This window comes from Myodes glareolus, chromosome 8, assembly GCF_982192425.1.
Source record: "Myodes glareolus chromosome 8, mMyoGla1.1, whole genome shotgun sequence".
NCBI lineage: Eukaryota > Metazoa > Chordata > Mammalia > Rodentia > Cricetidae > Myodes > Myodes glareolus.
This window is the reverse complement of record NC_142033.1, coordinates 15,655,476-15,769,968: the sequence shown is the minus strand read 5'-3', so window position 1 is coordinate 15,769,968 and position 114,493 is coordinate 15,655,476. Positions and strand designations below refer to the sequence as shown.

The window sequence follows — 114,493 nt, the reverse complement described above, 5'->3', positions numbered from 1 at the left end:
AATAGAATACAAGAGATAGAAGAAAGAATCTCAGACTCTGAGGACACCATAGAGAAATTAAACACTCTGTCCAAAGAAAACAGCAAATCCAACAAATTCTCATCACAAAACATTCAGGAACTGTGGGACACAATAAAAAAACCAAATCTAAGAATAATAGGAGTAGAAGAAGGAGAAGAATTGCATTTCAAAGGTCCAGAAAATATACTCAACAAAATTATAGAAGAAAACTTTCCCATCCTAAAGAACGATATTCCTATGAAGGTTCAAGAAGCATACAGAACACCGAATAGACTGGATCAGAAAAAAACATCCCCTCGTCATATAATAATCAAAACACAAAGCATTCAGACTAAAGAAAGGATATTGAAAGCTGCAAAGGAAAAAGGTCAAGTAACTTATAAAGGTAAACCTATCAGACTTACACCAGACTTCTCTATGGAAACCATGAAAGCCAGAAGGTCCTGGATAGAGGTACTGCAGAAACTAAGAGACAATGGATGCAAACCCAGACTACTTTACCCAGCCAAGCTATTGTTCACTATCAACGGAGAAAACAAAATATTCCAGGATAAAAACAAATTTAAACAATACATAGCTACTAATCCAGCCTTACAGAGAATACTAGAAGGAAAATCACAACCCAAGGAATCCAACATTCCCAACACTGCCTACATTAACTCAGACATCTAGCGACCCTCCACAGGCACAACTCAAAGAAGGAAAACACATACACGCTACTACCCAAAAAAATGACCGGAGTCATCGATCACTGGTCATTAATATCACTTAATATCAATGGTCTCAACTCACCTATAAAGAGGCACAGACTTAGAGATTGGATACGAAAACAGGATCCAACATTCTGTTGTCTACAAGAAACACACCTCAACCACAAAGACAGACACCTACTCAGAGTAAAGGGTTGGGAAAAGGTTTTCCAAGCAAATGGACCTAAGAAACAAGCGGGTGTGGCCATTCTAATATCTAACAAAATCGACTTCAAACTAAAATCAATCAGAAGAGATGGAGATGGACATTTCATACTCATAACAGGAACAATTCATCAGGAAGAAGTCTCAATCTTGAATATCTATGCCCCTAATATAAAGGCACCCACATATGTAAAAGAAACTCTTCTAGAACTCAAGGCAGTCATCAAACCACACACACTAATAGTAGGAGACTTCAACACTCCTCTCTCACCAATGGACAGGTCAATCAGACAGAAACCTAACAGAGAAATAAGAGATTTACTGGAGGTACTGAATCAAATGGACTTAACAGACATCTATAGAACATTCCACCCAAATAGGAAAGAGTATACCTTCTTCTCTGCAGCTCATGGAACCTTCTCGAAAATTGACCACATACTTGGTAACAAAGCAAACTTCCACAGATACAAAAAAATATTAGTGACCACCTGTGTCTTGTCAGATCACCATGGATTAAAATTAGAATTCAACAACAATGATACCCCCATGAAGCCAACAAACTCATGGAAGTTGAACAGTCAACTACTAAATCACCCCTGGGTCAAGGAAGAAATAAAGAAAGAAATTAAAGTCTTCCTTGAATATAATGAAAACAAAGACACAACGTATTCAAACCTATGTGACACAATGAAAGCAGTGCTAAGAGGAAAGTTCATAGCACTAAGTGCCCACCTAAAGAAAACAGAGAAAGCACACATTGGAGACTTAACAACACACTTGAAAGCTCTAGAAAAAAAAGAAGCTGATTTACCCAGGAGGAGTAGAAGACTGGAAATAATCAAACTGAGGGCTGAAATCAACAAAATAGAAACACAGAAAACAATTCAAAGAATCAATGAAGCAAAAAGCTGGTTCTTGGAGAAAATTAACAAGATTGACAAACCCCTATCCAAACTAATCAAACGGCAGAGAGAGAACTTGCAAATTAATAGGATCAGAAATGAAAAGGGGGACATAACCACAGACACAGAGGAAATGCAGAGAATCATTAGATCTTACTACGAAAGTTTATATGCCACAAAGTTGGAAAATGTAAAAGAAATGGACATTTTTTTAGATAAGTACCATATACCAAAGTTGAACCAAGACCAGGTGAACAATCTAAATAGACCTGTTAGTCGTAAAGAACTAGAAGCTGTTATCAAAAATCTCCCTACCAAAAAAAGCCCAGGACCAGATGGTTTCAATGCAGAATTCTACCAGAACTTCCAGGAAGAGCTAATACCTATACTCCTTAATGTATTCCACAATATAGAAAAAGAAAAGTCACTGCCAAACTCCTTTTATGAAGCTACAGTCACCCTAATACCAAAACCACACAAAGACACAACCAAGAAAGAGAATTACAGGCCAATCTCACTCATGAACATCGATGCGAAAATTCTCAATAAAATACTGGCAAACCGAATCCAAGAACACATTAGAAAAATCATCCATTATGATCAAGTAGGCTTCATCCCAGAGATGCAGGGATGGTTCAACATACGCAAATCTATCAATGTAATCCATCATATAAATAAACGGAAAGAAAAAAATCATATGATCATTTCATTGGATGCTGAAAAAGCGTTTGACAAAATTCAACACCCTTTTATGATAAAGGTGTTGGAGAGACTGGGGATACAAGGATCATACCTAAATATAATAAAAGCAATATACAGCAAGCCGACAGCTAACATCAAATTGAATGGAGAGAAACTCAAAGCCTTTCCACTAAAATCAGGAACACGACAAGGCTGTCCACTCTCTCCATACCTCTTCAATATAGTGCTTGAAGTTCTAGCAATAGCAATAAGACAACATAAGGGGATCAAGGGGATTCGAATTGGAAAGGATGAAGTGAAACTTTCGTTATTTGCAGACGATATGATAGTGTACATAAGCGACCCCAAAAACTCTACCAAAGAACTCCTACAGCTGATAAACACCTTTAGTAACGTGGCAGGATACAAGATCAACTCCAAAAAATCAGTGGCACTCCTATACACAAAGGATAAAGAAACGGAGAGGGAAATCAGAGAAACATCACCTTTCACGATAGCCACAAACACCATAAAATATCTTGGGGTTACTCTAACCAAGGATGTGAAAGACCTATTTGACAAGAACTTTAAGCCTTTGAAAAGAGAAATTGAGGAGGATACCAGAAAATGGAAAGACCTCCCCTGCTCTTGGATTGGGAGGATCAACATAGTAAAAATGGCAATTCTACCAAAAGCAATCTACAGATTCAATGCAATCGACATCAAAATCCCATCAAACTTCTTCACAGACCTTGAGAGAATAATGATTAATTTTATATGGAAAAACAAAAAACCCAGGATAGCCAAAACAATCTTATACAATAAAGGAACTTCTGGAGGCATTACTATCCCTGACTTCAAACTCTATTACAGAGCTACAGTATTGAAAACAGCTTGGTATTGGCATAAGAACAGAGAAGTCGACCTTTGGAATCGAATAGAAGACCCAGATACTAACCCTCAAACCTACGAACACCTAATTTTTGACAAGGGAGCTAAAGGTATACAATGGAAGAAGGAAAGCGTCTTTAACAAATGGTGCTGGCATAACTGGATGTCAACCTGTAGAAGAATGAAAATAGATCCATATCTATCACCATGCACAAAACTCAAGTCCAAATGGATTAAAGACATCAACATCAATCTGTCCACTTTGAACCTGATAGAAGAGAAAGTGGGAAGTAGTCTACAAGATATAGGCACAGGAGGCCACTTCCTAAGTAGGACCCCAGCAGCACAGACAATAAGAGAAACAATGAATAAATGGGACCTACTGAAACTGAGAAGCTTCTGTAAAGCAAAGGACACTGTCAGTAAGACAAAAAGGCTGCCTTCTGACTGGGAGAAGATCTTCACCAACCCCTCATCAGACAAAGGTCTGATCTCCAGAATATACAAAGAACTCAAGAAACTAGACACTAAAACTCTAATTAACCCAATTAAAAAATGGGGTACTGATCTGAACAGAGAATTCACAACAGATGAACTTCGAATGGCCAGAAGACACTTAAGGTCATGCTCAACCTCCTTAGCGATCAGGGAAATGCAAATCAAAACCACTTTGAGATACCATCTTACACCTGTCAGAATAGCTAAAGTTAAAAACACCAATGATAGCCTATGCTGGAGAGGATGTGGAATGAGGGGAACACTCATCCATTGTTGGTGGGAATGCAAACTTGTGCAGCCACTTTGGAAATCAGTGTGGCGGTTTCTCAGGAATCTGGGAGTCAACCTCCCTCAGGACCCAGCAATTCCTCTCTTGGGAATATACCCTAGAGATGCCCAAACATACTACAAAAGCGTTTGTTCAACTATGTTCATAGCAGCACTATTTGTAATAGCCAGAACCTGGAAACAGCCTAGGTGCCCCTCAATAGAAGAATGGTTAAAAAAGGTGTGGAACATATACACATTAGAGTTTTACTCAGCGGTAAAAAATAATGACATCTTGAATTTTGCATGCAAATGGATGGAAATAGAAAACGCTTTACTGAGTGAGGTAAGCCAGACCCAAAAAGAGGAACACGGTATGTATTCACTCATAAGTGGATTCTAATCATAATTAAAGGTCTTTGAGCCTATTATTCGTGATCCTAGAGAAGCTAAATAAGAAGACGAACCTGATGAAGATTATTTACCTATCCGCCAGGAGGTAGGAAATAGTCAAGAGTCCCAGGTAACCTTGGGTGCATGGGGGGGGGGTGGGAGGGTTGTTGGAAGGGGAGAGGGTTAGAGAGAAGGGAGTAGGGGAGGAATGGAGAAAGCTCGGTTGACCGGGGTGGGGGGAAGGGAGGAAGGATGAATGTGGGATCAGGGAAGAATATATTTCAACTAAGGGAGTCATATTAGAGTTTACAGGAAACTTGATTATATATGGGATCCCAGGTCCAAGGAGAGATCCCCAGATTGTTCTCTGGACAGAGGAGGGGGTGCCTGAACCAGCCTTGGCCCGTGACCATACTGATGAATATTTTGCTTATCACCATAGATCCCTCATCTGGCGTTGGACGACGATACAGATGGAGGCCCGCGTTGGAGCACCGAACTGAGCCCCCCAAGATCCAAACGAGGAGCAGAAGGAGGAAGAAAATGACGAAGGACTGCGAGGGATACTATCACCCACTGATACAAGGGGTCGGATCTAATGAGAGTTTACCAAGGCCAGATGGACCGTGACTGAACGAGCACGTGATCCAACCAGATTCTCTGAATGTGGCCGGATTTTCTGAATGTGGCTGGCCTGCAGTCTTTCCGAGAAGCCATTGACAAGGACACTGGGACTGGTTTCCTCTGCATATACTGGATTTTTGGGATCCAGTCTGTTTGGATGCTCACCTTCCTGGACCTGGAGTGAGGGGGGAGGAACTTGGACTTCCCACAGGGCAGGAGACCCTGACTGCCCTTGGGGACAAAGAGGGAGGAGGAGAGGGAGGGGGGGAGTGGGAGGGCGTTGGGAGGAGGGGCGTAAATGGAAACTTTTTATAATTTAATAAAATTACTAAAAAAAAGAAAAAAAGAAAAAAAAGAAAAAAAAACCTTTCACCTACATTCAGAGGGACTACTGTGGAACTATGCTGTTTCGTTCCCTGTCTGGATGGAGTTGGTAAGCTCCCATTAGCTCAGTTAAACTATCTGGTTTTAGTACATGTGTTTTGAGTTATTGTCTATTTAGCATGTTAATGTCTGTGGGCTCCTTGTAATGTTGTCATTGTGAGATACACCCTCTCATGTACATGGATTTTTTTGGTCTCAGCTGGTAGGCCACCAAAATGTGAGCTACTCTTCTCTATGACTTCATTCCTGCAATGATGGACTGAAACTGGTGCGATGCAGAAAAGTTGCCGTATCAGCACTATGTGTAATTCAATGCATCCCTCTTTCAGAATTAAAGAGATAGTAATAATAAAAAAAAAAGTTTTAGTGTGCTGACTCCATGAATGCCCTTCATGTGCTGCTAGAGGCTGGTCCCCATGGCACCGGAACTCCACACCCATTTCAGACAGAGATGTTGAGGCTCTGACTGCCACTGTGACTCCGTGTTGTAAGGAGGCTGCTTGTTGGTTTCCGGCTGCTCAGCCCCAAAATAATCACACAGAAACTGTATTATTTAAATCACTGCTTGGCCCATTAGCTCTAGCTTCTTACTGGCTAACACTTATATCTTAATTTAACCCATCTCCATTAATCTGTGTATCGCCATGTGACTGTGGCTTATCCACTAATGTTCTGGCATCTGTCTCTGGTGAGGCTAATGGCTTCTCTTCACTCTGCCCTTCTTTCTCTCAGCATTCAGTATAGTTTTGCCCACCTTGGTGCAGGAGAGTTGTCTGTATTCTGTCAATCATGTATTTTAATAAAACGCTGATTGGCCAGGCAGGAAGTATAGGCGGGTCAACCAGACAGGAAGTAGAGGCGGGGTGAGGAGAACAGGAATATTCTGGGAAGCAGGAAGCTCCCTCTGTCATTCCTGAGCAGACCACAGAAGAGGCAGGATGTAACCTGCCCAGCTGAGAAAGGTACTGAGCTGTGTGGCTAACGTAGATAAGGATAATGGGGTAACATAAGTTATAAGAGCTAGTAAGTAGCCTGACCTAATGGGTCAATCAGCTTTATAACTTATAGAGATCTCTGTGTGATTGATTTTCTCTGGGACTTGCCGGGTGTGGGGTACCGGGCGGGAACAGATACTCCAACAAGTCGGCCTTCATGTTACACCACTTAACTAAGTTCTACCCTATCACTGACTCAAGACAGTTTCTTTATTAGCCAATCGTATTCACAGCATACAGAGGGGAATCCCACATTAACTCCGGATATTTGAAGACAGAATTTTTAAGGAGGTCACTACAGATAAATTAGGTCATAATAGCAGCTCTGCAATACAGTAGGACTGGTACCCTTATAAAGTAATAAGGTCCATGAATATGCACCACAGATAGAAGGTCATTTGAAACTATATACAGAGGACAGGCATTGTCAAACTAAGGGGAGAAAAAGCAAATGATCATAAATAAACTCTCCAACACTTTGGTCTAGAAGTCAACGTCTAGAACTTTAAAAAATAAAATTCCTCTGGACCTGGTGGTGGAGGTCTGAAATTCCAGATATTTGGAAGGCTGGACCGGGAGGATAACAAGTTCAAGGCTACCATGGGCAACAGAGTAAGTTCAATAAACTCAACCTGAATAATTCGGCAAAGCCCTGTCATAAAATACAGAGTAAAAAGACAGCTGTGGACATAGTTCAGTAAGAGAGCAGTTGCCTTCAATACCTGAGAGCAAACATTCTGGCACTGGTGGAACAGGCTCCAATACCTTAGCACAGCTGACACCATGTTAGAGCTCCATTCTCACCTTAGAACCCAGCACACAAACCCCAACACCAAAATGAGAACAAAGACCTAATCCATCAAAGATCTAGTCCATGTTTCCAGGACCTGGGGAAGTCCCTAACTGGACTAACCTTGCTTTTTGGCCTGTGTAATTTTGCCTCTCTCTAACTGTTCTTGCTAACTGAAGTGTGTCAACCTGATGTAGTTTTTGTGTCTATAAGGCAAAGAATGTTGAGGCTTGGGGCTGCCTGATTTAGGCAAGTTCCCCATGCAGTTGCTAGACAGCAGTATGGACTTTCTATTTGGCTTTAAGAGTGTCCATGTGTTCTCTGGTGGAATTATCTTACAACGTTGGAAAGAATGGAAGGGAGGGATGGAAGAAGAGAGGGAGGGAGGGACAGAGGAAAGAAGGGGGGAAGATATTCTGCTTTTTAGGGCATTCAATGTGTAGTGTATTACAGCAGCCGTAGAAGACTAACACAGGAGCCAAGAGAGTAAAGTCCTTGTTAGGCAGCGGTAGAGTGGAGGCAGGGACCACACCTCGACCCACCATTACACAATCTCAAACAGTTCTATTGCCCAAATTATTCGCTCTTTCCTCAACGACGAGGCTAAAGGTCTAGAGATAATATTTCTGTGAGTCTGGCATATCTCACCTAATATTGTCCACATAGTACAATACATCCAGGATGTCAAAAGTTAAGCCAGTCAAGGGTAACGTTTTTGTAAAATGTTGAAAGTCAGTAACACTAGAAATGTATTTTAACAATGATCAAAACGGAATGAAGTCGGTAAAAGGCGACTTTTTTTCCCTCAGGTTTTATCCCACTGGAACACTATAAAAGGACCAAAAGGAATCTCTGAAGACAGAAAAGCATAAACAGCCACATGCAAGTTTCACCTCTGACCCCACTGATGAAAGCGTGTTCCCTGCTGTTATATAACTTCAGTTTCCTTCAACTCCAAGTATCTTAATTACTTTACTTTCAGATTTAGAACAGTAGTATCATAGGAGAGAAAATTTAGTTCTTATATAGAATGTCTTAGCTTGGACCCTCTGTAATGAAAGGCATATTAATATGAGAAAAAAAACAAGTTTAAGAGTGTGTGTAAGTGTTATAGCTCTGGAGGGAAAGGTATCCTGGCCATTAGAAGTCAGTCGATACCTGTAACTCTGACGAGAAAGGTATCCTGACTGTTAGAAGCCAGGCTATTCCTATAGCTTGGAAGGGAAACTTATCCTGGCTGTCTGAAGCCAGGCTATATCTGTAAGTATCACAGCTCAGAAAGGAAAGGTATCCTGGCTGTCAGAAGCCAGGCTGAACTATAGCTCTGTTCTGGTGCAGGATGGTTTCCCTGCAGGCATATAGCTATCCTGCTGCTCACCCAGAGAGCCATGACAGCTCAGCTCAGCTCTGCTCTGCTCTGTTAAGGGAGTTGCCCCCAAACAGATGTAGTACTTCTGCACCTGAAAAAGTTGTTACTTCTGGGCTCCTCTCTGCTAAGGGGTGCTTCCCACCCACCCCACCCACATATTTGCTCTTGCTCTGGTGAAAGGTTGAAAGCTGTTACTTTCTGCCCCATTCCACTCCTGAGAAAGAAAGTCTTCCCCCAGAACTCATTCAAGCGATGTATTGGGAAGGAGGAATCAGAGAGTGGTTGCCGCTGCCAGGGTGGAGAAGGCAGCTCCTAGCTGAACAGACTTAGCCACTGCTCTGCCCACAGATCAATGTGTCTAGTAATTTAGTCATCCTTATTTCTCTCAGTCCTGACATAGAGACATCCTTACAAATGGCTGTTTCCTTTCTGAGTTCCCCTCTGTAAGAGAGTTACTTCCAACCTATTCTCCCTATTTCTCAAAGTAATTATTGTGCCCAAAGGGTATATTTTGGTGTGGTATATTCTGGTACCTACCTCATAAGGTGCAAACAAATGCATGTACACACACACACACACACACACACACACGCAAAACTTAGAAATTTTCTTAACAAATAACAGATGTCAATAAATGTTACTAGATATTTATTTGTAACACTTAGTATAAAAAACTTTTATGAGTATGTTTTTTGATTCATCATTCTATAAGTAGAAACCTGCTGGTGGAAGAGTCATTAAACATATGATAACTCTTCCCCAATAGACTTTCTCCTCTCTATCTGGTCACATGAGACGATTAAGCTTCCTTGCTTTCTTGAATTTGGACATGGCCACTGACTTGCTTTAGCTCACAGCCAGGAGTAACCACACATAGTTATGTAACTGAATATGGAGTTATAAAAATGTTCAGAGAGGTAATTAATTCAAACCCAAGTGTTTCTAATCGACGTTGATTGTGCTGCATCTAGAGACATCGCTGCCAACTTGGGTCAAAACACATAGCATGTAAGTTAACACTGGGCATACCATCATACCACTTAATGCCAGTTCACACTGCCTGAAACACCTCAACTAATACTCAAGATTATTTTATATCAAGAATTCCAATTGTCTTACTTTACACACAGACTCTTCTCCTCTTACAGAAGCATAATGGTTTAATTACAGAAAACAAAGACTTTTAATATTTTCCTACTTTTAGTTCCTCAGTACGCAAGCAGCAAATTGTGTATCCTTTGCTTGTATTGTACTCAAATGTTTGTTTTCTTTTTGGAATTGCTGCTTAGGTTTCTGCGTAGTTTCATTAAAAGTATCGTTAATGAATTTTGGCTTGGGATTAGAGCAGAATCTCCTATGGTTCTGCCATTGTATGTGTGTGTGACGGGTGTTTCCACTGCAAGAAGGGCTACAGGAGGAGAGGGGTTGAGACAGGGAAAGAGGCCAAGAGAAGGACTAAAATCCATTACTTGAATGTATGAAACTGTCAGAGAATAAACAATAAATGGACTATAAGGTACTGGTCCACTCTGAAATGCTGGGGATGCTCTGTAACCGGCAGAAACCAAAGTTCAGGGACGGTTTGAGTCTTTTCAGAAAGACAAACAGACATCTATGCTATTTGTATGCAACCTTACTTAAGTCAGCCCAAATAAAGGGAGAGGCGTCAGTCAGTGGGGGTTCACAGAATCTGCTCCACCTTGACTGAAGGTCAGAGAACTCACGGTTACTCTTGCTCTTTCAAAGTTATTGACAAGAAGTCTGACTTGGGGAGCAGCTACAAAAAAGATGTCCTGACCTAGTGTGTGGTTATTTGGTGTTTTGGGTATTTAAATGGCCCACAGAAGTGCATACATTATACCCTGACTACTGGTCAGGAGTTTAAGCCTATTCTTGCTCCTTCAAGGTTATTTGACAGGAAATTTAACTTTTAGGTGTGACTACTAACAAAGATATCTTGACCTAGGGTGTGGTTACTTGATGTTTGGGGTATTAAGATGGTAATCACTTCATTTGTTCCTTGTATCAAGGTTTTTCTTTTGTTTTTTTAAAAAAAGTCTTTTGCTTTCTTCCCCTTCTTTGGCTTAGGGTATTGAAAGGTCATAAGAAATAAACGAGGGCAGATTCAGTGTTCCCTGAGTTGCCCTCCCCTGTATATCTATCTCTGTTTATTCCACCTAACATTTTTAATCCACACGCCCCTACCCTGGAACATACGAACCCATTGAGGCTGGACCCTGACAGATGGCTCCCCAACGTGAGACATGACACCAGACAGTGCCTTAGAGAGCGCCACTGTCAGGCTCCATCTGTGTGTGGCTGCAGACTCTGTGACCATCAAAGCCCAGACGTCAAAACGCTTCGCAATCCCACGGGTCAGGTAGACGCTGGAAGGTTTCAGAGAACCGTTTAAGAATTTGTGAGTTTGGGAGAGCCAAGGAGGCAGGATTCGGTCCTTGCTTGCCGTATTTTTGCTTCCTATCCCAACAGGAATCAGTGCATTTGTGAAGACAGGACAATTAAGGGCCCAGTGTTATCTTTTGTGGCAGTCCAAGATCTTCAAGCGGTGGTGATGAGGCGAGGCCTAGACTTGGCCACAGTTAAAGTTATGAACCCTGACTGAGAAAGTGAGGAGTCCCTGACATGAGGAAAACGTCACAGCCAATGAGGGGACGCCAGTTCCGCAGATGGCACCAAGCTCTTCAAGTCCTTATGAGGGAGGGTTCCTTTACTCTTAAAACTCTCGGTTCTAGCTGGTCACTAGGGGGCACCAGGCTCAGACTGCACCAAACTGAAAAGGATGTGGCATGTAACAGGTATTAGAACTAGGTGTGTGGAGAGATGTTGTAAATGGCACCACTGGGACCTTGGGGTGTCCCATGGCAGCTGAGGACTGCAGTGGATGGCAAAAACACCCTGCAGACAGAGCTTGAATGTGGCGTTTATTTGAAATTAAGGGAATGGGAAGGGAAGAGAGAACTGGAGAGAGAGAGAGAGAGAGAGAGAGAGAGAGAGAGAGAGAGAGAGAGAGAGAGAGAGAGAGAGAGAGAGAGGCCTGCTCCTAAGGAGGAACAGTGGGAAAGAGCAACCAGGAGTGGGTGGAGCTTGTCTCTTAAAGGGACCTTTGCACCTGCATCCAAACTAGGACCCTGGGCTGGCTAGAGTACTGCCTGGGTACATCCTGCAGGAGACAGGGCAGGTCAGCATAATGCCTGAATCCTAACAGGAGAATTAGGTGAAAGGTCAGTTTTGAGCCCTCTTTGGAGAAGCCCTGATCTTTGCAGAGGCATTCGAGTACAGAGACTGAGCCCGGGGAGGCATCTGGTTACCCTTTACTAACTGAGGCCTGGGCAAACACTTAAACTTATTTCCTACCCAAAACAATCAAGGATGCAATGTACCCACCTGGGATGATTGTCATGGAGAGTAAGTGACTTAACTCGGGTTGTATGTGAATGCACATTGTCCATTGCCTAGCCCATCGTCATTTCTCAGGAAATGCCAACCATTGTTATTATTATTATTTAAAAGTATATTATTATATTGTGATTATGGGCCTGCTGTACAAACCATCCTTACAAGCTATATAAACATAGCATGTTCCTTAATTTCTCATGCCTACAATTTCTTACCTGTGAAATAATAATTTTATGCCTCTGGGTTACTAGAAGAAATTTCAGGGCGGTAACTAGTCAGACACGTGGTTCAGTTGTCTGGCGATCATGTCACCAGATAGTGGCATTTCTTCTGGCTTGAAGCTGAGTAAGGTAGCCCAGACACCAGGAAGTGCAGCGGGAGTTCAGGGCTGGTGAGGGTTTAATGGACACAGAGAAATGAAGGGGAAGGTTTTCATACCATACTTGGGAAGAAGTGTATTGATTCTCTGAAATAACTTTTTGATCACCTCTCTAAAGGTAATGTGTTTTCATAAGGGAAAACTGAGTTGGATTCCTGAGGGCAAGGACCCATTAGCACTTTGCTTTGCCTTGGCTTCTAGAACAGTCAGTGCAAGGCTCCCTGAGCTGCTGCTGAATCCACTGAAAGCTCGGGCTTGCGCCCACTGTCCAGCAGAGGCCGCCCTGGGCCGGGACTCCTGGGACCAGTGCGCAGGGAGGGGGAAGGCCAGTGGGTGGCCCCATCCTCGCAGGAGGGCCGGGTGGGAGGGGTTTGGCGATGTTGCAGGCGGGCTCTGTGCTCGGGCAGCTGGGAAGGAGCAGAAGTGCGCCTGGCGCCGCAGGGCACACAGCTGACTCCGTGCGCCACCTCCTTTACGCCTAGCACCGCCAGACACCAAAGCTGCCACAGTAGCTGCCTGGACTGATCGCGCCGGGCGGTCAGCACTACCCTCTTCTCCCGCAGCCCACTGGGCGGTTAGAGGAGCTGCCCGTGCCCGGACGCACTTGGCCAGCCCCGGGAAACTCTTCCCTAGCAGCGTCCAGCTCGGTACCGAGTGCCGGAGTAACATGGTTTGCAAGGGGCTCATCGCTCTCTGCATCTTCACCGCAGGTACTTGGCTCACTCCGCGGAAGAGCCAGGCGCGGGGAGGCCGGCACCAAAGCGGGGGTGGGGTTGGGGGGAGCGACACCGGGAAGTAAGTCGCCACTGGAGGGTGGTGGGTCTGCAGGTATGCGCACATAGGTTTGAGATGTACGGTTTTGGCGGGCCTGGAGGGGAGAAAAGATTGGGTCCTTGCTGCGGCAGCCTGTGTCCCCCCACAAATTCAATCTTTGTGAAACAGGTGGCCGGCTAACTGGTGCGTTAGAATCCCGAACCCCGCAAGGAGACGACTGCTCTCTGCGGCGGCTTCTCCTCTTTGCTGGGGTCTCAGAGCGCACCTGCCACAGTCCCAAACATCACTTCTTTCCGTGCCTTGTCCTGCCATGGAGTACAGAGCCAGAGCAGGGGTCGGATAAAGCCGCTACGAAGAGGGCTTCAGCATCCTGTGCGCTCAACTGGCCTGGTTAGCGCTCTAGGACTTAGAGGTCCCTGGAACTCTCGCGTCGCTTTTTACTTAGGCTTAGGGATGATGCGGCACTGTCTCAGGGGCTGAGGCCCAGGCTGGGGTCAAGCTTGCGATCACTGCTGGAGAACTGCAGGTCTACTGTGGCCAAGCAGCCTTCCAAAAATGTGCTCCCTGAATGAAATTAGTAACTTGGCTAAAAGTAAGCTACACACCTCCTTCTGCCTGTGCGCCCACCCCCAAAAGTCGCTCTCTGGCTCTATGCTGCCTCTATGCGTGCTCCCTTCCCCCAGCCGCGGGATGGTCTTGGGACTACTAGCCAGCCACGACCTTGGGTAGACAACTCAAGTCAGCCCTCGGACTGCAAAGCAAACAGGCACCATCGTCCGGGGTTGATACCTAGGTTTTTGTCGAGAAAAAAAAAAAAGTATAGCCCAATAAAGAACTATGGATAAGGGACAAGGTGCGGGGGGTGGGGGTGGGGTGGACGGAGGGAGAGTAACCCAAGAGGGCAGTCTGGTCTGTTTAAGAACTGATCCAAAACCCATACAAGCCAATTCAAGGTTCAAGCTTTAGTTCAAACGTTTTCCTTCTTGAATTGCTTGGGTTCCTGTAAATGTGCCTCCCCGCCCCCGCCCAAAAGAAGTCACAACTCCTTGAGAAGAATCTGGAAGCTCCCCCGCCCCCCCCCCCCCCCGCGGCTCTCAGAGGATAACGTAGTTTTAAGGGAAAGTTCTAGCTTGAGCCAATAGCACGCTATTTTCTCTCCATACTAACGTCTGGGAGAGCCTTTCATCTGCAAGGGCTAGAGACCTGCCTGCAGATCTTTCTGGAACGGTCGGGCGGCTTCCGTGGCAGTCCTCTTGGGAGAGGAGCGCTTAAACCTGAAAGAGGAATAGCCTCCCCAGCTGGATTGCATCCAAAAGTAGTTCCCTAGTCCTCCAAGGAGAATTTGAGGACCCGAAAGGGAACCCATTCAAGAAGCTTAAGGAACCTGCTGTGGGCTGATTTTGTTTGCTAAATTGACTTTGCACCTTTATCCATTTATTTATTATTTATTTGCGTGCTTAATATTGTTGAACATGGCGGTTGGAAAAAACAAAAGCAAACAAACAACAAACAAAGATGGATTAATCTTAATAAGGAGCTCAAATAAGATGGTTTACTGATTGGTTGGTAATTGATGATTGATTGATTGGTTGGTTGGTTGATTTCTTTAGTCTTACTATTCAACTGTGCTCTGCTGAGACAAAAATATTGTTCATTGCTCCTCCCCTCCCCCAGAGCCAGGTGGCTGGTGTTTCAGAGACTGGCTGAGCAGCCCCAGTTCTATGCCCTCAGGCTTCTTCCACTGGGATCTGGGCCATCAGGCCATGGGCTCTGGAGGCCTAGGAAGACATATTGCCTCTTTTCCTTACTTGGTCTTCATGTTGCTACCCCATACAGAGAGCTAGGACTCGGAGGGCAGCTTTCTCTGTAGTTTGTGAATCTTTCCATGGACAGTTTGTTAATAAAACTGCCTACCATAAATAGCCTGGAAAATAATGTCAAAATTATCATAAATACCTCATGAGAGTCTCCGCATTCCAAAGTAAAGCATTTTCAGATTGATATATTTTTCTAGAAGGTTCTGGATAATAGCAGGCACCAGCCAGGCAGCTTGTACTGCGCTTCCCTGGCAAGCTACCCACAAAAGGATAGCTTTTCGTTTTCTTGTTCTATTTTTCTCTCCAGCGCTAGAAGCTTCAGAAAAACTTGAACAAATCTTAAAGTGATACTTGATTGAACTAGATCCAGTGTCCAACAGGGCTTTAATTTCTAGCTCAACAAATTCTCTTGATAAATGTGTGTCATCCAGTATATTCTCAAGTCTATAAAGTTTGGCTCAAGGACTGTGCATGGAGGGAGGACAGAGACCTGTGAGTGACTTTGGTTCTGCCCAATCAGACTCTTCTCTGCATCCAGTTTTGTTGCCTCCATTGTCATTGCTGCCCTCTTGGAGCTGGGGGGCCCCATTTATTTCAAAAACCCCTCAGTGAGCTACATAAGGTATATAGAAGCCTCCAATGGCCTTTTTAGATACTTAAGAAGACAAGAGAAATTCATTATGTAAGAGTAGTCCATATAGATGAGAAGCCATTAATCCAGCTTCTCTTGCTCTGAGTCTGCCCTGTGTACCCCAGCCCAGATCTGGAAGAGTACAGTGCACAGTTCACCCTGTTCCCAGGCACCCTGGAGCACTCATTGGTCCTCGGGTAAGCAAGGTGAAAAGAGCTAGAATTTCAGTCTGCTCACCAGCAAGGGATCTGTGTGTGTGCACGCGTGCATGTGTGTGTGTGTGTGCGCGCATGTGCACATGCGTGTGCACGCACACGTGCATGTTCTGGATCCATCAGCTCTCTCTTCTTTGCATGACTAGCATTGGCCACCTCTCTTTGCCTATACAAGTTCTCATGCGTGTCGGTTCCGTAGCCATATCACAAATATACTGCAAATTCGCCCCCTTTCTCCGGGCAGGTGTACTGGAGGAATCAGGGAGAGTTCCCTGCATTCCTTCCTCCTGAAATCTGTGGTCACAGTGAAAGACATGGCATCTTCCTTTGAATAAAGAGGTCTGAAAATTGCAAGCTCTTTGGATCGTCCTCTGATGCGTTCATTGAGGCAAAGTGTCTATGTGGAGCAAGTAGATCCTGCAGCCTGATGATGCTGATGATGTATAGTACCTACCCTAGTTCAGGGCAAGTACCTTAACCACCGTGCATGTTCTTATATACCTGATGATGTACAGTACCTACCCTAGTTCAGGGCAAGTACCTTAACCACCCTGCATTATCTTATATTTAAAATTAGGGGAGGGGCCACCTCCTAAGGTTGGAGAAAATGTTAATTGACTGAGCATACCTACAAGTACACAGTGCTGGGGACATAGAAAATGCTCAGTAATGTTAGCCCTTGCGGCTCTTAACCTTAATAAAGGTGATTATATCCAGCACTGAACACACAGGTCCCCAAATGCAGAGGTGATATCGACGTTGTCACTGTACTCCAGACTACAGACTGCCACTAACACGCCAAGGCTGACTGTTCCAGCAAATTCACGTTGCAAATTAGGAAGACACTCAGCTGAACCACTAAATGCCTACTTTAAAAGGTTAAGGATGGGTTAGTTCAGACGTAGCACAGTGATCAGGGGGAAAAAAAGGTTTAGTTATAATTAAAGAAAAATAAAGTCCTCACTAAGGACTTTTGCAAATGTATGTATTTAGAAAACCCAAGTCAGCTAGATCTGCAAGGTCAGATCCCCAGAGCAACACATTTGGGGATGATTTGGAGTAAATGGGTCATTTTATCTGACGATTCTGCGTGACTTTCTCCAGAACCCTGAGTCCTTGATAATGGGCAGATTGCTAATTGAACCTTAGCCCTTGGGCCTGCGCTAAATGTGCTAATGTTTTTATGAAGGAAATACTGGTCAAGTATTCATACTAAGACAACTTTCTAAAGCAATAATTTTCGCTTGGGGATGGGGGAAGCCCGGCATCCACAACAAAACACAGAGAGTTGCATTTAAAGACATGTTTATCACCTGAGTGGGACCTGCGGCAAATGTAAGATCCTTATGAGAGCAGTTAGAACTATCCACCTCCCTTTAAACATCTTTTCTCAATCAGTGTTTAGGAGACAACAATTTGCCTTGCTTGTGAGATAGCAAGTGAAAAGTTAATGTTTCCTGGAGAAGACAATGCCAGCTCTAAGAAGTAGATGGGTTGTGTCTGCTTCGCCCTATGCTTGCTTTCTTGTGGGAATTGTGCGGTCAATAGGTTATCGCCTGGTTAATGTGCAAACCGCGTGACTAGAACGCCAGACTCCTGATGCAGGCAGTTTATGATCTCTTCAGTTGCTTAAATGACAGGAACTGATGTAACATCTCTAGCACATGCATCTTTAAATATTTGTCATAATCCTTCACACCAGCACTGCCCATCAATTATGTGTTTCTAACATTGTTTACCAACCTGGAAAATGCTGCCATTTTTGTAAGTAGTAAGAACCATCAAATGAAGTCGAGAAGCGTAGGATTCCGTCCATGGATGCTCTCACTACGTGTAGGTATACTGTTAACGGAAAGTGTACTGTCTTGATTGTTCTTTGCCCCGTGTTGCCACATTGAGCAGATTAAAAACTCAGGCTGTCTAGTCACATTTGAATTTCAAGTAAATAGTGATTCTAAATATATCCCTTGTAACATTAAAATTCAGTTTTTCACAGGGAGCACTGTATTTTATCTGGCAACTCTACTTTGGCCGTTCGTCATCAGAGCACCTATGCAATGCCCCTGCTGTAGGACGACCTTCAGTCTGAACCTTGTTTCCTAGGGCCTTAGCTGCTCAGCACCATGTTTGTAGGGAAAACATGGAGATTTAACGGCAGCTCTCTTGGTTAGGAACTCAGGACCAGTTTACTCTCCAGTGAGATATTTTGATTCTGTTTCCATACCTATCAACTGTGTATGGTTTTGGGTTTCTGGCCAACAGGTGGCTTTTCTATGGCTTCTTTAACCCATTTTAATGAGCCCTCCTGACCCTCCCTTTTAAAAAGAAATAGTATATTTCTAAAAGTAGCAATGTTTTTGCCGAGAGCTGGATTTAGAAGCTGTCTGGAATATAACTGGCAGCTGATTTAAAGGGAATGTTATAGAATAGCTTTGGATTTCAGTGCCCATTTTCTTGCCAAGATCTTAAGACATCTTACAAATATTAATTATGTAACTTTTATATAATTCCTGCTGGATGGATTTATTGGTATCACTTAAAAAGCTGTAGCTATACAGACCCTAAAGCAACACATTAGACGGAATTATAAGGCAGATATTAAAAAGTCTTATAAGCTATTTAACTTTGGAAGAAATTTTCACTCTTTATTCTCAGGGAAAAGAGTCTGTGAATAGCTAACTGTTAAGTAGGGGAAATTGTGGAAAATTACTAGGTGTGATATTTAGAAAACATGTCTATTTGATATGAATGGTAAGTAATGGAATAAAACCTCTACTTACATTCCCAAGTCTGTTTTTTTTTTCTTTTCCATAAGCGAGAAAATAAAGACATGATATTCAATATGAGTGTTGAACATGAAAGGAATTGGGTGGGAGAGAGTGTTTTTTTTCTGTCTGTGGTTGTAAATTTGGGGCTACCATTGGTTAGATCATGTTGTATTTCCTAATATATAATTAATAAAGTGTGTTATCTTTTATCTTCGTGGTAGCCTTTCCCACTTTGTATAGTCCCAAAGCATAACCTCATCAGGGCATTTAATTACCCATCAGTGCGTCCTTGATGGAAAGCTACTGATGGTGCCTGAGATCTTAATCCAATCGTTCGGTTATAATTGGGGAACTTATGAACAACAAGTATCTATTTCTCAGAAATTCTACAGGTTGTTAAGTCCACGATTAAAGCGCTGCTGGGTTCTGCATCCTGAGAATGTACTTTCTCTTTGATGAATGGAGTCTTCTTTGTGTGTAGCTGCGTGGTAGATGACTCAAGACAGCTCCCTGGGAACTCTCATAAAAGAATGACCACTATTCCATTCACAATGGCTTCACCATCATGATCTAATCACCTCCCAGATCCTCTGCCTCCTAATATCATCTCTTTGGGAGTTATGACCTTTTAACACACAAATTTTGGTGACTGGGGGACCAGGGAGATGAATCAGTTAGGCAAAATCTTGTCCGTGCAAGTGTGAGGACTTAGGTTCAAATTCTTGGTACCCGGGTGCAGAGACACGGGTCTGTAACAAAGAGAAGGGGCTGAGATGGAGCGTGTGCAGGGACCTCTGTGCCTCTTGCTTGTCAGAGAAACATTACAAAGTCTGGGAACCTGAGAACCTCTTTCTTGGCCTGGTAAGGAGGCAAGGTTTTGGTGGGGGATGAATGTCTGTTATGGGTGTTCTTGTGTCAGTGTACCCATGAGAAGCAGGCAGCAACAAAACATGCCAAAATAAGAAGGAATTCAGGTTGTTTTGACTTAAAAATTGCAGCGTTGATGGAGGTGATGTTTAGAGGAAAGTCCCCAAATTTTTCTTCTCTGAAGCCCTGATCAAATACATCTGAGCAGGGACAAAAGAGGAACTTCCAAGAACAGATGACTATCATCTATAATCTAGGAAATGCTTGTGAGGGAAGTGTGATGTGGAATTACCTAGGGTAGCAGGGTTAGAAGGTGGGATGGGCTCTCTAGAAGTTCCCTAGATGACTTGGCCATGGCAAGGGGTACACAGTTGAAGGAATGCAAGATTATCAGAAGTTTGAAGGAAAGGAGCTGATAATGTAGACTTAGAACCACTAAGGCCTTCTTCCTCTCAGTGTCCTTCACTCAGCCCCTTCAAGACGATGTGTTTTACTTTTCTTGCAATTTTACGCCGAGTCCAAGCACAATCTAGCACTTCCATTGCTCTGGCTCTGAACAGAGCCACTGCCATCTTTTCCCTGGAGGACAACAATGGCCTCCCAGATGTCAGTCCCCAGATATTTCCTCCTGAGATCCACTTTGTACAGAGAACTGTCATTGGATCTATTGGAAATGTATCAGGGGCTTCACTGATCTGTGCCAAGTCCTAACCCCATTGCGTCCAGCTGATGTTCAAATCCTTAAAGAGACAGTCAAGATTTGCCCATGGGGTCCGTTTGCTCTTGACCTGGGTGTCACCTTTGCTCATTTTGCCCCAGCCACCCTTCGTTTCTTACAGCATGCTGTGGTTGGCTCCTCTCTCAGGAGCCAGCTTTCTTCAAGGATTCACAACGGGAATTGTCCAGCCATCTCTAAACTGCTATTGTTGGCAACCTTTCCAAAATTGTCCCAAATACTTAAGATGATCAGAAGAGAGAGAGAGAGAGAGAGAGAGAGAGAGAGAGAGAGAGAGAGAGAGAGAGAGGCAGCGAGCTTGATTCCTTTTGACTCCGTTTGGCAGGTTTTTAATTCCCAAACGATTGGCTGACTACTTTGGGCCTGCATTGGGACGGTACTTCATGGTAGAACACAGGGTGGCAGAAACTGTGTACCCTCTGACTGAGCATACGAGAATGAGAGGAAAAAATCAATCCCACAATCCCCGTGGAGGACATTCCTCCAGTGGTCCAAAAGCTCTCACTAGAACTCTTGTTACAGGTTCCACCAACACTCTCTGGCAAGGAACTGGGGACCAAACCTTTAGCAAGTGAACCAGTGAGGCACATTACAGAACCAAGACGTGGCACATGTAAACCCTTCTCAGTAGACCCTACCCTGACCAACATGTTAAAGTTACAGTACGGTCTCCCTGCCAAGTCTTTGTCCCTCCACCCCTCACCCCTACCTCTCACAAAACCACAACTTCACACAGGGGCCTTTGTCTCTCCTGCCTGTTTCGGCAGTCCTCAGTGAAAGAATACTTTGGGGCACACAGTAGGTGCTCAAAATGTATTTGCAGGGTTGACACCGTACTTAGTGGAAAAATTTCCATAGGTCATCCAAAATTGAGACATTGCAAACTTGGTGACCATCAGGAGCCTGTGTCTAGTGTAGGGCTTATACATAGTGTTTCATAAGGGCAGTAGTCAGGTCTTTGGCCCTCACTTTACAGGAAACAAACTAATGAATAAAAACCACATCTAAGCTTTAAGATCAACTATTGTATGGCTATACACCTACGGAATTCTGAAATCCTTCTAAACTAGAGTTTTCCCCTGCTATGGACAGCATTTTAGAATAGTTAGAGCTTCTTAACTCTGTGGCCAATTAAGAAAAATGTCACCTCTGAGCTCCGCTAGGATGGGTACGGATATGACAGAGAGCCACAATTTGAACCATTTTGGGAATTTTCTCAATAACTGAAAATAGCTTGGTGATGAGATGTGGTTTGAGTCTAAAGGAAATACAACTGGCAATTTCCCAGTAAAGCCTGAAAAAGTTAAGTAAATTCCGGCCCTGTGTGTCAAAAGTATAAGTCAGTCACCAATAGGCTCAAGGAGATAATGGGGGGGTCTTAATCTTAGATTATGCATTACAGCTTTCTTAATGATTCTGAAACATGTGCTATGTTTTAATCCAAGCAATAGCTAGAGATGATGCTGACGTTCTAGCTAAAATCAAACCTGTATCCTAGAATAGAGGAAGGATGGGAGGGTACCTGTTATTTATTCTGTAGGTAGATACATCCTTTGAGACGGCTGGTGTTAAATTTACCCAGCAAGGCACATGCCTCTTCTTTAACATACAACTCCCCTCCCCCAAATCCGGTACTTTCCTTCTTATTCAAAGTAGGAATGGTTGTTTATGAGGTAGCTGCCAAGAAGAACATGATCTTTAAAATAAGAACATGCTGATCTTGATGATATCAACTTGGAGAAGCAATTTATAAGTGAGGGAAAGATGATGCTTTATTTAAAACATTCGACTTATTTGTTTCATGACTTCTGTTTGTCCGTTCGAGAAAGGCAAACTTGTTGCCATGTCCGGCAGCCTTGACTGTGAACAAAGAGGTATCAATCTCGGGTGACCCTGGGCTTGTGCTGCAGGGCCTGCAAGGAACTTGTGGTGTTGAGACTGTGGCGTTTCAATAGGGGTGACCCCCTGCCCCCACCAGAGTGATGTTGCGAGAAGCAGGTGAAATTAGTAAGATGAGAAGCAAGACCTAATATCTTACTGGAAGGAAAAAGAACACACAGCAAGAAGAGAAGGTTGGGGGACCCCAAATCTCATACTCAAGCGTGGCGGTGGATGCAGTAAAATTCTGTGGTTCTGAGACCGGAGCTGGTCAGTAAAGCCACCCTGTACTCAGCATTGATCCTGAGCAGTATCAGTGAGTATTTTAATGAGTGGGGTGGCTACACTACTGGGAAAACATGGCTACAGTCTGTAGCTGTCACTCTATGGGGGAAGAAAGCTGTAGGATAAGTGTACCCCTGCGTTAAAAAGGGTTGGAAGGACACAGCGAGTCTGTCCCACTTCTCTGAAGTTTCCAATCCCGTGCTGTGTATGTTTCAAGCCCACCTCTTGCAGTAGTTCATGGGGCTGCAGTCACTGCTAGATAGCTGTTGGAATTCTCAGCATATTGACTTGAAACTCATTCTGACTAAATGCAAAAATGAAATCCTAGAGAAGCAAGTTACCTCAGAAAGGTTTACCAGGCAGCGCTGATGTAATGGGCAAAGGTTCTAGGAAAAAACATGACTTGACATAATAGTGTTGTATTTCCTAAAACTCAACTGTTTCTGAGGCATTGCTTAGGACTGCCATCTTGGATCATTTTTAAGGGGCTCTGAGCTATCATATCAATACTTATGGTATAATGTTACGATTACCTTCTAAAACCTAAAATCTCTTCAGCATTTGTTACTATGGGATCTACTTTTTTAACAACAACAACAAAAAACCACATCCTAAGTTTCCCAAAATGAAAATTGTCAACTTAGATATCAAATAAGAGAAATAGCCCTTAGAAGACTATATTATTTCTTTCCTTTGGCAACATTCAATATGTAATATCAACTTTCCAACAAAGTAATCAATAGTGTGTGGTTTAGGAAGATGCTGGAGGAGCCATTATTAGCCCTCTGCAGCATTCTCCGAGAACAATTCAGGCATGCTGGGGACACTGCTGGACAGGCAGACAGGGCAGGGAGAAGCTGAGCTCTGGTCCCAGCCAACCCCTTGCATTTTGAGAAAACTGTGCACACTGGGGGAGACCCGCTTTACTGGGTACCACACACCACTCTGTGTTTGTCTCCTCTGCTTCACCTCTGATCCTCCTGTTGCCTTGTAAGGGATGCAATACTGTTCCCACTTTGCAGCTGAGGGCTTCAAAGGTTAAGTAATAAGCCATTCGTATGCAGTTGATAAGCAGCAAAGCTAAGATTTGAGCCTACAGCTTTCATCTTTACCCATTTCTACCCTCCCTACCTTGAACTGCCAAGATTGCTGCCAAATCACTTTGCATTCCCAAGGTTGATTCTCATCTGTGTCCCACATTACAGCCTTGGTTGAGAGCCTGCCTTGCATCAGTCTTCCCTTAAGCTGTGACAATGAAGTGGTCACTTTCCTCACATGGGATCATCAGTCTTTGGGAACCCATTTAGGTCACAGATTGCCTATTCCCATAGTAAGAAAGGTAAATGGACCCAAATCTGCTTAAGACTCTCCCAGGTGTTCATATGGTGGGGTCTAGGTTCCATCTTCACTCGCAGAATGACAGCTCCTTGTGGAGGTAGCTAATTCCGGGCAGGTCTGATGAGCTGACTCGCGTATTTTGTTAGATCATAAAGAAAAGACCTTCTCTGACGTCAGATGATTCAGAGAAGCTTCGTGAAGCTCTAACTGGCCAAAGGTGACGCAATGATCAATGATGCAGTGACCAATGAGAATAATAACTGGAATGGACTGAAACCTACTAAACGTATTTGCTAATGAGTACAAAAGGATTTCGAAACCAGAACAATGAAATAATGCAGATGTCATTGATCTTCACTGGAAGATGCTAATGAGACCATAAATTATTTTGAAAACATAATAAATAATGACAGAGAATCAAGTATTGCTTATTCATTGATTTCTAGATATCACTGCCTTTCTGTTGCAAGTGTAATATTGTATGATGGAACATTTAATGAAGAGCTGATTGGTTGTCTCTGCAGAAGTCTTGCAGCTAGTCAGTCCAGAAGGTGCAACAGAAGCAGGTACCTTCATGCATAGACTCGTGAGTTACTGGCTTCTGTTCATCAGTGGCTACGTATATCTTAAAGTATGGCATTACCAGATACTTGTCCCTCCCACGCCGTCCCTTTTGATATAGCTTTTCCACATTCAAAAGGGGCCTATGTCCTGTCAAGTTTCTTCAGACAACTGGGGAAGGTGATGGTGAATCCCATGGGAGTGAAGTCAGAAAGCTCCAGAAAGCAGGAGGGTCAATAGGAGCAACAGCCTGATTTCTTCTATAAATAGATCATAAGGAATAAAAGAAAATGGCCAAGAAAAAGATGTGCAGAGGAAGGAAAATTCTGTAGACCAAAAGGAACACTTAAGAACAGAGCAACCAATCCCAACTGTGCCCCTTATTCAGGTTCTGAACTGAGCCAAAACTCTAACATTATGTGATGATGCTTATGACACATTTGTGAACGAGAACATTGACATGTGCTTTAATGAGGCTAAGGTTTTGTTTATTTTAACCATGATAATAATATACACATTATTTTCCAACAACCTTATCCCTTAGAGACCCTTATCATTATAGTTACAAAAAAAAATGTTATTGTTCCTAAGATTTGCTTTATATAAAATGGGTGCAGGAAAATGGGTTGGGATCTTATATGAAGAAATAGTTTTCAGTTAGTAACAGCTGAAACTGAGTAAGGGGAGCAGAGGGATTCATTGCTTGATTCCACTTAGCAGATGATTACATTTTTGTTACAAGTTTTGGAAAGGCTCCTCCTCCTAACCCAGAGCCTATCTCCAATTGACAGTCACTCCCAAAGGAAAAACTGGTTTTCTCCAACAGTGTCGCACTGGGTATACAAACCACACTGGTGGACAGGCCCAACACCCAGCGGTAGACGGCCAGCACAGAATCAACTCAATGGGGTTTTTGGAGATTTATTTTGCCCCATAGTGCTGGTTTTCTGTTTTACCATATAGGTCTTTTGCTTATGTATTAATGGTTTCCAGTTTTGTGTCTTCATGAAATTTCTGTGTGTGCCAGTGTCTGTGACTCTGGGTCTATGTGTGTTAATTGTGCTTTCTCTTTGTTTCTTCTTTTCTGTTTGTTTGTTTTGTCGTACTCTGGTTGGTTAGTTTGTTTTAGTAGCCTGTTTGTTTTCTAATAGGAGGGAAAGAGAGAAAGGCTGTGGATTTGGATGGGGAGGTGGTTCGGGAGGATCTTGGAGGAACTGTTGATGAGACAGGGAATGATCAGCATATATTGTCTGAAAAAATTTATGTTCAATAAAAATTAAAATTATTTTTTAAAAGACTTTTAGAAAAGAAGTTTACTAGACCTCATTGTTGGGTACGTAGGTAAGCCCCAAGCCATTTAAACAAGTACCTTGGAGTCCTGCTAGAGGACAAGACTTTAGAGGTAATCATGTCATAAAAGGCTCTAGAAGCACATACAGCATCCCTGGTGCACACACAGCATCCCTGGTACACATGCAGCATCCCTGGTGATCAGCCTCGGGAAGCGGAGGCCTGCTGTGCCCCTCAGGATGCTTTGCCTTTGCTAGTGCCTCTTCTTCACTCTAAACACTATTCTTCACTGTTCCCTACTCACCCAAGTTCTCCAGCTTGTAAGCTCAGATTTGAGTCATTTGTGGGTGTAAGCCTCTAGAGAGCAGGGGTCATGTCTTAACTTCACATCCCTCCATTGCATGCATGAACCCATGGGGCAAATACTCAATGCTTGTCAAATCTGACTAAAGAAACTGAAGCTTAGAGATGTGGAGTCCAAGGTCTCACAGGTAGATGATGGCCAAATGTAAACTCAGGCTATTGTGTAAACATTAAGTTCCCTGACTTCAGGGAATCCAAAGCCCATTCAACTTTGCCCTTTTCCCCTTAAGAGGTAAGACTTGAAGGCTGAGCCGGGTAGAGAAGTGACGTATTAACACAGCACACAGAGAGATACTCTCTACTGTCACTCACAGGAATGTGGATGAGCACAGAGCCCGGCAGGACTAACTTTTAGGAAAAATAATATCTTCATAGGGGAAAACAGCCCGGGATATACAATACCCTGTGATTTGGGAGTTGCACAGAGATGCATACCATAAGGACCTAGAGAGAGCACCAAAGGCAGATGGGAGGCTGGGAAGAGCCCAGTGGACTGCTTCATCTGATGACACAGGAGCAAATGACTTAGAAAGGAATTATAATTGCCTTCCAGAGAAGCTTGTTATGTTTGGGCAATCACACCACCAGCACGTTCTTATGAAAGAAAATTCCACTCTATCTAGTCTTGTGCGTGCAGCAAGGATTGCCTTGTGAAGACTGTAGGAGTTGAGCTAGGACTAAGTGTTATGAGAATTCTTAGAGAAAGGAGGCAACCCAAGAGCATCCTCTGAAGAATACATTGGGGGGGGGGTAGGAAAAAGGGCATAAATTGTGTTTCTGGCTAGGTGTGTGTTCTTGTTTAAACGCCAGACAGTCCTTGCAATCCACAGCCTAACCTTTGAAATGTGTCGTCAAAACAGTCTATAAACACATCCTGGAATTCCAGCACTCAGTCAGGAGGGGCAGCTATTTAAGGCTGCAGAGTGAGTTCAAGATCCGCCTAGGGTGCATGAGATTGTAACAAAATAAAATTAATCAAACAGACAAAAACCAGTTGACGATAGTGTTTTAAGATACACAGTCATGTATATTCCTCCAAGATAAGTATAAATAAACTCTACCTCAAATGCTAAAAATAAAACAAAGCTCCCAGAACCTATAGACACCAGCAAATGATGACTTCTAATAGCAAGTATCTCTGTGGAAATGAAGGAGGGTGTCAAAGCCAGGGCCTGTCTGTGGCTGGTCCCCTTTTCCTCTCAACTTCGCCCACATCTTCAGTATAAAGAATTTTTCAAAGAAAGGAGCTTTCCTTTCTGGGTTTTTAATGTCACTAGAAAGACACTTCTTTCCTTTGAACTTGGGACACCAGGGATCTGTCCTGACGTCATCAACAAAGACTGGAGAGATTAAGAAGGATGTATACCTCCCGGCCGACACATTCTCCTGTTTTCTTCATTACCCAGCAGCTGAGGTTGCCAAGATTCACCCTTGTCCCTAAACATTACTCCCTGTGAACTGTTGGGAGCTTCTTGTCCCCCTCAATTGTGCCAGCTGCCAAGCTTGGTATGAATATAGATTATCTATTGTCTCAGTTTCCTAAGGCTCCATAATAAATCACCACACAATCGTCCAGCTTAAAACAGCAACCGTTTATTCTCCCACAGTCTGAAGACTGAAGTCTGCAATCGAGGCTTCTGCTCTCTCTCAGAAGCTCCTTTCTTGCCTCTCCCAGCTTCTGGTAGCCCCAGGTTTTCCTTGGCTCTAATCCCTGCCTCTGACATCACGGGACCTTTCCCTGTCTGAGATTGCCTGCTGCTCCTCTGAGTCCTCTCTGATAAGGACATTGAGCTGGCACTAGCACCCACCTTTCTTCTGTGTGACTTCCCTTTGTTTTGACGTCATCTGCAGAGATGGTGTTTCCAAGCATGGTCACATTTACCATTCTAGGAGTTTGGGTGGCAAAATATGCTTTCTTGGTTTCTTTTTTTATTTGTTTTTTTGTTTTTGCTATAATAGCAAGGTGGGTGGAAGGGGTTGTTTTTGCTGTTGTTTTGTTTGTTATTCTTATTATTATTTACTTATTGATGGAAAAAGATCGATACTGTTTAGATCAGATATTTCTCAGTTTCAGTTCAGTGGGGATTAGAAGAAGCTTTACTTTACTACACAGAGACACCCTACCTAGCCCGTGACCATTAAATAACAGTAGCATACTGTGTTGTGACAAGCAATAGAAAAATTAGGAAAAAGAACAAGGAAGGAAATGCCTTTATACATTTCTAAAATATGAGACTCACTGGAAACCAGCAGTCTAAATTAATGAGGTTTTCAATGTCTCTCATCGTTCTAAACAATAGCGGCTCGGATTAGCCAGCCTTTCTGCCAAGTATGAGGGGTCGGCAGGTGATTCTAGAATTTTCTGATTTGGGCAAGGCCCTAGCAGTGGCATGTATACTATTTTGGGTGCCTATGGAAAATTTTGGGTGCCACTTCATTTCTTCTCTGCGGCTTTTAAATACGATGCTGAGAAAGAGATCACAGGAGGTGAAAATTATTCTTCTGCTGGTTCTCAGTGTAGCTCATTGCGGTGTAGCAACAGTACCTGCACCCTGTGTGGGACAGGATCTGTTTCTAAAAGCGTCCTCTTCTCAGGTCTACGTAGCCTATTATGGGATGTGAGGATGTAAGTAGTCATGAGAATTCATTCTGGAAAAAATGCATAAACTGTGACATTCTAGGGGGGGTGGATGCCTGTTTGCCACTGTTAACAGTTTGTGTGTGTGTGTGTGTGTGTGTGTGTGTGTGTAAATGTGTGTGTGTGGGAGGGTGTGTATGTGTGTGCCTATGAGTATGTATTGTGTGTGTGTGTGTGTATGTGTTTGTAAATGTGTGTGTGTGGGAGGGTGTGTATGTGTGTGCCTATGAGTATGTATTGTGTGTGTGTGTTTGTAAATGTGTGGGTGTGGGAGGGTGTGTGTGTGTGTGTGAGTGACACAGGGTGTGTGTGATATGTATGATGTGCTGTGTTTTCTTTCATCTTCCTCCTTACTAAAATAATCGGAATTTTCTAAAGGCTATCCAGTAGCATAAGACTGTCTCACTAGAGAAAAATTAGTGTTCAAAAGATTCGTATATCTCTAGAGAATCTAAAATTTACTTTTCCTCCCATAGACAGGTAAAATGTTTTATACTACAAGACCCATACCATATCTATCTCTCCCGAGTAACAGCTAAGATGTTATTCTACAAACATGAACATTTATTTATTTGGCTCTGAATCTATGTACCTGAGGACCTTTTCTAACCACAGCTATTCGGGATGAAAACAACCACTTGGAACTGGCACAGAGAACATGATTTCATCCATAGGAGACTCAATGACTTGCAGTGTTAACTTGTGTAGGTAAGAGAAGAGAGGGGTCGAGCTCTGGATCTGTGAGCAAACCTCTTTGAGGAGAAGCAGCTTCGAGCCCAAACGAGAAGCTGCAAACTAAGAAAACTGAGTCGATCTATTTTTAAGATCTCAGAGGGAGTCATTGAGCTGCCAAAATGATGTGCAAGGAGCCTGGTAGCCAGCGTCGGTGCCTGAGAGACTGGGAGTAAATAGTTCAGAAGCTTCTAGTGTTTTGTCTTGTTTTCTGAAACAACTGAGATGAAAAAAGTTAATCAAGAGATCTGTGGTTACATAAGGGTGAGCAGGTCAGATGGTTTAAATATCTGGTTTGGGGCACATGTCTGAGAAGCCCGAACTTTTCTGTGAAAGATTGTACTGGACGATAATTCTCATGGAATAAAAGAAATGACAAGAAACATTAAGGTTTGAAAGGGAGCTTTTCCACTCCTGACATCTGAGAACATCCTGGCCTCTCCAGAGACATGTGACCAAGGGAGGGAAGCAGACATGCTGGCTGGGGCCCCTCCAGCCCTGGAGGGCATGATGAGGTCGGAAGTGGCAAACGAAGCTGACTTAGAGTTTACCAGCTCCACTCCCTCCCCCACACACACACCTACACCCATCCCCATTCCTACTCCAGGCATGGTTGAGCTGGCTAGCTTTTCAGAGGTAGCATCCTTACAGTTTGAGACCTGACTTGAAACTTCTGGGAAAACTAGGAGTAGATCCTGAACACACCCCCAAAGTTCCAGTCTCAACAGCCGCACACAATTCCTCTGGAAATTACTGAGATGGAAACATCCACTGTTCAAACAAGAACACCCAAGAAACACCAAGAGCCTCTGATATGGTTGGAGTTCTCGGGAAAATAATTAATGTCTCCGTGACAATCAGCCTTTTGCGTGTTGGCTTTCTGGGAAGGCGTAGACAACTTGAACTAGAGAGTCAAGTTGGTATTTAATGGTTTGATGTGGGATTTCCCTCTGTATGCTGTAATTATCATTGATTAATAAAGAACTGCTTTGGACCTATAGCAAGGCAGAACTTAGCTGGGCGGGAAAAACTAAACTGAATGCAGGGAGAAAGAAGGTAGAGTTAGGAGAAGGCATGTAGCCCTACCAGAGATAGATGCCGGAACTTTACCTCAGCCACATGGCGATATACAAATTAATGGAGATGGGTTAGTTTAGGATATAAGAGTTAGCCAGAAATACGCTTAAACTATTGGCCAAACAAGTATTGCCAGGAATAGGTTTCAGTGTGGTTATTGCAGGGCTGAGCAGCTGGGAACAAATAAGCGGCCTCCTACTACAATGATTTTTTGGATTGTTTGCTTTTGTTGTTTGTTTATTTTTGGTTTTTGTTTGTTTATTTTTGTTATCATTTTGGTCTTTTATCTATTTTAGTCCAGCTTTCCCAACCGCAGAAGCTTGGATTTGGAAATGTGCCTGTATTCTTTGCTGTATAATCACTGCGAGTTGTCCTGCTGTTTGCTTGACTTTTAGCATTCACCGCAGAACTTGCTGTGTAGCCAAGGATGACCTTGAATTTCTGATCCTTCTGCCTCTACTTCCTGAGTGTTGGTGTGACAGGCGTGTGTTCACCACACCCAGTTTATACGGTGCTGGGGATTCAACCCAGGATCTTGTGTATTCTAATCATGCTCTCCACCAACTGAACCCAACTTCACAATTTGTAATAACTCTAATTTGACCTGTGTTTGACCCAGCCTTGGAATTATAAGAGCAATGCAAACCTCTGCCCTTGGGATACACTGAATAGTCCTGTCGATGCAGACGACCTGCCCTGGCACATTCAGAAGACTCCCCGCCACCCTGTACCTCAGAACAGCACTTTGCTCCTGCTGTGATTGCACAGGAGAGGTAGCGCATCCTGGCTCCCTTCTACAATAGTGATGTTGGCCCTCATTGTGTTCCTGAATGCACATATGTCCGTATATTTTCTTGATTTTATTTTTATAAAAGTATTTTTTAAACATTATACCTAAGTAATGCCTGATTGTTTTTCTCTGTGATAAGGAATTTGACAGAACACAGGCCATTGGCTGGGAGCTGTGTAAATTGGGGTAACCTAGTTGACAGATCAAAATTGAGCTGAGGAATTTAGGCTGAAGCCATGTAAAGTTAACTTCTCACGGTGTTAGGCGATGTGACTTTCAAAGAACGCTGGATTAACTCAGTCAGTGCTTTCTCCTTATATGGCACTATTTCGAAGTAAGAATTCAGTTGACGCTATGGAAAATGATTGAGATCTGACTAGACTTAATTTACATAGGTTATAAGTGACACGCTCTGGAGATGAAATAATATCCAGCAAATGCACTTACTTCTATATGTTTGCATGCTTTCAAAATGAAGAGAAAAACTTTATTTTAAAATGTATTACATAGCTGTAATAAGGTCACTAAGAAGAACCATGCCTGCATTGTCATCCATTACATAAAAGGACCATGTGGTTGTTTTTGATATCTCTTGTTTGTGACTTAAAATGGCGTCTTAACCTGAGGCTTTCTCAAACTCAGTTGACTCATGCTTGAACACCTGGAAGTCCATGAATTGTGTGAATCATATCAGACATGGTGTGTGTGTGACAGTGGTGGCACTGTCTCTCTTGGGAGAAGACCTGTAGATGTTACCCAATGCCTAGGATCTGTACTTCCGATGAAGTTAAGAACAGGTGATATCCGTTCTGTGGTTAATTTGACAGTTAAATGATTTAGACTTTAAAAACAAACAATCAAACAAACAAACTCATAAACCTCCCCAGAATGTTTGCCTGGGCTGTAGTATCTACCATATCCATTTATTTTGCCTCAGATCACCCTCAAAGGCAGAGGTTGACCTTTAAAGTTGTGGGTCAGGGAGGTGGCAAATGCTTCAGAGACATGCCACTCAGCCTAGGAGTTGGTCATAGTTGTTTTGGACTCTTGGTCTTGTGAGCTTTTTTACCAGAGTTCAATATAAATATCTCAAAAGACCCAGTTTAAGGATAAAGAACATGGCAGAGCACTTGCCTACCATAGTGAACGAAGCCTTGAGTTTAATGCTCAAGTCAAAAACAAACAACAAAACTCTCTCCTCTTCGATACTCAAAGTTCAAGAATTTAGAAACCACTTTGACTAATAAAGTTCCTCAATCAATGGCAGGGGACAGAAGCCACAGACACACATCCCACACTGCCTCTGAAAACCTCTCTGCAGAGTTCCTATCTACACAGGTGAAGCCAAGATTCTTGATTTCACTGCAGAAAAGCATTTCAGAACAAGTCATTGTGAAGCAAAGTTGGAGCTTATTGAAAAGATTCTTTAACAAAGACGCACGCAGAGTTAAGAGATGGACTGCTCTAGTAGGCTTTCTGTTGCTATAATAAAATACCGACTAAAACCAGCTTGGGGAGAAAAGGATTTGTTTGGCTTATGTCTTCGAGTCCATCATCAGAAAAGTCAGGCAAGAACTCAGGCAGAGGCCATGGAGGAATTCTTTTTACTGACTTGATCCTCCTGGCTTGCTCAGTTTGCTTTCTTATACCCCAAGGGAGGCACTGCCTACTATGGGCTTGACCCTTCCTCCTCAATCACCAATCAAGAACATGCTCCACAGCCTTCCCACAGGTCAGTTGGGGGCACTTTCTCAACTGAGGTTCACTTTTCTCCGAAGACTAGAGAGTTTGCTTTGCGTCAGTTTGACAAAACAAGCAAACAAAAAACTAACCAACAAACAGGTGCTTAGGAAAAGGAAAGTACACACCCAGGAGCATGGTTGCTGGCCTCTCCAGAGTGAGGCATACATAATTGTCTTTACTACAGCCAAAGGTACCATTTGGGTGGCTACTCGAGTTGTGTCTCAGAGTTGCTTAGGAATCCGGAGGAGATCACAGGTGATTACTAAGCTGGGACTACAGCTGATAAGGAAAAACTGTGGGCCACAAGGTTCACAAAAGGAGGAGATAACACCCTGTTACCATAAACAAAGTTTATAGTCTCATTTATGACCTTCCTCAGAAACTTCAGGTTCACGTCTGAGAAAGGAGTGAGATGGCACTCACTGGTCATCTGAGCTTAGGCCTTGAGTCTGCCTTGTTGCTATTTTAATATTCCTATTTGAAAGTCCTTAGTTTAGAAGGAAGATTGTCTCTGTGTAGCAGTCTTCACAGTGGATTTTGTTAACTCTGCTGACATTCTTGACTCTCCACTAGCAGACTTCATCCAGACTCCAGTCCTTTCCCTTCCCTTGCTTCTTACTGTTCCCTGCCTTTTCATCCCGCCTCAAACCAAAAGAAACCAGACTAATGGAAAGCAGGAGGTTATAATTAGCAACTGTTTCCCAGCGGACAGAGTTCTTTAGGCTCTGTCTCTAAATTTAAAAAAAAAAGAAAAAAAAACATAAGACATGTTATGGCTTCCTCGGATCATCCGGGTACAATATGCCAGTTCTCACAAGATTCTCATAATCAACCAGGTCCCCCACTACAGACATGAAAGGGACCTGGACACAGAATTGAGGTGACATGTACCAAGGCTACAGAGCCAGGACTCCACATGACCTTATAACTTAAGCTTGTGCTTGTTGATTGCACAACCAACTGTGTCTCTATCTGTGGCGCCCTGAGGGTGTCAGACAGAGGTGAGGTAGAGCACACAGGTGGCCTTTAGCCTATGGGACCATCTTTATAGAAATGTGTTAAAGAGAGCGCTGCTTACTTACAGGTTGAGAAGATTCCACACTCAGGACTTTTCTTGCTTGTCTCAAGTTCTAGTTAGTGTCTCTTAGCTTGGTGTGGAGGAACATTCTGTACCCTTAGAAAAATCCTTCCAATTTAAACTCCCGGGAGCGGCCTGTTTACCTTCACTTGGAATCTCTTTTGTAAGCAGGTGTCATGGCGCATGTCTGCAGTCCTGGTTCTGAAGAGACTGAGAAGCAAGGGCTGGGTGTCATGGTGTGTGTCTGCCATCTCAGTTCTGTAAGAGGCAAAGGCTGGTGCCATGGTGCGTATCTGCAATCCCAGTTCTATGAGAGGCAAGGGCTAGTGTCATGGTGTGTGTCTGCAATCCCAGTTCTGGAGAGAATGAGAGGTAGGAGGACCATCCACTTTTCCCTGTTGTGAACTGAAGTTTCCAGGGGTGTGGGGGACTACCTATGTTAAAGATTCTACAAGGCTACCCAAGCAATTATAATTTCTGTGACTACAGTGAGTTGGGATGTTGCAGATATATAGACAAATTACCATGCTATCTTTAGCCCCCTAATAGTGGCTATTCAGTGCCTGTCACTGTGTCTGAATGGGCATCAATGTGACAATTATGTGAAATCTTTGTGGTGTTAACAGACCACCAGAGTCCACCAACCCCAGAGGTAGAATTGCTGTCAGATAACATTTGAAACCTGCTCTCCTTGTCTGTAAACATAATGATTGTACCAGTGGTTTTGAAAAATGTGCTATGACTTTCTTTTGTTCTGTAACTATAGAAATTTCATGAAAATGCTACCATGCTTGAAAAAAAAATGGTATTTTAGGTGGCCTGAATGTATGTTCCAAGGCTGTTATGACTCATATTCAGCTCTAGAATAAGCTACTTAATTCTGTTTGAGGTACAAGACCTGTGTTTTTGCATCAACACTAATTGGTTTCAGGCTAGAAAGTGAGACTGTCACAAAAACAAGAACAAAGAAAAAAGGAAACTAAGGAGAGAGAGAGAGAGAGAGAGAGAGAGAGAGAGAGAGTAGACAAAGGGCCTTCATTGAGGTAACTCATGCTGATCATATGGAGAAGGCTCATCATGACCAGTAAGGGTGAGAACATTCCTGAGCATGCTCAGTGTAAGACTATTCCTCTTAAAAAGCAATGAGTAAGACACTGGGCAGAGTATTAGCATCAGTATAAAGCTATAATGACCACATGTTTCTCTAGATCACCCGCAAGCAGGCATCGGTGGTTTGGGATACTTTCTTATATGAAACGTAATGAACACTGAAAGGCATGCTTCCCCAACTCCCATATACAAACACAGGAACCTCCCCACAAAAGCTCCTGCCTGGCAGTTTACAAAGCTATGGAGCTAGTGACTACCAGGCTTAAACTCCTATCTCTCTATCATCTAACCTGTGTTTTTTTTTCTATTTTTCTGTGTTCAGTCTATGTCTTTTAGGAGACAAACATCAAAATCTCCATGTGCACTGTTGGATGGTGAGAGATTAATTTACCCAAATAGTCCTGATACGCAGTAGTGCTCCCATAAAGAAGTCCCTCTTACTCCATTTCATATTGGTAGTGGCCTGATTTTGCCACTTAGTCTGCTTGCTAGGCTGATGGATTCTAGAAAGCTTTGTCTCTTTTGAATATTTGAGTCCACTCAGCTTTTGTCTAAAGTGCAGACGCAAGCAGAAGACTCCAAGTAGAGGCTCCTGTGTGAATGTGGGGACAGGGATGACCAGAATAACACGTTGTTCTTCAGCTGTGTCTCTGTGCGGATCTACGGAGAGTTATAGTACAGAGAGTCGAGTGGTGTGGATGGACGCCTAGAGAGAATGTCTATGGCTGCCAGGCATCTTTTGAATAGTGTTCTGAAGTGTGATGAACAACTTTTATGTCCCTTTTCTAAGCAGTTATAGTCCATTGTTTCAGGAGAATTGGAACTAAGACAACAGCCAAGCTACACCCAAATCGGCCTGTATTGCTTCCGTGGGCTCTGCCATTGCAGGCAGGTGATCCAGAGTGCCAGCCAAGCCTGGGGCGTGGTAGATAATCTGGAGAGAATATCCGAATCGGTAGGAGCTGACAGTATTTCATTGCTTTAAGTGACAGACTGTTTTCAAAAAGATCATAGAAGAGACTCTTCACAGAAATGCTTGTTTTTATTTGTTTTTTGTTTTACATTACTCCGTAGTTTGCAAATAATGAGCGGCATCTAAACCGCATGATATGAGAACAGGAGCCAGCATTCTGATAAGCTGGAGAGGTGGGGGAAATGTTCCACAAAAATGAGAAATAGTTCCTACCTCAAAGGGATGTGAAGATTAAGTCAAAATGGCCTTTAGCACTTCCTAACGTGCAGTCACACTCAATAAATGTCATCTCCCGGTAGTATTCACGACAGCAAGAGTTACCTCAATAAATGTCATCTCCCGGTAGTATTCACGACAGCAAGAGTTACCTCTGCAATAAAATCAATAGCAGTGCATACATAAGTAGGGGCCACATGCACCTTCTCAAGATTTTCTTTTAAAGAAAAGATCTACAACAGGGCTGGCCCATAAAACCGTCCATGATGTTGGAAATCTTTTCTTTCCTCTGTCATCCTACTCGGTAAGCCATGGGCTGCACCTGACTGCTGAGCATTTGGAAGGCAGCTGGTGCAAATGAGAAAGCTAAATTCTCCCTTTATCTAGTTTGCAGAGCTACATACAACAGGTCACTTCTGTGTCTGACAGTGGAGGCCTAGCAGCATGAACTCATAAGATGTTTCACTTCTAAGAGACTAACTAGCACCGGTCTTCCGTGGGTCTTTGGTGTATATATTATGGCTTCCAGTTTAGTGTTTTTATGAGATTCCTGAGTGTACAAATAAAAAAAGGAAGAAAGAAAGAAGAGAGAGAGAGAGAGAGAGAGAGATCAGCTAAAGCCTTTATTTTACCTGGCCTTAACTGTTATATAGATGTGACTGATACACTCAGTGAGAAATAGAGTTGACTAGGGTCACATAGTCATTAAATGACTGATCAGGTACTAGAACTCAGCATTTCTGGTTCCTGAGAGAAAATTCACATTTTTCACAACTGAAATCCACACGAATTATCTTGCACTTCAGAAAGCACCTGTTGCCCAAACATCATGAGTTTCAGTGTCCTTCCCATCATTCCATGTTCCTTCTTCAGGCAGGTTTCTGTTCTTTTGGACCTGGTATGACACAAGATGTTTCCAGTGGGTCTAAAGTCATCCATAACTCACTTAACAAGTATTTGCCCCCTTATTTTGACAATAGCTAAATGTGACATGATGTTTTCTAGCAGCTGGTCTACTACATACAACGTGGCCAGCATCATGACCCACACAACTAGTCCTTCCTATTGTTACCTTTCCTGAATGCTAAACTTATACCAACAAAATGCTGACCATCTGAGATATTTACAAAACAGGAGGTAAGATACTTCATCCTTTGAATATTGAGAAGAGGCCGTCAGGGGAGTCTGGGGTGTTGGAGTAGGGAAATGTCAGAAAAGAGTTAGCCTCTTCACATAGTCATCACGTTGGCCGAATATGTCTAATTCGACTGTCCCTAAACTCTGGAGTCTAGTAGAAGGATTTCACCTTCCAGGAGTAGGATTGGTTGGTAAACTGGTGAATTCCAGTTGATGCCAGTACCTAGTTTTGGAGGAGCAGATCTCCAAAGCAACTGGCAGGCAGCAGAATGGTCACAGCAAAAGCCTGCCCCGCTCAAAGGTCAAAAACACCTTAGCAAACCTGGAGAAAGAAAAGGATCACTAAGGTCACTGCATGAGTAGATTCAGACATCTGATTCCCATCTACAGAAAACACACTCATGTACAAATAAGTGGGAAACCATGACCATTAAAGAAAAGAAGTAAGACAATAGAAACTGTCCCTGAAAACGACCTGGTTGAGGCTCTATTTAACAAATACTTCAAAGTTGTAGACTTAAAGACATTCAGAGATCTCAAGAGGATATGGAGAAAGTTAGGGAAATAAATTCTAAGCAAAGTGGAAGTGTCAGGAAAGAGACAGAAAGCCAGAAAGAAGCGAAGATTCTGGAGCGGAAAGGTCCAGTAACTGAAATGAAAAGTTCAGTAGACTGATTCACCAGCACATTGGGACTGGCTAGAAAAATCAGTGATGCTGAAGAAGAAAAACTAAGATGATTTGCTCTGAAAAATAAAGAAAAATTACCAAAGACATTTGAACAGAGTATAAGGGATCAGTGGAAAATTACCTGCTAGACCAACATATTCTTTATGGAAATCCCAGAAAGAGAAGAGAAGGAAAATGAGAGGGAGATTATTTTTAAAAAAAAGTTCCAAAACTACCCAAATTTGGTATAAGGTGTGAGTACAAATATTTAAGAGGCTCATTGAACTCTAGAGAGATGAGTTATAAAAGTTAAAAAAAACCTGCCAAAACACATTTATAGTCCAATTGGTGCAAGACAGACATAAAGAGAGAGCAACAAGAGGAAGTGATTCATTACACAAGGAATTCTTAATAAGATTATTATAAGAAATCCCAGAGGTCAGTAGGCAGGATATAAGGTACTCAAAAAAAGTACTGAATTCTGTATGGAAAACAAAACAAAACAAAACAAAAAAAACTGTTGCAAATACACAGGAGAAAGACTCTCCCAGACAAACATATGTGAGGACATTCACTACTGCTTGGCCTTCGCTGCAAACTCTGGGACTCCCTTTATGGGCAATCTTTCAATGACAAAAAGGACCTGAGAGGAGAGCTCTTCCAGACTGACATGAAAAGACCCTAGGCAGGAATATGAACCCTATGAAGAAGCGAAGCTCTCAATAAAGGTAAATGCATGGGTTTATTCATCATAACTCTCTAGAGAAACAGAGCTGATTCATGAGTATTCATACACACACACACACACACACACAGAGAGAGAGAGAGAGAGAGAGAGAGAGAGAGAGAGAGAGGATTTATTAGAATGGCTTATAAGCTGTGGTCTAGCTAGTCCAACCATGACTCTCTATCAATGGAAAGTCCAAGAATTCCATAGTTGCACAATCAAAGAGGCTGACTATCTCGGCTGGTCTTCAGTATACAGTATATATGGGAATCCCAAAGAAGTAGGCTCTAATGTTAGTGAAAGAATGAACTTTTCAGAGAGAGGAAGCAGGCAAAGAGAGCAAGCTTCCCTTTTCCATGTCCTTGTATAAGCTGCAGCCAGAAGGTGTAGCCCAGATTAAAGGTGGATCTTTCAAGGTAGAAAGATCCAGATTAGGGATAGGTTTTCCCACTTCAAATGATTTAATTTTTTTAAAAAAAAAATCCCTCACAGATGTGCTCAGGAGCTTGGGTTTTAGTTAATTCCAGATATAGTCAAATTGACTAGCCATCACAATGAGCAATTATAAAAGTGTCATTTTAGCTTTGATTTGTAACTTTAATTTTGTGTTCTCCCAGATTTAAGAGAATAATGCCTTAAATATAACTGTGTACTAGTCAACTTTCCATTGATACATGACATATCAGAGACACTTGACTTATTAAAAGAAAAGACTTATTTTGGATCCTAGTCCAAAATCATGGTTGTAATCCAGGATCCTGTACTTCTTTGTTTGGAACTCCTAGAAGAGAAGGGGTCCCACAATCCCTTGAGGGCAGTATTCGTCAGTCTCTCTAAGAAAAGAGAATAACTACATATGTTAAAAGGATTTATCAGAATGCTTACAGAATGCAGTCTCTGTAGTCCAACAATAGTGGTCTGACACTGGAGATATCCAGAATCCAGTAACCGCTTGATCCCCAAGGCTGCATGTCTCAACAGTCCTAATCTGGTACTGAAAGCCTGGAGGATTCCTGGAGAGCTATTGGTCTTTGGTTCACACTAGAAATCTAAAGAAGCCAGCTCTATTCACAGTTAAAGAATACTCCAGAAACTGGACACATGGACTTGCCAGCAAGTGTGAAGGCAAGCACCCAAGGGGCAAAGTTTCCTCCTTCCATGTTCTTTCACCTGGGCTGCAACTAAACATGGAGACACCCATATTTAGATGACTCAGATAACTCTCTCTGGATGCACCTTCATAGACACACCCAAAGGTATGCCTCATTACTGCCATGGGTGTTTCTTAATCTAATCATGCTGATAAAGTCAGCCATCAAAGAAGAAAGCCAAGAGTACAGACTGAAGCCCAGGTATAGCAACATGAAGAGAGAGGATTTAAAACCAGTGTGCAGAGGTGGGGAGTCAGTGGAAAGAAAAATCACTGGGAAGAGACATCAAACATGGAGGGAGTTCTGCCAAATCCTTTGAGCAGGATTTTCCTTCAAAGCCGGCCAAGGACTGACACAGCAAAGGAAAGGTAGGGTTAAGGAACACAATCAGCTATACTTGGCGGGATTCTCACTAACCTGATGTGGGAGGATTCTCACTGTGCTGGCCAAGCAGGCCAAGGACAGCACAAGGGCCACAGAGACGGTCTGTTTGCGAACGTGGCCCAAAGGAGCCTCCTGAAAGTTGGAAGAATCTGTGCTGTCACCAGTCACTGTAATGTCACTTGATTGCAATCTGAGTGGTTCCTGCAGTGCCAGCTTCTGTCTCGATTCCCCTCTGAGTGACTTCGTTGTATCTGGTGAGATGGCTGGGAGTAGCCTGGGCCTAGGTTCACCTGTGCTTTCATGTCCAGCATCTGTATCTTGGCCTTGGCATTACCAGCACTGGTCCGTTTTCTCTCAAATTGATTGGCACGTGGGTCTGAAGACAGTAAGCTTTGCCATATTGCATGTGATTTGGCGAATAGCCTGGTACCTACAATCCACCAGGCAGTTCTTTCTCATAGCCAAGGGCCTTCAAATCCTCTTTCGAGCCAAAAAAGGGTTACACAGATGGAAGAACTTTATAAACATGAATTCCGCGAGCCTGCCGATGTAGGTCGGGAAGATTAACAATAACAAGACTTTATATTCCTGTACATTCTAGTACAGTGTCAATGCACCCAGGTGTAGAGTGTTTCACAAAGCCATTTAAGTTCAGTCTCTACATTTGTTTCGCATTTGGGTTATTTCTGGAGCGATGTCCTCCATGCAAAGCCGTCACATGTAATGAAGCAACTTCAGAGAGAACAAGTCCTGGGTTTGGGCCAAATTCTGACCTAAAATGATTTGCACAATAGCCCCGTTTCTCCAGGTTTTGGCCATGGAGACACCTAAGAATTCTGTCTGCAGGGAGACAGATTATATCATGGGAGTGTTAATGCAGAGGGATTGTCGGGGTGGGGAGGGACCCAGCAGAAGTTGATATTGGCATGAAGGCTGAGCTGTTGAAAACTCAAGTTCAAAGTTTTCTGGGTATTTTTTTTCCCCCAATGGCTTAAGTTCCAAAAAAAAAAATTCATAGGCTAACATATTGTGACTCCCAATTCCATAAATATTCTGAAGAGACATGAGAAAGGTCTTCAAATCTAACTAAACACATGTCTGCCTATAAGGTCTTCTTGTTCTGTAGCCACTGGACCTGTGACTTCCCTGAGGAGTAGTTTGTTGTATGGAGGAGGTAGAACGGTGGCCAGAGTCTTGGAGAGAATGCAGCCGTTATTCACGGAGCACAGACAGGCTCTCAGCCAACACCCCGATGCGTCCACGGTTACTTGATGAGACTGCAAGCACAGAATTCTGTAGTCTGTCCAGAAAACATGATACAGGTTTCATTATTTCTGAAATATTTAAGGTTTTCTCCCTCCTTTCATTCTTGGTCCTTACAAAGCCCTTTAATTTTAACACCATATCCTAGCCAACATTCACAATAAAATGAATGTATTCCATGACTTCATTTCTTTTCAGCGGTTTATGATATTTAAGAGCAGGCCAACCATAATTTATTTATAGTTTGATCCTGTTTCTGCTCCTCTATTTCCTCTCCTGGAAAGCAGAAAGAAAAAACTGTAAATATATCAAAGAAATTAGACATTGAACTTTACTTTCCCCCAACTGCCGCACATAAAATTAAAGCATTTGTCTCAAGACAAAATTAAGAACAAAGAACATTGTATCATCTGAAAATCAGATTACAAAAACATCAGGTCTAGCTAATAATATTTGTACAGGTCAGGAAATACAGAAGCAGATTTATTCTGGTTCTGAGCCCCACTAACTTTCTGTGGCTACTATAGTCGATAATAAGCCCCTTCCCCCTGCCTGGATTCTGTACCATGCCGTCTTCAAATAAGATGTGAAAACTTTTACATTTCTCATCCTGGTTATCTGCTGCTGTGCACAGAAGGAGGAAGAGGGGAGAAAAAAATAACACTGGAACTCTCATTAATTGAAACAGAAACTAAGTGTACAGTCTGCCCTGATCCCGACGATGCCCTGTTAACTGCAGAGGAGAGACAGTTTGAGCTCCACTGTATACTGTGCATTCTTTTGCCATCCATCATCTTTCTGCCCATACATGCATACATCCACAAGAAGGAACGTTTCCTTTTAGTCATTCACTTCTGCTTCTCCTTCACCCCAAAGTGTCAAAAATGTATGATGTCTTTAAAAATAATCAACAAAATCTAAGGCTCTTTGGTTTCTAGTCATTCTGAATGTATGGTTCCTTCCCATTATGAAGGAATGCTTCAAGAGACGAAAGCAAATTGTGGCCTGCTATTCATGATCAAAATAAGAAATAGTTTTTACTGACAGAACCCCCCAAACTACACTGAACAGAAGAATGCAGGAAGCCAGGTTTGGACTGCTGGCCGGGCCTTGCTAGTGACTACTGGGAAGGTGGTCAAGGCACACACTTAGAGCTTCTCCTGAAGTTGAGGGAAGGGAAGAACTACTGAGGTCCTCCTGCTGTTACCTCACAGTTCCAGAAATTTTCTGCATCACAGGGCCTTGGCAGTGGCTTTGCTGCTCTTCTATTACTATGACGAGACATGATGACCAAGGCGACTTATTAAGAAACATGTAATTGGGACTTACTTACAGTCAATGACCATGATGACAGGAAATATGGCAATGGGCCAGTAGGCATGGTGCCAGAGCAGTATCCAAGAGCATCTATCTGATCCACAAGCCTGAGGCAGTGAGAAAGAGAATGGCTTGGGATTTTGAAATCTCAAAGTCACCCCCAGTGACACCCTTCCTCCAGCAAGGCCACACCTTCTAATCCTTCCCAAACAGTCCCACCAGCTGGGGACCAATGATTCACATATACAAGTTTCTCATTCAAAGATCCAAAGCCATTTCCTAACCTCATTAGATAGTACATCTGCTACGTTTATTACTGCTATTTGACAAATATTTGACAAATCATTTAAAGAGGAAGTTTTTATCTTGGTTTATAGATGTCTGGTCACATGAGCATGACAGCAGGAACGGATGGCCGAGGCTAGCTACTCGGCTCATAGCAGGACAGGAAGTAGAAAGTAGAGAGAATGACTACAGAAAGAAGCCAAGGTGAGAAATATCCCCCACCCAAGGACACACCTTCAGTGACCCACTTCCTCCAAGAAGGCCTTCTGCCTTCTGAATCTCCCTATGTATTACCACAGTGTTAGAAACTAATGGAGAGGTGTCTAATGATCATTGTCTAATGATCAAAGCCAGGAACAAAACCCCTTGGAGGCTCTGTCACAGATGCACAGAGGTGTGTTTCTTTAGCCTTACAGGCACATCTCAACACAATCAGCTTGACAGTTCACCCTAATCATCGCAGACCGCACAAACTTTAGATTCTAAAGAGTTTACAGACATTCCGGGGCTCAGTGCCAGGGAATGCGACCCCACACCCAGAATGCCATTTTGCTCAAACTCAGCGCGATTACCACCATTTTACTCCATGTGGCATAGGCGTCTTTCCTCCAGGATTCACACAACGGCCTGGCCTCGAGCAGTCAGAGGACTTCAGTGAGGGTGCACAGACCTAGGGTTTCATCACAACAGTTAAAGTCTCCATCCAATACAACCGGATCCCCCAATAAAACTGTGGTGCTTTGAATAAGAATCTCACCTGTGTGAATCATTGGTCCCCAGCTGGTGTAAAAACAGCCACGTCTCCAGAGGAATCGGGTGTTTTGAAAGCACCTGGTCAGAAGGCACGGCTTTGGGTTCATTCCTCCTTCCCCCTCCCACCTCAGCAGTAAAAGCTAAGAAAGAAAAGGTCACCAGATAGAGCGTGTTGTGATGGAACCGAATCCCTCCTGGGAAGGCAGTGCCTGACACCTCCTCTTTCACTTGCTCCTCTATCTTGCTGTCAAGCCTCCCCACCCCCACCAAGTCACGGTGTGAACTGTGTAGCCAGCAGCCAGACTTTGTTTCCCACTGTCTACTGCGAGCTCGTAGAAGCTGATGTGATAGTTACTGCGCTTTCGTCTTGAGGTCTGTCAGCTGAGCTCCTGGTCCTGCCAGGAGCTGGAGGAGCCAGGCTACATCTTTGCTTATTGTCGAAGTCTCTGGTTTACACACAAAATCAAGGCCGTTCACAGCCAGATGCCTAGCATAGGTGCAGAGGCAATGACTGCAGTATCTTCGCTCACGTGTATTCCAGCCACTATTTGGGGCTGTAAAGCTCGAGCCAAAAGAAACCTCTCAGTATGAAGAGGCCACCCTTTCTATAACTAAACTTAAAAGAGACACTCTGTGCACAGGGGATAAGCGTGTGCAAGAGGTTTCTGACACCGCAACCACACTAGACATTTCAGATCATTCTTTTCCAAACCTTACCTTTGCCTGGAGCCATTTGAGTGTGGTCTTGTCTCTCTTCTCAGGTGTAAGGAGTCTCTAGGGGCTAGGAACAGAAGACTTCACAGTAGCTGGAGAAGTCTCCAGTAGCTCAATTCAGGCATGGCAGACCAGCCTTCTAAGCGGGGCACAACTGATACACAGGGGTCTTGGTGCTCCCATAGAGCCGGGGTTGGAGGGCCAAACTAGACTAGGAAAAAGAACATCATTCTCATGTCTGCCCTGATTTTATTAAGTTTAGACCCCGTAGGCATCCGATCCAGCTGCAATGGAGCTGTTCAGTCACCTGGCAGGTATGCTGGGAGATTTACTGAGCATGTTTGTGTGAGAACACTCTCTTCTCCGGTGGCAGATGTCTCGCCATGCTGATTCCAACCTGTCTGTTGGATTTCTGTGTTAGGGCAAGGAAACCTGATCAGGAGCCAAATGCTCTGCCTCAGCATTTGCCTCTGTTTTCCAGAGCCAGAGCTGAGAGACCATGTCTTAGGAGGCAGCATTCAATAGTCGGGCGCCTGTTCTGAGCTCTCCCTCTGCTTTCAGTGACTCGAGCAGGGCAGGTAGGCATGGTCCTTCAACCTCTAGACTTAAGGTTTTGCATCTGCAGTGAACAATGAAATACAGAGATCTCAGAATTGTGTACTGGACGTTTGGGGGCAAATTGCTTACTACAGCTTGTCATTTCTAAAATCATCTTTCCAAAATTTCTTTCATCTCTCTTTTTACATTTGCCACCTATGAAGGATGTGTCTCAACTACTATATCGTAATTTGTCATTAGCATTTTTGCCTCTCCTCTTCATTCTAATTGTTTATTTTTTGTAACTATAATATATTATTTCCCTCCCTCCTTTTCCTCTCTCTAAATCCTTGGATGTACCCCTTTCAAATTCATGGCCTCTTTTCTTTGTTGTTACATATCATGTATGCATGTACATGTGTAAGTATATATACATATATATCTCAAACATATAAATACAACTTGATCAGTCTTAATAATGCTACTTGTATGTATATTTTCAGGGCTGACCATTTGGTATTGGATAACCGATTCTGTGCTCTTCCATGGGGAGGGCTATTTCTCCTGCTCCCCAGTACTCGATAGTGGCCTGCTCTTTGTATAAGGTTGACACCTCCTGAGATTCCTTCCTTTCATGTTAGCACATCTGTTGGTATTGTCCTTATTCGTGAGACTTTATGGATGTAGCTTCTCTGACATTTCTAGAAGACACAATCTCACAGAAAAACTTTGGCTCCTGCAAACTTTTCATCCCCTCTTCTGGAATGATCACTGAGCTTTGAGTGTAGGGAGCATTGTTGTAGATGAATGGTCAGTTCAGAGTGGGCTCCACAACTCCAACTTGTGCTCAGTGGTGGGTTTCTGCAGTGGCCTCTCTGTTGCAAATAGACACTTCCTTGATGCTGCCTCTTCTCAAGAGCACATGGGATGGAGGAGCATCTCAGATCTGTACTTTCTAGACTTGGATCCTGGACTGAGAGTACTTATTAGGAAGCATCTCAGGCCAGCCAGGCCAGTTCTCGGGCATCCTTCTCAGACGTTCTGAGTTCTGCTTTGTGAGATCATCTATTCCACGCCTTCCTTAATGGCGGCGTAAATGAGGAGCTGACTTGACCTTCAAGCACCCTTGCTTGTGACCCTAATCTTCCTCCAGCCTAGTCTAGACACTTCTCTCCAAGAGAACATCCTGAAGTATCTGAGGAGTCTGATCTATTACAGCCCATTTGCTGGGTGGTGTCTGCCCCTCCCAGAGTCACGGGGCACCTTGTACAGTCACAACACAATGATTTTATGTCCCAGGGATTTTTCTATCCCTATAGAGTTCCTTGAGGTCACTGGTAGTGACGGTGTCTCTAGGGGTTGTGCAAGGGTGAGCAAGACTATGGAATGAGTGTCCTGTCTCTGAGCAGGACAGAGATGAAAATATAAGAATCCTGAGTCATGCCTGGTGGAGCAACGCTGTTTGCTCCTGGTGGCCTGCCAGAGGCAGAGAGAGCAACTACTCAAGCATCCGTAAGACCTTGCTCGCTCCGCTATTGGAGGAATCCCTGCTTTTTGTATGAAGCATCGGATGCTTTTAATTTTGCTTTTAACAATATAAAAAAAATCTGTGGCAACACTTTCCATTTCAACCATATCCATTCACTCGCTTTAGAGACTTCTGTGATTGCCTCCATAACTTTTCCATTTAGCACTGAGGTGCATCTTTGTTTGTGCCATAGCAAGAAGGTAACTTCAGAAAGGAACACAAATCTAAGTTTAAAAGTTTCTAAACACTCTGCCTTTCACAGCCTCACAGATGAACCTGGATGTTCTCAGAAAGCCCATTCTGACTCACTCTCCCTGACATTCTGTAGAGAGCATCTCAGGATGCAGAGCCACCTTTGAGAGACTTGTCATTTAATTAACGTCTTTGTAGAAAGTTCCTCAGTTAATACCCAGTGTAGTACTCTACTGTCTCTTCCCTTAGTCTGCCCAGAGGCTCCACGAAAGCAGCAAAGACTCCTTTTAAGAACTACATTCTCTGGACTCTTTTATTTGAAATGTTAAATCCTTGACAGTGTAATCTAGATGATTCCCTCCTGGATCCAGACAGGAAGACAACATGGAAACTGATAATTCGGGGATGAGATCTCCAGGACAGCTGGAAGGTGTCTCCGTGGTCACAGGCCTGAGCTTCAATAGAATAGCAGCTGAAATTATTATCTTCTGATTCTGCGGCACGTCGTCTGCTTTATGAGCTTTAGCTCTTGGGAGATCATTTCCCTCCTTTGCAAACAGTAAGGCCATCATACCTTTTGTGTGACTTTTCCTGAGAGGAAACACAAACAAATGCTGTCTCATCCCAAACAGAGCCCTGACAATAGACCAAAGAAACTAAGTCCAACTTTCCGAACCATTGGGTTTATTGGGTTTGCTTACAGAAGGATGGGCTTACATACAGAAGTATTTACAGGAGCAAGGATGACTCAAAAACAGCTGGATCACTTCAAAGCACACCCCAGTTGCCCCCCTGCGTGATTAGTGGTCAGCTGGAAAGGTCAGAGGGTCTCTTGCCTGAGGTTGTTACTGCTTACAGAACCTTGGAAAGGAGCCTTGCAGGTGTTATATTTCAACGGCTTTCTATGATTTAGGATTGTTCCTGAGCCTTGTCAGTTTCCTGTGTTTCCTGAGTTGGGAATAACCTCTCTCCGCCCCACAGGAGGGAGTATTGCTATTGGGAGGCAATTTCTCTAAAACAGTTCTGCACACTGGTTATTCTGGAGATTCAGCAAAACAATGTAAGAATGTTATAATTATAATGCATATTTGTCTATAATCTCTATAATTACATGATATGTAGGTGCTTACAATTATCACTTTCTACTTCCATGCCGCTTTTAAGAGCCTTGTTTAATAGTTTTGTTTGTTTCTATTTCAATGTTTTTAATCAATGCTTGGTTTCATAAATTCATATTGTATGGGCCATAAACTTGACATTTAAAAAAAATTAATGAAACTAGCCATATAGGCAATGCTGGAGACCATGTTGAAGAGAGTCACATTTCCCCCATTAAATACAAGTAGGCCTTCAAAGTATTCTTGTTTCTTCCATAAAAGGTCCATAATATTGAAAACAACCAAGAACAACAGAGAAGAAGAAGAGAGAGAGACAGAGACACAGAGAGACAGGGAGAGGGAGAGAAATATAGAGAGGGAGACAGAGACAGCAAGAGGGAAGGGGGGCTGATAGAATATAGCCCAGGGGTACAGTGTGGACACTGTCTCTTGGATTCTGATAGTCAGGTTCCTCATCTGTATATTTGCCTTCAGAAAGAGTCAAAGATAAACAGGAAGTCCTGTCCTCAAAGATCAGGACAACCTACATTCCCCCTTATAGTCCGTGGCAGTACAGACTTCAAGATAGTCATAAAATTGCAATAATAAGAAATGTAGGCTATCTAGAAGATGCAGATTCTGAGCATCTATTTTAACAATTGCCTATTTGCTTTTTTTTTTATGTGACTGTTTGCTCAGGCAGGCCAATGAGATGAAGATTTTGGAATGTTCCCAAGGTATACACTCCTGAGACTCCTTATTCCCTGAGAATCAGAAGAAAGGGTCCAGCTTCTGAATTTATAAATTTGGGGTGGTGTCTTGATCTTGCTGGAGCCTCCAAATGTTAATCCTAAAGATGAAATGAGAAGACCACCAACCCAAATCATCATGGTCAAATTAATTAAAACAAGCTTTTTTATTTGTGTATGATATCTGACTCCTCCTAAGGCATGTGAGGAAGACAAGGCTTTTATAGAGCTCACGATAGGGGGCTTCCAAATGGGGGATTTGGCAGGCAAAATAGGTGGGGTTCCAAGAGCAGATCATAAGCAGAGCAAATTAGTCCCTCCTGAAACAAGTGCATGGCTACAAAGTGGACATAACAAGATAGTCAGTGGTGGCCATATAGCCCTTCGAAACAAAGGTGGTGTTGCAAGATGGTTATTAACAACTTTTTGAAACAAAGACATGATTGTAATTCCTGGAACATGCAGTGCAGAACCATTTGTAGTTAAAGGTTATACGTGGGTCATAGTCTGATCCTTGAGAAACATAGATTTGGTCATAGAGAGTAGTGAGCCTAGTTTGTCTTTACTATGGGAGATGACATTTAAACCTAAGACCGAAGCAGGCTGTTTCTTCAGTAGCAAGTCATGAACAATCCAGCCTCCTTTCCCTGCAGAGTTAGTATAGTAGTACTAGGGTCATCTCCTGTGTCACCGTGACATGCTTCAGTGGCTATGTGACCAGTTACATAAAAGGCTCAGCTTCAGAAGGCACTGGGGCACACTCAGCAAGGATGCATACAGATTCGTGGCCCATTGCCAACAATGAGCTGTCCTTTTCATTGTCAGCTCAGTCCTGGGAAGGGGACACTATTACTATCCCATTTTGCAGCTGAAGTGACTGAGGCTGTGGAGGAGGAAAGCAAAGTGACTTACCCGAGGTCAAAAGTAATGTGCTGAGGTTCAGAACCATAATGTGAACCATGATTTCACCTCCCTCCATCTGAACGCAGCACAAACACAGTCATCTCATATAATTCAGCAGGAGCCAAAATCCACAAAAAATAGACCCAAGAAAACCATCTTTTGTTTTTGCCTCTTCTTTAGTAACACTAATGCTTGAGAGATGGCATTTTTACAATGCAGAGGACCTGCAATGCATAATAACGCATTTTAAGATTTATGTGTGCCTGGATGCCAGCAAAGACTGCCAAAAATACTTTCCTGGTTTGAAAAAAAATAGATGGATTTGGCTAGCTTTCACCTTTCCCAGTGGTTTTGAAAAGTTTCTTTTGCAGTTTGAAAGACAAAATTCAGATTTAATTATCTTTTTCTAGATAATGTTCTAACTGCCTAATTACACTAAAAGCATTAATTGTAGATATTACGAACAGCGGTGCACAATAAAACATTTCCTCACGATTTAACCAGACTCACCAATTAAATAAAGTCCTGAACATCTTCCCTCAAGCCCTTATTATCTCTGCGTTCTCACAAACAAGTAGCTCATTTGCATGGAACCTGTAGCAGCAGATGCAAGATACATGTGCTTCTGCGTGGGGGAAATCGACATCAACAGCAGAGGAAGATGCTAAACGGGGGAATGTAAGCATGCATCTACACATGAAGGTCAATGGCAATGGCCATTTGTTTGTGAGTGCATGCACGCATAAGTGTGTATGTGTGTTTGTGCGTGTGTGTGAGTGTGTGCATGTGCGCAGACAGACAGACGCATAGCCTGGAGTGAAAGGGCAGAGCAGTTGTAGGTGACTTTAGATTGTGGGTAACTCTGAAAGTGTTAAGCAGGGGGAGACAGACTTGGTGAAAGAACCACATTGCTGCCATTATACCTATGAACAGAACAGTGGGGCTGTGGTGTCAGGCATGTGGCTACTACGCCACCTCCATTCAGCTCTCATCATTTCCATTGGAGTTAAGACAAGAAAGCCTGGTGCACACTAGAAGGCTAGTGCGCTTTCCTCTCCATTTGTTTCATTATTTTCCCTCTGCAGATTAATTTCCCTGTCTTCTTCCCCCACAATTTCGATATTAATTCTGGCAGATTCTCCAGAGTTCTAATCCTCAGGACAATTACTTGAAAGAAGAAATCTCATTGGTCCAACTTGGGTAAGGTCTACCCTATTCCCCAGCTGGGATTGGAGAATAGGAACCCTGCATCAGGGTGTGACCACAGGGCCCGTTCCTTTGCAGACTGGAGAAGGTTTTCAAAAAAAGATGCAATACTCTCACAGCACTTTTGAAATAATTATTTTAAAAAATTGATAGTTGTAATAAGTTATAGCAAATGCTTAGTATAAGTGTGTATATGTGTATGTGTATTCACACCCACACATATAGTTTTAGATATAAATGCTTAATACTCCTCATTATAAATGGGAGTCACTTTAAGGAAAAAAAATGTAAACCAACTCAATAAGTTCATAAAGCACTCAATAAGTTCATAAAGTGAAGTTGAAATAGCAGATACATTGGATTGTGGTGATATTTTGCTTATGATCTAACAAACAAAGCTTGCCTGAAGATCAGAGTGCAAAGTTAGCCATACAGGTCAGCCATACAGCCCAGGCAATGGTGGCCACACCTTTAATCCCAGCATCCACACTAATTAGCCAAAGAGGCTGGGCAGTGGTGTCCATCCCAGCACTAGAGAGGAATATAAGGCGGGATGAGATGGGAACTCACTCTCTTTTCAGTCTGAAGGTTTCGTTGAGGTAAGAGCTCTCTAGTGGTTGGCTGCTTTGCTTCTCTGACCTTTCAGCTTGAACCCCAATATGTGACTCTTGGTTTTTATTGTCTGTTATACGTTAGATATTTGTTTTCTTATAAGAAATGGAAATATGAAATATTATCTACTACAAGTTGTGTCAATGTCAAGAGGTAAAATTGAGAAGTTGTAAAGTTTGCTGCTCAGTCTGATTAGTTCTTAAAAAACTGAACTTGAAAGAGTCTGTGGTACTTTCCGATGATTGCTCAGTAAGGACAGCGTGATATTCTGTTTTGAAAAGAATTAAAATCCAAAGAAATGAGCCAGCCTCATGTAGGGATAATAAATGATTTTAATCTTCCTTTAATTATTCAAAATATAAGCTGATTGTCAATGTCCTTCCACGAAGTCAGGAGGAGTGTGAGAAGTGGTTAGTTCTTTGAAAGGTGGCCTTATAGGAGAGATGGTTGTGTTCAGATGCGCTGAACACATTTACCCAATGGTGAAGTGAATGGCCAAGAGCACAGCATATATGTTTATGCTGGGGGAGAGATGTCCAAGAATACGGTATACAGGGCACATGCACATGACTGTGGGAGAGGTGGCTGCAAAAGATGGTCATGTTCCTATTTTAAAAAAAAATCTTTTATTGAAGATATTTATACATATACTATGGAAGGTGTGTACAAGCATACAATGGACACATTTGTGTGATTGTGGAAGAGGTAGGCACATATACAGTGTAAAACAACTATGGGCAGCTGGCCGGGTATGCAAGCAGGGGTAGGATCAATGGCTTGCTATGTGACAGGTAGAGGACTCTACGAAATAACTCAACAGCATGGAATTTTTTATACCATAGAGGTTTGCTCAGTTCTCGTCAGCTGAACTATGAACTATGTGATGCACCTGAGCAGAATTATAAAAGTGCTAGTAAATGCTCTCTGACAAATACAAAATGCCACAAAAATACAAGGAAAAAGGTCAATTGATCACTAGCTAAATACTTCCTGTGTGCCTCATATTTACCAGAGTCTGCTTTAAACAAAACCATATGGCTTTTGCCTCTGATTTTAAAAAAAAAAAAAAAACATGGAGGGTATGACTTATGTGCTGCTTCTCAAAGCTGAGACTTCTGGCTGTAAGTAGGCCCACATGAGTTTGAAGGGACTTCTAGAGAAGCTTAAAGTTCAGTTTGGTATGCAAAGAATGACAGATAAGGTTATAAATGTAGAAAGTCACCAAGGGAAAGGTCGTCAATGCTGGAGGACCGGTTTGAGCTTGGTGTCTTAGTCCCTGTTCTATTGCGGTGATGAGAGACCATGACCAAGGCAACTTACAAAGGCAGGCATTTCACTGTGGGCTTGATTACAGTTTCAGAGGATTAGTCCATGACTGTCATGACAGGATGCATGGCAGCAGGCAGGCAAGCGTGGGTCTGGAATTGTAGCTAAGAACTTACAACCTGATTTGCAGGAGTGGGGGTGGGGGACTGAGGTGGACTTCTGAAACCTCAAGGCCCATCTCCAGTGACACACCTCCTCCAACAAAGCCATGCCTCCGAACCCTGCACGAGCATTTCCACCAAATGGGAACCAAACATTCAAATATATAAGCCTCTGGGGACCGTTTTCACCCAAACCATCACACCTGGCTTTAGAGACAGCGGAGAAGTGTCGAAACATTGATGTCCTATTAACAGGTTGCCTTTTGGAAGGTCTTAGTAGAGAGGGGAGGATGAAGTGCTTTCCTCTTCTCCCTCTTGCTTGGTATAGTGATGACTAGAATGTGCCAGCGTTTCTCCACCCACCCCATCAGCAACCAAAGAGTCTTCCTTGGGTACTGGTCGATACCAGCTGAGCATCCTCATTCGATTCAATCCAGTTCAATCCTGACACCGTCCATCTACTTGGAAGAAAGTTCAGCTTCCACAAGTCTCAAGAGCTTAGTCACACAAGATGACCTTCTACTTCAGATACCAGCTGTAAACACAGGTTGTCACACTCCTGACCAAGTGCTGTAAGCTGGAGTTTCCACAGCCACCTCCTTGGGTTTGGTCAACTTGTTGACAGGTCTCACGGACCTTGGAACCCCATCTACTAGTTTGCTGTAAGGGTTATTACAATGGCTACAGATAAATAGACAATGGAACAGGTGTATGGACCAAGGCACGGAGGAAGTGTCACAGAGGTCCCCAGCCCTCTTTGGGTACACCTACCACCTTCAAGAATCCCCACTTGTATCAAGATAGAGAGAGCCATTATGAGGTTAACGAGAAGCTTGGCACTAGGGAAATTACCAGGAATCCACAAGGATGACCCCAGATAAGGCTCTAAGCAATAGTGGGGAGGGCACTCGAACTAGCCTTCCTCATTATCAGATTGAAGACTATCTTAATTGTCATTGTAGAACTTTCATCTAGTAACTGATGGAAACTGTTGCAGGGGTCCACAGCTAAGCACTGGGCCGAGCTCCCAGAGCCCAGTTGAAGAGAGGGAGGAGCGATAGTATGAGCAAAGGGGTCAAGACCATGGTGGGGAAACCCACAGAAACAGCTGACCCGAGCTAGTTTACAATTCCAGACTGATAGCTGGGGAACCTGCATAGGACCAAACTAGGCCTCCTGAATGAGGGTAACATGTGTGACTTGGGCTGTTTGTGGGGCCACTGGCAGTGAGATCAGGATTTACTCCTAGTACATGAACTGGCTTTCAGGAGCCCATTCCCTATGGAGGGGTACTTTGCTCAGCCTAGATATGAGTGGAGAGGGCTTGGTCTTGCCTTAATATGATGTGACGGACTTTTTTTGACTCCCCGTGGGAAGCCTTACCCTCTCTGAGGAGTGGATGGGGTTGGGAGAAGGAGGGAGAGTGGGAGAATGGGAGGGAAAAGAACTGGGATTGGTATGTAAAATTTAAAAAGATTGTTTAATTTTTTTAAAATCCCCACTTCTTCCTTTATCAGTACATTCCCCAAAACTTACCCCTTTGGTGAGGGCTTCATTATGTGAGCATGGTCAACACTCACTAAGACACCAATGAACACTGGTAATCAGCTGAGTCAGCTCAGGTTAACAGGCAGGTAATGCAGCAGGAAGTCCTGCCTTTCTCAGAACTTTCTGCTGACCAGTGTTCACCCTTCCGCTCTCTGGAGTTTCCAGCTATAGATCGTCTTACTAGCATTAGAAAGAGGGTCACATTCCTTTGGGGAGTCTCAAAGTTTTAGAAACTGTACGTCAGAAAAGACCAATTTTGTCTTCCTAATGTCACAGGAAGGTCACCTGATAATGGATGAATCATTGAAGCTAGAAGCAGTGACATCAAAGACGAGGCCTTAGCAGCAAGGGAGTGATAATGAACCCATTAAGAAAAAGATATGAATAGGAATAACACTGGAGGATGAGAAATTATAGCAAACAAGAGACCTCGTGCCTATGAAGCTGTTGGAGGAAGGTGGTAGAGGAGCCTGTTAGACACACACTGTATAGAAACAACAGGAGATCAAGAGGTCAAAGATGACTTCTGAGATCCAGTTTGACCAGTTAGGAAATTGAAAGTACTAACGAACTGGGAACCACCCCTAATGAAAATCAATCACAGGAGAAAGGACAAAAAAAATTTTTTGTTGTTGTTGCTGACCTTGAAGTGCAAGCAGAGCATAATACATAAGTGTGCCGGGTACACACCTAATAGGGTTTCCCACTCAAGCACTTAGGACCCAGGAGCCACTGCAATGGGTCCTGATAGCACAGTCTTTCACCTGTGCAGACATTTCTTCAGTATCTTCCCTGGCAGGACCAGTTTTTCTAGTTGGAAGGAGGAAGAGCTTTGCAGCTAAGGTATAAATAGGGATTAGTGAGTTTGTTCAGAATGCCTTTGGCCTCCGCACAGCACAGATCTGGCCAGACGTGAAACCCAGTTGTGCCGAAGCGGGATCCGAGACAGCGGAGAACCCTCTGGCCTCTGTCTGTGATCCAAGAGACCTGAACTTACAATCATCTAGACAAAATCTTAAAAAGCTTCACATCAGCACTGGCCAAGTTATAGACAAAGATGATCCTAGCACAGAGGGGAAAGCTAAGGTCAGAAAGGGGGAGCGGTACATAGGACACAACAATGGTTATCAGTCAAGCTTAATACTGTAATGAAGTAATCAGACTAATTTAGATAGAAGGCAGAAATGTTCACCTGGATTCACGCTTTTGAAATACTTACTTTATAAATGACAGTTCAAGGCCCACTAGTATTGTGAGGTTGCCACTAGTACTTGACAAGAAGCTGAAGCCATCCAGTCAGGTGACAATGCAAAAGGAATCCCTGTGTTGTGGATTCATTCCAGGAAGTACAGAGATGACAGGAGCCAATGGGATGGATGCACTATTTTAGAAGCCATGGGAACAGGCTTCAGAGCCAACCTTTCTAAAATACCATGTAAACAGTAAGTTTACAGGGGCACCTTTCATGGGCTTAAGAGCTATTTGAAATATTACTGGACTTTTACAGATTATTACAGCTAGTATGTTTGGTTTCTACTTTATACACATAACTGAATTACACACATATACATTGTACATGTACACATACCCCCCTACATATATACACTATTTTTAGAATACTGAAGACTGCTACCTAGACAGGAGCGCAGGCAAGGCCAGACAGTTTCCCTGAGTTGAATATGCAGTGTTGAGGGGTTTGGCCGGACAAAGCTGCTTCTTGAGAGGGAGCATTAGATCTGAACCTGCAGAGTGTTCATTTCCCATCTTAGTTAGGTTCTGACAAATATCTATTTATGTGCAAAATTCTCGAAGATGGCAACAGAGTCACTAGAAATGAGTTGACAAACCCATTTCTGACTCTCATTCTGACTGAAAATAACCCTTGTGCCTGTGAGACAGAGGGAATCCATATTCAAGGGATATTCGATTAGTAATAGAACGGCTAATTAATAAAGATTGTTGTGGTCTCCACATCACAGAGCTTAAATACAAGTTAAAAGCATAAAAAATTTTCAAGTAATTTAATTCATTTCCCAAGACTAAGTTTAAAACAATGAAAGGGATACAAATAAGTAAATAAATAATCCAACAGCATAGATAACTACGATGCCTGCTGCCTAATCAGAAACCGTCAGACACTTAAATAAACACCAAGTCGGGAATCACATAGGGAAGAAAAGCCAGTCGATGGGATTTGATCCAGAAGTGATACAGATGACGAAGTCGATAGTAAGAATGTCGTTAACCATGGCGAATGCTTTGCATGTGTTTAAGAAAATGGAAGCAAGCAAGGATGAGCTGAAGAAAGGGGTGGGAAATTCCTGCAGAGTCAGCCAAAGGGCAAAGAAGGACTTACAATGTCTGCTATGAAGACAATGCACTAATAGACATTCACTAGAATAATTAACGAGTTTAAGAACAATGGTTTCAATGTTTTTAAAATAAAAACTGGGACAATAACTAAACTCACAGAAAGGCAGTGGGTTTAGAAATAACTTCTAGTTGGCATACGCAAGGGCTACAGGGAAACTTTGGGGGGCAGTGCATTTGTGTCTTGATTGAGATGATGGTTCATAGACTATACAAGTATGAAATCATTAATTAGAAGCACTTAAAATACATGTTATTGTCTATCAATTGTACTTCACGAAGATAAGTAGGGGCTGGGGAGAAACCATCATCGTGTAAATTTTGAAGACCTGAGTTCAGTCAACCTTTCCGAATTAATAAGCTCAAGTCTATGAGAGATGCCATTTGAAAAATAAGATGAAAGCTCCCGAGGAAAGACATCTAATGTTGACCTCTGACCTCTATATTCACATGTACCACCCCACATGTACACCAGCATGCATGCTCACATGCATCCACACACATAAGAAAGATAAAAGAGAATAGACATAGAATCTTAAGTGAGAGAATGTTCGATGTGAGCAGTAATCATTACAGAAGACTTCCCAGAAGTAAAAAGGACCTCCAGGAAGGCCTTGTCAAGTGGCAGAAGAAACTCGGGGAGGTTCTTAGGCAGAGGACAGAGTACTGAGAGCTAAGAAGCAGGAATTTGTCTGCTGGACAGAAGAGAAGAACAAGGCAAAGAGCAGAGCCAACAGTCTTCTTCCATTTTCAAGGTTAATTTCTTCCTGAAACCCTAATGAAGCAAATTCCTGTCAGTCTAAAGCGTAATTGCTGCTCGTTTCAAGAGATGCCAAGGTATCCTGAAAGCCAGAATTATACCACTGATGTTAAAAGAACTCCAAATTGGTTTGGTTCTGGATATTATCATGTCAGTAGCAGACACTAGTTCTAGCCATCATAGTATGCACTTTCTGCATTAATTATTCTGTGACATAACCAGAAGTCTTAGTTTAGTTTCTAAATGAGTACCACATACTTAAACCATTTTATCCCCCAATAGTAAATAAATCAATAAAAACAATGCAGATAATACATAGATTGTCATTTGTAACACATTGACATAAACTTGTGAAGCAGATATATTGGGAATATAGGACCACTGAGAAGATAGCGTCACAAAGCAATTGTTCCCAAATGATAGATCAGTGGTTTCCTAAGAGCAGCGGGGTGGCAGGGTGAGATTTCAAAGGGACGTGAAGAATCTCTTCTAGACAATTTGTTCAATATAGCTTCTCGGAAAGCATACAATCTGAGACAGCTACCCTAGACATAGATAAGACACATCACAAGCCAACACAGATAGTGCATGGAATTTTGAAAATCTAAATTAATGTAGACCCAAAAAGGAAGTAAACTAAGCTAAGAGTAAGAGCAATGAAGGGAGGCATTTGAATGATAGATTTGGGTTTTGAATTTAGTCAGGAAACTTGGAAGATCTAGGAAATTAGAGTGACCTTGGGAAAGATATCTTGATGATTAACCAATTCTGTATGCAGAGTAGAATTAGGCTGATGATGAATGACATGGGAAACATGTCATCATGGGTCACCTGGGGAAGATGGGATGTGATTGTGAATTTAAAAAAAAAGTGACAATACAAACCCAAACACATCTAACATGAATAAGTAATATGCACGGTGTTTCTCATGTACCTGACATTATGTGTATCAGCTATCATATTATGGAACCTGCAACATTACTCTACATGTTTCACAGCTGAGGAAATAAAGGAACCGAGAGATTAAATGATTGTGATCCCAAGAGCTAGTGGAAAGTTGAATCAAGGTTTGGATGGCTCAGTTTGGCTACACAGATCCATAGTCCTCTGCTTCCCTCCAGTATTCATTTGACAGTTCATACCATGGCTATTGGGAATGTCACTAACAGAGCCAAGGATGATCCTGAGTATGATTGTAGGCAGACTTTTCTTTTCTACCAGCCAGTTCCCAAATAACCACACAGAAACAATATTAATTATAAATGTTTGGTTGATAGCTTAGGTTTGCTTTTAGCTAGCTATTATATCTTAAATTGACCCACTTCTATTCATCTATGTGATGTCCCAAGGCTCAGTTACCTCATGTATGTACTTCCCATCCTGCTTGCTCTACATCTCATGTTATCTCCTCAGACTCTACCCTCTTCTCCCAGCATTCTCTCTATCCCCAAAATCCTGCCTAGCCATTGGCCAATCATCTTTATATTAACAATGAGAGCAACACATCTTCACAGAGGATTAGAAGGATTATTACACAGCCTGTGTCCACTTCTCTCCATGGTCACTGCCATAGCCCAGGCAGTCCTCTCTCGACAGTGGCCCTGATTGCTTTCTCCTTTTCCAAAGATGCTGCCCCTCCAGTCATTCTGCTCTCTGGTCAGATCTCTACTCTCACCAGAGTGATCTTCCAGAAATGTGATCACATAACATTTTGTTCAAAGCTCCTCGATGGTCTGGCCCCTCCAACCTTCTCATTTCTTGTTTGCTTTTTAGGTTCCAGACATAAGATTTCATACACTCTCAATTCTATGGCTTCGATGCTCTTTTTGTTGGGAATTCTCTTTTCCTTCTGTCCTGTCCCCCATTCCTGACTACTTCTACAAGGCTGCTTCTTCAAGAAAACCTACTGAAATCTCCTGGCCAACATATGCTCCAAACTTCCTCCAATGTACCTGGACATCGCAAGTCCCCTCCCCCTTTTCACTACCAATTACACTGCATTCTAAACTCAAGCCTAGTGAGTGGCCACTGCATTGACTCTGAAGCTCCGGAAGATAATGATTACTGTTTATTTTATCCCCAACACTCAATACACTGCAAGGGGCCTGGTTGAATTCTTCCAGTTGAAATATAAGTGAATATTGGGTTTGACAGAGTATAAAAAAGAAATTCAACTTTCTTTGAATACCTTAAACCTGATTAGAACTTTTGGCAGAATTGAGGAGCATTTAGGAAACTTGTTTTTGGAGGTGATTGGCAGGGAGATATTCAGTTGACATGTTGAATTTGGTGATAAAATGCCATAGAAGAAGAAATGCCCTGTGTGCTGCTGTGGCATGGCAGGGCATGGGTTCACTTGCGGGTGAGCCTGCAGAGTCAGACTTGCTCATTATCATTTTAGAGAATTTTCCTCTCCTTGCATTATTCAGTAGTCTTTACCTAGGCCAATCATTGCTTTATTACAGTGAAACAGAAACCAAATTCATACCAGGGATAGTCCATACATGAGGGGAGAACTGATTTTCTCTGCATCTTTAAGAAAGTTTGTTCGTGTCTTATATGCTTTGCTATTTCTTGCTTGGATAGAGAGGCAAAGAGTGAGTTTCAGAGATAGGAGCCAAAAGTTGATCAATTGAATCAAGTGCTCTTGATTCAATTACACAGCAAATAGAAATGCTGTTTCTGGTCTTGCAAAAAAATAATTTTGGCTTCTCTACACATCATTATTTGATAAGGGCTTTAAAAAGGTAGACATTCTGGATGAAGATCTGGGAATGCAGTTAGAACATCAACTGTACCCAGCTACAGTACTCCTGCTGCAGGGGCCTGACTAAGAATTAGGATGCACTTTTTGCAAAAGATCGGGATCAGTCTGAAACAGCCTCTGAACATGTTTTGGCAGTCTGGCTATCAGAAAGTTCCTTCCAGAGGACCTGTGAACATCTGTCTATCCCACAATCTAAAGGAACGAACCACTCATTTCCCTCTGAGAACTGATATGAGGAATTTGTATGTCTGGGCTGGGACCAAATATTTTTTCCTTTCTGATAAATCATTTAGAGAGAGGAGAAAAGAGGAGGGAGGAAGGACAGAGAGTGAGATATTGATTTATTTCACTCTAGTGCAGAGGATTTCTCTCAATAACTCCTTGTCTATAGAAATAGGATCCTCTGCATTAAAGACCTGAAAATGGCCATATACCTCTGGATGCAAACCCTAGCCTTACCTCTTGCAAGCAATTTAGCTTTGGATTAAAACTTGAATAAAGGGAAGGCCTATGGCTGAAATAGGGAGAGTTCAGGGAATCTGGCTTAGGAATCAACAGAATTCTGGAAGGCAGCAGGGAACTCAGGTTGGGTTCCAGACCTGGAGTCACTTTTCACATAAAGCCACTTCAGATTTATGTGAAACTCTGTCGTGGAATATTTATTTACACTGTCAAGATGTGTCTTTGCCAAGGTGCCTTCTGATTGGTTTAATAAAGAGCTGAATGGCCCATAGCTAGGTAGGAAGGGGTTAGGCAGAACTTTGGGGGACAGAGATTATTCTAGGAAGAAAGGTGGAGTTGCCAGCCAGACTTGGAGGTGTAGTAGGGAGGCCGCTTATTGGTTCCTGGCCACTTAACACCAAAATAATCACACAAAAACTGTATTAATTAAATCACTGCTTGGCCCATTAGCTCTAGCTTCTTATTGGCTAACTCCTACATATTAATTTTACCCATTTCTATTAATCTGTGTATCGCCACATGGCTGTTGCTTACTGGCTAATGTACTGGCATCTGTCTCCAGCAGGGCTACATGGCTTCTCTCTGACTCTGCCTCCTTTCTCCCAGCATTCAGCTTAGTTTTCCCCACCTAACTCTGTTCCCCTATAGCTCTGCTATAGGCCCAAAGCAGTTCCTTTATTAACTAATGCTATTCACAACATACAGAGGGGACTCCCACATCATGGAGGGAGCAGGATGGGCAGAATGTAGATTAATATGGATGGGTTAATTTAAGTGGTAAGAGCTAGTTGAGAATAAGTCTAAGCTAAGGCCAAGCTTTCATAGTTAATAATAAATCGCCGTGTCTTTATTTGTGAGCTGGTGGTCCCAATGAGAACGTACTGCTACGAAACTCTACCTCAGATTACACATGGATTAGAGTGTCACCTCATTGTCCCACCAGTGCCAAAGGGGACATGACAATACATGAAGTAATGTGGTATAGAAGACTAAATATAGGCAGTTGGGCTTGGGTTTTTTTTTTCTTTAAGATTTTTTTACTTGGCAATTCTAAGCAAGTATACGCAAAGGAAAATTATTCTTTGGGTTGAGCTATGAGCAGAACACAATTTTATACAGCTTTCAAAATTTCCCCAACTTAGCTCATGGAGCCAGACTCCATGCTTCCAGACTGATGTGTCTAAGAGCATGTGTCAGCAACGGATGCAGAGGAACGTTATGATGGGTCCCAGAGATTCTGATCAGATGCGTTTTGCTCCAGTAGCAGCAGCACCTGTGACCACCCCCCCCCCCCCCCGAGGCTGCGGCAGCTGGGGGCTGTTTACAGGTGGAGCACGGGAGACCTGAGAGATGGCTCCACAGGTAAAGTGCAAGTCTATGAGAACCACGAAGACCTCAGTTCAATACCCAGAACCTATATAAAAATGCTGGCTGTAGTGGCATGGCCTGGTAACTCCAGAGCAGGGGAGGCAGAGACCAGGGGATATTTGGGGCTTACTGGCCAGCCAGTCTTGGCTAATGGGCAAACTCCAGATTCAGCACTTGACCCTGCCTCAAAAAAATAGTTCATCTCCTGAAGAATGATACCTAAGGTTGACGTCTAGCATGTATCCCATACATGTGTAGTGTACACTCACATGCACATACAAATGGAGCACATGAAATGCTGGGTGTATGGTTACATGTGCTCAAGAAGTGACTACAGTTATTTTGAGCAGACATGCAAACCCTGAGGAAGGAGCTGTTGTCTTCCGGGACTCATGAGGTTGTTAAGTAATGAAAGAAGAAGAGAAGCTGGGAATTTTAGGTAAATTAAAAATTCTGAACGCTGCTGCCACAGGTAACAAATTGGGAGGTAATTAACCACATTAAATGAGAATTTGTCCCAGAGTTTCTTCAAACAGCCCGTTTCCCTTGTCACTTCAAGTATTTGATGAAAATTCATTACCCACGGCTCACTTACATAAAGCATGCTCTTGCCTAGTGATCACAGCTGATTTATTTCATTATGGGCAATGTTTCTCAGATGGGACTCACCCCTACAATATTAACAGGCAACCTTAACAACACCTTATCCCAATCTGCTTTGTGCCACTACAATAGAATCCCACAGCCTGGGTCATTTGCAAAGAGCCAGTTCTTTGATTCAGTTCAGGAGGCTGGAGAGGCCACAGTGGAGGGGCTGGCATCGGAGGGAGGGTCTCCACCACGGTGGAGGAAGCAAGGTGATAGAGGATGTACGCAGGCACCATAGGGTCTCCCCATGATGGAGGAGGCAGGGTGATAGAGGATGTACGCAGGCACCCATAGGGTCTCCACCACGGTGGAGGAGGCAGGGTGATAGAGGATGTACACACATACCCATATGCATGCATGTGCAGGTACATGCTAGAGAGGTCATGATAGGCTACAGCCCAACTTATTTTTCCATCCAAAACCCACTCCTGCCATCACTAGCCCACTCTTGAAATAACAGCATCAAAGGTCCCACCTCCCAACTCCATCACACCAGGGAATAATTTTCTAGCACATTGAATTTAGGGGGCACATTGGAAACATAGCACAATTGGAAATAAGATTTGTCTCACTCACCCCAACTGAGATTCCAAGCAGTCGTGGAGAGGATGCCTGAACTGGCCATCTACTGTTAGCGGGTTGGTGACTTCCTAATTGCCATCAAAGATACTTTACCCAGTAACTAATGGCAGCAGAGGCAGAGATACACAGACAAGCGCTATGCTGAGCTCTGAGAGTCTTGCTGAAGGAAGGGAAGAGGGATTTACAAGCTGGGGACGGTCATGATGGGGAAACCCACAGTAACAGTGGATCTGAGCTCTCAGGAGCTCATGGATGGTGGACCAACAGTCAGGGATCCTGTGTGTGTGACAATCATGTAACTTGGTCTCTTAGTAAGGATTCTAACAGTGAGAGCAGGACCTCTCCCTGGCACAGCTGGCTTTTGGTAACTTGTTCCCCATCTTGGATTACCTGGAGATAAGGGAAGGAGCTCAGTCCTGCCCCAACTTGATCTGCCATGCTTTGTGCAAGCCCATGGGAGGTCTGCCCCTTTCTGAATAGAGATTGAGGAAATGTGGATAGGGAGGGAATGGATGGTAAGGCGGAGGGGGATAGGAGGAGAGCAGGGAGGGGAAACTGGCTGGTATGTAAAATAAAATGTTATTTTAAAAAATCTTAAAAAGAAAAAAGTTTGTCTCAAGTTTTCTGCAAGTCACAACTGTATGCAAGCTGTGAGTGTGCACATGGTTTTATAGCCTTGCAATGACTGTGTTTCCATTCTTTATCTGGGGATAGAATGGTAGCATGGTTCCTGCTTCCCGCAGGTGGCCTGTACATCTGTGAAAACGTGCAGGGACATAGAAAGATTTCATGGGGGAGAACAATGAAACACAAGGGCTCTCTTGGACCCTGGTGACAAGTTGGGTTGTGCTGGACATTGTGGTTCAGTCCTCAACATCTAGTCTGCCCGCCCTCAGTCCTGGTTTGGAAAAAGCTGGCTGTCCTTAGAGAAATGCAGTATTGAAGCTCCCTGGTCAGAAAGAAGGTTAATAATGCGGGGAACTGAGTCTCACCAAGGACAATCTGTGGCTTACTCGGGGAGCTCTGGCCTTGCCGTCCTCAGAGGCAGGGCCCTCCGAGCTCCAAATGCTGCTCCTGTCCTTCCAGCCTGGAGCACACAAGCCAGTGACAAGCCTTGTTCTCATGGAGATGTCTCTCAAGTTCTAAGCACTGCAGCCCAGTGCTCTCTTAAAGTCTACAACTTAGGAGACAGTTTCAGAGGCAGGAAGAAAACTAAAGGGCTACATCACAATGCACTCAGGAGGCAGAGGCAGGAGAATTTCTGTGAGCTCAAGGCTGACATGGTCTACGTGGTTTCAGGGCAAGTCAGGGCTACAGAGTAAGACCCTGTCTAAATAAATAATAAAATTAATAATTATAATAATACATAATGCTCTAATATAAATATAATAAATAATTAATTGTTTGTCTCAACATTTCACTTGTCCCTTTTCTAAGTGATTTGACTGGCTTGCTCAATGTAGTCTATAGCATATTTCGCAAAATACACAGTGCATATGAAGCTAGCTGTACTCACAGCAGAGGATTTCCCACACAGCAGGGCTAAGTGGTAACATTAAACACTTACATATAGGAGAGAAAAGAGAATCGTAGCAGTCAGTGGAAAGACTTCTTGAATGTAAAGAAATCTCTGTGTGTGTGTGTGTGTGTGTGTGTGTGTGTGTGTGTGTGTGTGTGTGCCTCCCTCCTCTGTATTATTTTGTTACCTGGCTGCCTTGCTAATAGCAGGCACTCCAGACACAGCTGCTGAACTAGACAAGCCAAGGGTAATCTGCTAAATGATGCTTAAAGTCTACAGTAGATGCCGCGATGGTGAATTTTGATTGTGAACTTGATTAAGCTAAGAAATGACAAGGACATCGGTGAGGGCCACCTTTGCAGGGGATGAGAGAGCATTTCTAGAGAGGATTAATTGAGGGCAGGATACCCACCTTGAAAATGGATAGCACCATCTCATGGGCTGGGATCCCAGACAGAATTAAAGAAGAAAAAGGAAAACTGAACTAAACAGCAGAATGCCCCTCTCTGCGTTCTGATTTGCTGAGATGTGAGCAAGAACTGCCACTTGTTCCCGCCACTACAGATCCAGTTGCCTCTGGGCCTTGCCTGCAATGGCCAGCTACATCCCATCACCCTCTGCCAAATAAAACAGCTCCCCCCTCACGTTGCTTCTGGTCAGACATTTGGTCAGTGCAGCAACAAGAAATGGACAGAAATGCCATTCTGGGGGATGTGTTCTAGCTTGCACCTCATTACATAGATAAAGGTAGGCTAACCAGTCTAAAAATAACCAGGTGTGCCCCGGGCTCTTGTTGAGTGCTAGTTCCTAGCCTGATATATATATCAAGACTCTTTGGAAAATGCCTTGAAAGTTTCTGGATGTTTTAATAAGGCACAGGTCATATTTAACTGTTTCTTTCCTTTCCTTCTCTCTTAATGATACATTTCTGGGGATATATCGGGACAACTTGCACTTCATCAGGATTATACCCAGAGAGCACACCCAGGAAACATGAACATACAGCCAGGCATTACTTTGTTGAAGGACGAGGGGAGCAGATCACCCCTAAGACTCACAGTTGAAACCATAGGGAAAAGACAGCTACCTAGGTTAGTTCCTAAAAAGCATCTCTTGAAAATCACTACTGGATCACAGGAGTAAGCACATCTGGACCCAGGATCCAGTCACAGATGTCAATGTAATTGCTTAAGGTTTATTGAGCTCTTACTTGGCAACAGGTATTGTGAAAAGCATTTTTTAATGATCTATTGTTTTTAGTACACATCATAGAAATTCTGACCAACAGTGCCTTAATTCTCAAACTATACTTTCTTCCTTAATAGGAAGTCTAAGCTATGTATTTTTAATTAACAGACCATCTACAGACAGTCTTCTAAGGTCTGGCTTGGCAGTTCAACAGTATTGTGAAGGAGAAAAACTCTTTTCTTTTCTTATGTAACTCTTAGTGGGTTGACTTTATCTTTGACTTCCACAAAATGTCATCCACTGTGCCAGACATCACATCTGCATTAAAGACAAGCATGAAGAAAAAACTAATAGTAGCCAAGAGTCTTGACCCTTCTTACATAGTCCTTTTATAAAGAGGCAGAGAATTTTCTAGCAAACCCTTAGCCTCTGTTTCATCTATTTTGTCACCCAGTACTGGAATATACTGATTGCCTTTAGCAAGTCAGGAGATTAGGAAGGCAATAGGCAGCTTTTATTCTCTTTGGGAAGATAGGCAATAAGAGATTAAGACTAGCTAAGCCAGACAGTGTCTACCTTCCATGAAGTATCGATTAATCCTGACTATAAACCCTTTGAATTCAAGATCTGGTGGTATCTCTAGCTTGTAATAAGAGGATTAAATGAATAAGACAAAGTCACCCAGCAAAGACATGGCTTGACTTCTTGTTTGAACCATTACAGCTGTATATATCATGGTAATTATAAGAGCAAGAGACATGAAGACAGACTGTTTTCTCATGCCTGACCCAAGGTTTGCTGCTCCCTTGCTGAGAGCACACTTAATAACCCAGCTGAGTCCCACTGGGAATGAAAGAATTCAAACCTAAGAGTTTGCCTGTGGCATGATTCCATTGGTATGAAGTTCAAATACAAGCAAAGTAAGTCTAAATGACACAAAATGGAATTTGAACTACTTTGAGGGAGTCATGTAATGAGAGAATGCGAGAGAAGTTTCCAGAAGCCTTAAGGGCTCAGATACTTTTTGACTATGAAAACGGTGGCCTAAGTACTTCTGGTAGCCCCAGCCACTGACAGTGTACCCATAACAAGTTGCCTCGAAAGAGATTCAGTCTTGAAGCAGAACAACGTTATAGACTTTGCTAAATTCTGTTCTGATGTTTCCAGGCCCATAGAGATGAAAAATGGCTGGCTTGTGACTTTGGCATATTGGAGGTGGCAAGTAAACACTGGACCACCCTTTAGCCAGACAAGAGATCTTTGCATTTTAAAACGCTCAGGAAAAAAAAAAAAGAGTTCTTTTTTAACAGGAGAGAGACAGAGAGCTGGACTTAACTTGTAAACCTAGGAATATGGCTTGCAAGCACAGGATGAGGCTACGCAGGGAGAATCTCACCTCAGTTCTAGGAAGACTATCTCTGGTAAAATACCTAAAGTGGTACCTGCTTGTTATCCTTGTGAAATGTCTAGAAACGTCAGAAAAGTGAGGTATGTCAAAAGTGATATTTACTACCAAGGCTGACTGACTGGGCACCGCATTCAAGTCAGACCCTATCCAGGCATTACCTCAGACCATCTAAATCCCATTGACCTAGGGATCAGTATAGGGATGCCCTCAAAGTGGGCTACAGAGCCCTGGAGAAAACACAGGCTGGCCACAGAGACATCTTCATTTCTAACACTGGAATGTTTTAAGTCAACATTTTCTGTGTGGAAATGTGACAGACTTGTCCAGATCCCCACAAATGCTAGGATTGAGCCTATGGAAGGAAAGAACCAGAGAACATGATACCACCCCTAAAAACACCCCCTGGCAACCAAAAGAGGCCTTAGAGTTCTTTTTTTCTTTTGATACTGCCTACTGTGTGGTTTGTAATGGCCACATTCAACCCAAAATGATCCAAGAGAAGGTACCATACCTATGTCCATGTTCTTTCTTCCTACCAACTTCTGAAGAACATCACTACAATGCCTTTAACATTTGAAGCCCCTGTCAATCATCAGATGTATACTTTCTCTGTAGTGCCTCCTGGGACTGAGCACTTCGGGCCTTCTCAGCCCAAAGGAAATGAGCTTTGGTGGAGCCTTGGCTGGCAAAGTCAGATGTTAAAAAAAGAATAGGATCTTTTTTCCCAAGAGGTACAACATTCTTTATAAATGTTATTTTCTCATTAGCATATTTGTATGCATAGCAGGGACAGAGAACTGATGTTGTCCGTAACACTGATGGTGTGGATGGAGACACTGAGTCATACAGCCTGTCTGCAGACTCTGATTTAGTCACTCTCTACCCACTGTTGGGACCAAATGGTGTCTCATTTCCATAAGCAATGCACTCAAGGCAATGTGGCTCTTCTAGGAAAAACAAGTGTCTTCTAAAGCAGAGTTCGATGGCTTGGGGGCACACACACTCTGTCTAGACAGATGATGGTTTTAAAATACCATATGGTTAGAGCACACTCCAAATGGCAATGAGTTTCCAGATATGACATGAAACTTCTAGAGCACTGGGTGCTCTGAGCAGCCCCCAACCAAAGACAGCATGGGTCACATTTGTGAGCTAGTTATACTCACACTAAAGAATATAATGGCCCAGCTTAGATACTGAAGGAAAACTCAATCTCTTCCCCATCCTCGAGTATCTCCCGATGTTTAGTCTATTTAATGTGGTCATAGTGAGACAGGCTTGTCATTAAGCCACATCATAAGATAGTATTTCAAGAGCTGATGGCTCTGACCTATATCATTATTATGGAGAAGAAATCCTGGACTCGAGATGTGTGTAGCTCAGTTGATAGATTGTTTGTCTAACACATACAAGGACCTGGGTTCAAGCCCTAGCACTACACAAAACTGTGAAACTGGACATGGTGGCTCATGCCTGAAACTCCAGCGATCGGGGAGGGAGAGGCAGGATGTGGGACAATCAGATGTTCAAGGTCATCTTCAGCTTTATAGTGAACATAAAGCCAGCCTAGGCTACAAGAGGACTCCTCAAAAGATAAAAGAAAGCCTTCAGTCTCCAAAACTAAGTCAGCAGAAATAACAGATGCCTATGTAAAGCCCATCTGAAATTTCATGTTAACTATTCATTTTTATGGAACTCATAAACACACAAAAGAGGTAGGGGGGCACATCTCTATCATGACCCAGTTTTTAAATCAGAAAGCACTTCTGTCTTCAAAGGACAGAAAAATCCCTGCTTTTCTCATCTTTCCTGAGCGTGTTCTCTGCACCAGGCACTAACGCATCAAGGGTGAGGCTCAGTCCTGTCAACGCAGTGGGAGGAAGCAGAGACGATATGATTGACAGGAGAGTACTGCTACAGTTCGCGCCCATATGAAGCCTGAACAAAGGCGTTTTGTAGTTAGAGTGTATTTCACAGAGAAAGTTGGGCTCCCTTTCTCAGAACTGGGCTGGCAGACTAGAATCAGGGAGGCCAGAGTCAGACTAGGAAGACCAAGAGCCAAAAAAAGGGAGGCAGGACATTTCAGGAACTCATGGTGGTTCTGTGCCAGAGAGTTCAGGATCTATACTGAAGGCACAGTGGGAACTGTGGGAGCATTGAAGTTCAGAAGAGTTCATAAAATGATATACCATTTTTAAGAGCATTCTAATGGCCCACACCAGACGCTATATCTGGGGAGAGAAGAGGAAAAGTTTTCAAACGTGGGTTCCACAATTCACAAATGCACTTGCACTTTCCAACCATAGAGCAGCTAAAAGGCCAGGCTTGGGCAAGATGGTGTAGGTTCAAGTTTCAGCTTAGAAAACTTAGTTTCCTTTTCTGGGTCTGGCTCCGGTTATTTGTGAAACTTAAGCCAGAAGATGCTAGCCTTGTGAAGGTTAGATGGAAGTCACAGGATGTGGCTCAGCCTAGGCCCTGCAGCCAGCACTCATACATTCCCTCAGTGTGTGTGTGTGTGTGTGTGTGTGTGTGTGTGTGTGTGTGTGTTTCGTGAGAAAGAGAGACAGAGAGTATATGTGTGTGTGAGAGAGGGGGGAGAGAGAAAATGTGTGTAAGAGAGTATATGTGGCGTGTATGTGAGAGAGAATGTATGTATGAGTGTGTATGTATATATGTGTGAGAGAATGTGTGTATGAATGTGTGTGTGAGAGTGTGTGAGTGTGTGTGTGTGAGTGTGTATGTATATATACATGGGAATGTATGAGTGTGTGTGTGTATGTGAATGTGTATGTATGTGAATGTCTGTGTGTGAGAGAGAGTGTGTGAGTGTGTGTGTGTATGAGTGTGTATGTATATATATGCATGGGAATATGTGAGTGTGTGTGTATGTGAATGTGTGTGTGTGTGTGTGTGTGTGTGTACATGCCTCTGGCTCCTCAGAGGCTGAGCTAGAGCTGTGTAGAGTGACTGTCAGCATTTAACACACAGCCCTTCTGCCGCCCAGGCCTCTGCCAGGAGACCACAGCCAGCACTTCAACCTAACTTGGCAACCACAGAGGAGAGCTGACTGCACTTTTATTAAGTTTCAGCAAGTTTGCCAAAGCTTTGTCATGTCTTTTCTCAGGTAGCTGACAAGCTGGGGGCAAGGGAGGACAAGGAGAAAACAAGAAATGGACAGTCTTATACCCAAGCTGTGTGAGGCTCCAGCACCAGCCGGGGTTGCTGCTCATGGACTTTAGGGACAGGGGCGGGGGTTAGGGTAGTGACATACGGATGTGTCAGGAGGCTCAGAGCAAACTCTTTAGTCAACAATGCCTCATAACGCCTCCCACCAGTGGGAAAAAAGGCTTGAGTGTCCCATATATCAGTCCCAACACCTCTTCCTCATATAGTAGGAAACCAGGGATTGAACCAAATGCTCAGTCTTCCAAATATCAAAGAGCTGTAACAGGGACACTGACATCCCACTCAGGACAATGCACGTGGGGACAAGTAATTGAAGAATCAGTTTGGTTTTGTTTTGTTGTTTGTGACAGCCATCTGTCAGATCATCTTGCAGCACGGTAGCTTGAGTCTGACCAAACCAGGATCAGTCGCCGCTCGTAAATACACATGGAGTAACTTAATATTAAGTTGACCGTGTGCCCTTTTACCACACATCCTATCTAAGCTCCCCCTGGGGTCAGTCCATCTGACACAGGTGGGCCTGATACTGCCCAGACAGTATACACCATGTCTGCTCATGTCACTTTGCCTTTAGGCAATGTTGGCGCATCTCTAAGAGAGAGATAACTGGGTTTTATGTCTTCAACCTAGAGGCTTCCATTTTCTCCAGGAAATACTAAAAGTCCTTTCTTTGGTTTTCTGGAGTAAAGTGGCTCTGCTGTGGAGGGAAATCGGACAGAGCATGCTGGTTTTCCAACCTTCTCTGATGTCTCCTGGGGGCTCTTGCCTGCTAACTCTGCAATGGCGGATGGTAGAGTTAGGTCTTGCAGCCATGTTGGGGCTGTGGCGCAGGATGCCTGGAAGGGTCAGACATTAAGTGCTCAAGTTCTGACTCTGTCTTCAGAGACAATGCGCCCTGGTGTTGTTCTTGGTAGTGAAAGGTGTGTCATGTAGCTTTCCCTGCCTGTGTCTGCTCCATTGTTTACAGATGAGAGGTTCCAGCCCTGACTCTTTTCTTCAAATGTTCAGAAAGCGTGCACTCCTACCTCTTAGACCTCTTCAGTTTGGTGGGCCTATGAGAAAATAAGTCATCCATATAAGAAAACAGAAACCATATGCCACAGAGGTTCTAAATAATGAAACTTTAGCTCCCGAATGTGATGAGCTTAGAGGCAGGTCTTTCGGAGTTAATTAGGGTTGGGGAGGTCATGAGAGAATGGGCTCCTACTTATGGAATTCATGTCCTTATGAATATAAGGACATCATAGTGCTCAGGAAGATGAGATGGAAGGACAGTTCACAAGTTCAAGATTGCCCGGGGTGACAAAATGGGTTCTAAGTTAACTCAGGCTACAAAGTGAGACCCAATCTCAAAATTATATATATATATATATGAGAAAAAATAAGAGAGCATGAGAGAGAGACATGCTATCTCTCCCCACTCCAAGCTCCACCCAAATTCCTAAAGGAAGGGCACGTGAGAACATCTAATTGATGACCATCTATAGGCCAGGAAGAGTGTCCTCACTAGAAACTGAATTGCCTAGCACAGTGACATTGGGCTTTCTCACCTTCTATAACTGAGATGCATTGTGTTAAATCCTCAGCCTGCAAGTTAGTTATTGCCACTAACACCGCCGCCGCCGCCGCTGCCGCCGCCACCACCACCCAGAAAACAAATACGTGTGTAATTCTCTAAGATGGTCATAGTATGTTCATCTGGGGTGTTTTTATGCTAGTAAAATATCTGCCTTTAGGTAGTCAGGGCAATGGGATACAGACAATATAGCAAAGCTAAGATTTTTAATATCTTATGCAAGTCATGATAACCAACGTCGTCATACAGTTTTGTGCATTGTTGCTTGGTTAGGAGTAGAAATTGCCTTGAAATAAGTACGAAGTCAGTAGCCATAGGAAGTAAATGACCACCTCCAGAAGCAGGCAGGATGGGAACAGAAAAGTGAATTAGTAAGAATTGCACAAGGAAGCAGAAGTCTCCAGCAGCAAACCAGCTCTTGGAGCGGCCGTTTTCCGACCTATAACAAGATAACAGAATAGCTTTTGGCCCTGCAGGATATAACAATGCGAGTGTCATTCTGAACAGCAGATAGGTTAGGTAGCCTCATGTACATTCTTGTCCTTTATGAACAGCTAAAATGTTATCTCTTCCATGACTTTTCTAAATGTTGATTGACAATGACATTTGGATATTTTTACATCCTGTAGTGCAGAACTTATTAATCTCTCTCTGAGGCTTCAAGTGAACCTTAGCTTTACTTTTACAAAGCACTTATCACATCATGTTACCAGGAAGTTGGGTATGGTTCCTGTCCTGCTCTACAGTGAACTCTGAAGACAGAACTGTGAACAGAGAAACTACTCAGCCAGCACTGGGAAGAATGAGTGAGTGGATGATGAATGAACGAGGTGAATGGTCAATGGAAGAATGAATGACGGATAAACTGGCAAGTTAGTTCATGAGGAGTGAATGAATCTGTGCTCTTTTGGTGAGTTCTCATTTACCTCTGACTTCTAGAGATCCTTTGACCCAATGTCCAGGCTGAGGCCGACTATCTGCCCATTTATGAAGCTTGGAAGTGTGTTTAAGCACTGCCATGTCTTGAGTCAGCCATGGGCACTGCCATGATATGGAGGCAGTGAGTTCCAGAGTAACATACAAAGCTTCCATACTTCACTAATGCCAATGTCAAAGATTCCTCGGCTACTAGAATACACCATAACAGCCTGGACTACTGTGTAGCCTAAGTTTGGAGGGCTATTCTCTTGTTTCCTAAGGAAGCAATTGTCTCACCATCCACATTCAGAGCCAACTCCTTACAACATTATTTCCTTGCCAGTGGCTGAACATGGGGTTTCATGCCTACAAGGCCAGTTCCCTAACACTCAGTCTAGTCTCTGACCAATGCTTTTAAAGTAAAATTAAACCAGTCATGTTTAAGGACGTCCAGATGTTAAGTTCAGAGTAGGCTCTGTAATACATATTCCATTAGCCCCTGAATCTGTCACAAGGCATCAGACAAGGTGGCAAATTCTATCAGGATGTCCGGAATGCCTCCCATCTGGTCTTTTCTCCCTTTCTTGGCTAGTACCCAGCCCCTACACTGTTCCTTCTGAACACTGTTTAGGTTATCCTCACCACTGCGAATTCTCAAGAGGAGACTCCTCATGGATGTAGGGTTAGATAGTTGGGGACTTAGTATATTAATGCCTAATATAGTATAGGCTTATATTATGGAAGAAAGACAGAGTGAAGCAAAGATGTTGCCCTCAAATGATACCAGACAGGCAGTTGTCCTGACTGAGCAGCTACTAACCAAACGACATGTGGACTAGATGGGATGATGTTAGCCTAGTCAGGAAGAAAGGACTTTGTTTTATCTTTATATATGTATATGTGAATGCTTTGCCTGAGTGTGTGTCTGTGCACCATGCATGCAGTATCTGTGGAGCCCAGAAGACAGCATCAGATCCCCTTGAAACTGGACTTACAAAGAGTTGTGAACTGCCATTTGGGTGCTGTGAATCAAACCTGGGTCCTCTGTAAGAATAGTCAGTGTTCTTAATCCCTGAGCCATATCTCCAGCCCCTTGGGAAGGAAGGCTTTAAGCATTTGGTTTTTCCTTCCTTGCTGCCTGTCCTTTACAAGTACTTATTTAATATTTACTGTGACCTAGACACTGTCCTTGGCAAAACCACAACAAATAATGCCATGTCTTTGTACCCTTACTAAGCTTACATTTTGATACAAATGAAAATAGGTAACTCCAAACAGAGATACAAGTATGCAAAAAAAAAAATTAGGTATAAAAGTAGGTCAGTTTCTCGAAAAGTTAAAGAGTATTACCCTATGACGCAGCAATCTCACTCTTGGGTTGATACCCAAAGGAACCGAAAACAGAGAGGCAGCAGATCTCTATGCACTCGTACTTGTGTCCATGACAACAGTCTTCTCAATGGCCAAAAGACAGATGATAAGCCGATAAACACAAGGTGGAATAGATGGATGGATGATAGATAGATAGATAGATAGATAGATAGATAGATAGATAGATAGATAGATAGATAGATAGATAATAAAGATAGACAGACAGATAGATGGATGGATGGATAGATAACAATACGGAGAGCATTCTAGCACATGCTATTGCATGGGTAAGAGTTGAAGACTTTAGGATAAGTGAAATGAATGTGTATTAAAAGGACCAAGCCTATATGATTCAACTTGCATGAGACCCCTAAATGATCAGTTTCACGCAGAATATAGAAAGACCCTTTGCACGAGCCACAAAGAGTGCGGACAGGGGGCTTGACAAAATGAGAAGGTTGTAGAGATGGAGCGTGACCCCCTGAGACAATGTTAATAAACTTAAAGCCATGAGCTGCACGTGCAGGTTGTTAAGACGGTAAACACTGGCTGATTTTTACCACAGAAATCCTTCTTCCTCTTTAAAAAAAAAAAGTGACATGAAGCTGGAGTGGGGATGATTTTAATTAGAATCGTCTGAGAAGAGCTTCTGAGGTGATTTTGAGTCAAAGCTAATCACAATGAGAAAAACCTAAGATGACATGGCGTCTTTTTGATTTTGTTCTAAGTACAACAGGGTGTGTTTGAAGTGTTTTGATTAGCAGGAAAATGAAACCAGACATGATAGCACACACCTTTGACCTCAGTGCTCAAGAAGCAGAGGTCGGTGGATCTCTGGAGTTCCAGGTCAGCCTGGGCTACATAGTGAATCCTTGCCACAAACAAAAAGAAAACAGCAAACACCTTAAAAGATTTTAAGATTAACTTGAAAGATGTTCCTGGCTGTGTCTGAAAAGCACACTGAGGTTTCTTCTGGGCGAAACCCTGAAGCCAGGAAGCCTTTAAGAGACCCCTACCGTCACCTGAATAGTTAGCTGGGGATGTTGAAATGATTATGATGAAAGAGAGTATATCAGGTCACAGTTCAAAGGAGTGACTGACTGAGAACTCGATTTGGTATGAGGTACAAAGGATGGCGTCGCTATTTTCAGTTGAGAACTTTGCAGATGGGATTCCCTATACTGAGATGGAAATGCCGCGGCAAAGCTGGTTGGCAGATGGGGAAGGTATAGAGTCAATCAAGGGGCATGCCACCCAGAGTGGGACGGTGAGCCCAGAGCCTGCCGGACAGCAGCGCTAACTCAAAGAAGTCCTTGCTTAAATTTAATGAATGAAGAATAAAGTGAATGACTAACTCAATGGAAGTGGGAGCAAGGGAAAGTGGTTGAGGGAAGAATTAGTTCTAAACTTTACAAAATCTGAAGGGGAAGATTTGGCAAAATCATGATTATAAAAAATACCAGTCTAGAATTTGTGATATTCCCAAACCATACATGAGGGCTTCATTCTGAAACTCCTCTTCCTCCCATAGGAATGTGCTTCTAAAGCCACCAAGCCCAGCCTTGGGGTACAGAATGGCAGAAAGATAGAGGGAGAGGGCAGGCTCTCCATGGCTCTTCTGGATTTGAAATAGAAGCAGGGCCACAAAGGCCCCTCTGAAACTCTACCTGCCTCCTGCCAGTCACCAAGCCCTGATTTCACTGTCTCCTCTCTTTCTCTCTCTCTCTCCACATACACAAGCACACACACACACACACACACACACACACACACACACACACAAGCACAAGCACACACACGTACACATAGACACCCTTGGCATCCCCAATGTGCAGGTGCTGTGCAATGACACTCAGTCATGCAGGCAAATGCCGGGGGTTTCCGCAGAGGGCCTCACCCCCTAAGGCCAGTGATTTAAACCAGCAGGAGAGAAGATTATTTCTTTCCACCTGAAGCCGGTCTTGAGTTGACTGACCCACTAATTGCTCTTCTGGAGGGAGCTTCGGGCCAGTTCCTACTGGGAGTCACAAGTCAAGGCGACAGATGAGTGAGAAGAGCAGGTTTTAAAAGTCACTTTCACACCTCAATGTCACCTGCACAGTGAGGGGGGGAGAGAAATATCTGTAATTACATTGTAAATCAGCTGTGCAATTGTGCATATATATATATGGTTTTCGTGCAATTAACTGTGTTTGTCTTGACTCTTTCTTTCATAGGACTGAGGGTACAGGGGGAACCGACATCAACCCCAGTGCCTGTTTCCCTTCTGACAAAAATGACCCCCTCTCCAGCCACCTTGACTACCTCTGCACAAAACACGGCTGTGACCAGTACCCCCGTGTCCGGTGGCACTCCCAACGCCTCACTTCTCCCCACTGCTGCTGCATCCTTGCCATCTCAGCTCTCCAAGAACATTTCCACTGTCCCCAGAGAAGAGGCTGTCACCAGCCCAGCTTCGAAGTGGAATGGCAGCAACACAGAGTCACCTGCCAGTTTCTCCCCAACGAGCAACAATGTCCACTTGACACCCACTCCCAAGGAGCACGGTCCTGAAACGAGCGTGCCAACCACTACGCCCCAGCCACCCACGCTCATGTCTTCTCAGGCTCCAACCTCAACATCCACACCCCAGGCAACTTCCCCACTGGAGTCTCTGTCTGCCTCCAGCATCTCTAACCACAGCTCCGTGGTGACCAGCATCCAGTCCACAGGAGCTCCGACGGCACCCACGTCCCCAACAGAGGGGCCCAGCTCTAGTCAGACACCCACTTCCCATGTTACGTCCGAGCCGGCACCCAAGGAGAAATCACCCCAAGATGCTGAGCATGACAAAGTGGACTGTGAGTCGGAGACCACCACCCCCTTCCTGATCATGCAAGAAGTGGAGAATGCCTTAAGTTCAGGTGAGTTCCTCTCGAGATGAGATTGATATTCTAGATTATGCTAAAGTCAAGCACCCCTCCCGTGGAATGCACAGTGCCTAAGGGTAATTATGAGGCTCTATAAGAATGCAAGTTTTCAGCCACTTAATATTTTACATTCTTTGTAGTCAGTTGTCATCTGTCTGATGTGTCTTTACAGAATGTCCCAGGGGTTGTACATAAGTAAGACCATGAAGTAAAATAATTGGGTCAAGCTTTCCTGGGTTTTACTTCCAAAAACTTCCTAGCCCCCTCTCAAAATGGGGGAGACCTCCCCCAAACAGGATCTTTTTCCTTTGGGTATCACAAAACCAAAGAGAAAAGCCAAAGCTGAGCATCAGGGGCCTACATCTGTTTATGACAGAGAATGGAGAATTGGGGAGTCTAGGCTCAGACGTAAATGGTTTACCTTGTCTGAAGTGAGAGCATCATACCCACAGGGTTTTCAAAAATAATGAGACTGATAAAAGGAATATTCAAGACTTTTCCTTTAATATGGGAAATTCTTTCTCTCCTTCTATGGTATGGTATTTCCTGTCATGGCAGCTGGTGGGGATGTCACAAATAACATAGATTCAGGTTATAATGAATTTCGAGGTTGTCTGACCATCACTCTAGAAGCATCTTAGATCCAACTAGTTTTGGCTAGCCTGGCTGTAGAGGATGTTCTGGCCTTCAAAGATAAGATTAAGGCTAAAAATTCAGCTTGGACCCTGGGTGACAGCTTCGGCTCTGAGTCCTGACCTGGATCACTTTCTTTCCCTATGCCCTTCACTTTCCTCATCGGTAGTGTTTTGCCATGCACTGTCCTCATGAAGATCAGATGGCAAACATGGTGCTTAGGAGAGCTCCTGGCACAGAATAGCTCCAAAAACTACAATCTGGCTCACTTCTAAAGAAATGTTGGCCTTAGAAGCTGATCACTGTAGGGTAGAGGTGAGAAGGCTTGTTCATAGATGGAAAATAGCATGGATTTTATAGAACACTGCACTCATTTTATTCTCAAAAACCCTGTAAAGTTAGTGTCATGTTAGCCTCATTTTTACCATCTTGAAAATTACGGTGGACAGATATTCAGTCTTTTCTAAAGCTACACATAGCACAACCCAATATGAAACTGTAAACTTCTGGACCCTTGGCAGAAAAGGCTTCCATGAAAACAAAGAACCAGTGAGGCAAGACTGGTCAGCATGCCTAGTGGCAAGTGGAAATGGACCCTAAGCCTTTCCCTCAGTGGTCATGGGGCAAGCTTGCCTTGAGAATAGAAGGTTTCAGTCAGATTGTGTATGACAAGCTAGGGCCAATGGAACACTGTCAGTGGTGAGAAAAGACATCTTTTAGTGAGAACAAACAAACTCTGGGAATGGACATAGTGCTAGAGAGTGGCAGGAAAAGAAAAGCTGAGATTAACGAAGGACTGACTGCTATGGAAGAGCCCATGGGCTAACCATGGGCTAATCGGACAAGCAATCCCAGAAAACTGTAAGCAGGAGACACTGTAGAAAGATGTGGAACTTTGGTGGTGGTGCACACTTTAATCCCAGCACTCACGAGACAGAAGCAGAAGGATCTTTGTGAGTTTGAGGCCTGCGTGGTCTCTAGAGCGAGTTCCAGGACAGCCAGGGCTACACACAGAAACCCTGTCCTGAAAAAGAGAAGGAAAGAAAAGAAAAGAAAGGAAGGAAGGAAGGAAAAGAATATAAATGTGAAATTTCCAAAGGATTAAAAACTGTTTTTCAAATCTTATCTCAAAGGCTGGGGGCATACCAGTGAGGGGAACAGGAATGAAGGAAACATTCCAACTGGGCTGAAGGCGTCGACTGCAGAGGCCTGGCTGAGGTGCGGGAGGTGTATAGTAAGGGCCAGGCATGAAACAGGACAGAACTGAAACCGGAATTCAGTAGCAAGCCCTGTGGAAAGACCGCCTCCATGACAGGACAGACTCTGTCTTGAAGGGAGCTACCCTTCCTTCCTATTCTATCTCCACTCTGACATGCAGCCAGGAGCCAAGGCAAGTGAAGCCAGTGGCATAGCGGAGAGCCGGGTGGAGAAGGGTGGGGGCGAGCCTGCAGGGGGGTAGTGGTGACCTAGTTCCAGCCCACTGACACCCTGCTCACAGTTCCAGGTACTCAGCACTCCATCCTTAGCTGTGCCCCTACCTCTCTCTGCTGCTGTCTCACCCTGACTTCCTGCCCGAGTATGAGGGAGGTACCAAAAGTAGAGTGGGTTTCGTAAAATCCATCTCTCATAAAAGGAGCATCCAGGTACAAGGCTATGGGCATGGTCCCATCCACCTTTTCCTTCCTGCTCTGGACTCTTAGCGCCATTGCCTGTGAGTGTCGCTTTACTTTGCTTCTCGCCCCAGAATTCCACAGATGGGATGGTTTGATACTCTAGAGTACAAAGTCTAAACTTGGTGAAAGGGGATCTCCAGGATCTGATATATTGTCCTGAAATCCGCTAGTTCCTTTACTGGAACGTTCAGGAATGTTCTGGCACTTTTGGCTTGGTCTTTAGATCACATTTCTTCTTTATTTCAACCTAGCAGGGCCAAAGGTTCAAAATTGGTGGCACAGGTGAGTCGCGGTCCTTCGTAGTTCAGGAAAATATGCACACACAGGAACTCTGCATGAAGAGAAGCTTGAATGGATGGGGAGGAGAGAAAGATGGCAGGGGAGGGTGATTATCAAGTCCAGGCCAAGGGTACATTCATAGAACACAGAGAATTTGTCCCTTAAGATCTCTTCAATACAAAATTACTTAAAGTGCATCCACCAGGACCCACGGGCTGTCCTTTGGGATTCAAGCAGAGAGAAAGGACACAAGTGACTCCTAATTCCACTCCTAGCTTCTAACCCAAGAATGAACCAAGACATGTGGGACAAGTATGGGGGCCATGAGATACGGTCTGTCCATTGCACAAGGAAGAGACTATTCCCTGGAGGAGTGATGTGCTTTGCTCAAGGTCAGGCCTCTGCTCAAGGTCACGCCTCTCAGGACAGAGCTGGGCCCAAAATGATCTGGCTCTGGGCCAACCCAGCCTTGCTGCATGCACCTCATCAGCCCTTGGCTCCCCTGAGTTCCTGTTTCCAGACAGCTATGCAGGGATGCTCTTCAAGATTAGTTGCTGCCAATGCTAAGGACCGCCCTTTGTGTGACAGTTGGTCTTGTTCTCGGTGAGTTTACACAGCTCATTTCTATTAATCCATCTTTTCAACAAATACTTAGTCCTAGTCCACTGACTAATTCAGAAACAAAGCAAATATTATATTATGTGAGTTCAAATCAACCAGAGAAAGTGTGATGAAGGTGTCCACTGCAGAGGCCTGGCTGAGGTGCAGGAGGTGTATAGTAAGGGCCAGGCATGAGACAGGACAGAACTGAAACCGGAATTCAGTAGCAAGCCCTGTGGAAAGACCGCCTCCATGACAGGACAGACTCTGGCTAGAAGGGAACTACCCTTCCTTCCTATTCTACTTCCACTCTGACATGCAGCCAAGGCAAGTGAAGCCACCTTCCATGGTGAAGGGAGCTGGGAGCTACAGGAAATGGAGTCTGAGCCGATGGGTCTGGAAAACATGAGCCGAGGTGAGGGCCCAGAATTTCTGCAGCTGATGTCGAGGGGAGCGTACCGCATCTGTAGGACCACCTGCTCTCAATGAGGAACCCTGTATCTTCCCTGCCTCATGCTCCTTTGGCTAATTCTCAGGCCCAGGTAAATCTGACTACTGTATAGTTGTTGACTTTGACGGCCATGGTCGGAGCCTCATCTCCAAGGCACTGTCTCCGCTTAAGCTCCAGAGCGACTTCTCTCTCGTTCTTCTACTACTTCTGTCGGCGCCTCCCTCACAGCCTCCCTCACAACCCTGGGCAGGCGCTCCAGGCAATATTGAGCACAGCAGGGCCACCCCACCCTCTTTCTTCCCCTGTTGTTCCAACCCCTTGCCTTCCTCCCTTTGGTTCGAGAGGACCGCGTCCTGATGGTGCTGAGAAACACATGTCTGCCCGTTCTGTTTTATGGAACTGCACCTGTGTCTATCCCGCTGTTGGCCAACTAAAGACCTCCCTGGGGGCTGCCATGAGCAGATGTCTGAGGGAGATTATTAAATTCCTCAGCTGGTGATCTGTGGAGCTCCCTTCTCCCATCCTCCACATCCAGTCACTCCATCGATCTGACCTGGTGGCTTCTCATCCCTCCCTCTCCCTCTCAGGTTGCTACAGTATTACTGAATGTGGCCTGTTCACTCATCACACCCTTCCAGACGGCCATTTTTAGAAACAGAGTTTTGGATCTCCTGGGTTGTGTTGTTCCATTGGCTCAGCCCTGATGACCCACACCTGCCTAGTCAATTGAGGGCGTCAGAATCAAACACCCCTTAGGCCTTGCCCTTTTCTGTGGATGGAAATAGGTTGGTGATTATTTCAGCCTTCACTTCTGACCTTAAGGAGGTCATAAGTGTTAGACCGGCCCTCATACCTCCAATACAGTAGCCAGGAGCCAAATGTGGCCATCCTTCCTATTAGCTGAACACAGAGAATCCTCCTACTACAGGGCCTTAGCACACACTGCTCCCCTGCCTGAAAAACCCACCCTCGTCTTTTTAATGGACCAGTCCTGTTCCTTGTCTGGACTCTATTGAGCTCCCATCTCTTTAGCAAACCTCCGCTCTGCTAAGTGGAATGATGGGTGCCGTCAATGTGGATCCATTTACCATGCTTCACTTGCCTTGTTATTGCTTGCCGTTCTCTGACGGTATCTCCTGTACCGGGAGACTGCCTGCTTACTGCTAGGAAGGACCCTGCTCACAGGGAATGAACAGGAGGTTATGTCTCAGCCCTCTGAAGTGGCAGATCCTCGGCAGCATTCATTGAATCAGTGAAAGTGTCCATCAGTCAGCACCAGGGAAGCTGCTACACTTATCTGACCATCCTTATCCATAAGATGGAAGAGGAAGAAGATCTGTAGGGTGTGGCTATCAGAGGATAAGGTAACTGTACGCTTAGCTATTACACAGCGCCCCCAAACAATAGCTTTGACTGTTGTTTTATTATTACTTGCTATTTTATTAACTTTTTGATGCTGCCACTATCGTCATCTTTATTATCCTATTTGTCATAATGAAGGATGCCCATAATCTTCAACAAGCATTTATTAAGCCAGGTATATGACTCTGTACTAAAGATACATGTAGCAATGAATAATGGTCTCTTCTCTGGAAATCTACAGTGTAACATGTATGTCCCAGAAAGTAATGTAGAGTCCCAGGCTGCCTGATCAGGTATATCACCAATGAAGGAGGAAGGAGCTTCGGGAGGGGTGGCAGAGGCCCTAGCTCATAAGGTTGTTGCTGCACCTGGGAGTCCACTGGTAGTCACTGAAGGGAAGAATAGTCTAAGAATTATACTTAAACAGTATTCAACAGCAGGAGAAATGAGCAGGGTAAGTTGTAAGAAGTTAGGTTTCTGGTACTCATCACCAATGGTAGACAGGTCATGTTATTAAACTACTCTTCCGTTAGGGAGTTTCACTATAAACTGAGGCTATCTTAAAGTCCTTCGTGCGTGCCTTATTATGACAGCTGTTTACTGCACTGACCCAATGCCGAAGAAATGAGATCCTTGTTTGTGAGATCCTTGCTTGGAGATCAGGCTGTTCCCCAGCAGAGGATCCCCTCACTCAATCCTAGGAATATGCCAATGAGGCTGGATCAGCTGTATCTCTTCTAAAGGTGAAAACTATGCACACAGAGACCGACTTACTTAAGTCTCACGTGAGGGACAGGGACAGGGTCCAATCTCCGCCCTCTAGACAGGTCTTAAGCCAAGGCTTCCTGCCACTGAATCCATCTGTCTGACGTAATGGAAACACTGAGTCAGGAGAGCTAACAATGACCAGCACACTTGGATAGGCTGCATGGGGTGCTGTCTGATCTCCCCACCTGGGTCACCAGGGGGAGGAGAAGCAGGTGGTGCTGGCAGCCATTGCAAGTCAGCGGCACAGTAGACAAGTGTTCTGATCTGCAGCCTTGGCCCACCTAGAAAAGGTGCAGCGTGTTAAATTTGGATCATACTGTGTTATCAAGCCAGGGCTCCTCGTGTGTGAGTGCTCTGATGTGCAAAGTCAGCACAATGCACAGTTCGGGGGCAGTGAGCAGAGGAGGGAGGGGCTGAGATGCAGAGCAGGTCACCCTCATGATGTCACCAGGCTACACACACACACACACACACACCCTTCGTGGCTGTACTCATTCTGCTTGTTACAGTGTGGCACCCGCGAGTCCACGGGGATTGTGATGCATTTTCCAGTACAATGAGAAGGACGAAGCTGTGAAAATTGGTGGCATTTTCAGAACTGTAAATTGCTGGTTTGAAGTCCAGTTTTTTTATTCAGTGGGAACTGTGCTAATAAAGATCCTGAGAGGGCAGTACTACAGAGACATTTGGACATCTCTGTGTCTCCAGCTCCAGGGATTTTCTGGTGTAGAGGACAGCCATGCCTTCGAGATGAGTGCAGACTTGGAAAAAAAAGAATAAACTGATAGAAAAGATAAAAGAATCATTCAAAAATATTCCTTGGAAAGTTTTAGGAGTAAAAAATGTGTATTGTGATAAGTTAATGACCTAGTTCAAAAACATTAAAAATCAGCTATAGGACTTAACATTGATTTAATATAAAAATATATGTATGAGAAGAGCATATGGAAGGAATGCCAGCCTTCCTGAACATATTTTTAGAATGCTCAGAAGAATATATCAGAAAGCAACACTCCGCAAGAGTAGGTAGTCCGACACTCAGTTTACAAATACATCGTACCCGCTAGAACCTGGACCTCTTCATCTTCAGCAAGTGGCACTGGGCATCTTCCTGTCCTCTTCCTCCCACTTTCTATGTCTTCTCCATCACCAAGTATTACTATTTTTATTTATATGCTTAATTATCTTTATGTTCATGAGTGTTTTGCCTTCACATAAATCTGTAACCCACGTGTGTGCAACACCCACAGAGGCTAGAAGAGGGAACTGGGTCTTCTGGACCTGGAGTTACTGACAGTTGTGAGCTTCTGTTTGGTTGCTGGGAAAAGAACCCAAGTCCTCTGATCGAGCAGCCAGAGCTCCTAACCACTGAGCCATCCCTCCAGCCCCACCACGTGTTACAGACACTGAACGAATAGTAGCTCCTAAACTCATCCACATCTGCTCATGCTTGTTTGCAAGTCAGGACTCTCAAAACGCCACAGCAGAAGCCTCCATGCCCGCCCCTCCACTGCTCCCCTTCCCTGGCCTTGCTTATTTATGGCAGAGCAGCCAGAGAGGGGATTAAACACAAATCAGATAGAACTATCACTAACCTCCATCAATATCTCAGCCGTCAAAGCAAATCTCCCAAGTTTTTACTTTATGTAGCCTCTTCCTGCCCCCACCGTGTGGCATCCAAACACCTGGCCCTCACTCTGAGCATCTCCATGATTAGCTGAATCTCAGGTTCCTACGTCTACTGGTCTTCTTCACAACTTAGGGTCACCATGGAAGCTATGCTTCTTTCTGGAACCCGCTCCAACACCTCATTCCAGTTCAGTCCTCGAATCTCAGCTCAGACATCGCTTGTTATGCGTGTTTCCTATATGCCTTTCAATCCAGTTCTTATCGTTCAGTTACAGTGGATCACAGCTTGGCTGTGTCCTTCTCCACAGCAGGGTGATATACCGAGCTGTGTGACTCTTTGTATATTGCCTTCTGCTTCTCAAGATACATGGGGATCGGGAGAAACTGTTTTGGCTCAAAAATATATTCCTAGCACCCAACTTTGCCTAACTTAGAGTAGGTATTCAATAAATACTCAGCAAATTAACATTTTTGTTTTATAAAGAAATGCACACATTTTCTTAGCACTGTATATTCTGAGTTTTGAATTGAAAATGAAAAAAATATTGAAGACTCTCCCCTGTGCGTGCATAGATACCTCTGGTACTCTCTCAAGACCACAGACCATCTCAAGGGCTCTCCGCTGTCATGATGGGTCTCCACTCTCCCCACCCTGACACACCTCTTTGTGCCCACATCCTGATGCCCACTTTGGGCCTTGTGATGAGCACTGGCTGCAGTAACTGTTCTTATGAACCTTAGTCACACTCTCTTGTTACGGGCTAGATTTTTTTTTTCTTAACCTTCAAACCTTGCTAACTCCCAATGGACTCTATTAGATGCTGTTTCAGTTAAAACACAATCATCTATTTCTTCTTTGACTTACCTTCACTACTTAAACCTTAATCTGATTTTGAAAGTATTGCTAAGATACCCTTTAAAAAATATATGTCAAGGTAATAAAACCAGCTGTTTGCCTTCCATATTGTAGCAAGACAGCCATTGTGCATCTTAATTGCCCCAATGCCGTGTTTTATCATATTTGGAGAATTTCTGTCTCTATGGAGCAATTTTTCTTTTCTGCTTCAGACTTGACTTTCAGCAATGATAGGTGAAAGGTGGTTTTGAAAATATTTCACTGAGGGTTAGCATATAAACCTTGATAATGTTGTTAAGAAACCTACAGCCGGGTAGCTCATTAAGAGAGATGGATGAGGACTGACCCAGTCTCAGCTCCACTGAACCATTAGAATGCTCTAACTCAGGACAGCGTGCCTTTTTAGGTAGAGAGATCTAGTCCGGAAATGAAGTGTGGCTCCCCATCTACCTATCAGCTTAGTCAGAAAAGAATCTAAAGATCTCATCCCAGGGAACTGAGCTGGGACTATTGTGTCAAAAAATCATATAAGTGATGCTGAATTCAGTGTCCTTAATATACCTGCTTCCTCCGCCCTAGGAAAAGCAACATGTAGCCTTTTTACAGTTTCTTATGTTCATGGCTAGATGAATATCTTCAAGGAGTAGACCACTGGTTTAAAGACAGAGGTGAATTTTATGCTAAGATGAAACATCTCACTACGCTGGTGGAAGTGAGCCATGGACATTCTGTAACGCGTTTCCATTTAGAGACGGTGCAGAGTGACTTTCAAGATGCAGGACGGCGGGGCTCTGGCGATGGCACGAACTCTAACATGAGCCGGTCTGGCTCAGATCTCTCCGGTGCCTTTTGAGAGACCCTGGGGTGAGTTTGTCTCTCCCTGGACATCATCTTTAAGATGAGGGCACACAGAACTGTACCTAGTCTGTAAAATTCTTATTAAGACCTAATAAGACAAGGGCACGAAGTCCTTCTAATAGAGTTAGCGGTTAATGACGTCAGCTGTTATCATTACAGTTGGAGTCTTAATTTGGGGGGAGGTGGCTACTGCTAGCTCAGACTCTTTTAGACTAGTTTTCTTAGCTTGGAATCTTAGAATGTTTATAAAAACACTTTAAGACTCCCAAAGGGACACTTACAGTGAGTATTGGGTAATAAAAGCCCGTGTAAGTACCTGTCTTTAGTACAATACAGAAAAGGATAATCCAAACGGCATGAAACAGTAACACTTTCACTTGGGGAGTGAAAGGGAGTGGGCTAAAGAATGAAACTGGCCGAGAAGAGCAGTCTTGGGGTGCTTGGGGTGCTAGGGGGAAAACAGTGAGCTAGAAGAAGAGGCATACCTGTAAGGAGCCAGGGCAGTACCCTCCCCTAACTTGCATCACAGTTGGGAAATTAGGTTTTTTTTTTTTTCTTTCCAGTGTTTTTAACTGGAAAACCTCAGAGGCCTGAGTCTGGGAAAATTTAAACTTGGTAAATATAGTGTCTGAAAGCAGGCCCCTATGGGGCCTTGGTGATTAATTACACGGGGACCAGGCTGAATTTAACTAATGGTTCTTAGGAGATCTCTGATTCCTTGGGGTTACTGTAATTATGGTGATGTCACTGCCCTCACCCAAAGTTGTTGGGACAAGTGACCCGGGGGATAAATGGCCTGAAACAGTAATAATCAAAAACAATAAACATGCACATTACTTGGCAAGGCGTGGGGGGGTGGGGAACTGTGTGTCTGGCTCTGACATTGGCCTTACCGGCTTTCTTGTGGCTTGTGAACAGGGAGGCTTCCAGAGTGGAAGGCTGCACCTACAAACGCCGGGCTACCCCAAAGGGAAAGGGGCCTTCTCCTGGCAGAGTGGATGAGTTCAACCAGAGACCTCGGCCAACTCTTCTGTCTCATTATGTCCCTCAGGATGGTTTGATCTGAAGCCAGGCTTCACGTTTATTATTAAAGTACGAGGTAGAGTATAGGTTGCCACGGTGGCACAGCCGTCGTCTCTCGATGTTCCTGGAGACAAGGTGGTGTCCTTCCCATAATATATCGTCCCCCAGGCAATATTCGCAGAGATGACTTGGGAGTTGAGAACCCCAAGCTGGTCCCCTGCAGACGGCCCTCCAGCCAACTCAACGTGAGCTGTGCCCCCGACAGCCCCGGAGTTGCCCTGTGGCAATCAGCTTAGGCAGCGCCTTGCTATGAGAAAAGGGATAAGCAAGCTCATTGCTATTCTTGGAAATCCCAGGTGGCTCATATTACAGATGTCAAAGGCGAGCTGGAACTGGGCAATCTAAACAGGTAGTTAAAATCAATTCCAAGTGAGAGGGAGGTCTCATTTGTGTCGGGAAAGACTGTAATTGTAAGTGAGGTGAAGAAACTTTAAAACCATGGTAACGGAGAACCGCCAGAAATGGTTGCACTAATTGCAAGCCTGTGCCCCATGCTTCCTGACAGTGGGTACCGTGCTGTGTTCCCATGAGAGAGCAAAGCTGAAAGGAAATGGCACCGGGATGTGGAGTTCATGCCATTTATTACCCTAACCGATTAGCCTTTCCACTGTTCATTTTTAGCTGTATGCTTTATGCAGCAAAGTGTTGATCTATTACTTATCTGTATGGTGTATGTGTGTACACGTTCATGTCTGTACATGCAGACAGTGTACATGCATGCATATGCACACTCTGTGTGGAAGCTAGAGGTCAGAGATGGGTGTCTTTCTCGGTCGTTCTCCACCTCAGTTCTTGAGACAGGGTGTCCCACTGAAGCTGAAGTTCACCTATCTGACTGCAGTGGTTGACAGTGAGCCAGGGACACACCCATCTTCTGTCTTCCCAGCACTGAGATTAGAGGTGTTCCCAGGTTTTAATGTGGGTGCCAAGGAGCCAAACACAAGTCTTCCTACCTCTGTGGCAAGGCCTTAACTGACTGAACCATCACCCCAGCCCACAACAGTACTTTTAGGCCAAAGGACAAGTATTCTCCAAACCAGGTCTTCAAAATACATGAAGTGTAAAAGTACGGTTGTGCTCCTGGCCCGAGTCTGAAGCCAATCTGTGTGCTCGCCTAGATGCCTACTAGCTAGCTCTTTGATACAAGTAGAAAGGAGGGGGACACTCCAGACGGACAGCAGTTGCCTAATTTCACTCAGTTGGCTTCTTATCCTGTGTATGACGACATCATAAATCAGTGATTTAAAGGCTTAGGAAGGGCTTGGTAAAGAAAAGGAAAACCTTGCAGGACAAGCTTAGGTTGTCCTCATTCAAACACTTCTATAGAGTCGCATACAAAGCATATGACAATAAGGAGCTGTCTTCCTCACACCACAGACAGTAACAAAGTGTGAGTAAGCAAGCTCGAAGGCAGAGGAGACAGCTCCGTCAGTAAAATGCTGTGTACAAGCGTGAGGATCTGAGTTCGAGCCCAAGCACTCACCTACAACAAAGTGGTGTTGCATGTTTGGAATCTCAGCACTAGTTGGGGGAGAGACAGGCAGGTCCCTGGGGCTCACTGACCGGCTAGCCTCATCTAATGACTGCACCCCAGATCTAAGTGAGAGAAACTGTCTCTGGACACCTCCTGAGGAGCCATATCAAAGTTGTCCTCTGACATATATATATTATTAAATTTTATATTATATATATTTATTATATATATTATTAAAATTTTTAATGTGACTTGGTGCAAAGGTGTCAGTCACAGAAAGTTGTAAGCTGCCATGTGGGTGCTGGAAATTTAACCCATGTCCTCTCTGGAAGAAGTGCTTTTAAGTGCTGGGTCCTCTCTCCAGTCTGTCCTCTGACTTCTACGTGCACACGCATATGCTTATGAGCATGTACACATTCCCATAAATAGTCCAAAATTATTAATTTTAATTAATTAATAATAAATTAACTATGTTTCAGAGGAAATCAGAATTATAAATTTCTTATTTTAGGCCTAGGCAAATAAAGAAACACGGTTTGGTATTCCTGGTTTCCAGAGACTTCCAATTGAAAGCCCGCAGGACTTGTACACTTTGCTCATCGACTTGACAGTGCATCTCTCGCCTGTATCTTGGGTGTAAATATGCATTACTAACCGCAGGCACAGATGCCAGTCTCATATGCCAGAGTAAAGAAGAGAACTAGAAAAATGGGGTTTGAGGCAGATCTACCCTTTGAGACTAGATGTGGGAAGATTCTGGGGAATACAAAAACTGTGTGCCTCTTCCCAGAACGCTTCTGGGGTTCCCTTGCCTTTCCACAATGCTATTCCTGACCTTTAGGATACTCAGTGACTTGGTCCTGAGTACATAGACCTTTCCACGACCCCTTTTAATTTCCACTACACCTTCTTATGTACACATGGTTTGTTCCTGTGAATCATGTGACTGTGGGAAAGTCGCACCGTCTCCCAGTTTGTGAAGTGAAAAGACTGGCTACAGAGACCTCAGGGAAACCCCTCTTCCTTTGTGCTAGTTCACAAAACATTTCCTTCTGTCTGTTCTTCTGCTTTAGAGGCAGAAGGCAAGGATTAGCTCTTTTTTAGGCATGCATTGAGGATGCTTCTGTCTGCTGCCTGGGGCTGATGCGGAAATGTTAGGTGTCTGCTCTCTTCCTAGCTAGCTCCTACCTCATGCCTCCTTAGCTGTCTGTCCAAATCCTGCCCACACAGAGAAATGATTCATTCTCACCTCTTCTCAAGACTTGTTCCAACTTTTCCTGACCCATCTCTCTCAGTTACAGGTAGAAACACCAAGTTTGGCATTGGCTACCTCCCTACTTCCCTCCCTATCTGCCAATCCAAACCTGGACTCTCCTGTGTGGTTCCCAGACACTGTTGCTTGCCTCGGCAAGCCACTGGCCTGTTTTTTTCTATTCTACATTCCTAGAGCAAGAGGAAGTCCAGAGTTCATCCAAAGCAGTCTTTGAGACCAAGGAGTTCACTCAAAACTCCTTTTTTTTTTTGTTGTCGTCGGAACGGAAACAAATTTAGCTCCCACAACATGGAGTAGAGTAAGAGAGGAAAAGGTCTGAGTCAAGCAGGATCCTTTTCCTGAAGTCAACATGACCTTCAGTAGTTCAAAGATACCATCCATTTAGGTATATGAGGAATGAGGAAATTTTTTTGCTCTCTCTTCTCATCCTACTCAATATACATCCCATCATTTCCACCACCAAACAGATGACATAGACCCCTATCGGAAAGTTGTGAGCAACAAAAGAGTCCGTACTGAACATGAACAAATATTTTTCCCCTAGTCAATGTAGTCTACTGACTATTGACATAACCTCTACACTTGGCTGGTTAGTCCAAAGGCAATTTACAGTATATGGAAGATGTGCATAGACTATATTCAAATACTCTTCCGTTTTCTATAAGGAACTTGAATCCCTTGATTTCTGTGTCTGTGGAGGATTATAATACCGGTCCTTCGTGGGTGCTGTGGGATGACCGCTGCACTGCACATCTGGCAGAAATATAAGCAGTTATTTTGGGGGACACATACAATGTGGGTGTATGTGAATGCATGCACATACATACACTCACACACATGTGCTCAAAACCAGTGCTTGTATCTTAACCTGCTGTCCTGTGACTTGTGGCTGCTTCTAATTAGTCCTCTTCCCAGCACACATATCACCACCAGAGACGTGTCAGTTGCCGTTATTAATTATTAATAACCCTGTCAGTTGCAGGGTTATTTAATATCCAGTTGTTCCTGCACTTTGACTCCTCTTCACAGTGCCTATAGCAGGACCCAAACTACTACACAGTCCCAAATTAGACCTTGACTCCAGAGAGCCATTGGAAGCAGACAAGACATCCAGAGCACAGACTTGACCTAATGCCTTCCCAGCTCTAGCACTCCAGTGAAGGTGGCCAGAGCAGTTAGTGGGTAGCAGCATAGATTCCGAGCCAGCATGTCCTTTGTAACGGGTCCTTCTAGCTACCATCATAGTCTGGGGCCCTATGCCTCTGTCCTCAGTTTATCCATCGTTAAAGTGGGGATAACAAAAGCACTTAGTTTACAGAGTTCTTATGAGGAACAGATGCATTGAAATGCTGAAGCTTACAGAGTTGGGAGCAAGGAAGCATTAGCTGCTGTTGCTTATAGTAACCTCGCTTGCTTACTATTTTACCGTTGATATTAGGAAGAAGGACAGCGCTTCTGCAAAGCTGAAAGAGCATACCATAATAAATGGAAATCTAAGGCACACACAGTTCTGGGACTCAACCCCTCCCCCAACACACGCAGAGACAGACACTTTGAAAGAGCAAGAAAGAACTCAAGGCAAAGTGCCCCTGGGTTCCTGGTGACCAGTGAAGGAGCTGTCACACACTCTAAGTGGCCACCTGTTCCTGTCTCTTTCTCCCTGACTTTTTGAACCAGGAAGAAGGAAGGAAAGCATGATAATCCTGAAGAACAGTTGAGAGAGCTGTTAATGAGTCTGCTTAAATGTAGCAGGAGCATGGGCACACGCCCAGGACACAGGTCAGGCGCTCACACTCTACTTAAATACAGTAGGAGTGTGTGCACACACCCAGACACGGGTCAGGCACTCACACTCTCCTTAAATACAACAGGAATGTGTGCCCATTTCTGTGTCAAGAGTTCACACTCTGCTATAATACAGTAGGAGTGTGTCCACACACCCAGGACCTGGGCCAGGCACTCACACAATGTGAGCCAAATTCTCTGACTATGTGGCTCACGTGTCAAACAATGGACAGGAGCTAAGCACTCTTCTTTTCCTCACCCTTGGACACTCCTCCATTGCCTGTCCCACCCCCTGTGTTCGTAAGCAACACCCGCGAAAGCACTGGTCAAGTGTGTTCACAGCATATTTAGATTCACCCTACCATGCCCCAGCATTTGCATTCTGGGTGCATTTGGCAAATATTCCCAATAAAAACTTCAAATGAAAGGCTTCTTTTTTATTAACTTGGGTGGGGAGTTCACTCAAGGAGAAAATTCTAAAAGTGGGGATACAGGAGGTAGCACAGACATAGGAAGAACCCTTGAGTTTGGGGCGAGAAAGTCCACCCATCTGTGGGTTAGAGACAAGCGTGGAGAGAGAAGCCCCTTAAAATGTTTGTTCCAGGACTGCCGCTAGTCATTGACAAAGGGAGCAGTGTCTGGCCAAATCTCAGCAGGGACATGTCCTTTAAGGAATTTGCTATGGCTCTTGCACAGGTCTAATCCATCTCTAGTCAATTATTACTAAATTAACTCTCTTCCAGCCACCCATTGAGACTCATCGTTATATAGTGTGGGGGTGAAGGTCCAGAGTGGGGCAGGATGGAGTCCTAGAAGCAGGTGATTGGATAAGACTGAGACCCGAGGGTTCAGGATGAAGAGGTGCAAAGCCTGTCTGTGTTCAAGAACATCCTTAGTGCCGTGACTGGGATCGAAACTTCTGGTTATCATGTTCCTTGCCGGCATCACAATGAGTAATTCAACACTGAAGGAAAGAGTTAAGTGCCTACCGTGGGCTGGAGACAGTGCCTGGTGCTAAAAATATGCCAAGGCTGAAAGAAGATGCAAGATGGCTATGATTAGAATCGGCCAAAAGAAGCTCAAAACCACAACCAGTGTTTGGCAGCAGGAGCCACGTTATTAGTTAGTCCAGAGCGTCCGTCGGGAAGAGCACCTCAGAGGCCTTCATACGTAGTTATGTCATAGAGGGAGAAGACAAAAACAAATCAAACAAATAAACCAAGAAGGCAAGAGCCAAATCATCCATGGAATGGGCTACAGGAAGCAACTAGCGTGGTGATGACCGCAACTCAAAAGATGAAATAAACTCTGGGTTCACATGGTACTCAGCTCCGTGAGTTGCCAAATGTAAAACTTTAATCAACGTCTCTGTCTTCCTAGGCCTCAGCTTCCTCATCTATAAAACAAGAGTGCATTCGTTCAGCTCATAAAAAAGCATTAAATGAGAGGCGTAACCTTCTTGGTCAAGAACTGGCCCAAAGTAATCGCCTGCAAAGGACGGGAGCTGTCCTTGTCCTTGAGCCCCTTTGTTCTCATTCTGGGGATTATACAAGTGACAAGAAGCGACTCTTTGAGAAATCCCAGCTTTGAGATGGCATGAACTTCACGGAAGCTTTGGTTTCTGGATCCTCATGAGCTCTTTGGTTGGGCAGAACATGTTGGCACAGTACACGCTTGTACTTTGGCTTACACGATGTGCAGCTATGTTTCCTCGGATTCTCCCACGTCTGCCCATCCCACAGCTTTACTGCGTGAGTCACACCTGCTCAGTAAATAATGGATCCCGAGAAGGAAGAAAAGCGCCAGCAAACTTCCCCAGGCCCTTTCTTAGCATAGAGTCTGTGAGGTCCTGTACATCCCTTGTGGGCAAAGCTTTCCCCACAACCCTTCCTCCTCTTTCTTCTCCTTATCCCATCTTGGAAAAAATAAAATAAAAAGGAGAATAAGATGACAAGAGGAATTCCAGGTTAGTTTACACGAAAGTTGGGGGAGCAGCATTTGTTTGCACAAGGGGAAAAAAAACCTTACAATTACCACAGAAAGCAGTGCTCTAAGGAGCTCAGCAGCTCTCTCTCTCTCTCTCTCTCTCTCTCTCTCTTTCTCTCTCTCTCTCTCTCTCTCTCTCTCTCTCTCTCTCTCTCTCTCTCTCACACACACACACACACACACACACACCACCACCACCACCACCACCAAGTGGGGCTTCCCAGGCCAGGCCAGACAGCTGCTGAGGGAAAGCTCAGAACACAGATTCTTCAAGGCTCAGGCTAAATCTCCTTCCAGAAGACTCCAACTCTCAGGGTGAGGATGGGGCAGGAATGGAGGTGTAGAGGGCGGCTCATGAAAAGATCCCAAACTTCAGCACAAACCATTTTACCTTATACTTTTGCTTCCCATTGGTGGAACCAACTCTCTAGAGGGCCCTTGACCCAGCGTCCCCCAGGAGACTACCAAGAAAAAGTCAACGGTAACCTCCGTCTCTGGTAATAACGATGATGACACCTGCGGCCACGGAAGGGTAGCCTTGAAGATCTGAACCTTTTCCTGGAGCTGGAGTGGAGAAGAAGCAGGACACTCTGTCACTTGCTCTCTCCACACACACAAAAAGAACAGCGCTTAAGTTGGGGGAACTGCCTGGTTTATTTAAAAAGGAGTGGTGTAGAAATAAGCTGGGTAGATAGCAGAGGTAGAGGAGATTGACACCTTGAAGAAGGTTAGACCTACAGTGTCCCACATGAAACTAGTCTTAGGATGGTTGAAGTCTTAGTGGAGCCTGCTATATTCCTTTCTTTTTGGAAAAGGAGCCTTGGGGTAAATTAAAAGGGTGAGTTTTTTTTTAAAAAAAAAAAAACTGCACCTAATCACAATGACTGCATCCTTCTCAATCGTCAAATGCCCCCCTCAGCTTACCTTGTGGTTCTAACCCTCCCTTTGAAAGCTTTCATCAGAGTTCATAAGAGGCTTCTGTGAACTTTGGATTGTTCTAATTTCAGCACACTTTGGAGGCCAAGAAACTAAGAGCTGCCTTTCTAACCAGGAGTGGAGTGTTTTCCTCAGAGGACGTGACCTCGGGCTTTCTCCACTTGGCCAGATCTGTATGTTGCGGCAATCGACACCACGATCTTCCTAATGCCATCAAAAGGGAGAGATAACTGCGCTGATGATTGCGCTCATCTGGCTCAAAAGCCTTCTAAAAGCGAAGACGTGGAGACCCGAGCTGTCCTGGAGTTGTGTGCTCTGCCATGGTTGATGTGGCCAGTCTCCATGGAAACAGCAAGCTCTCCTCATTGTCTTCAAGTTAGCAATGACCCTTGGTTCTCCCCTGTAACCACTAGGCATGCCGATGCCTGAAGTAGCCTTTCACCTAAAACTTGAAGGGGATTGCTAAAGAGTTAAGCAGTGGCTTTGCTGCTTGGCCCCGCCCTACTTCTGAAAGTAGAAGGGCTGGTAGAGAAAACAGTGAGCACAAAGCCTTTCATGGAAGGAAGCTGGAAATAAAAGAGGTGCCAAATAGCTCACGACTGATAAATCGTTAAGGATGTGGGGGAGATTCATGTGCAAGAGAGAGGAAATGGTCCAGAATCATGCATTGAACAGTTCTTCAGACTGGTATGTGTGACATCTATTTACCTGTGATAAAATCACGTGAGATGAGCAAAACACACAAGTCAATCCAGCTGACTAAATAGCTCCTGATCACACAGTCAATCACGGTTATTCAGGTGTGTGTGTATGGCATACATGCATATGCGTGCGTGTTCACACACACACACACACACACACACACACACACACACATACACATACACGTCTACATATTTCAGTCCAGATCTCTCGGCTTTTTCCCAGGCCTTTAAGAACAGCTCCATTCACTTGTTGAATCTGTAAGTAGTGTACTAAAAGAGTAAGCAGTTGTATTACACCAAAAGTCTTCTGAAATATTTGAGGACAGGAATCTAATGGGTCATTAACACTTCTAACATAGAATAAAAAAAAAGTATATACATTGTTAGTCAAAAACTCATACAAAAAGGGTGCTGTACTCCAAAGATGTATTTGGAGCCAGGGTGGCTATTTTTATATGATCTGTCTACCTCTCTATTTACCTTCCATTAATATTGCTTTAGGAATCAGATTCAAACTGTAGCAGAAAGCGTTTGCATCCCTTTATAACTGTTGCTACAGCAATGACAACAAAAGTATTCCCTGAGCAGTTGACCTTATTGCATACCAAACTTGACTTCATTCTCTACAGTCCAAATTTACTGGTTAAATATGGAAGCTGACCATACATCTCAAAGAGAAGCATTGGTGCTTTTTTCTGATGCTTTGATCTGATGGCATCCGGGAAATTTGCATGTCTCTCTTCAAAGTGGACACTACTAAGACAGCTGTGTGGTTCCAGTTTTGTTTTGTTTTTTAATTCAGCTGCATTACTTCATAGTGGCGCTTGAATAGGACACTTTTCTCCCAATCTTTCACAAGGGACCCGATGACAAAGGAGAAGGAGGACATTGGGAGACTTAGAACCTCCTCGCCCTGCACACAGCAGTGCTGGCAGCTGACCCCATGATTCTACAAAGGACTCTGAGATATCACTGTGCGCTGCCCTTCATAGTCCAGAGCTTCTAACACGTCATGATAAATGTTAAAATAAGTATTGACTGTTCACTGAAACTCACTTTGTTGCCTTGTTTTGTTTTGTTTCGTTTCGTTTTAAGTTCAGCAACAGAATTGAAGTCCCGGCTTTTGTTCTTGTTCTAACTTCCAGCAGAATGGTCTGAGGTAAATAGCTTTCTCCTCTCCCAGAGGAGATGTGGTTAGATATTGGGTACTCTAAGGATCACCAAGCTAACTCTTCAATTATCTTTTCTGGCCCTTTCCCTTACAGGCAGTATCGCCGCCATCACTGTGACAGTCATCGCCGTGGTGTTGTTGGTGTTTGGAGCCGCGGCATACCTAAAGATCAGGTGAGACACTCCCTCCTTCTTGAAAAGAGCAAGATTCCCCCGAGGCTCCAGGATGAAGGCTGTTTTGCCATGGGCTTGCTCTGTGGTGGGCATCTCATCCCTCAGAAGTACTGTCAGGGAAGTGAATGTGGCAGTAAACTAACCCCACATTAGACGGGGACGGACAGTTTGTAGGAAACACATGAGAATAGGCACAATGATGTCATAGGGCAAGGTTTACCAAGAGTTTGGAGTCTCTGTGCAGGCGCTCTGCCCTGAAATCACATTATTGCTCTGGGGAAGCCCCACACCTCTGGGAATTAAGGCTCCCTCACCTGTGGGCTGGGGCAGAGGGCAGAGCCACTGGTTGCTCAGTCCTGATGTTCTGCATGCTCATCGATTGATTGGCAATCCAGCTATTCAAGGCATGTTTATTAGTCTAGCCAAAATATAAAATCTAAAAAGAAAATGTAGCATTTTGTAGAACACTGAGCTTTGGCACCAGATTATGGCCCTTTATTGTTAGTTTTAGAAACATTTCCTCCTATGAAGTGAAGGTGAGCATAGAGGGTCGATGCGATTGTATGTTCCTCAGCCAGACAGAAAGTTACAATACTCTTCAAAGCCTTGTCCTTATTTCCCATCGCTCTGTAAAAATCCAGAAGTCCTCAGAGTCATTTTCCTCATGCCGAGACACACACACACACCATACAAACACACACACAGACACACAGACATTAGACATAGACACATACACCATATACACACATATCAATACACACATTTACCATACAGACACACATACATTAGACATAGATACCCACACATCCATATACACACATAGCAGATACACACATATGCCACAAACACACATACATTCGACATAGATACACACACATCCGTATACACATATACATACACATCAGGCACAGACACATACACATCAGATACACACACCATAGAAACACACACAGACACACATACATTAGACATAGACACACATATGCGCATGCGCGCGCACACACACACACACACACACACACACACACACACACACACACTCCTGTCTTACTTCTTGTCACCAAAGCTGAGTTCCTTCCTCGCAGAGCATCTGCTGCTCCTACCTCGTCCCCTGTGCTAATCTTCTCTAAGAGCACATCCCCTCATCAGCCCCTCATCCCCTGTGGTCGCCCCAGCCCAGTCCCATCAGGGAATGCCTTCCTCTTCCTTCCCATATATTACCCCATCTTTCGTTATCACTTGACATCAAATCAATCTAATAATGGTATCAAGAATGAGTGTTTCATGGTATTGCCTCCTTGTAGGGCACAAAGACAGAAAAGGGCAGTTTTCGAGGAAAATGGAAACAAAAAGGCCTGAGTTACTAGTGTCCAAAAGCCTTTATAAAAGCCCACAGACATTTCTTCTGGATTTAAAAACAAAAACTCTTTGCCTTCGTTAAGTCTGAATTTCTTTGAATGTCAAATTTAATTTTATAAATCATGCAGTTGTGAGTGGTACTCTCTGCTCTATTTCACGACTAGTTTACTGCTATAGATATCTTGTGTTTATGAGTTAAGTGGCTTCGTTGCTACTTTGCAACAAGAGTGTGCTAAAAATATATCCCTGCCCCAGCCAGAGAAACTTACAGATAAATTAAAATCATTTTTCAACTCACTAATGATGATATTCTGCAGAACTATAACACCAAAAAAGCATGACCTTGGTACAAATGTCCTCCCACTTGCTATATTCTACATACATGCAAAAAAAGATTAGCAAAGATCAGCTAAAGAATTCTTTGTCTTGACTTTAAGCAAATTTACCATTTCAAACAAATATCTTGAACAGTAAATATTCAGATTCTAGATGCTGGGCGATGCTAGTTCAAGTCCCAGCCCCACCATTTTATAGCCTCCTGTGCATGGCAAATCATTAGCCCTCACTCCCTCACCTGTGAAGAATGGTGGTATAACCATTTGGTGGGCATACTCGGGGAATGAATGGACAAGTCCTGCCATCATCACCAAAATGGTGAGCTAGAGGGAATCTTGGTAATGTAGTCACACATACATAGATAATCACACACACACACACACACACACACACACACACATACACACACAAATGTTTACTGATCGCCAGCCGTGTGGCATGTGGCAGGCATCTCTCTGAACAATGGGACTCTCTCAGTGATGCAGCAGGGTCCTTCTATCAGAGAATGGACCACACTTAGAAAACTATCTTGCCCTTACAAATTGTTCTGTGCGCTGATGAAAACTCTGTAAAAATGTGTTTTTAAACTATATTCCTTTCAGCCCTAACACCAGATAAATTTGGGGGTAAAATTGAATGAATCTCTGCTTTCCTCCCCATATTTCTCTTGTCCAAACGTAGAAGGTCCACCGTGACGTGAGCATAAGGTACTGCTTATATATTTATCTACCCACATTTGGCACCGTAAATGTAAGGATAAGGTCGTCACGTCCAAGCATTAGAAAACCCCTAAGGAAAACCCCTTTCTACTTCTCCTTTATGTTTTTCTAGGGAAGGTGGTGATATAAGTAGGTTAATTGTTTTCATGAGTCTTAGACCATGCTAAAACCCCTTCAAGTGTTATCTTGCCAGATTCTTGGAAAATACCTCTGACTGAGCCTTCATCAAAAATATAGTCAGCTCCACTGATGTCTGCACCTCCCTATGTGTGTGTATATGTTGTATATGTGTGTATGTATATATGAGTATGTGTGTGTACATATGTGTGTGTGTGCATATAGGTAACATTAGGTTTCACTTTGCCTAGAAATTTGTTTTGTTTCTATCATCTCATATTCCTAAGGACAATAGCATGCAAGTGTTCTCTTATCTGGGGGACTCTTATCACCTGGCTACCAACTGAAATCCCAGGTCACGCAGGAGCAATTAACTTACAGCCTATACCCACAGGCTACAGCCCTGGCACAGCCAATGTCCCTGCGAGTGCAAAACCACTGGAAAAGGGAGCCTCACATCCCCACTCTGCTGAGGGGGCTTTACTGTTCCCTTTCTCCCCAAGGGCTCGTTTCCACCAAAGGCATCAGTAAACTCATTAGCTGTTTGTTTTCACACGGCTGTTCTCCAGTGACCTCTGACCTCCTGTCTTATCACAGTATCTGCTGCCTGGAATACCGTATCTTTTAATACCCGGAGCCTTCATAGGATGTGGCTTATAAAACTGACCTTCCAGAACTTTCTGAAAGCTCTCCTGCTATGGACCCGTCTTGACCAGCAGGAGTTTCATGTGGAAGGGGAGAACAGGAGCTCGGCACCCATGCTCAGCCCACACTGGCCTTTCTCCTGCAGCTGTCGAGCTTGTCTTGACGTTGGAATGAGGGGGGAATCGGGTGCCGAAGAGGCCGTAGCTTGGTAGTTAGCATAGAACCTGTGGACAAGCGCCTCAGTCTGCACTGTCTTTCTTTGTAAAATGGGCCCACAATGAGACACTTAACTCCGGATTTTGGAGGATTAAACTGGGAAACCTGCGCATGTTCAGTGGAGGGAGCGACTGATTGCTGTGTTACCCATCGTTCTCAGAACTCAGCATCTCACGGGATGCTCGGTGAGATGGTAGATTCCAGCAAGAGACTGGAGGAATGATTATGTCCTTGGAGTCCCCACTTGGTGGTCACAAAGAATTCACAGTCATGTGACTACGCTGTGTGGCAACTTCCTTGTGATGCTCTTCGTCCGTCAACGAGGTTGCGTCTGTGGTAGACATTCATAAACGGAAACGGTCCCAGGCAGTCTCCACTCCAAGGCTCATTTGCAAATTTAATGGGAAGCAAAAGCCCTCCCTACCTCATGCAGGAGGGTGCCTTTAATTAGTGATGATTGAAGAGTGCTGTAAGTCAGTTGTGTTTTGTTGAAATGGCTCAAATCTGCTCCGCTAGGAGATAAGCGCCCCACACAAGAGCCCACATCTGCAGAAGTGGCTGGCACGGTGATTAGGTGTGCTGCTAACCTTTCACAAAGATTCATGCCATCTTGATTTTTAGACACAGCGGGGCCTGGCTCTCCGCGTGTCTTTGTTAGAGGTCCGCTGCCTTGCTTTGTGTCTCGCGGTGACCGCAGACAGCTTCTGCTTGTTCTTGGGTTTTCCGACAAGCCCTGGCCAGCTGCCAAGGACAGGGTCCTTTAGAATTTGTCGTCCGCATGCTATTTTTCAGGTTAGCTTTTGGAGTTCTGGGGGTCTAGTTCATTTGTTTTCCACCTCTGTGGCTTTCTGGGCTCTCCAGAATAAAATACAATTCGGAGCTCCAGACGGGGTCCTTACATCTGCATTTCTAGCTAACTCACCGAGGATGCCGATGCCGATGGTCCAAGAATCATACTTCGAATAATTCTGCTTTATCCTTGTATCCTGACACTTCTAAGAGACACTTGGCTGTGGAGGTTCCCCCAGATGCACAGCCCTGTCCCTTCACGCCTCAGTGACTGAATGAACGGAGGGGTGTTTGGCTTATCCAGGTTTTTAATTCCCACATTGCCTGGCTCTAGAGCGGCCTCCTCTTGTAGCTTCTTCCTCACCCTCTCCATACCGAGTTCCTGGATGCACCTTCCAGCTGCCTTCCACTTCCTTTCCAGGAGATAACCATGGGCTCCAGCCTCTGCCACTGGAGCCATAAAAAGCCTCTGGTCCCCCATCCAAGTATGAAATGAGAGCTTTAGAATATAACTCACAGTTGGTCAACAGCAAGAGTAATCTTAGAGGCTGGTTCACCTGTCGGGGTGTAGCTGTGGGGAAGTGGGAGCCACTTGTGTAATCCACACAGGCTTTCACTGACTGCTTCTCCAAAGCTGGGTCTCTGGCCCTCATCTGTGGGGATGGTCTGACTGTGGGATGGTGTCTCACGGATAGCTAACTGTAGTGTGAAGCTGATTGGCTGCTGGAAGATATGTTTGGAAATAATGATGTTTGGAAATGTGCCCATGGTGGGGATTTTGGTAGAAAGAGACAGAACGGTATACTCTGTAAACTCTACCACTAACTTGCTGCAGTAACAGTGCCTGGCCCCGTGGCCTCAGTTTTCTTCGCTTTAAAACCCTGCCCCAGAACATTAGTGTCCTGACTTGGACAGATCGTTACGCAAAGCACAGACTTTGGACGATGCTGACGGGCGCCACTGTCATGGCCGCCTGCAATATTCAATTTTCCATGAATTGAAACATTCGATATGAAAAGTCGATTGTCTTTTTAACAGGGACCTGGTAGATGCAGCAAAGATGTCTTGGGTGTTCCTTCCCCAGTGAGGGAATGCTCTCATTCCCACTTCTGTCTTTAGGGTGTGTTCCAGACGTCCATGGGACTCATCCCTAGTCTCCTCAGGTGTCTACTCAAATGACGCCTTCATGAGTCCTTCTCGGTCACCATTCAGAACGGCAAACCCCCCTCCCACTGGGAACGCCTCATGCCTTGCTTTATTTTCCCCATGACATTTATCCCACCTACCAGATAATTATTTGTAACATAGCTATTATGCCCCATCTTAGAATGCAAGGTCCCTGAAGACAGGTATTCACACCTTGATTTAAGTGTATCAAGGTGTCCCTAGGTTTCCAAAATCGGGTCCCTTATGTGGTCATTAGAGCCACTGTACTAAACTGAAAAAAGAGACAGTGATCACCACACCAGACACCTAATGCTAATGGAAGTCAGAGCTTAATTACCGATGGCTAACGAGCGTGGCATTTTCCCTGAAATAAGCCCTCTCATAATGTCTGTGTTTCCTTCCTGCTTAGCTCATGGTAAGCACTGATGATTGACAAGTGGGTCTCCCCTGCCAAAAGAGTGGGGTGTATTCATTCACTCAGGTGGAGGCTTTGCCAAGAGCTGGGATGTGCCCTTGGAAAGCCAGCAGGGATTTTCTAAAAATATTTGTTTAAACTCTAAGAACGTGAAGCACCACACTTGGCATCAAGGACAATAAAGAAATGACAAGAAGATGAGAAGGTGAAACAAGAGACTAGTCCATCTTTTCCCTCTCAGGTTCTGCCTTTAGGTAACTGAACCTTGTGCACAGTAGAAGTACAGATGAGAAGGTGGTGCCATTGACTGGGGACACTGTGGGCTCTGAGCTAAGTGCTGCAGAGCCACAGCGTAGCATGGGGTCTGGCTGTAATTCTCCTCCTCCTTCCTCTCTTTAAGTCAAGTGGAGCCTTTGACGTCCAGAATTCTTTACTGATTCTCCCCCACTTTGCCAGCTTTGTATAGCATTGCCACAAGCCGTCAGAACCCTCTCTAGTATTGACCACGTTGACATCTACACAATTTCTTTGCTACTAGATATAAACTGTCGCCTTCAAATATTTACACTATAACCATAACATCAAGCTTAACACATTAAGTGTACAGATAGTTACCGATAGTTCATTTAAGAGGAATCAATTCACAACAAGTGAAAAACACAGGGCAGGTACTCATCTGTATTGAGAAATCACATAAACGAAATTGCCTTTAACCAGGAATAATGTCACTCATCCCGACTGCTCCTCAGATGGAAATTAGATAAAGAATAATGTTGTCCTACAGAGTCAAAAGAAGGTTTTTATTATCAGGTCCCCCATAAATAATAGTGACAAAGCCCTCTAAACTCCTGTCTGCCTTTCCTAACGTTAGCTGAGGAGGACTTTGTTCTTTTATGTTAGACTCTGCCTGCACATGCCCCTCTGGAAAGCGCACCACGTCCAATCAAAATGGGCCATGACTTAAGATCTGGCACTAACCACCAACTATTCTCCCTCATCAGGTTCCCACAACTGAGTTTCACTTCCTCTGTCCACAGCAACCTCAGATTTACCCATGTCCAACCTGAAGCCCCACATATTCAGTTCCTGTTCTGGCCCCTGAATGTGTTAAGAGCAAACCCTGCAGGTTCAGTGCGTTTCCCGTTTTTCTCTTTTCACTCCCCCCCCCCCATTTTTTTTTAATCCCTCACATTTCTTTCCTCACTCAACATCACTCACTAGTCAAAGGCAACGGTGATAAAACAGGAGCCAAGTCAGGTGCTTTTCTTCATTCTCCTCATGTTTGTAACGTAGACACCTTGCTTTCAGTGCAGCGAACTCAGGGCTAGCATTGTCCCAAGTGCCTAAATGAACTACAGGCACTGTAGTAAAATCTGGTGACCAGAGGAGTTTTAGTCCTTTGACCTCACTTTGCCATAGCAACATTTTATAAGATTCAAATGACAAGAATGTCAGAAGCCAGATTTCTTCCTATGTCTGGAGTATAGCTTCAGTAGTTCGGCGCTCTGTTTCCCTGCTTCAGACTTAGCATGGGCCTGTGTGAGTTGCATTATAATAAAAGTTACAAAGGCCAATATTTATTGTGTGCCAAGCCTTTAAAATCCATTACCTCATTGCCTCCTTCTAACAACTTTAATGCATTTTTTAACTGTCCATTTCATAAATGAAGGAACAAAGGGGTCAAAAACCTACTCAGGACATACATCTATTGACCAAACTGACAGTTTATGAGAATAAAATTATATGAAAGAGATTAAAATGCCACAAGATGTTAAATTATCTTCAAGGTGAAGTAGGGTCTCTATCAATGAAGGCATGGGGTTATTAGAAATATGTTTCCAGACTTAGAGCAGTAAAGTTGTGCTAAAACACAGTGATAGAATGCCTGGGGTGGGGCAGCTCCTGTTTCTCAGTTATCCAACTAGTGGTGGTTTGGAACAGGAGGTTTTTAAGTAAGTGGACGGTTGGCCATGACTAGTACATGATCTTCACCTACCAAAATGGCCTCTGCTCTTCCTGTGTATTAAAAGGGCAGCAGCATGTCTAGGCTGCTCCTTGTGTGACCTCTCTTTCCCACATCCACACACACGTGATTGTGAGCTGATGCTCTAAACAGACTGTTTTGTGGGGTATTTTCAAGTTTCCATGGATAAAGATAGGGTCCACCAAGTCACCTTGCAGGAGCTCTACTGGAACTCTGAAACGAGGACCTTTTCTAACAAACTGCCATCTCTGCCAACCCCTGGCTGATGACAGTAAGCTGCAGGGGAAGGGCAAGTGCTTTAGTAGCCTATGGAAGTGGAGCAAAGGTCTTTTGTGTCCCTCCGATTGTGTTTTTACTCTGTTTACTGTTCGCCTCTGACTGAGAGAAGAGGGACTGGGCGTGGTTTTCTGTGCTGTAGTTAGCATCCATGATTTCCAACTCAATCTCAGCCCCCTGGGTATAAGTTCAGCTCTCATCCCTCAGGTTCCCAGAGTCTGATTGTCACCTCAGTCCGGCAAAGAGGGCAGCCTACCCAGGCTCTGGTGGGGCATTGACATTGTGGGCGGCTATGACACGTGTGAGAATTCACTCGCTAGCATGAACCTCAGAGGCACCACGTGCGTGTTTATGTTGTTGTTTCGATTCTGTCGTTCATTTTAGTCCTTAAATGCCCTTGCCATTCCCAGGGAAACGCCCGTCTTTGTGAAGAGATGCACTTTTGTGAGAACTCCAGCTATATCTTTGTCAGTTCCCGTGTCTTCCACGGACCATTATGGATAACTTACCGTGTGTCAGATCTTGTAGATGCCAGAAATAGAACCATGAATAAACATAACAGGCAAATTATAGCTACCCTCGTGAAGCATGTAGTTCAGCTGAAGAAGAGTAATTACAGAGAATATCAATTACACTTCTTTCCCCCAGTCTTGATTTTGAGGATCTACTAAAAACTGAGCCTAGACTCACTTCACAAATGACAACAAGACACCAAGAGCACGGGTAACAGCGGCAGCGTCTGTGACTGTGTGGATATCACTCTAGGGAAAATTAGCTCCAGGACCTACATCAGGATCCTGGGCCCCTAGCTTCCCTTCCCTTCCTTTCTTACTGGACGGCTGTGGAGATGGAGCCTCCCCTTCCTTCTCCTGCACTGGAGATGAAGGAGAAAAAGACTCAGCCAACCTCAACAGAAAGGGCCAGGCCAGGCCGGCTCCTGGGCGGATGTTGATAACCAGGGTCAGCATAGTACAGGCTTGTCCTGCTGGCCAATCTCATGCCTTTCCCTCCCACGGACCTGTGAGCATCCTGGGGTTCGGGCTATGGGGTATTAACTTGTCCTCAGATGGCACATCTACAAGTGACGTCATCTTCTTCTCACACAGGCATTCCTCCTACGGAAGGCTGCTGGACGACCATGACTACGGGTCCTGGGGAAACTACAACAACCCTCTCTATGACGACTCCTAACAAAGGAAGGTGGCTGGGCACACGAAGTAGCTGTCCTTTATTTATAACTGCTTATCCAGTAGAATTAATAACAAGTACTTGATGCTCATTGAACGACAATCGCAAGCCCTGTTTTGTTGGTATGGTTGTTTTGTTTTGTTTTGTTTTGTTTTGTTTTCTCCTCCCTCTCCTCTGGCTGCTACTACAACATCCCCCTTCTGGTACAAAAGAACCATTTTGTACAAGCCAATGGAGGCCGATTTGCAGCTGGCACGGGCCATTTTGCACTGACCAGGTCGGACACCATGAGATGGTGGCTGCAGCCCCCACCACAAGACCCATCGGAAGGACTGAGGAAAAGGGTTCGGGCTGCCCTGTTGGGGATTTAATTTGGGGGGAACTTTTGGTTTGGGTTATTTCTTAAACTTCTCTATAGGAAATTACATGGAGGATCAGTGGGGAGAAGAGAAAGGAATCCCTGGAGGCTATCACCCTGTGTGGAGGAAGCAAGGGTTTCTTGATTTCTTTGTAATTCTTCTTTGCCTGGCTGTATCTGACAGGACGCCTACTTGGTCCTACAAGCAGATAGACAACTCTTAGCTGCCTAATTAGGAAAGATGAAAGACAGCTGTACCCAGGAGGAGACCAGCAGGCAAGAGCAAAGCAGCGCAGCGGGCTGCTGCCAATCTTAGCACGCTCTCAACCTGTTCTCCCCATGCAGGCCACTGGAAAGCAATAGGAATCCTAGCCCATTCCCCAACCAGGGCACCGGAAGGCAATAGGAATCCCAGCCCACTGGCTTTCAGAACAGTTACAGCACAGTTTCAAAAGAGAGACTGAGAGGTGAGCTGAAGAACAGTAAGGAAGAGGAATGTGGAGAATAAGGGTGGGGGAAGAAGGGAGGGACCAAAGCTCACAGGGACCCTCTTGAAGGAAGGAGGAGCCAACTCCCCATGGTAGTGGGAGATACCTAAATCCTGGAGGAGCCCAGAGAACTCTCACTTCGCACACAGAAAGCAACAGGTGGGGAATGGGCTATATGCTGTTTTAAAATAATGTTTTAAAATACAGTTATCCTTCCATAGGAGGTAGACACCGAGAATTACGTGTCTTTAATTCCCCCTAACATCTACCTTACTCATTCTTCCTTTTAATAAATGAACACCCCTGGATCTCCAGTCTCAAAATCCTCTACAACAAATTTTGAGAAATAGACATTTTCCTTTACCGGCATTCATTTACTTCCCTTATTAACCTTCAGGGAATGATTTTGTCCCCACACCCACCCCGGCCAGGGACATTTGAACATGTCCGGTGGCCATTCTTTGACTGCTACTGCTTATCCTGAAACACGACTAACACGGCTGTGGCTCCTTTGCACAGGACAAGCTGCCACCACAAAGAGCCTCCTACCCAACACATCAAAGGCTGCCATTGAGGCCGAGATGTCTTGTGATGTCCCTGTGGTGTAAAAAGGCACTCGCACATCAGTAAAAACCCTTTCATTTTTAACAAAGTGAAACTGATGTTTTTTTTCTCCAGAGCGTTCACTCGTTGACTGATAGGTTGCTTTCCGGCATGTGCAGTTGCTTTATATTGTTGCTGTTTCCAGAGAGCTTCACTGCAGGGCTGCACCTCTGTTCAGCAAGATCTGATCCTGGGACCCAGCATCTTAGACCCCAATTTCATGTAGTAGAGAACATGCGCCTTAAAATGTGTTACGTTGTCCTATGATGTCACAGAGAACAAGAAACCATCAGTTTTTAATTCCTCAGACAGATCCTGCCCTGTGATTCTGTTGAAAAAAATAAATAAATAAAAGAACACTCTAGTGCTATCATCCACCCCTCCGGTGTGGAGATCACAAATAGGGGTACTGCCCACAACCTGCCATCCAGGTGCTGGGGAAAGATCTTCCTAAATCTCAGAGGTGCCAAAAGGAAAGAGCGATCATCAGAGGTCATCTGCAAGCAGAGAGGGGTTCGCAGAGATTAAGATAACCCTGAATATGAACAGACAAGGGCGCGCGCATGTGTGCGCACACACAGACACACAGATACACACACACAGACACACACACACACACACACACACACACACGAACCTCCTCATAAAAACTACAAGGGTATGCCCTCTGGCCAAGCTTGACATTAACAGCTGTCCCTCATTGTTGCCTGATCGCTTCACAGGTCTCCAGTTAGGCAAAGGACAGGGCATTCTACATCTCATTTTCCTCCACCAGCCCAAAACCTTTTTGACACATGACACAAAGCTCTCCATGAAACACTTTAGGAGACTGTACTTCAGGAATCCCTTCCGGGATCAGTCCTAGGCCAGAGGAACCAGCTTCCCTCCCAGAGCCCTCACCTGTTAGAAACCAAGGACACAGAATTTTTTTTTTAGCGCCAAAGGATGCCATTGTGCATGAACACGTGACTGCTTTTGCTCTGGTTAACTTCCAATTGCTTCCAGCAAAACACAGCACAGTCATACGCAGTGAGGTGACAGCATCCCCTCAAAACTCAAAGCATGACCCTTGCTTTGCTTGATAGTATAAAATATGTACATGTGAGAATTTACTTTGCCAAATATATTTTTCTTCTGTTTAATTGGTCTAGAGAGATCCCAGCATCTTTATTCTACAAATGTTGCCACACACACACACACACACACACACACACACACACACCTCTGACGTATATGCCAATAATTGATATCCTTTACCTCAGGGAGAGTTAGTTCAAGTCTGTACAAGGGAAATTAGTGGCCCTAGTGAATCTAAATAGTCACGCCCCATCATGGATAGGACTGGCTCTATGCTTTAGAGAGAAAGCCGGAGCAGAAAGCGAGCTAGGAGCCTCTTCTCAATGGACTGCAAGTAACCAGAGAATGATATGCAACTCTGCTTTCTTTTCCTGGGACCCTGGTGGGACCCCCAGTCCTCCCTGCACAGCTGTGTCTTCATTTATAAAATGGGGGTGATGCCTTCTGAGTAGTCTCGCCCCTTCCTAACTCACAGACATATTGTGAGGATTAATGAAATTGTGTCAACAGTGTTTTCATTTTCTGGAGAGAAGCTATTTATGGACATTTCAAGTATTATATAGATATATAAGTGATCTCAGTTTCTTATGTGCTGTTATACTGGCGTGTCATTTTTACTTATCCTATAAGCTCCAGTTAATGTCATGGCCACATCCGATGGCCATCAGCGCTCTGAACTTCCCTCCCATGCACTTGCATGATGCAGGGTCACCTGGCCTGGAACCACAAAGGATGGTCTCCCCTCTGACTGTAAAGATGGCCCAGGACACAGGTCTCAGAGGCATGCATCAGGATCCAGGTTCAGGGATGCCTGAGCACTAATGGCAGAAGACCTCTGGCTCGTACACCCCGAGGTCTCCGAGGAGTAGACCGTTGTCTAATGTGATCTGTTTGCCCTTCATCTTGCTTGCAAGGGTGCATGGTTCAATCCTGTGCATCTTGAAAACTTGCGAATGGTCCGGATGCTAATTTGCACGTCGATTCACCTTTGCCTTTAACCTTCTTTTGAAGGCAAATGGATGTACCATTTCAACTTTGATCCTGGAAAGGTTAGCTGATATTCGCCCTTTGCCACATTTCTCTCTTGGACTAAGTTAGCTGACACTGTTGAAAGCTGAGAAGGTGTGCAACATCTTTGATATTTGATGACATCATATCTACATTTGTTGTAAGATCTATTGCATACCAATTATCATTCTACCAATTAAAGTGGTTAAAAGCTTGTGTCTTGCTGTGGTGATTTACATTTTGAGATATTTTGCTATCCAGGCCCCTGGGTTCATTTTTATTGGTCATATTAAGTAGCTCCATCTTGTCCTTAATGAAATTGTATCCCCCATCAATAAATAATATTTTCTGTAGCACAGGAAGGTCGCTCTGATCTTGAAACAAGCTGAGAAAGTGTTAGCGTTGAACAAACCTTCTGAGCACTGATTTCACTCCCAAATATTCTGTGATTCACCCAGCCGAGGTGTAAGTAAACATTTTGATTCAGTGAGAGAGATGGCAAGCAGAATCCAGTCACATTAATGCGCGTTGGCATTAGCGTGCATGTGGTGTTTGCTTCATTCCATTTCAAAAAATTAAATTCAGCATATTCATCCTTGCCTGACAGCTAATTAGCAGGCGATTTCAGCCATCCAGAGTATAATTTCAACCCCAAGAAGCTAAGCAAATGTTATTTTGCTTTTGAAGGAAATAGCCACAGCAAATCTCATGCATTTTACTCCATATGGGAAGGGTGAAACAGCTGCAAAAAAAAAAAAAATGTTTTCTTTCTTCTTTCTTCCCCTTGAGACCTAGCCTAATAGAGTCCTGGCAGGCCTTGAACTTACTATGTAGCTCAAGCTGGCCTTGAACTCCTGACCCATACACCACAAGGACCTCCTAGACATGATTGACTCGATGATGAATGTATACTGAAAATCAGGTTTGATCCAGTTAATTGCCTGACTACACAGCATCAAAGACTTGCTAGGACATCACAAGGAATGGAGAGCAAACATGAAACAAGCCCCTCCTATTGGCTGTTTTTGGTGATGTCGTCTGGATATGTGTCCCTGGGAAGCTCTGGTACTGAGGCCTGGTCAGCAGTCTGTGCACTCCTGGAGTTATTGTGAGATCTTTGCAAAGTGGGGCCTAGTAGAAGGAATTTAGGCAATTGAAAACAAATCTTTGAAGTTTGGGGACCAGGACTGTCCTTTGCCTTTCAGCTGCCCAAGGGGTGCGACTTCCTTGGCTTTTCAGTTCTACTATGGGACCGTGAGAAGCAAGACCATGGACTGACACCTCCGAAAGCATAAGCCAAAACGAATCTCCGCAGCCGCTGTTTCACACTGACAGACAGTTTCCCTGTGATCCCGCTGCTCCCCTGAATCTGAATCCACAGCACCCACCTAAAAGCCATGCCTGGCAGTGCATAGCTGTAACCCTGGGGCTGGAAGTCAAGAGCAGGGATGAGGGATCCTGATGATGTGCTGGCAAGACAGTCTAATAAAAATGGTTCAGAGAGAGATGTGGGGAGCAACCTTGTCTCAAAACATAAGATGGAGAGTGATAGAGAAAGACACTGATAACAACCTCTGACCTCCTTGTGCATTCAAACCCATGTGGATGCGCGCGCGAACATATGTACATTCAAATACCGTGCATTCACAGGCAAAGAATGTGTGGCGTTAACACATTCTAAGTTCTTAGATTCTAATTAGTATCTGTTCCTATGTTACAATTTTTCAGCCTCGAATAATGATGCTCTCAGGTACTGAGTATACAGTTTGGAACATTTTGCTCATCTGTAACTGGAGAGTTAATGCTTTGAGCTTTGTTGGAAAGCACTGGGTCAAAACTAAGTGTTGCCAAGCTTCCATCTTGTTGAGGGAAAGCTGAAAAGAGGTGATGTTGCTTCCTTTGAAGGATCTCATCCTTGGGCAGTGCAGAGCTGGCTGTATTCACTTCACCGGAACACTCCACTGCACGAAAACACGGTCACTTTACATTAACAAATGAACACAGTTTTTATGGAACCAATAAACTGGATATTTACAATGAATAAGAAGTGATCGTAACTCAGTGGGGAACTCAGATGCCAATGGGCCTTGTCTATTTGAGAGGTCATTGTATCCCCCAGATTGGGTGGGGGGATATAATATAGATACACATAGCTGGGAAACTGAGGCTCGAAGATGTGGTGCTTAACCATCAGAACACTAAATCTGTCCATATATTCAGTAATGAATAAGATGAACTCTCTCTCTCTCTCCCAATCATTTAAGTTCATTTAGCGGCAGGGTTGGGACCCAAGCCAACTCTTTCTGTCATATGACCCCTCTCCACTAAGAGACCAGTATTCATAAGCCTATGCATGCCACCTTCTGCAAACATGGGACTTTCCACCCCTTGCTCAGGCCCCCCTTAGCTATTTTGAGCAATCTCAAGGGTGTCTGGCATGGAGCCAACAGCAAGCCCAGTCAGCTCCCAGAGCATGTTCCCTGTTGGGCACTGTCACCTCTGCGCTAACTCCTGCTGTCTGCCAAGCTGTGTTCTCTAAGCAGAGACTGCCTGCCCTCCCACCCTGAGAGGACATCAGCATGGGGCCGTGGGCTCTCAGAATTTTAGTAGGAACCTGTCCCCTCTGATAGCCACAGGAATCAGGTTTGAGTCCTCAGCAGAGTGCAGTTGGGGTGCTAGCTTTGCGGTCACCCCTGCTACTACCCAAGGGTACATCACCACGTCAGCTCATCTTCCCGCGGAGCAGGGACGCTGCTGCCTTTTCCTCACTTAGCACTTTCTGTGAGCCGCATAGTGTTTGGGCATCTGATGGAGCGTAACATCCCTGTGAGGCAGCTGTTATTAAAATGGTCATAATATGGATGAATACACTAAGGGCCAAATATGTGTTTAAAATAAAAAATAAATAAAAATAAAAGGGGCCTGTGGTCACAGGAAGTGCAGCAGAGATAAAATGTTGACCCATGGTCTTCGGAATCCATGCTGTGGACCAACCACTTTCAAGTAGAATCCTCATTCCATGTCAGAATTTTCTGGCACCTGCACTCTGCCAGCCATCAGCCATTCCTATCCATGTGGGGAACCCCTCAGCTACAGTTAGGTGCCCAGCTCAGATTCAGGATCCTCCCTATAGTGAGGGTTCTGAAGTGGCCCACTCCATGTCTGAATGCCTGCATGGTAACGCTTGCTCTTGTTTTTGTTTTGGTTCTTTTGAAGGCAGCACAATCCTGACTGGTCACATGGCAGTCTCTGCGCTGACTCTGTCTAAATCCTATTCTTTTTTTTTTCAGCAAATTTTTTATTTTTTATTAAAAATTTCCACCTCCTCCCATTTCCCTCCCCCTCCTCCCACTCCCCCTCCCTCTCCCTCTCCAGTCCAAAGAGCAGTCAGGGTTCCCTGCCCTGTGGAAAGTCCAAGGTCCTCCCCACTCCATTCAGGTCTAGGAAGGTGAGCTTCCAAACAGACTAGGCTCCCACAAAGCCAGTCCATGCAGTAGAATCAAAACCCAGTGCCATTGTCCTTGACTTCTCAGTCAGCCCTCATTGTCAGCCATGTTCACAGAGTCCGGTTTGATCACATGCTCCATCAGTCCCAGTCCAGCTGGCCTTGGTGAGCTCCCATTTGACCAGCCTCGCCATCTCAGTGGGTGGGCACATGCGTCCTGACTTCCTTGCTCATGTTCTCCCCCCCCCCCCCCCGCTTTTGCTCCTCATTTGGACATTTGGACCTTGGGAGCTTAACAGTAAAAAACAATGACATCTTGAATTTTGCATGCAAATGGATGGAAATAAAAAACACTATCCTGAGTGAGGTAACCCAGACCCAAAAAGTTGAATATGGTATGGACTCACTCATAAGTGGATTATAGCCATAATTAAAGGACATTGAGCCTATAATTCGTGATCCTAGAGAAGCTAAATAAAAAGGTGAACTCAAAGAAAAACATATAGTTGTCCTCTTGGATACTAGAAGGAGATAAGATTGCCAGGCAAAACTTGGGAGACTGGGGGTGAGGTGGGGGTAAGGGGAGAGGGAGAGAGAGAAGTGAGAAGGGGACGTTGGGAAAAGATTGGGGGAATGGGATGGTTGGGATGGAGGAAGGGTGGATATGGGAGCAGGGAAGTAAATATCTTAATTAAGGGAGCTATTGTAGGGTTGGCAAGAGACTTGACTCTAGAGGAGTTCCCAGGTGTCCACAGAGATGTCCCCAGCTTGTTTCTTGGGCAGCTGAGGAGAGGGCGTCTGAACTGGCCCTCTCCTATAGTCACACTGATGAATATCTTGTATATCACTATAGAACCTTCATCTGACGATGGATGGAGACAGAGACACACATTGGAGCACTGGACTGAGCTCTAAATCCTATTCTTCTGCTCAAGGTCACTGTATGTTTCTACTTTGTTTTCTCCCAGTAATACA

General features: G+C 44.1%; 1 protein-coding gene across 1 annotated transcript; it reads left to right on the top strand.

Moving 5' to 3' along the window:
• Positions 1-12,926: 12,926 nt before the first annotated feature.
• On the top strand, positions 12,927-110,289 carry Parm1 (prostate androgen-regulated mucin-like protein 1). The gene is made up of 4 exons (XM_048425455.3): positions 12,927-13,235; positions 76,942-77,628; positions 97,250-97,328; positions 106,458-110,289. The coding sequence occupies exons 1-4, from the start codon at positions 13,193-13,195 to the stop codon at positions 106,540-106,542; spliced, it is 894 nt and encodes a 297-aa protein (XP_048281412.3). The 5' UTR covers positions 12,927-13,192; the 3' UTR covers positions 106,543-110,289.
• The last annotated feature ends 4,204 nt before the right edge of the window (positions 110,290-114,493 follow it).

What these genes read in the sequence shown, in the direction of transcription:
- Parm1 (XM_048425455.3), top strand. Translation starts at nt 13,193, where the DNA reads ATGGTTTGCAAGGGGCTCATCGCTCTCTGCATCTTCACCGCAG. An exon ending in TCTCTGCATCTTCACCGCAG is followed by an intron (nt 13,236 to 76,941) that starts GTACTTGGCTCA and finishes TTTCTTTCATAG; the next exon opens with GACTGAGGGTACAGGGGGAA. An exon ending in GCGGCATACCTAAAGATCAG is followed by an intron (nt 97,329 to 106,457) that starts GTGAGACACTCC and finishes CTTCTCACACAG; the next exon opens with GCATTCCTCCTACGGAAGGC.